Genomic DNA, 105,930 nt, shown 5'->3' on the forward strand with positions numbered 1-105,930 from the left:
TGTGGCTCTGATGCATAATAGAGCAAAGTTCCATTGTGGAGCTCGATGGATTTCCCCATATTTCTACTGAGTGAGGGAGAGTGTAGGTCGCCGCCTGGCCGCCCTGGACAGCGTTACACCTACACTGAACAGACCACTGACTTCACCAAAGTCAGTCGAGTGAGATCCGACTGGTCCCACCCATTTGTGAACAGCCTTTGTCACAAGTAGGGAGGGGGGAAAAAAATAGTCCTTTTCATTTTTATTTTTTTTTTAACCTCCCTGTTCCCCCCCCCTTCTCTCTCTCTCTCTCTCTCTCTCTCTCTCTCTCTCTCTCTCTCTCTCTCTCTCTCTCTCTCTCTCTCTCTCTCCCTCCCTCCTCAGCATCAAGTGCAGCCTGAGCGCAGCGTCCCGGCTCCCGACTTTTCTCTCTGCCTCTTCTGAGAGGAAGCGATGAGGAGTAGGGATCCGTCTGGGATGCAGAAACAGACGTTTGTCTTTTAGTGGGATATCATATTTGTGTGTCTCCGGGGGAAATAAACAATAGCAGTCGGGATCTTGGCATATTCAACACTCGGATGCGAGCAGGTAGGAAGTGACTTTGAGATCTTTGCTCCTCATCAAATCACTTGGAAGAGTCCTCGCTTTCTAGCCCAGTTTCTCTGATGCGGGTTTGATTAATTAAACCCATTTGTTTTTAGATTTTTTTATTTTATTTTATTTCGGTAATCTGAGCTGGGGTTGTGTCCGATTCCTTTCTTTCCTTTCCTTTATTCACAGACATTGTTTTTGTTTTGTTTTTTATTTGAATTTGATGCGGTCATCCTATATATTGTGACAAACCACTTCTCTCTTTTTCACATACGCTGCCAGATTTGGGAACTACGGATGCTTTTCTCTCTTTTATGACAGACCTAATTTACCATTTTGCATTTAAAACGCCAGTATTTTTTTTTAAACTTTAATTTAACTTAAAACACACACACACAAAAACCGCAATATGTGTAAACCACTTTCAACGGGGCTACGTGTCTGTGATGTTGAGACATTTGTTTTAGAAAGAGCAAAATTGATGAACTCAACCACGTTCAATGAAACTGACGCTGTGGTGGGCAGCCTGTGGCGGCTGAGGCGCCGCAGACGGACAACGGCGACCCCTTCTGGTCACTTTCTGTCCCCTGGGCCTCTTTAGCAGTTGTGACTCCATCCATCGACGGAGGAGGGATCGAGAGGGCACAGCTCCCGTTCAGCTGACTGCGGTGGAAAATCGTTCAATTCAGCTTCCATGGCACCATATCAGTTTCCACTCTGCGCTGAATAACTGCGAGCTTTCTTCTGGTTTGGTGTTATGTCTGCGTCTGGTGGTGACAGCGTGAAGCTGAACAGAGTCTCTGACGGTCACTTTTGTGTTCTCATTTACTGAGGGTGTTTTACAGCTGTTGACAGTCTTGGGAAAAAAAAATCAGTCTGTTTCTGAGCTGGTTAGATGTTAACCACATGGGTAACCACATTCGCGCTTTATTGGATAATGTACATTGGAAGTTCAACCAAGGAGCCTCGTGCAGTCAAAGTTCATGTTTTAAAAGTAAATGATGCAAAAGCCATTGGTCCAGAGGTGATGCTGCATGTTTACCTTCTGAGCCTGAATCAACATACCACATCTCCAATCTCGGCCCTCCTTAAAAAACGTATCCATGATATTAGCCTGACTGTCTGTCACACATCATTTTGAACCCCCAAACTGGTCAAACAAATCAGATCGCAATATTGCCCTTTTAGTGAATTGCATCTCTGTGATTTTCATTCCCTCTTTACTCCACAGGGAATTAAATTGCACTCCACACATTGCTGTTACGTGATGGTCTGCTGGACCCATTTAAAAAAAAGAAGTCCAGAATGTAATTTTCTTTATAGGGTTTATCCAGATTATTGGCACACATGGTTTGAAGCATTAACCAGGAGTCAGCCTGCAGCCTGCGTAGTCTGACTGTCGAAAGTCTTTTCTGAGCACGGACGTGGAGGAGAGCAGAGGGTAAAGGAAACCAGATATGGTCATTACTGAGGGAGAAGGTTAACCATTGTGGCGAGCCTCCAAGCCACTGTCTCAGACCATACCGCCGATCAGGGTTGTCCTCCTTCGCTCGCCCGCCACAGACTGTACCAAGAGGACGTAAATCTGACCTCAGCCACTAACGTAGCAACTTCTTCAGGGTCTACTCGAATATCCGCTTTTACTTTACTTTTCTGCAGCTTGTTGCATTTGAGGAGTTGTGCTCTTTTTGAGCATGGGTTGCCACAGACTGTCGAACAGTTCCTCTGGATGCTCAATGTCCACTCAGTGGTTGTAGATGGATCTACGCTTATGTTTTTTATGAAGACCAGGAAGTCAGAAATTGCAAATATGACCTTACACAACATACTCCGTATATACTCTTTGAATAAAATTTGTTTTTGTTTTTTTAAGAGCAGTCTGTCAGTGAAAAAAAAGAGAGCTGCATCACCAAGCTATGTGCTGAACTAATTTCAAATTAGCTGGAAGCACATGATGAGTGGTGGTTCGTCACATGCTTGTTTGTCCAAACTGCTCTTCATCTTATATCAGGCAATACTTATGCAAAGCAGTATTTAAGATAAATCATAGGCTTATAAATGGTAGTGGCAGTGCTTATATGCTGTTCTTATAGCAAAAAGGCTGTTGTCAAGAGACATTTTGCCAACAAGGGTTGGCTGCTTAGACAGCTACTTATCTATTCCCTGTCCAGGTCAAAATCTATTGTGCAAGTCAGAAACACTCAAATGAGCATCACCAATGATCATGACCCCTTTCATTAATTTTACTGAAGCACTAGATTTTTGGACTTGGATTTTAACTAGAAAGAGCAAGAAAACCCTAATTTTATCCTGAAACTATGGAGGTGTTGGGCTCCCCTATCAACTAGAACAATGAACTCAACTTCCCGAGCCGAAAACCCTCAAAGTAATTGAGGTTGCTGGCATCAGATATATGATGACAGATCTAAAGTTACCGCAGTGGTTCATAAATTACACTTAGGTTGTGCTTTGTTGAGTTTTTTTTTTTTTTTCCAGTCTTGATGGCATACAACTGACAACTCTGTCTGAAGCTCGGATTATTAACCTACTTGAGCGGCTTGCTTAATATCTTGTCTTCTGCTATGACTGAATCAGTCCTGTGGGTTCTGTTGTCAAGCTGTAATCTGTTTCCTCCCAATGCTTGCCTTACCCTTTCCATTTAAGGGCAGGAAGGTGTCATCTTGCAACTATATTGCCTTGCCATGGGAACAGTTGCAAGGGCAAAGTGACACTGGGAAGTGTAACCAAAGATAAACAGAAAGTTATTATGTTTTTGAAACGTCTTGTGCTCCTTTCCATTGCAGAACCTCTGAGTCTGTCCGCTCTTTGTGTTTCAGAGCCCGGCCCAACTTAACGATGGGCCCCGTACCGCTGTGTGTCCTGTTGCCAGCGATTGTGCTCACTGTGGTGGCGGCGGCCGCTGCCGAGGGGAATGCCTTGGAGGACGAGTACACCTGGCCGCAGTGGAAGGTGCCTCTGGTAAGAACGAGACGCACGGTGCCCCTCAGCAACCCGAACTTCTCAGCCCAGCCTCAGCCTGAGCTGAGCGGGGTCTGCGGGATAGAGTGCCAGCGTCAGCTCCCCGCCTCCTCCCTTGATGACCTGGAGCAGTTCCTGTCCTACGAGACAGTGTACGAGAACGGCACGCGCACGTTCACCTCGGTGGCCGTGCAAGGCCTCAACGAGGCATCCATGTTGCCGAGAAACACCTCGTCGAGCTCCCGCCGCAAGCGAGAGGTGTACGGCACGGACACCCGCTTCACCATCTCTGACAAGTTGTATTCCACCAAGTATCCCTTCTCCACCTCGGTGAAGATCTCCACGGGATGCTCGGGGGTCCTCGTGTCGCCCAAGCACGTCCTGACCGCCGCGCACTGCATCCACGACGGCAAGGATTACCTTGATGGGGTGCAGAAGCTGCGGGTTGGTATCCTGAAGGAGAAGTCCAGACGAGGGAAGGGGGGCAAAGGCAAAGGTGGAAGAGGGAAGGGCAGAAGGAGAAAGGGGGATAGCGACAAAGAGGTAGTGGAGGAGCAGGACGAGAGCGGTGGTAAGGGGGAGCGGAAAGGAAAAGGAAGAGGCAGGAAGAGTCGAAGTCGACGGAGTGCGGAACCAGAGAAGCCTTCGTTTAGGTGGACCAGGGTCAAGAAGACCCAGGTGCCTAAAGGTTGGTTCAAAGGTATCGCTGACGGACTGGCTGCAGACTATGACTACGCCGTTCTGGAGTTAAAGAAAGCCCCCAAGGTCAAGCACATGGATCTGGGTGTCATCCCTTCGCTCAAAAAGATTCCTGCAGGTAGGATCCACTTCTCCGGCTTCGACGACGACCGGCCAGGCAACCTTGTGTACCGCTTCTGCTCCGTCTCCCAGGAGTCCAACGATTTGCTCTACCAATACTGTGACGCCAAGCCGGGCTCCAGCGGCTCTGGGGTCTACATTCGCCTCAAAGAGCCCGGAAAGAAGAAGTGGAAGAGGAAGATCATTGGCGTTTTCTCTGGTCACCAGTGGGTTGACGTTAACGGGGACGGGATGCAACAGGATTACAACGTGGCTGTTCGGATAACTCCTCTCAAATATGCCCAGATCTGCTACTGGGTCCATGGGGACTCAAGTGAGTGTCAGGTAGCCTAACAAGAACACAGGATCTTCTACCAACAACCCCTCTTGAATCCCGAACGCCTTCCTGAGGAACGTCCTGCCTAGTATTTTTCTCACCTGTCATCAACAACCAGGGGCCCCTTTGACTGCCTCTCCTCTTCCTGCCTCCCTCTCACTTCCTGTACCTGCCAGTGACTCCTGCTACACACAACACACAAACACCTGCAAACAGCCATACAGACTTAGCGTTGGCAGCAACAGGAGCTCGTCAGCACAATGAAGAACTGTGGCATGTAAGCTTTTCTAATTTATTTGCTAAAACAATTTTTGAGAAATGTATCTATTTTCTTTAAAACCAGCTTGAGGTTTTGCTTCCTCTTTTAAAAAAAAACACGGTCTTTCTTGCAACATTATTGGAAAGTGTGTGCATTAAGTGTTTGGACACAAAAGCCTTATGTATTCTATTTTTTATTTGTATCAAAAAGACTTTGAGTGGTTCTCCAACACTACAGCGAAGTGTGCATGCAATGGCTTTGACAAGGAACCCAAGAAAAAGTAACATTTTAAGTGTAGAGATATTAAGGTAGCTGTTTAATAAACACATTTTAGATTTAAGGTGTTTTGGGATTTTTGTTTTTTAAATATCGAACACAAACACGCTTTTTTTTCCTCAATAGGAAGAGGGTCCCACTGGAATATGTCAGGAAGTTTTTTTTTCTCTCCCTCTATTCTTTTCTCTGGGCTTGCAAAACAGTGAAATGTGCTTTGACTGTTGTGCACATGCTTATATTGGTGCTTACCCAGAAAACGTGGTGCTAATTTATGGAATTGTAAACACTTTTGGTTGGGGTGGGGGTGGAGCTTACCCGTCAGATTTTGTTAGCCTAGTGCTGTAACTATGTATTTAAATTGAGGCTACACTTTGGGGTCATGTTGTAACAATGTAACCATCAACTTGAGCTTTTCAGATGTTGGTCATCGTAAGGGTTTGGATAAGAGATTAAAAGTGATATTGTTATATAATAATATTTTATTTAGATCTTGGATGTGATGTTTTTGTTTTTGTTTTGTTTTTTACTTTTTACGTTTTTTTTGTTCCAAAAACTCAAAACGAGTGTGCTCTTGAATACCAAATACATGAAAATAATGATGCAGATTAAACACTACCAACGATTAAAACAACTTAATAAATATGTGTATGTGTGCATTTCTCTGTCTATTTGTGGTGATGAACATAAACATTGGTACCTTGAACCATGCTCTTAGTGGATGCAGATATAACAAACTATGTTTTTTCTTCTGGCAGAGACAACCCATCTACACTCTACTCCAAAGATCAACTTTTAACAGCTCCGTAATATATTTCATTGGGTACCAGAGATCAGATCAGAGTACAGGAAAAGCTTACAGACTGTTTAACTCATGTTCAACAGGCTAAATCAAACACAACTGATATATCTCATATGATTAACTAAATGAGAAATTGTGGGGCGTCAACTCTAACTTAACCATACTGTATTGCCCCACGTGGCCAAAAATACTGCGCAAGTACAATCAACAATCCAACCAGAAACCATATTCTCAACTGGAATATTGAAGTTCCCTTTGAAGGGGGTCACTTTGCACTCAGTGGCTTTAGAGATGAACTTCTACAGAATTAAAATTTAGCAACAGCGGTTGCTATTTTGCAGAAATTGACTCTTTTAATGTGAACCAATAAACTGTGGCCACATAAAAGACATGGATAAAAAAAAGAAAATAACACATAGGTAGTTCAATCCATCATTGATTTTATTGCACCTCAAAGGGCTTACATGCACTGGGGAGGGTCGTCAAAAAATAAAATAAATTTACAACTGAACAAAAATACAATTTCAATTATTAAGTCATGAAAAATGTCAACATCTCCCATTATTATTATTATTTTTTTCTGAATCACATCAGACAACCAATTACCCTTTGGGTCCACTGCAATGACAACACATAGTTACATTGGTCTGGTTTACAGCATAAGGCTGGTACACACAGCTGTTCAAAATGTACATCAAGAAAATGAATCCAGAGCAACTCTGCAGGATCTGAGAGACTTTTTTTGTTGTTCGGATGCTAATGCAATGACAAAATGATGTCAGAACTGAAACATCATTATTACGGGTAAAATTTTAGTGTCTGTACCTTTACTGACCCTTAATAGCTCTCGTGCTTTTACCCATGTCCATCAGCAGCGGCAGCAGGTTAGTACAACAGTTTCAAGGATGCACACAAAGCAGAATATTTGTGAAACAGTGAAAATTAGCAGAGCTTCATAGAGAAAGTCCTGTATTAGGATTGAACTCATCCCGGGAAAGGTTGTCATCAAAGCACAGGCAACAGACGAGTCCACGTAGGAAGCGATAGTGTTATACAGCCATACTGACGGACAGCTTGAGTCACGATCTCTGAATGGGCCGTGTAAGATACTGTATCTCATGTGAGGTCACTGACAGGAGACATGAGAATTCATCTTAGGGACATCGTCTGCAGCGAGATGGACATTTTACAAAGGTACAGAATGTAAAAAAACAACATTTGACAAAATAGATGACAAAAAGATGCATACACAAAAAACAAAACAATGACTTCCTGGTCTGGTATGATTCAGAAGACCACAGAAGATGGTTCTTAATGTACAATATATCAATCGTTTCTTCATATTTGTTCCCAAATGCGTTGCGAAGATGACGGGGAAATAGAAGGATACTCACACTTACAACTTACAACTTCATGTCAGGTTCACATTTATATATAGCTCTTCAACAGACATACGGAACAGAGACGTAATCCTCAGCAAAGAAATCTATGTACAACCAGGAGGACCTTTCTGTAAACAACACACGTGTTTCCACCCCAAAAAAATCTGCCTTCATTTTGCCCTGCCATCCAATCAGGGGGGGGAGGGGACAAAGAAGAGCTTCTCCCCCCTTCACAAAGAGGCGGGGACATAGCGGATGGCAGGTTGAGCATAGGACACTAGAGCACATTCATCATTCATCTCAACACTAGAAATAAATCTATAACACATACGCCTTCACTTCCTTCCAGTGCTGTGGACTTTTTTTTTTTTTGTTTGTTTTTTTTTTTTGGTCAGGGTTTCGTTGTTGTTTAGACAAAAAAAATTAGTACATCTACAGAAGCACACGCTTGTATTTTTTTTTTTCTCTCTCAGATTTGTTTATATATATATTTATGTATATATATATATGTATAATCCGCTATGGTTCACTTTCACAGTTTGTGCTACGACATCACACAGGGGAGCAGGGGAGGGGCACTGATGGGTGGAGAACAGAGGCTCTTATAGAGGCTGAGTAGTTGAAGGTCGCTGGCATCCTGAGGTGTTGACAGACACCAGGTTGAAGGTCAGCGGGAAGCTGCTCAAGAGAGGACAATGGCTGAAAGGCAGGGTAGAAGTACAGGTGTTAAAAAAAAAAGGTCCACGTTTTCCCCTTGAAGCTAACATGCTGGGATGTCTTTTTCTATCTTTTTTTCCAGCATATATCCATTCCACAAACACACGTGTGTAATCAGTAGGTTGGTTTTGTTTAAACGCGGTTACTGTGTTTTAAATAAAGGTACTGGCGCAATCGAAAAGAACCCATAAACAGCACTGATTTAGTGGCTCGTGATTCATTAAAAACAAATCAAAGCTGGGGCGCTGGTGTGAATTCTTGAAAACAGAGCACTTTATCAAAATCACAGCATTTATTTTACAACCAGCAGCAGCAACGGGAAAAAAGAAATCAGTTGGAAGTTTGCACTTAACCATTTCTGGCATTATTAAGAAGAGGAGTACAGATGGGAGAAATGACGCCAGGGTGGCAACAGAGCAGCAAATAATAGATTTGCCTACCTGGACTGTTATAAGAAGTCCTTGAGGTCCAGGTCAGCCAGAGGGTCCTTTGGCTTCTTGGGGCTCTGACTTGCAAGTCCTGGAGAGATCTGAGGAGCAGGAAATAAATAGAGCTTTACGTGTGGAACAGATAAAAAGTGGCAGGCAAACCTCCTGCAGGTCCATTCTTCTGATGAGACGAACTCTCTTAACACGGCACGGATGGTTTACCGGTGCTCCTGGTGCAGCGGCTCCAGGCGCAGCTCCAGCCACCCCAGCAAACGGGGGTCTCATCATGGGCTGTCCCATCATGGGCTGCCCCATCATGGGTTGCATCAGGGGAGCTCCAGGCCCTCCTGCAGCAGGCTGCCAATGCAAGAACAGCAACATATCGATTTAAAAAAAAAAAACGTAAATCAGAACAACAACAACAGGCTGGTGAGGTAGGCATCTATTGCTGCGGTGACACCACAAATTCCCCCCTTGGGGTATCAATAAAGTTTATTCTATTTTATTCTACTAATGAATGAATGACTTTAATTATGGTTACAACAAAGCAGAAATAAAAAGGAAAGATTTACCATAAAAGATCAGGATATGTAACCAAAAAAGGAGTAGGCTGAAGCCCAAGGCTATTTATTTCTAATAATAATAATAATAATAATAATAATAATAATAATAATACTCAGCACAGCATCTACAAACTCACCATGCTAAAGCTGGGTTGTGCAACCATTGGTGGCACCATGGCAGAACCAGGGGCAGCTGCACCTGGTGCCCCAGGAGCTCCGGGGGCGCCACCAGCCTAAAAGCAGGAAGTGGAGACGTCAGCAAAATCTGAACAATCTTCCAATCATCCAACTGAATCCAATGGTGACAGTCAAGACAGAGGCCCATGCTGAGTATGCAGCCTGTTGGCCTTTCCAGTCCAGTACTGCTGTCTGCTGACCATGCAGTTCTTACCATGGGGGCTCCTGGCGTGCCCCAGCTGGTGGGCGCTACCTGTGGCATCCAGTTGGCACCTCCAGTCAGCTTCTTCTCGCTCTGAGGGTCCCTGAAGGAAGTAAACAGCAGTTATTTCCACGTGTGTGAGGGAAAGTGCCCATTTACCAAAGTGTTTACGCTCTACTTCTGCACAAGAGCACACAGCATGTCCTGTGTTCTGTTCTTCATTAATGCTTGATCAGGCTAATACATGGCCCTTTCGAAATTCCTGTGAATCATCAACATTTGCTTTGGCAACTGATAACACCTGTGCATCCTCTTTAACTGTGGATCATTGGGCTACAAACCTCTTTGTTACAAGACAAACATCTTCAAACTCCTGCTGTCAGTGATCGTATCAACATCAAGTCCTTAACATTGATGGTGTACACTAATGTATTTATATTCCAAATATATTTATATTGGTATTGACTGGCTAATTGAGTCGATGTGAGTGTTTAACTACGTTTGTGTGAGTGCAAGCACATGTGTGTGTGTGTGTGTGTGTGTGTGTGTGTGTGGGGGGGGGGGGGGGGGGGGGCATGTGATGTTCAAGCACATAGACAGATTGGAAACACAGAACTTGATCACTTTCTGCAGAGTAACACATTGCAAGGAAAAAAAACATATGCATTCATTTTTGCATAATTACTCTTTGTACTTACTTTTTCTTGACTCCAAGATCTGAAAATGGGGCAAAGAATAAACAAGTTCAGTTGAAGTATTTTTGTTGCTTGTTTGTTTTTTTGTTTTTGTTTTTTAAACAAGAATGACTGAATTGCCTTCAAGAATATCTGCAGCCTACCTCCAATCAGGTTGGCCAGCGAGGAGTCGAGGTCGCCCCCGATGGTTTTGGTGGCGGGCGGGGTGGCCAGCGGAGCAGCTGCCATGCCCGTGGCCACAGGGGTCCCGCTGCTCCCCGCGGTGCTCCCCGCAGTGCTGCCCCCAGTGCTTTGTGGCGTTACAGCGGGCATCAGCAAGTCGCCTAATCCGCCAAACACTTGGGTGGAGGGAGCGGAGGTGAAAGAGGGCAGATGACGGTCAGTCCCTGATCTAGTGGTGACACACTCGGCAGGCCGATGTAACAGCAGGTTGCTCAGTGAGGGAACCATCCAGCTGCTGCAGCATCAGCTCGCTGTGCCTCACATGCACAATACAGGGGACGGCTGTGGATATATTTCAGCACTCGGAGGGACGCTGGTAGAGTTGGGTACTTGCTCTTTAAACTCTGCTCTCAGTTCGAAGCAAAGCGGTTGTTTTTTTTGCAATCAGGACAAAAGATCAAACAGGTTTTCATTCCTTGAAACCACCACCGACACACCTGACTGTCAATCAAAACTTTCTTTTTGAAAGGAAAGCTGTGCTAACCAGACTTGATCTTTAGCAACTGCTTTTACGTGGATTGCGTACATAGTACACAGTAGTGAGCTGCAGATGGACTTTTGCTGACGGTGAAATAATAAGTTATTAATAATTCAATTATTGAAAACCAAAGAGAAAATTCTTAGAATGCTAATTCACAAGAGTGCTGATATTTTAAGACGTACATATCATTTCACCATCAAATTTCAGTTGCAATCACCCTGAGTTTTTGCAAAAACATCAAAGTGTTTGAATCTTTTGATTAGAATTGATTAATGAATCCTGATCTGATAATAATGTGGGAACCTTGTGTTTTATCCTCCATGCTGTAATTGAAAACAATGTGCTGATAACAACGATTTATCTTTATTAATTTAGCTGAATTACTAATTCTAATCAAAATATTTACTCTGGCGCTCTATTATTTTGTCTTCAATGAAATCAGAAATCAGAGGCAATCAGTCCTGAGAACGGGGAAAGAAAAATACATGTCTACAAATTCAAATGAATGTTTTTGGTTTCGGATGGAAATGTTTAGAGTTAAACCGGGTGGGGAGCAGAATGTTGGTTTTCTAAATCCAATATGAGATCATTTTTGTGCTGTATAAGCAAACTTAAAGTTAACTTTTGGGTTTCTAATCAAAGACTGGAAGTGCAATGTAACGCTAGTTAATGGACCAATTGGAGGGTGTGGGGTCTGAGAATTTTTAAGTGCTCCAGTAATGTTCCAGCGTGGAAATGAAAACCTGAAGACTCCACCACAGGCTCCAGCCTTGATGGTTGAAATGAGTCACTGCTATAAAACATTGAGGGCTAAAAAGACTGTGCTGTACAAACAACAATAAAGCAACTCTTGTCTCATGCAGGAGACAATCATCAGGGGTCCAACATGTCCCAGCATGCAAAAACACGGAGGGGGGTTGGGGGGGGGGGGGATACCCCTCCAGAGTGCGCATGCTGCAATGCACCGCGAGGTAGAACTCACCGAGCGCAGGTTAGAAGCAAGCAGTAAACCCAGCAGAGTGGAGGAGGTGTGAAGAAAGAAAGCAAGAGAGACAGAAAAGTTGCAGATTGAGGAGAAGCGGCGGGTGAAAAGAAGCACTTGTGGAGGATAGAGAAGGAAAGAGAGAAGAGACAGACAAAGAGGAGAGAGTGGCGGCAGTGCTGAGACAGTGGGCAGAAGTTAGAACAGTGGCAGAAGCTCATATCAGTGAATCCATCATGCAGTCTTCAAGCCCCCTTGCTGGACGAGATGCCAAAGTTCTAGTGGAAGAAGCTCAATCCGAGCTGCTCAGTGCGCAACAATCAGTGAGGCCAATGTCTCAGGACTTCAGCATGACGATTAAAAAAAAAAAAAAAATTATCAGAATTAAAACAAACGAGCAAACAAACGAAGCGCAGCGCGATCCACTCACTTGATGCATCAAAGCCACCAGAGGGCGCAGGTGTGCCGCTTGCAGGCTCGGTAGCAGCTGCTGCTGCTACTGCTGCTGCTGAGGCAAGCAGAGGCGCTGTGGGAGACGGGAGAGTTCCCAGTGTGTCGAAGCCCGTCTCCAGGAGGTCGTGAGACGGGGCAGCGGTGGGAGCCAGAGTCGGGGACATCAGTCCTGAGGAGGGGCGACACACTTTACTGTCACTCTGACCTTTGGAGTGCATTTCAGCAGGTGTGTTAGCATGTAGGGAAACACACATTGAACGTAACAACTGAAGTAAGAGAAGGTTTGCCGCATTACAGGGCTAATGGTGACGTCAACAATGTTGCTAATAAAGTTCACTAAAGCTAATGAAGCTATTAAAGTTCAAGTCATTCTCTTTCCAGACACTTTTTTTCAGTCTATTTAAAGTAAGGGCGCAACAATCCAATTTCTGCATCATTTGAGCCACTGCGTCACCCAGAGAGTGCGGAAATCCGCAATGTGAACACAAGCTCCACCCACTCTCAAAACAGGCTACTGTGAGCAACTGACTGAGTGACTCGTTCATTCGCAGCTCCACCTCAGCAGTGAGGAGACACCAGAGCTGCTGCTTTTCCCACAGGCAGATTCCAGCGATATATTATTCTTTGCATTAGCCAGCCAGCGGTAGCAGGGACGAGTCAGTAAGACGACTCTATTAACCCAGCAGATTCGTTCAAGACGTGCAGATTGTCGGAATGAGTGAAGAGAGACGACTGCACTGAATTCTTCCTAACGACAAGTGAACGATGAACTACAAGACAAACAACACAGCCAGAAATAAAATGAGAATGAGCTTAGAAGGGCGTTTTATCATCCTGGATGTTATCGAATAAGTCAAGAGCAATTCTGGAACGGACGCCTGCCAAGTCTATTCCACTAATAACTGGGAAAATGCATCATCACCGCTGCTGCAAAATTTTCAATAAGCATAAAACACTCGTGGCATTTCCCTGCCAGCACTGCGCCTTTTAAACAGAGCAGCTAAACCTCGCCGGATGAAAAAGTCCAAAGTGGTTGAAGAGTCTCACCTCCCAGCAGGTCGCCTGCGGGGCCTCCAGGAGCTGAGCTCTCCGTCTCCTCCACAGAACCACCAAAGGAGTCTGTGGGAGCGAGCGTACGTCCGCAACGTAGCATGGAGGGTAGAAAGGGGGAGAGGTCAGGGCCGGACCGCTCACTGGGACACAGTGGACGAGTGGGAGACAACATTATCTCTACACGTTGACTTGGTGGGAAGTTAGAAAAGAAAGTAATCCAGGAGGTTCATTAAATCAGGAAAAAGTCTGACAGAAGATTTTCCTTCATGTGAAGGTCAGTTAGGATGAATATTAGTCTCAATACGTGTGCAATATGATTTGCCCGTCTCTATGTGGCTGTAATTGACTGTAGTGACAGTGAGGACACAGCTGACACCCTAGCAAGACTGTTAATGAGAGGCCGACGTGAGCCACTTTCACTTTCTAAATTTGTTCATTAGCGGGCTAACAAGTGGAGCTGGGCTCCAAGCGCAGCTGAGGCTGATGGGGAAAGTGTCCGTGTCTTTCACAAGAAATCGGGTTAGGTTGGCTTGATAACATCATGTCACACAGCTGTGTCAGCGTGCACTGAGCAAGGTGGACAGGGTAAACCGTCCCTTGCGCTTATTGACACTCCAATTATGTCCAAGTGAATTAGAGATTTGCTACACTAAGAAGGTGGAAAAACACTACCGTTAATTAAATACAATCCCTGTAGGAAGATCGTAGTGGCCCAGCAGCCATAGCGCACTACACCACATTAATGAAAAATGTCAACATTTGCATCCGCATTTAATCAAGATCAATCCTTACAACATTGTAACCACATCCAGTGACCCCAGAGAAAAACTAACAGAATGTAGGTTTCGTCTTTCAGTCGATTTAAAATACGTTTTGATCCCATATTTCAAACTGCCTCCCCAATGATCAGTTGATTTGTTTATGATTTTTACTACTAGACTTGTAATTTCTCTAGTAGTAAAAATCATCTACTATATACATATCTACTGTGTATTTTTTATTACATGCACATGTCTATTTGTTTATGCATTTGTATGTCACATACATTGTGCATTCTGCTGTCAATAAGGACGTCTCCTCAGTGAACCTTAATTAACAATGTTTAACAAAAAAAAAAAAATCACCTCTTGCTTCAACATACATGCAACTTCCTTTTAAATAGACTGAAAAACAAAAGGATCACGACTGACAGAGTGGTTGACACTATCATGCAGTTAGTGTTTTCTAAGGTAATCTACCCAGCAGGTCAATGACAGGGGCCGGCTCTGCTGCTTTGGGTGGAGAGGAGGCCTCTGGGGCGTCGGCTGCAGCAGCAGCAACATCAGCAGCAGCAGCAGCAGGAGCAGCATCAGCAGCATCAGCAGCAGAAGCAGGTGGTGTGACGGGAGCTGAAGCTGCATATGATTCTGAGAAGAGTCACATTACAAACAAAAAGAGAAGCAAGAACACTTTACTTTCAAATCCAGACGACTGCATTTGGCCGTACAGGTGTTCTGAGGTGCATTCCTCATGCACCGTAACCGCTGCTGCTCATCAAGACATGCATTCACCCCTCCACTTTGAATTAGAATCCACGTCCTTGCTGCGTGCACCTTTTGGAAGTATAGGATTGCTGTGCATGTGCATGTGCATGTGTTCAGGAGCTCCATGCAAATAAACAAGAGTAAAATAAATGTAAAAAAAAAAATCTCTGGGCATCCAGGCTGCCTGCAGGTTTGGTGAGAAAAAACAAAAAAACAAAAAAACAAAAAAAAACAACAGGAAGGCAGTAGGGAGCAGCGAAGCTGTCAAGGTAAAGCAGCTTAACTCACCGGTCACAATGTCTCCAGCCGGAGCCGGCTCGGGCAACGGAGATGGCCCACGTGAAACAGCAGGGAGGTCTAATTAACCAACGCAAGCAAGAGGCAGAGTACGAGAAAGAAAGGGGAAAAGCACGGAGGCCGGGGGAGCAAAGAAAAGTATTAGCGTGGGAGGTAGAAACGCTCAGCGGAGATAGAGAGCAGCCACGATGAAAGTCCGAGATCTGACAAGTGGGTAACATGCACAGTTCTCATAGCACGATGGGGGACAAACCAAGACGAGTGGATTCGGATGAGGGCGGGGGAAGGTTCAAAACAGACAGATAAGTGAGAGGCATTACAAAACCAGAAGAGATGAGGGAGTTCCAGACACAGAGAAATGGATTTCAACTCCTGTACCTGCACCAAAAAGGTCTACGCTAGGAGTGGTAGCGGCTTTGGATTCTGTGGTAGGGCTTTGCTCAGGCATAGAATCAAACATATCTAAGAACAAGGACACACAATTATATGTACATTCAGATTTCAAGTCCAGTGCATTCGGAATGATGAGTTAAGTCGAGAGATGTGGGAGAGCAGAGAGAGCAGACATATTGTTTATTGTACAGGTGCGCAGCCGAGCTGCGCATCTGTTCAGTGCAGTGCAAAATGAAACAGTGCAGGAGCTAAAAGGGCGCAATGCTAAATGTCAGCCTGAGGACCTTCAAAATTGAGGGGTTTTAAAACGGGGGCGGGGGAATTTCAGGACATTTAAACTTGAACATCTTTAAAATAGTTTTTACTTTGATTTTTGGTTTCATTTCATGCATAGCCAAACGTCTGCTAACAGTTGAAAATGGTCAGAATCTAAATTGTAATCTGGCCTTTAAAGACAGTGGCAAAATGTCCTGAAAATATAACTACTTGATAAGATTTGATTATTTGTTTGAGGTTAGGTTGGTTTTATACCAAGACAGTAGCAGCTCATGGAGCTTGAAATTGGACATATTCTATTTGTTCTATCTAAGGGGTCATATTCTTCATGTGGTGTCTCTGAAAAAGGTTAATCTACAACTTTGCACGTTGTTTGGACTGTAGAATAAAGCCAGAGGTCTGAAAGTGGACTGACATTTTGCAAAACTTCCTTTTAGCTTTAGTGCATAAGCTAAAATAGCATTCAGAGCTGTCGCTATCTACAATATATTGATATTACAGGCAGGAGAAGCTACTTCTTCTCCACAGGGGTTAGCTGGGCTTCATGTTAGTAACATGTTAGTAATCAAAACAAATTTAACCACCTCTGTTAATGCAGAGACAAAACTTCAAAAATATGAGATTAAAATTCAGATTAGGATGCAGAAGTTTCACATTGTCGTCAAATGTGCGTTTAATTCCACAGAGGTGGTCAAGATGCTTGATTAAAGTCATCAAATGAACCGTCTAGGAGGGAGAGGCACCATGGAAAACTGATTAAAAAAAAAATCTAAAATGTAGGGACTGGGCGGTTGCCACTACTGTCACTACCGTCCACATCATCATCGTCTAGCAAGTGAAGCATGGCCACTATCGCTGATCAATCCTCTATCATCATAATGCAGGGCATAATCGCACAGTGAGAGGCATCAATGAGAGCGAGAGGACTTTACCACCAAAGATATCGAGAGTCGGAGCGGCTGCGGACTCTGTGGTGGTGGTGGTGGTGACGGCGGTGGAGGCGGAGTCAGCGGTGGTTGTGGCAGTAGCGGTGCTCGCGGTGTCAGTGTCGGTGGGGGGAGGGGCGGGGGCGACGATGGTCGGCGCCTCGGCAGAGGCGGTGGGGGTGACGGAGCCGGCGTCGCTGGGCCTCATGGCAAACAGGTCCATCTCGGGAGCCATGGCGGCGCTCCCCTCCGTGGTTGCGAAGGGGTCTTCAGGGTAGGAGCGGGCCGGTCGGGGGACGGGGGGGGTTAGGAGGTTACAAATGGTTTGAATGGGAGGGGGGGGGTATGATGGGGGTTAGGATGGGGGGGAGGAGAAAGGGAGGAGTAGGGGGGAGTTGAGGGATCGTTAAAGCAAAGTCTCAAATCGATCGTTTGAGAATCAGAAATCTGAAGTAAGCGTGTGGTTTGCTTCAAAAGGAAGTGAGCCAAGCCTGCAGAACACAAGTTCTGCTACAAAAGGGTAAAAGGAATGTTTATCTACATACACTGACTATGTTCTGGATACAGAATAGGAAAAAAAAATTATATCACTGCACAAATTGAATATTTGCAAGTCAGTGCGTAAAATGAAATTATAAATCGATGGAGAACCAAAGGAGTCGTTTAAAGGTCCAGTGTGTAAAGTTTTAAAGGAAGCCCGGTATTCAAGCAGGCCTGTCAGACAGTGCTTTTAGTGCACTGTCTGACAGGCTTCCTGGAAAAATGGTGGGGCAAGACCTTTGCTCTGTGTATATTCTTATATAGATTAGAGATGGTCAATGGTCAGGAAAACCAAATGACTTTTATTGTACTGCAAGTATACATTTTTATTAATGTATTTATGGGCAGTATGTTAAGCTTTTACCAATATAAAAAAATCAAGCCAAATTTCACACACTGGGCCATTAAGGGAGGCAGTTCTGTTAGTAAATGCTCAGTAGAGCTGTTTGTTATCAAGGCTCGTACAGTACACAGCATAAGAAACCAAGCAATGTGTAAAATTCAGATCAAATGGAGTTGGTTCAGAAATTGAAAGAATAAGAGTATGATTACAACAGTGATTATCAGGATTAGCTAATAATCACTCAACATACTCTCTCGTGTGTCCTTGGACCAGTTATATCGACTGGGTGAGGAAGAGCAGATCGGATGGAGGGTTGGTGGGTTCATGACCGGGGCATTGGATCAGGACTTGGGCCGAGACAGCGCAGCCCCGCGGGGCACATTTGTTCGACTGTCTAGCTTTTGGACGGAGCAGCAGCAGCAGCAGCAGCAGCAGCAGCTTTGATGTGCAGCAGTTTGCACACACACACACACACACTCGCTCACACACACACTCGCACTTTTGCTGTTTCATCACCCACCAGATCCAGCGAAGGCGTCGGCAGCGGGGCCCACGGCCGCGGCGGCAGGACCGTCTCCTGGGGAGGGTGCAAACGCATCTAGGGGTATTGTAGACGCAAAGAACAGGCGCGACAGGTACACAAAGCCAGAGACACCCGGGTGCGGGTGGGGGATGGGGGGCGGGGGTTTGGAAGGAGGTGGGGGGGGGGGGGGGGCACACCGACGACAGACACACGGATGTAAAACGAAGATGAGCGATGGACAGATGGAGAATGGACAGGGGAAGAAAAATGAAAGGTCAGCAATTAGAGGAGGGGGTTGGAAAAAAAAAAAAAAAAAAGAATCAGAGAATACAAGGAGTATGCAGCCCGGGCGAGGATCAGATTTTGCGGTTGGTCAGTTTAGTTTGTGGCTTTTGAAGGGCTGCATAATGCTGCATTCAGTGAGCGCACTACCTGAGCAGGCGCCAGGAGGGATGAGGCAGGGCGTCGCCAGCTGAACGCCGCTCGGCGACAGCAGGGACTGGATTAAAACATCGACTTGAATAACTGTGTGGTCATTAGTGGGGTAACCGTGTGGTGTTAATGGCAGCAGGACATCGGTAAGCGTGTCAGCGACAAATTGACGACGTTACACTGCGTTTACTGAGGCGCACAAGGTGAGGACTAAACACTCGGCGGATTAGTGTTTTTCTTCCTCTTGTGCAGATTTGGGAAGTTTGGAGGGGAAGTGGGAATGCGGAGGAAATTAATTCTGCGCCACAGAAGCCACATTTTGCCCTGCGCTCAATGCCAAACTGCGTGAGCGTGCGTTGACATTGGGCGAGCGCGTCTCAGGGCACGGCCACCACGAAGCAGGAAGCGTGAACGTCAGGAGAAATAGCGACAACTAGGGGTGGGGAGGGGCATCGCATTCGAGTCACAACGCCACTCGTCCGATCTGGAAATGCAGAGTGAATATTCACTGTGTGGGGAAAAAACCCCCCGCGGCTCATCTATCACCCGGCTAAATAATAATTGTTTGTCCAACAGCTGGCCGAGGGTTCCAAGAGGCCGCTGGGTAATTAGTCTTTTTGAAAAATCAAACACGTGGCGGTGCGATTCAAATGGTAATGCACGAGAGGTGTAAAACCAGCTGTCGGCTCAACTGAGGAGTGCACGTGTGCGTTACAAGCACTTTTTATTTTTTTTACTTCAAAGTAAAAATGCTTTGTAATCGTAGTTTTTCCTTTTTTAGATTTTAAAAACCATACATCTCACGAACCTGTGATCTGAGGAAATGTTTCCCGGCTCGTATTATAGTTTTATCTACACTACTTACTTAAATTTTTGGGGATATTGGGTTTTTGGGTGAAATTTGTTGGAGCTAAATGTTAGAGATTCAAGCTACAGTGACCTTATATTATGGAAATTGAGTACGCAACCATCTATTTCTTTATTTCCAGCAATTTATTGACGTAAAGGTTAGGACTCTTGTCACATTCTATTTTTCTATTTTACAATATTTTTGAAAATGCTTGAAAATGCTTGAAAATGCTCGATTTTGTGGCATCTGTCCTGCCTGAAGATATATTAGCTCCGTTGAAAGATTATTTAATTCATATGTATGTATACATATGCACACAAATATACATATATATATACATATTTTTATTCATATATTTTTACACTTGCTTGACGCAAAAAAACTCGTTTTTCTGCCTAAACCTGGCATAACAAAAGCTAACAGTTCCATTCATGCAGTTAATCACAAACTTGTGTTTGTGTTCATCACTTTCAGTCCTGAAAAAGTGAACAGCTGGATGTGTGAATTCAAAAGAGGTCAGAATAACCGTACTTCTGAACCCAAAGGCCCAATATCCCTCACTTTCCCTGAGTGAATATTTGAAATGCTGGGCTTTAGCAAACTAACTAAATTGGAATTCATTATCACAAGCTTCATCCTGCAGGACTCCTCGCTAGGCACAGTGAGGCTGAGACGCGCTGCCACGCGCGCTCGTCTACGATTCCCAAAGCGGACTGACCTCCGAAAAGGTCGAGGTCCGTGGAGGCGGCGGCAGGAGCCACGACGGGCAGTGAGGTGGGCGGAGCTGATGGAGCGGCGGCGGCGGCGGCGGCGGCGGCTGCAGGTGCTGCAGCAGCAGCGGCTGCGCGTGCAGGAGCCGCAGGGGCGGCAGCGGCTGCGGCATCGGTGGGCTTTCCCTGGGCGGAGGCTTCATCAGCAGCAGCCGGAGTTGCTGCGTGATGGACCCCAAAATCCAAAAGCCGCGGCAGTCACAACCACCAGAGAGTGGGACAGAGGAGAGGAGGGGGAAAAAAAAAACAAAAAAAACAGCAGGTGGTTGTGCAACACTGCAAAAATGAGCTCGTCAAAACGAGAAGCGACAGGTACGAAAAACTGAGTGAAATAAAAGGGTTACATGTTGCAAACAAAGAGGCAGATTCCGGTTGTGTGGCGACAGTATGGAGTACTCACCCCCAGACAAGAGATCTGCAATAGAGCAACAACAGCAGGTGAGACAGCGGAATGGCAGCGTGAAGAGAGAGAACAACCAGCGACAAAAAAGACAAAGGAATGACGAACGGCTGTCGCATGGTTACAACTACAGCAGATTTGCTGAGGACACCACTCGGCTTAAAGCACTTTTAATCCACGTCCTGCCGCAGGGAGTCGTTCCCACGCGCGATTCGACTCATTTACTCCCCTCTTGTTATCATCGCCAAGCCATCTCCCAAAGTGGATGGCAGGTTTTCTTTCTGCCTCCCCCGACTGAACAGGGATCAGTTCCATTTGTTTTAGAGTGGCAGTAAAGATCGCTCTGCAGGGACGCAGCATCGCCGCTATGAACGGGGCGGTGACGCACCATAAAAAGCCTTGAAGTTAATGGGCTGAAATACGGCGAGCAGCGGCGTGCCTATCATAATATTTTGATCTGGATGCAAAGCACAGTTTGCGTTGCAGTGCATGTTAAAACCATCACTTGTCATTTGGTTGGGAGTCATCTGGGCAGGAGGTTCACACAACCAACACGACCTTGTTAGTCTCCCTGTGCGTGAAGCCAGAGACTGACAGTGTTGGTCACTTTATCAATGTTCAGCCGCTTTGTGGTTCTATATTTATCGAATGGAACAGATTTCAGATTAAAGACCACATTGATTTTGGATAAATTTGGCAAATGTCAGGCTTGCAGATTCACTTCCTGTTTGTTTTGGTGCTTTGCAATGTGAGTTTCAAAGACCTCTATCTTGACAACACGAGAAGAGTGGAATATCGATTTTTTATTTTTTTTTTAATTATTGTCTTTATTGATAGAATGCATATCTATTTAGTAGTTCATATCAATGTTAAAGTGTATGCAACAACATTGATGCTGCAGGGACACAAGGTACTTTCCTCCCGGATGGTCATGTCACATTTACCAACCACTGCACAAACACATGCTTTTTGAAGGAGAGATTAATCAAATTAACTGACTAATGACATTAGCCATTAGTCAGATGTTAAAGCCATAATTATACAATTGTTGTGTCTAAGATCATAACATCTCTTTCAAAAAAGGTTCAAACTATTTTTTGATGGGTCAGGTCGGTCAACATTTAATATAAAGTTCAGGTCGTTCACCTCCCCAGCCTGTAGTGGAAGAAGCAGCCGCTGCTCCCTTTGCTGATGAAGAGGATATGGGATCCAGATCCAACAAGAAACCATCAAGAGCACTAAAACAAAGAAACAAAATCAAAAAGTGAAGTCAGGGTTGCTGACTGAAGCCCTCGTCTCAAACACAGAGCTTGCAAGCTGACGCATTGCAAACACTTCAGTATTCCAGAGTGACTCTCACTTGCTGGCAGCACTGGCTGCAGAGGGGGCCGGTGCGGTAGGCGTGATAGATGGCGGTGGGGGTTTGGCAGGTGGGCCGGGTCGTGCCGGGGGGTGGCCGTGGCCAGCAGGGGGTGCAGGCTTGGGAGGTGGCGCAGAGGCAGCAGCAGCAGCAGCAGTAGCAGCAGCTGGTGTGCTGTTGTTGGCTGTCGCATCCGGCTGCAGAGGAAGTCAACAAGGTCAGCAGCAGGGTTGAGCGGCCTGACGTGGCTTCACAGCTTCATCAGGACCCCGTGTGAGGCATTTTTGATTCCCAGCCATGGTGAACCTGCCCCTGCCTCATCAATCAGTCAACACGTAAAAAGATAAAAAATGATGCTAAATTTGGATGGATATTTTTTATATTGATGTTTCTCGGAGAATCAATAAAAACCAGCAGGATAAAAAGATCTGGCATCGTGAACAGAATCATGTTTAACTGTCTGCACGGACTGGATTTCATTGGTTTTTCATTTGCCAGAGGATGTGTCAAGCATGTTAATTGTGTAATATGCTAAAGGTACAGCTTGCAACATCGTTTCAAGCACTAGAGGCCGTTAGCTTTGCAACCCGTGCACGCAACTACCTGCAGGTCCTCAGCTCGTGTTTACTACAGATTTGTAGTTCATCACGAGACGAAGCGTGTGTGTAAAACCCTCTGACATTTTGAACAACTATCCTGCGTAAACAAGGACCATTATTACCGCCAACGCTGTACAATCACGAGGAAACACAGCTTACCTTGGTGGGTGACCTGCGGAAACAAAGACAGCACAAACTGGTTACAGAGGTAATGGCGCACATGCTGCTGCATAATGGATCTTATTAAAATCAGAGGCCGGTTTAAGCATCGCTTTGCCCTTTTCAGGCAGGCAGGCAAAGTGCATTTAGCAAACAGCAGCAATTAATGGAGTCACACTGCACGACTGGGTAATAGCATCTTACACTGGAGCCGAGACAGAGGCGAGATCCGCCACGTTGGGCAGTTTCTGTCTTCACACTTGGATTTTTGCATCCAGAGCAGAAGGTCCAGTAAGATGCCAACAAACATGAATATGTTAGTTGATGATTACAGCATCAAGCAAGAGTGGCCACTTGAAAAAGCACCATCCGCAGCTGTTTGTTCACGTCTTTCTTATAGGAAAGACTGAAGTCTGGGTACTGATGAGGGTGACACACTTAGTACACGACAATGCACAACAATGTTCTTGCAGCCAGACGATACTTACTTATCCTCTCTGAGTTGAGGAAAGACAGAGGGAACGACTCATTAGTTAAATAACAGGGAACTTGAGAGAGACTTTTTGTAGAGCAACTGACAAATCAAAGTGGAAAACATCTACTCCAGCAGTTGAGTGCAATATCACTTTTATTTACTTGAGTAATTTGTGTTTTTTCCTTCAACCTTATAGACTGTTTTTTTCACACGCTGAAAGCAAGCCTTTCTCCTTTAAGCTCCACTTTGCTGATTAACTGGCAGCAGACAATTTGCTGCATCACAGCCAAAGTAGGAGTTTCATTGTTTTACCAAAAGCAAAAACTCAACCCACAAAAAGACACAGGTCTCATATGTAGTGAACTTAGATTTATCGTCATGTTTTACAGGTACACCTGAGTTATATATAACTCTGCACAAGTGTGGCACAAAGTAAGTAGCATGGATTTAAAATGAACTATTAAAAGCTGTGAGTTTTCCAGCTCAAAGACCACCAAACATGCTTGCTGGACCACCAAATGATCCTCTGATTAAACCTCCACAGTCTAACCAGGCTTTTAAAATGCCCGGATCCATGGACGGGTGTAATTACAGATTTAGTGCAGCTTCAGCGGCGTTACTACGGCGAGTCATCAATTGAAAAAAAAAAAAAAAAAACGAAAGCAGGCTGCAGATGGATAGAATTACTCACGGTTTCTTCCCCTCCAGCGTGTTGAGGTGTGTCTCCAAAGACTCCAGGAGACTTTCTGGGGCCTGCGGAAGAAGAACAAGCAGAGGGGGCTGAACCAACGGGACGACAGCGAGAACACACAGCGAGGGTTCGATACGGTCTGCGAGACTCCGCTGATTAGAATTAACCTGAAGAAATGCAGAGGACGACACATGTTCAGGAGAAACAAGTGAGCTGAGACACACACAGCCAGGGTGACATCTTCAACAGCTGGCCGCATGCGTTCATAAACCCGACACATTAAATCAAATCTCTATTGATGTGTTTTTATGGAGAAAGGAGAGGTCTCATTTTTTACAACTGACATGGTTATTTGCATAACCCTATATTTATGATAGCTGTTGACCTAAGTGTTGTTGTGTCCTCTGGGGCTTTTTTAACAACACGCCTACAGTGTCCTAGTTTTTAAAATTCACGAGACATTTTTGTGTTGGACAGCAGAAGACAGTGAGGCACATGTCACGACCAAGGAAGCTGATTCTCAGTGTTTTTTGTTGATGTTGTTGACTGAACAAAACACGTTGAATTGCAATGGATACCTACAGCATCGATTGTAAGTTCATGTTACAGTTACAGCGTAAAATGGGCTCCGCTCAAAAATGCAGTGACCGACCAAAAATACACATTTCATCGTTTTAATTTCCTCCAGTTATTACATCACGTTCCCCTTTCATTACGCACAAAGGATAAAAGTGGAATGAGGAAGCGGCAGACATTTGCAGATGTGACGTCAGTTCTAATTGATATTGCATTACACCGGGCAGCCAGGCAAGGCCGAGTGTCCAATCAAGCTTAATGGGATCACCTCTCGACACGCAGCCAGAGCCGTGATACGAAATCCTCCCCGAGAGAATAACTGCCCGCCTCATTTGCGGAGGCCGCCAGGAGAAAGGTGCCTGGGCTCGCGCCGCCAAGATTCAGCGCTATCGGGTGAAATTGATGGCTGGAGTTCCGGGTTGCTGTGGGACACTCCAGGGCTCTGAGGTTGACGGACGTATTAATCAGAAATTTTTTATCAGCCTCTTGGAAAGTCGTTTTGAGAGCTAGACACTCGAGCTGTGGATATTAAACGACTGGCTCGTAAATCATGGTAACAGTAGAGTCCACTTTGACATTATTCTAACAAGTACTAGCGCTCTTTCTCAGTCTAGTTGTGCGCTTTTTGCATTTAAATTGATTAGAAGAGCAAAAAAATAAATAAAAAATACACTCTTCACAAGCAGTCAGGATATTTCAGGTGAAATTTATGAAAATGGTAAATGGACTGCACTTACATAGCACTTTCCACCAGCACCTCCATGGTACCCCAAAGCGCTTTACAATGGCCTCTCATTCACCCATTCCCTCACACACTCCTACACCACTGGGTGGCTGCTTCCATGCAAGGCGCTGACAGCCCCACTGGGAGCAATTTAGGGTTCGGTGTCTTGCCCAAGGACACAGCGACAGACTGGGATGGAGCAGGATTTGAACCGCCAACCTAACAGCTGTTAGGTGTTAAGGTATTGTATACTAATTGTCACTGAAGCAGGACATTTAGTGGTCGATTCATGGATGAGACGCTTGTGTTTGGGTTTCCATTCTGTATTTTTGTGATCAGTCTATTTCATGTTTACTTAACTCAGGAGCTGCGCATAAGTTGTTCAGCAAAAGGACGAAAAACAAACTGTCAACAGCCTTCGAAAGCCTATTTTCAGTTCTGAGATCATAACTGGAACGCGTTCCTACGAGGGAAAACAGAAGGTGCAGCCGAACTGAGAGAGAACAAGAAGAGACATTCACTCCAAATGCAGCAGGATCAACCTGATGCCTTTGGCGGCAGGTTATCTAGAAGTAATCTGGCCGTAACACATTAAATGTTGATGAGCTTTCCGGGGGGGTAACTTCTGCTGCAGAATACCTCACGTCCCAACTCCATCTGTGCAGGATGTGGTGTCTGTCGTCTGTGACTATTGTAAAAGACGTCGCAGGGACCTTTGGGCCCTATTCAAATGCAAACCTGCTCTATAAAACAAAACTTCAGACACTGACACTTATTTTCGTATACTTTCTCTTAAAAGAGATGACACATCATCAGCCTCGGAGTTGCTGCCAGGCATGTTTTTTTTTTTTTTTTATCTCAAGGGTTGAGTTTGAGTGGTGTTGCTTGTCACAGTCTTGTCTGACTGCTGGCGACACTTCCAAATTAATCACAAATAGAAAAATGTGTTGGCATTCTTCTAACAGAACCTCTGGCGTTGTATTGTATATAAAAAATGCCAAAGTGCTTGAATTTGATTTATTGAATAAAACCAACTCAAACTACACTCATCTCACAACTTTCTTTGCGTCAATGTAAAATGGAACCTCCATGAATATGACCGACATGAACACCAAACACAGCATTTCACATTCAGTTTAATTTGCTCCCTCCTTGCCTTCTGTGTCATTACTTCCTTTGTTTCACCTGTGCCTTGCTACTTCTACCCACAGTGTTTCAACTGATCTTTCATCTTGTCCTCCACCTCGAGTCAGATCCTCGGAGATGACCTTTATCCTTTAACGCTTGCTCTTTTTTTTTTTTTTTACCCAGTGGACTGATTAAAAGGGCCTGTGAATAAATATCCCCAGTGTGTGGCCGCATTAGTGTGTCCACCTGTCTGTGAGTTGCGACAATATTAGGCCTGAGTTTTAAAAAAAAAAGGACTATTTCTAAACATGTATAGCAATTTATAGCTGTCCATCATTACAGCGGAGGCTGCTAAAAACAATCCAATGTCATGTTACGGATTTAGACAAGACAGTCTCCATGGCAACAGTTTTAATTAAAGGCATTATTTTGAAGGACTGGTCTTACCTGAGTAAGTTCAGGGATGTCGTTTTTGTCTATTCCCACTTGCTGTGGAAACAAAAGCGGCACCGTTACCACGCTGTAAAAGCCTCAGCTGGGATGTGACGTCACAAAGGGCGCTCCGTCCTCTACCTCGGCGATTTTGAAGAACTCCGAAACTCGAGTCATTCGTGTCAGGAACCTCTTGTAGATCTCCAGACCGTCTTTGCACTGGCTTCTCTTCATCTGGAAAAATTTCTCTGAGTGACGCAAATCACAGAAGTTAATTAAAATCTTTAAAGTCTTTAAACAAACAGTTCAAATCCGACCAAAATCGAACTGAAATTTAATTCCTATTTTATTATAATTTATCTACTAAGCCTTTCGATGCTCAACGATCGTTGTGTGTTTTCTCACCGAGCAGGTTGATGATGCCGTCATTGTAACAGGCATACAGCTTGATCAGGTCTTTGAAAAGCAGGACGAAGCAGCCGTTAATGACGGGGTTGTCCAGGTCCTTGGCTTGCACCTAAAAACAGTAAAAGCCACAAGTTGAAGTCTTTGGTGTAACTGTGAATACATGATGATGGCTTGTGAAACCGGCTACTAATGCAGTTTATGGAGAATGACAATGGAGTAATGTAATACAATTAATAATTTGTGACATCACAGAGGGATGATTTCCACAACTGTGCTCTTTGGGCACAGGTAATAAATGACGGCTATCCCTCAGCTTAGGAGAGGTCAGTGACAGGCTGGAGGAACGTCTTCTCAGAAATCATCAGTACAGTGAATTGTGCAGAATGTGGGTTGCTTAATTAAATTCTCCAAGAGGTTTTCGTTCCCTATTAACAAGAGTCGCTCACCTCAAAGTCCAAGAGGGCATCGATCTGGCCCTGCAGGATGGGCATTCCTTTCAGCAGCTTCTCTACCGTCATGGTCCTCATCGCCCCTTCAGCCCTGCCACGGTGGAGACAGCGCAAAATGTGAGCCGTTCATTTAGAGTGAAACAGATGCGCACCTCCAAACCACCTGCCACCTGCCACAACACAGAGCAAGTGTCTGTACCTGCAGCGCCGTGTCTCATCTATACTCCCACTGCTTTCCAGTGCCAGTCAGACAATTTTTTTGCTTTAGTTTTTTTTTATTTCTATTTCTTTTAAATTTTATGCATAGCTACATATAGTAACCCCGCGCACTTGGCTGGGAGGAATCCCTGTAGGAGGTGGCTTCCTTTAATGGATGCCAAGCTCGCGTAAGAAACGGGCACGCTGCGGCTAAATTGGGAGTGTTGACAAAATCAGTCAGATTTAAAGAGAACTGATGGGAACAACGACGAGGCTCACCCTTTCTTCACTCGTACAAAGTCGAAAGACATCTGTCTGTAGGCAAAGGACTTCTCGTTCAGGTAGCGGCTGTAGCGTCTGATGAATGTAGACATGTCATAGCCTGAGGAGGACACGGCCACAGATAAATGTCTGCACAATGTGCCATTTCAAATCACTCAGTTGTACCGTTGTGCGTCCACAAGATTTATGAACTGTGGCCAAAACAACATCTTCACCAACATTAACATCAACTGTTTGGGTTTTTTCAGGCGTTTTAGGTTTCTCACTGAGAATTGGATGGATGTTTGAATCAAGTAGCCACGTGATACTAACTAGCTTAGCACGACAGTTAGCCAAGCCTCCTCAAAGTTTAGCCAGACAGCTTGGCTGCACACCTCCAGTAGCCTAAAGTACAGGCTATAGAACCAACTTGTTAGGAAAAAATAGATCTAAATAGATACCTAATTTAATACCTCATATTTCTTTTTTCCAGAAGATGGTTTCATTCGGTCAAGGTTGGTAGTTTTACTGAGTTACAATGTGGTTTTATGCACACACACAGACGGAAAATCCAACCTGGCATGTTTGCAGTTTTTCAGACTGTGAATAAGCTTATATATATATCAACTGCGGTGCTCAGTGTAGTCCTGAAGATGAAGTCGAACCACCTACTGTTACAGATTAAACACACATTTTTGGAAATGGATGTAGCGGGGGAAGGCAGGGGGCACTGAGAGCTGAGACTAATGAGAGAGAGAGAAATGGTCTGCTCTGGCGTTTTGCTTTCTGCATACTAAAGGCCTGCAAGGGGGCGAAACTGTGAAATAAAAATGGGAAAAAAGCTACATTCCAATGAAGCAGTGTTTAAATCACCCACCGTGAGAGCCAGTCTTATCCAGGAAGTTGGCAAGGTTGAACAAGGTGTTTCTAGATGACAGAAACTGCAGGAATTTCTGCAGGGAGAGACACACGTACAGAATTCAGATTTTTTTTTTTTTTTTTTTTTTAATTAACTTTTGACTGTGCAATTATATTTTCACGCTGTAGAAATGAATTAATTCTGTGCTCCTTTCCTTTTGGCAGATTTCAAGATGGACAGAAATGGAAATGTCAGGCAGTTTCATTGCCTTAGCTTGTTTTCGTTTCATTTTGATTAGAAATTTAAAAAAAAAATAAAAAAAAAAACCCACAGCGGCTCCTAGTTTGACTGTAGGAATATACAGTCTGGTACACCTCATCCATCCCCACTTATTACACGAGGATGAAACAGATGGCTGCATTTTAAACAGGAGAAGTGACGCTGGCTGTCATCGCCGCTGTCTCCGAGGTTTTTGTTCACCAGCTACAGCACTGAGACCTGTGAAACAGGCTCTCGGCACAGAGTTGAATTAGCATTTAAGGATGCTGTTCTGGAATTGGTTTCCGAGCATATTTAGCCCGGGGAAGAAATCCATGCGGCATGAGAGCGCTGCTGCGAGCTCTGCGTGGGAGTGTGTGTGGAAAATCGGCAGCGCTCACGGACGCAGAGGGGGGGATGTGGGGGGGGGGGACGCCGCGTAATAAAGACAAATAGGTTCCCTGGGCACTCAGACCCAGAGGGACAAGTTCACCGCGCAAAGTGACGGCACACGCGTGAAAACAGTTAGTCAGGAGCTTTTGCTGTGTATTCCCTGACGCCATGTACACAAAAGCAAAGGGTATTTGCAACTGTGGGGAAGGTTCAGGTGAAAAACGCTCGGGTGGGGAGTGAGCAGAGTGAGCCGCTTGTTGTCTCGAGTGCCCCGCTGCTATCGGAGACATCATCGGCAGAGTCTCTGCCGAGGGGTCCCAGCAGATAACGCAGAGAATATTGACTTATCGCGAATGACTCCATGGCTCCTAAACATCTATTAGGCTGCTGATTCAGTCTCTGTGCTTACATCACGACAAATAGGAGCTACCGACCGACGTGGTCCAAAGCTGTTTTTCCCTTTGCCTTGCTATGCCGACAGCTTCAAATCCTACTGATACATAAATTAAGGCAGGGATGAATTTCACTTTTATTTCAGGAGACTCCTGTTCCTGGTCTCTCGTCTGCTTTCTCCTCCCTGTTGTTTTATGTTTCAGCGACGGTTCGGCCACTCAGTAGCGACGGTCGAGGGACATCTGCTCATCTCTCCGACTGATCTCCCTGGTCATTCATAACAGCTTCTGCATTTCCTCAGCTGGCCGGACAAAAACTGGGTCAGAAGGTCAGGAATGGGAAGCTGAGGGCTCAATCCGGTTGGTCACATGACCAGGAGGCAGGAGAGAGAGAGATTATTTTGACGGGGGGCTGTTTCAAAGTGAAATGGACCCAAAGCACTCCTTTAGTTTCCTTTTAATAATTTAATACTAATGTATTAGTTCACTGCAGCCTTTAATGCTGACATTTATAGTCATCATATACTGTTGTTTTATGGTGGCTATTAGATAAAAAAAAAAAAAAAATACATGTATATATATATATATATATATATATATATATATATATATATATATATATATATATATATATATATATATATATATAGTTATATTTATTTTTTTTAATTTTTTTTTAATTTTTTATTTTTTTTAAATATATTCCACATATGATAAACTTGACCCAACAATATCATGCATTTGGTTGTTTTTTCAGAAATTATTGCATTTCTGTAAAAGAAAATTAGAAATTGTATGGAAACTACATAACTTCCTGTAATTCAAGCTAAAAAAAAAAAGCTAAATAAAATGAAAAATCTATAAATCAAATGCCGACCTATTTGTGTGTCCCATGTTTAAATTTGGACTCTGCAGCGATGCCCTTGTCCTGCAGTGCCCTGTTTCCCACTGACTAGTGTCCCAGTACCAGAGGCTCTTCTGCTGACTCTGCTGGGAGCCACAGTCTGGCACCCACAGCTTTCCTACTGCTGACGTGAAACCGCAACACACCGAGTGCCTCATCGGGGGAGAGACAACCTCTTTTTTTCCCTACGCCTCACCTCGTTGCCGTGCACCATGAGGTGGTGCGTGGTGATCAGCGCCTTGAAAACCACCACCCAGCTGGCGTTGCCGGCCCTCTCTATCAGCGTGTCGGCCATCTGGGGGACGTTGACGGTGGTCTCCTGGGAGGCCTGGATCAGGTCTAAGAAGGGAGATAAGGGGGTGAGACATTCACCATGGTACAATCTGAAGAGAGACCTGAGAGTCGTTCAAGTGACGCTCACACAAACAGATGGAGTAATGACATGATGGTGATGATCTGACAGGCAGGTGTGCCTGTGGTGATGTCGTTCCACAATAAAGGCGTAACATTATCCGGAAGAGGACGATGATACTAGTAATAGTAAACCTACGAGGTCTCATTTTGACTAACGTTATTTCAAGTCAACATATTCACCAAAAAAAACCCAGAAGCACTTTCAGTCTGACAGAGAATGTCTGGACCAATCAGCATCCTTTATAAAGAAAGTCATAAACAGGAAACTGTCTTGAGCTTGTAAACAGCGGTGATCAGTGTTGCAATTGCAGTTTTTCATAACACTAAATAAATAAATAAATAAATAAATAACACATTTCCAGAGGACAAGTGAAACAGCCCGGATAGCTGGTTGGGTTTAGACGTCGTTAACACCCCCAGTCTGTCGCTAAGATTTGCATTTGGAAAATGAACCAACTGAAGGAGAGCTTCTTCTTTTGCGAAATAGCTGCCATTCCCCCATCTCAGTGGAAGGGACTTAGTTATGGGCTTCACATAATGTCAGCACAGCCTGTTGTGAGTCACGCTGGCTGCTGTTTTCTTCCTCCCTGCAGCCAGAAATGGCAGCAGAACACGGCGGAGAGACGGGGAGGGAAAGACGAAAAGGGAAGGAGGGACGAGAATCAGACTCCCAGGCCGACAACTCGGCATCTGCCAGACAGGCAGTGTGAAACACAGTGTGAGACTCATGTTTCTCAGGTCAATTTTGTCACACAGAGGCAGGAATTATTTTATTTATTTATTTATTTATTTATACAGAAATTCCTTAACGGCGGTGACGAGCAAGATATCTCTCCCCGAACTTATAAAAAAAAAAATATATATATATTGGCTGCAAGAAATGCCAATACACCATTCTGTTGTTTAGTTTGAACTTCAGCAGGTCAATATGCCTCTACATTGCTGCTCACATGTGATTGGCTGTTAAAATAAAAAATAGTTCTGTTCAAAAAAAATTATTACAATACTTTACATTGTAAAGTGGTCAGTGAGTATAAAAAAAAAGCCCAGTATGGATACAGAGTATCACCAGCGGGTCTACATAACATCAAGCCCTTAGCATGCTGTGCTAACGGCTAACACGCAGCCCCTGAGCGTCCATCAGTTCGGACTAAACTCTGTGTGAGGAGCAACTATAGGAAAACCGTCACTCAGCGTCACCCCTAGAGGGAGGATTGCCTAGGACAGTGCGAGGGGTGAGACGAGCACGTGCGCTCGGTGCCGTTGTGGTGATGGACGGTGGGCTGGAGGAAAACTGACTGGTGTCGTTTTAAAAGGCTCGATTCTGCAGAGTAGTGCATTTGTTCATTATTAGTGTCATATTAGTGAGTGTGCGATGCCAGACCGAGAGCAATCTCAGAGGTGTCTGTTGAATTCTGTTTGGGGGCTTAAAATAAAACCCTGTCCAATCATAGCTGGTATCATAGCCTCACAGATGGAGACCCATTTATCAGTGTAATATTATTAAAATGAAAAAAAAAAAGAGTAAAACAAATCCTGTTAAGACACTGAAACGGTCAAACATTATGCCCCATATTTTTGTTTTTCAGCCTCATGCAATTAATTACACAAGTACACTGTTGCGCACCTGGAACATCATATTTAGCCCTCTGTTTGCAGCCTTCCGCAGAAACTCTTGGTTCGAGCTTCTCGGTATCTTAGTTATTTTATCCACCGTTGTACCCGCTACATGTTCAGAAGTGGATGTAAACAAGACGATGGAGACGCAAGAGTGACATGCATGTGCCCTTTGTGATGTCACAAAAGGTTCCAGAATTGTTCAGTGTTGAGCAACAGCAGCACTGTACGGGATGGACTTTTTGTATATATGGGGAGTTTACTCATGCTGCCTGCATATTTTTCAGCACTGAAAAAAATTTGAATTAGAGTAAATCCTTTCATATCCACCTTTATGCAGCCATTGACATCCTGGTGCTTTAATTTGAAACAAGAATTAAAATGAATAAAACATTGCTACGAGCCAAAAGTTGAGGTCTGCATTGGCGTCCTGTGATTACCTCCAGGTGTTGTTAAAAGCCATGCTCGCACCTGTCTCTCCAATTGGACTCCAATTAATCTCCTAAAACCTCGACTTGACATCGTTAACTGCAGAGTGACAGCAGGCGGTGCCGTGTGCAGAGCAGTTCTTGGCCACAGCCAGTGAGTGCCGTGCACGACCCTGGTGGTGAAGTGACCCTAAAATAAAGGACTCGTGTTCGTCCTCACCCGGCTAGCAACACTTTGCTGTTGAACAAGGACACACAAAGGTCACACGCAGTCTGAGCTTCACACTGAAGACTAACTAACTAACTAAGAGGCAAGTGGCCGGCGTCAAAGAAGATGTCGTTAGGTTTTTTCGTCTACCAGCTTTTGGCCTCCTGCACGATGAGCTGAACGAAAAAAAAAAAGAAAAAAAAATGTGTTCAGGGTCACTTTGCTTCCACGGCCGTGCTGACAGTCTCAGGGGGCTTTTTTGCTGCTCGCATCACGCTTTCATCATGCAGAAATGATCTCTGTGCACGTCCTCGTCAGTAGTAACGCAGCTCTGTCACCCTCTCTCTCACTCTCTCTCTCTCTCTCACGCACGCACACACAGATAGGATGAAGCCCTGCAGGGCTGATGAGTCAGCAGCCAGCGTCGTCCTACGCTTCTCATCTCTCAGTCTGTCTCTCACTCTGCCCGTCTCTCTTTGCGCTCGCCACTCCTATGATGAAGAATAGGAAGTTGTTGCACATCATTTTGGGGCTTCACCTGAATCGGGATGTTTTATTCACATGGCTGTTGCTTTTTAAATCCTGTCTGGTCAAAGGCACCACACAACAACGGTTTAATGACATTTTCCCCAGTTGAGAAAAGCCTTGGGTGGTCTTCTACCAATTCTGTTAGTATCACAGCTCTCTGGCAGCAGCCAAAGCCTCCTCCCACCCTCGGTTTCCCTCATCAAGTGGCGCTTTAGGTTTGATACTTGTCAAACTGGACGTGCAACATTTCCGAACCATACCAGCGCTGGCCTACAGCAAGGCGTTATAACATACCGACAAATTGAGCCCAATTTATGTATGAAAATGTGCAGGTGCGGTTTGGCAGATCCAGAATTGAGCGCCTCGAGCTGCCGCTGCAGAGGAGACACGCAGTAGCAGGCGGAGGGGCGGGGGGGCGTCTGGAGATGCTGCTCAACAATTCAGCAGGAACTCCTGACTCACATCTCCCCCCACCTTCCTGCTCCATTATTCATGACAGTGAGTGCGAGCAGGAGAGCGAGAGCGTGCAGGGCACCCTGATATGTTTGCTTGAGCAAGCGGGCGGACGGTCACGCTGACTAACAAGTACTTGCGTGCAACCTGGGGTTCCTTTACAACAGCAAATTATTTCCTGCCTGCTGGAAAAAGCGGGAAGTGCACCCTATTTTAGATTGATGCAAGACAGTGTTTTTTTGAACACAAAATTACTTGTATGAATCACCAGGGGAGCAGGGAACAGTTTTGGGCCTTATGCCTAAAAAAAACAGCTTTGGGCCAACCTTCACCCTATATAATATATTAATAACATGATCCCCAGGGGCACCATGATTGCTGCACCCCAGTTAACAACTGATCAATGTGTCCATTCAATTCAAATCCCCAGGGGAGAAGAAAAGACATGACGGAAAAGACCCTTTAGTAAAAAAGGTCAGAGGTCAGTCAGAGGGTTGGAATATGAGAATGGAACCACACGTTTAACTCAGCAGGTTTTGCCAGTGTTTTTTCTATTTTTGCATCTTGGTGGAGGGTTTGATCGTTGATCCAACTGCTCATCCATCTGGTTTTATCCTCTCATCTGCTTTGTCGCTCTATATAACATACAAAACCTCTGACAAAAACACATTGAGAAGCTCCAAAGGGAGATGACGGAGCAGGAAGGACGGTAACATGGATGATGTTTGAATTAAATCCACTGGAAGTACAGAGGGATGGGATTTATGGCTGATAACATGGAGGATCTGTCTGTATCAATTATTATACAAAAAAAGGATTCATAGGCACAAACCTAACTGCGCGCGCGTCTTGAGCAAAATATTAAGCGCCTCCATGGCCACAGATGCATTCAGAATCATAACTGTCTTGACAGAAAGAGTATGGGGGGGGGTAATAGTCAGTATATCAGTTTACAACTGTTTCTCTGCTCGTTACAAAAGGGTAAAAGTCTCGGGTTTCTTGTGGCACATGAATAATTAACATCTGAAGTCTTTCTAACCTGACCATGGGATTCATTTCTCATTCCCATCTGAAAAGAGCCAAACAAAGCATTTGGAAAGGGAAAACCCTGCACCCAGGAAGGCGATTTGACAAAATGTCTGGCTGCCACATCTGAAGTGGGCCAATCCGATTTCCAGATATCAGTTTTCAATTGGAAAGCACATCTCGACCTGTCCATATCCCGTGTGTCGAAGGCCTGACGACAGGTGGAGAACCTGTGCTCTCTGTGAACGAACTTCACAGTGTCTGGGCTCATGAAACGGGATGGAAAAACTGCTTTATTTTGAAACTTCTGCAAATACAGGCAAATAAACGGGTAAAACACGCGTATGTGAACAGCCCTGTTCATCGCCTCACAACAAAAACACAAGAATCTGCAAATGTGTCCTGCTGTTGTTAGGACAACACCCAGATATAAAAAGGACCTTAGAATAGTGCAATGCTAAGAGAGATCGTACAGGAAAAAACGCTGTCTAAAATTAACCATATAAAAAGCTAAAAGTCTGTGTTCCCGCAAGGTGAATATGACTTATTCAAAAATAACAAGAAAAACTATGAACGCTGAACAAGCCACATCGCAATAGATCCTTGGCTGTCAAGTGACATGCCCATTCATGACAGCGAACACAGGCGGTGGAGTTATGAAACAACCGTGCAGCTCCACTCATGTCCCTGCGCGTGCTCAGGGGATCCTTGTTTACAGAGGTTTTTTTTTCCCCCCACCACCGGGGCACAACAACATAACTGCACTGGATGATACGATGAAGCTCTGGCCTAAAATAGCACAATCCCGTCCAACACGGATCCGTGGTGTCCATAAGCTCTGTGTTTTACCAACACGGTGGGGCTTGCAGCTCAGAGCAACACGTAACTGTTTAGGCTGCCGAGGCGAAGGTATTAGTCCTGCTGTCGCGTGAACAGAACAATTCAGACTCGGTTGAGGATGACGGGCCACAGGAAGTAGCTTTTCAAACTATAAACTGCATACATGTATTTACATGTGTGTTCATTTGTTTTCTTTTTTCAAAATAAAAAGCTAGTTCCGCAGCATCTTTCTGTCACTGGGAATTAGTTAGATTGTCATATTCCTAATTAAGAGTAAGAGCGGCCGTGTGTGCATGTTACTGGATGTGAGTCTCTGCCTCCTCCCCCACCCGTCAGGCCACTTGCCCAATACCACCTGTATAAATAGTGAGAGGCGACCGCTTCTACATTGGGCAAGTGCAGTGCAACCCCAGAAGAAATAAACACTAAAATAGCATGAAAAGTGCACCTAAAATTCTGCTGGGTGCAACCTTAAATCCCAAGAGTCGCCTTTTGTTACCGGCACTGTTACAGTGTCATGTGTCCAAGGGGACCACTATCAGTGACGGACCAGCAAAAATGGTATTTTGCCACTATAGGTACGTGAAGATATAATGCAGAATATGAAGCTACAAGCAATAAGAAATAGAACTGATGTTGAGCTCAACAGTGCTTGACCTCTTGGAGCACGTGTGCTCCCATCTCCTTCGCTGTCACGCAGATGTAACTTAATTCCTGCCGGGGGACGGCCTGCAGCTTCTTGCCGCCACATGTAAATAACGGCAAAGCTGCTGCGCGGCGGTCTAACTTAAGGGACGCTGCTGAGCGTGCGCACACACCAGGGCACACGCAAGCGTTGACGCAAGGCTGCACGACACACATGCCAGCAGCCTCCTCGTATTATTTTCTCAAAGATCCCCCCACCAAGTCTCAAGCGTAGGAATGAGCACCGAAGGGGCCGTACCAAGGTGGTCTCCTAGGCAACGAGCTTTCACATTCGCAACGGCACAGAGGATGTAGTAAAAAAAAAAAATCCTTTAGAAATCATCTTCACAGCATCTCCCACAGCGGCACACAGCTCAGGGTCGTGTTTATGCGTGAGTCATACCAACCCTTGGACTACATTTGCATAAACACGTCTTCATACCTTCCACTTCCGACGATCATTTCTGTGTGGTGATATATTCAATGGAACATCAGTGTGATTTGAACTGGGCGAGCTTAACACGAGAGGACTGGGGCATTCAGTGGCTGCAGAGCCATGCTGCATGAGTGACGCCTCACTGAGCCACACATGAACGGACCATGAAAGAACAGAGCTTATTTATAGCGCCGCTCACCCCCAAGCGGCATACAGGAGGATGGGGGGGGCGGGGAAATGCACTCTGTCCCAGCAATGTGGTGCGGCAGCCCAACGCAATGGAAGCCACTGAGGCTGGAGGTGACATCTGAGGGAAACCGCCGCTGCCCCTGCTGCTGCTACTGCTGCTACTGCTGCTAATGCAGGTGGACGACAAGGCAGCACTGCCTTTATCCATAGAGAGAACAGTGGGGCATGTTCTGTGATGCAGATCCAATCGTCCTTCCAGAAAGATGTCAAAGAGTGCTGTGTGTATGGCATTGACTCTAAAGCTGAAGAGCCAATAACCTGCAGTCTCTCGCATGGCCAGCAGGGACCGCCAAAAGTGGTTGCAAAAAGACTGAAAATTACCGACTGTCAATACGGAAGGAAATCCTTAATTCATATCCTCAGAAACTGGTTAAAAATGTTCCGCCTGTAAAAAAAAAAAGTTAGATTAGCTAGCTCCTAATATCAATTTTTTTGCAATTTAGTCTAATTTTGAGTAAAAATGGACAAAAAGTTGTGGCCGTAGCAACAGTTTGGAGGCAACTGGTCCACTTTCCAGTGTTTCAGGTTTGGAGCTCATGCTGCACTCAGGCTCCCATCATTGCCTACCTCTGGTACAAGCCACGCATCTAAATATGGAAAACTGATCCAAAACAATCCAGAAGAAACGCAAGATGGCGCTGACTGTGAACCCAAGGCTTCTGAGGGGATTCATTGTTAAAACGTGTTATTACTGAGGTGATACCTTGACATATTTCAAAAGTGAAACTGTGAAAATGACTCCCTTTAATAATAAAAAACAAAAAAAGACCCAGGGAAGGTAACACCTTCGAATAATAACGAGCAAGGAATTTTACAAATTGGCCCTGCATTTATTTACAGTTTTGGAAAATAATGCGACAAATTATTTTGCCACTTTTGTCCTAGTTAATTTTTATATGCATGATTTTTGGAGATAGTAATTCTATCAAATACTGCTGAAAAAAAAAAATAAAAAAATAGTATACTGTAATCATAAAAAGCCTTTTTTCCTTCCATTTGTCAAGACAAATTTGTCAAGACAAACCGCCTTAAGGTTTGCACTGCTTTATAACCTAGTATATATACAGATATATACACACCCATACACATATTTACCTTGAACACTCTAGAGTGTTACAACACCGTGAAGATCACAAGGGAAAAAAGATACAGAGAGGCAGTGGGAGGTGGGAAGTATAAAGCATAACAAACAAACTATTTGAACCGGCTGCTCAGGTAGACAAGGATGAGGAGCGGCCGCATGGGCGAACGGGGCCCGGGCTCATTAATCTGGAGCCACACTGTTTGTAGACTCCGCCTCCCACGCAGTGCTTGACATCAGACAGGAATTGTGGGGCCTTCGGGATACCCGCTGTGAGACCAGCGCCGCAGTGAAAACCACACACTCTTGCCAGTCTCTTCACGACATCCCTCTGTTTTCGCTGGCCATTAGGAGAGCACTGCACTGGGTCATTACAGGGGAAGTGAGTGAGAGTGGAACGGTGGCGAGCGGAGTGGAAGACTAAAGAGGGAGCTCATGCTCGTCTCACCCATGGCTACTGCCACTTTACTGCGGCACTACCCTTCAGTTTAGCGCACTGCCTTTAATGTAGGCTTTGGCATTTCTTGTCAAGGCAGAAGAGGAGGATGAAGTGTTAGCGCTAACCAGCTCCTCAACTTCAAGATTTTTCAGAGGCCCACTTCAAGATAAGGGTTGTCTCAAACATATTTGTGCTGATAATGGACACTTCAAAATAAAACAGACACTGAATTATCTTAGTTTGATATTATTTAATGAATGAATATTCTCTAGTGCTGATGTCGGGAGGGGCACGTTGCTAAGGCTAATGATAGCTAGCATTTAACATCAAATCTTTTTGTTGATTTGTTCTTCACAATCCAACCTTTTGGCTAATGGACATATAAATTCCAACAGCCACTGAATAATCTTAGTTTGAGATCATTTCATAAATGTATATCCTCTTCTTTCTAAATAATAAAAATAAAAAACAAACGCTGATGTCCGTTTTGGTACCTAGCTATGAGTAACAATAGCTGCCATTTTGGACGTCACATTTTTTGCCGATCTATTCTTTTCAACACAACATTTTGCTGTACTCATGTAGTCGCACACGCCTTGAAAGAGCTTGCCATCAGTATGCACCCAAATCAAACACCTTGTATCTAATATCTTCCAGGTAGGGGTATAAAAATAACAAATGTGACTATGCATGCAAGGACCAGCTGCCAACAGGGAGGCTGAGAGATGCTGTCGCACATTTGTTCTCATGCAGAAAAATCTCTTTCATACCATTTTTCTCTAAAGATCATCTTCGTGGATGACGAGGCTATTTGCTTTTATATTGCTGAAATAGCCAAGAACCTCACAGATGAGATAATATTTTTGCAGAGAACACAATGCCACAGCTGTTGTGCCGTAACAAAAACACAAGGTAGCAGTGAAACTTAGGTAGTTTAGAAATGAAAAATATTTTAATTTGTATCAGCTAAATACAGGTGTATAATGCTTTGGCTGTAGTTGCCTCCAGACATGGCTTTATTTTCTTCCGCAAACCAGCTGGCTGGTGGGCCACAGTACGAAATACAATGCTTATAATGACAGGGATGCACTGTAGCAACAAAAAAAAATACAAAATGAGTTGAACGCCGCTGAGCTCCCACCCATTTTCTGAGCAGACAGCCTGCCTCTTGAACGTGGTAATACATCGGTGGTGACTCATGTTGTGGTAACAGCACAGTGGCAGCCAAAGGGAACACAGCACGCTGTTTACGTTTCACACCGCTCACCCTCCTGTTTCCTCCCCATTTTCGCCAAACAAACACACACATCTATACACACACACACACACACACACACACACACACACACAACAGCAGAATGTGTATCCCTCGTCGTCGTATCGCCACGTTCGTAAAAAAATAAAAAAAATACAAAAAATACAAAAATAAATAAATAAATAAATAAACTGAAGCGCCTCAACTTCCCGCGACTGGTGATAATAATAATTGTGACCATGACGTCTCAACGAGGCCACGAGGGTGATCGTACAGCGGAGGGAAGATGGGGTGGGGCTGTTTTCGAAACGACAACTTAGTGCTGCAAAGTCTCCACACAGAAGGGTCATTGCAAGGTGAGGGTAATGTGGGAAACACCATACACAGGCGGATAAAATCAGATGCAAACGGAGTGGCAGGTGCCTTTAGAAAGCAGTCATCTCCATTTGGCAGATGCTCAAACTGTGTTAAGGTTTTACTACGGCCGTCTCCCCCGGGCTCCACACTGCCTGCACATCCTCTGAGGCGTGTGTCTAGGGGCCTCTGACATTAGCACAGTCGAAGTGAGCCGTCGTTACCCCGACCTAATAGGCTCCCTTCAAGGATCCTCCGTAAGCTGCACGTTCAGTCGCTTCACGAAGGCCAAACGGGGCCGTTTGACAGGCGCTGCCGCTGACACGGTGGCAGCAGATCGGAGAGGAGAAGTCGTCCATCAGGCACTTAATTGACGGTTTAATTTGTGCAGTTGCCCGCTGTGTAAGCAAACAGGTCCGGTCTAAATGGTCCCAAACGGGCCTTTTGGAGTGAGTGCTTCAATGAATAAACGGCCGAATATAAATAAATACTGGAGTATCGTTTTTTTCTGGGTGAAGCATCTTAAAACCCCTGAGCCTTGTACCTGCCAACATGCCAGATGGCCAAACTGCAACACTGCACCAACACAATTCAACACGAAGCTATGGTTAAAAAATAAATATATTTACAACACTTGCAGTTAAATGTTGTTGTGTTTGGGAAAAAAAAAAACTGCACCTCATACAACCAACGGAAGTGTGATCGCAAGAATTAAGTCATAGAAAACAAAAGACAACAATGATGTGAGCTCATGTTTGCTGCCCAGATTTACAATTTCATTTCAACACAAACGGCAAGGTGTAAAGTTGCATGGGTACGCTCAGAAACAGTCCCCTTGGTTCCCACTAATAATACCAAAACTTAACAATCTTCAAGCCTTTTCAGAAAGTCGACTCACAGCTGCATCCCCTCCTCTACAAAACGTCACTCCTCCTCTCTGGGAAATTGCCAATGGCATGTAGCTTATGTGCGTGCGTGTGTGTGTGCGCGCGTGTGCGCACGCTGAAAGCGAGGCCACTCTGCGACACGGGGAGACTTCTGTCAGACACACTTGAGGCAGCTCAGTGGGTGTCGAGCAAGCTGTGCTGCTCTCAATTTTTAAAAGTTTAGATAACTTTGAACTTTGTAGCAGTCATCTGTTACAAAAAGACACGGCAAGTGTGGGCTGGAAAACTTGTCAAGACACTCAAATCTACAAATCAGTCACTAATGCAGTCTTTGGTCTTCTGAAGAGGCAGTGTGAAATGTCTCAAAAATAATTGTTCATTCTATCTATCTATCTATCTATCTATCTATCTATCTATCTTGTTTATTCATGGTCTCTTTGAGGCCAGTGGCCCTAATTGTGGCTCAATTTTCTCTGTTGTTTTTATTCAAGGGTTTTGCAGAAAACACCAAAGAAGAACTCAAACTGGTACATCGGCCAACTCTTTCCTTTTTAAAGCAAAAAAGCAACAGTAAATAAGTTTACATCTTAAGAGAACCTCAGACACTCCTTACTCAATACATCAATTGAATTAAACTGCAGAGCTGCAGTGTATTCCGGAATATCCAGGAACCAAAAACACACGGATTTGAATGGAATCTTTGGAATGGAATTGTAGTGGAGTGGAATAATGATTGCAAAGCTCTCAAACGCTTGCTTTGAATCACCATATAAATAACACACCAATGTCTTTCATAATTTTAAATATAATCAGTCTGTTTTTCCACCTTGAATGTCTCCTAAGGCAGATGTGGCGAGGTTTTCTGATTTAAATACATATTTAAAAGGGACATAGGATGACTGACCACTTCCACTTCAGGTCCACTTCAAACAATGACGGAATAAGGAAGAAAATGACTGTGACCTACTAAATAAAGATATACAAGTAAAAAAGAAAAAAAAGAAAAAAGCTTACAGTGCAAAATGAGATTAAAGAGATGCGCTATTTATAGGTTATCCAGGGAGGTCACATTGAAAAGAGGGATGAAGTAAAATGTTATGAAATGGTAGCAGAGCTGCCTTGTCATTACTGAAATTTCAAATACCAAGGCAAATGCATGTGAGGTTTTATTATACGACAATCTGAGGTGAAAAATGAAGTGAAAGTTTGAGCTGCAGTGTTGAGAGAAGTGTGCTGTGCAGATCTGAGACCCTGAACAGGTCTCACTGAAGATTTAAATATGTAAATTAATATCTCTGAAAGCACTCGCACAGAACGTGAGGTGGATACTGACACAAGCTATACACACGGCATCAACGTCCACTGCAGACGCTGCGAAATCCAACTGAGAAAGTCGCAACCCTGAAATCATTTAACCTTCCTCAGCGAGTGAATTGCTCAGGTTTAACTTCCGAAATCTCACTTGTCCATCTTGCCAACCACTGAGGAGAGTGTTGCAGTAATGTTTAGGATTCCACTACAAGCCGGCTTCCTTTTAATTTTCACCAAACTACGCAACAGCTGCTAAACCACATAAGAAGGACAAGAGAAGAAGACTGTGAAGGAAGCAACTCTGAGCCTTGCTATTGGAAGCGGATGACATTTTCATATATAAAAGTAAGATAAACTGTGACACTGAGGGTTTGCCTTGAGGGATTGGCTTTACCACCTTGACAAGAATTTAATTAAACGACATCACGCACAATTAGCGCCAGTGTTTGGCTAATGTAGTCCCTCACACCAATAGGAAGGTAGAGCTTAAGCTACAAATTTGAAAGATCTGGTTGAATGAAACAGACAAAACGTTCGCCGCTACCTTAAAAGTGCTTTGTAGGTGCTCTTTAAAAGATGGATTCTCTCCTTAAGACCTTAAGAACAATATGTATACATATATATAAATATGTGAAGTGTTTTCTTTTACTTGCCCTCTTTTGTATCATGAGATTTGAGTCAGTCTTTTAAATTTGTAACGACAACATGACCAAACCCTCCTGTATTTGAAAGTTTTGAATCAGAATGGAAGGCTGAACTCTCCTAACAAAAAACTATTCACAGACAAACACTTTGGCAAGCTGGTGAGCGAGCCACTTGGCTGTTTGCTGTGATTTAGCACGGGTCACAATTCATTTGGACTTTTTAGTCTGGACATGAGTAGAGAAGCTGATGGATTTCTCCCAGGGTTTGTGTTGCCAAAGTAAATGTTCCTCTATTTCACCTCTGAATATACAAAGAATGTCAAAGGCACTGCCAGACTGGAAGCAAATATGAGTGCATGAAAAGTACATGAGCATGTGCTTGGTATTGATTTTTTTATTTTTTTTTTACCATCCGTCCTCGGAGTTTGCAGCTCTTTAAAGAGTGCAGCCTACTTAGCAGACATCATTACAACATCATCAACAAAAGACACTGATGAGAAGGCCAGCAGATCTGTTTCCCTGTCTGTCAGAGCCTACAAATGGATTTTCTCCATTTCTTTTAATTCAAGACTACAGAAATCTTTAAGACATACCCGCACACACACTTGAACAGTGCAAACTTCTTCAAACACAAAACCAATCGTTGTCTAATTCTGTTTATTCGGTTTCACCGAATATACATCTGTCATATAAGTGATAAAACTGAACTCGTTAGTTTAAAATATATATGTGCAGAAGTATTACAGTATAGAGATAATAGCAAACCACCTACGTGGAGCTACAATCTATATCATTCTTCATCAACAATTAAGGGCAAAGCTTTTCAGTAATATGCCCTAGTCAGTCTAATGCTGCGTAATGCACGTTGCTCTGTACCAAGGCCTGTCACAATCACTCACTTATTATTTCCTCAGCATCTGACATTCACTCTGCATCCTCCCCCCATCATTTTTCTCCCCCTAACTGCTGGCACCGAGCCATCAACCCGCACCGTGTCACCGGCAGCCGCACGCCTTTTAAGCTCTGCCAAATGGGGCCGTAGTCCATGAGAGAGAGAGAGAAAAAAAGGCTGTTTGCCAGTTAAAGCACCATTTCCGACCTTTTCAATAATGCATTCAACAGCATTGAAGGGAGGCAGCCGCTGGTCATCGGTCTCTAACTACCGTGGTCGAAACCTTCCGTGGCTTCCCTCTGGCACTCGCTGCCGGGCACAATAGAGAAGACACCAGCTGTAGCAGGTTTGGTTTGTGTGTGTAGGGGGGGTAGGATCGTGGTAGAGGAGCTGGAGAATAAGAGCTGGATGGAGGAGGAAACCACCATCATGGTCTCTGGCGCATGGCCTAGTTGTGGATGAGTAGGATGGGTCGATGGATACAAGGGAGGAGAGTCGTGTGGAAGTGATAGATAGATAGATAGATAGATAGATAGATAGATAGATAGATAGATAGACAGATAGATAGATAACTCACATTCCATGTGTTTTTTCTTCGGAGGTGTCTGTTCATGTGTGGTGGCTTTGCACACAGCTCGGGACACCTCGGATCCCGTCAGGCTGTACTGCGCCGCGGCGATGCGGTCTGTCAGGGTCTGGCCCGACATCTTCTTCTTTTTTTCTTCCTCTCTCCGGGGAGATCAACCCTCCGACTCCCGAGCGACTTCCACCAGGGTCCTACCCCCCCCTCTCTAGGCCTCGGTAATCCCACTTGCCCTCGAAGGCACCGCAGGAGCAGCTCACTGGGGAAGGAATATTATGACTGTCTCTGTTCTATCAAAATCGACCAGAACTTGATTTTAAACCGTTTCCCCGCTTTTTTTTCGCCGATTTCTTACCGTCTCCCGTCACCTCCGAGCTTCCCCTCTGACTAGACGGTCCTCCCGGGTGGATGCTGGTCGCTGCCTTCCCCCTCTTCTCCTCCCTGCCTCCAGCCTCCAGGATAATCCTCAGCAGCAGTAGGTAGTCCGACTGTCCCTGCGCTTCAGCGGTGCGTGCAGGAGAACATCAGGCCCTGGATGGCAGCATCATTACCATCATCACTATCGTCCACACCATTCAGCGGAGCAGCGGCTTCTTCTCCTCCTCCTCCCCCTCCCTCTACTCCTCCTCCCTACCTCCCTCCCCGGCCGGCCGGACGCTTCCTCTCCGCTGCGGTGCCACCCCAACCCCGCGATACGCGCTTCGACCCGGGTCGTAGGATGGCGGCGCTCTCTCCGCGGAATTGCATCCACCACCAACTCGCCGATTTAATTATTAAATTATTGATGGATTTCGCCACGCCCCGCCCCCTTTACTCCGTAGGTCAGCTGACGCATCCTCACCAACCCGCTGCGCCGGCCGAACAACTCCCGCTGCTTCGGCCGCTCTCATCGCGAGAAGCCGGAAGGAGGAGACGAGACGAGAGCCGGAGCGCTCCAAAGGGTTAATTTGAGCTACTCCTCCACGCACGCTCACACGCATGCACACGGCGAGGCGTGACGATGATGCTCGGCACGCCGTCCCAACCACTGTGAAGGTCATACATAGAGGGCTGCTTCACTGAACGGACCTTTGATGATGGATGCTCGAAAAATATTCATCCTCCTCAGTCAAGGCGGAAGTGAAATAGAGCCCTTGTCTTCGCACCGTCCGTGACCGCGGTGAATTAGGAGCACCAATCTCCAATTAGCCGCCCTGCCATAAATTCTACACCCCCCCCCCCCCCGCCCCCCCTTCTACGGTGCGCTGATTACTTTCTGCTGAAGCCATTTTACAGACTGCATGTGAACTTGGTGGCTGCTGTGGGTGTCGCCTGACTCACAGATGCCCTTGTGATAGTATAGCCCACTGTTCTACATCGACTGTAAATCTCATGGTTGTTTTGGTTTTTTTTCTTTCTAAAAAAGACTCCACACCTGCAACCGTAGTTGTCTATTTTTTTTCTCCCATGCACCATTATAAATGCTACTGCAAGAATGGCAGAGACCCGTAACCACCTTGTTAGAAATCTTTATTTAGTCACATCGATATGGAATGGCACAGCATCTCCACTTTGTCCAAAAAGGGCACACATGAAATGTTAAAAGTCAGTCATCAAAGCTGCTTTATATATACAAATAATTAAAATTAAATACAATAGCCTTTTAAAAGTAAAATCATTATTATAAATACAAAAAGTGTACAAACCATTTTACCCATATCCATGTTTTTTTGTTTGTTTTGAATGTACAAGTTGAGGTTTTTCACTAGTGTTACGAGTTGACCCCCCTCACCCCTCCTCCCACACCCCATTGTCCCTTTCTCACGTCTTGATAAGCCCCTCCAGAAAGTCTTTCTCCACCATTTCTTCAATGTTCTGTCGAGCGCGACTCCAGAAGACTTTCTGGCTCTCCAGTTTGTGGCTCTGCTTGTGGCTGGGGAAAGTGGCGTCAGTGGAGTTCTGGGTGTATGTGGGTCCAAAGCGGCTGCTGGCCTTGCTGTTAAAAACTTGGCTGAGCAGGTTGAAGAAGGGCAATAGTTGGTCTATGCTGCGAATGATGTAGAGGGTGAGCATCAGGTGACCGCGCTCCCACGACAGGGTTTTGGTGGAGCAATCCTCCTCTGGGTTTTTCTGTGGAAACAGGGAAATTAATTAAAAAAGAAAATCACTTAAGGGGAAAAATTAGCGAGCAGTGTTGCGGGTGGAGGATAACGCAGCATGAAAAAGAAAATCACTTAATGAGTCCCACTGAATGCGCTCCTTTGGACCGGCGTTCATTTATCTCCATCATTTAATAACTCTGTGAGGGGCAGAGGGAAAATGAGATACCTTGGCTCGTTTCCTCAGGAGCTTGGCCAGTCGGACGACATAGGGTTTGAACTCTCTCTGGTGGGTGCCCTGACGTCTCACCTCCAAACCTGAGTCGTCGGAGGCCTCGGGGATGAAGGCCCAGCGATACCTGTGACGAGGCAGTGATCGCTCAGGTGGTCTGCTCTACTATATACAAGTCACGGCACCTTTCAGGGTTTCCCACGTTCTAATACATCTGGGAAACCAATCAATTCTATTCAATTCAATCAATTATATTATTACTCTTTTTTTCTCAGGTTTATGTCCACTATGTGCACTTGATTAGTATGTATGAGTATGTGTATACCGCTGCTGTCAACTCTGTGAATTCCCCATTGATTCATAATGGAAATATCTTATCTTATCGTAATCCCCCTGTTTGCATGCAATAGACCGTGATGGTTCTGTCTTTTCTGTACCCACATTTGGAACTGCGGCAGGCTCTCGGGGGGCAGGGCCAGGGCCAGGTCCAGGAGCTTGCATGCAGACAGGTAGAGGTTAAGCCAGCGCTGGCTGTTGTACGAGGTGGAAAAGCCGTTCCCACCAGAGTAGGTGGTCTCCAGCCCCGCTACGGACGGCCCTGAGGTTCTGGAGACGGACGGGAGAAGATAGGTCTGAGTCATTCACAGTGTTTATTTACTGCTGCCGTCAGGGAGTGGCATATGAACAGATAACGTACCTTGATATGTCTTCATCCGCTGTTAGCTCCTGCTCCATCAGAAGAAACACTTGAACCTACAAAATAAAAATGGATGGAGCATTTGGTTTTATTCTGTAACAGGGTGCTTGTTCTAAATCAATCAAGCATCAAGCAGATTTTTCAGACAACTGGAAGAAACAATCATAGGAATTAACACTGCTTGTGCTTCTACTGAGGGACAACAGCATTATAATAAAACAAAGCAATTGAACAGCTCCATGTGAAGATTAAAAACAAAAGAAAAATCCATATTGACATGATCTCTTGGTACCATTTGCTCAAATTGCCGGGCCAAGCGTGTTCTCAGTGCAAGCAAACCCAAGCCATGGTTTGAATGGAATCAAGCCCAGACCGCCAATTACAGATAATCTCATTTTGCTTTTTGGTCCCCTTCAGAATGTGTTTGGCGCACTCACATACTATAGCTTTCCGACAAACCGGACCAAAGCTAAAGTGCCAATTGATCCAGCAGTAAAAGCCCCCTGAGAGTGAGTCTGAGTCTGAATGGACAGCGCTAAGTGAGTCCATACCAGTTCAGTGATCATGGTGGGCCACAGAGAGGTGAGATGTTGAGGTGACATGCGCAGCAGCAGCACTCTGAAGAACAGGAACACCTGAGCGTGGAGGATGGGCACCTGAGGCAGACGCAAGCTCTCCACCAGGCGCTCTGAGCACAAGGACAAACATCAAATGACACTTTGTACCGCTGACAGACAGTAGCAGCTGTGTGCGTTGATACAACAGAAGCACTGTGTATGGAGAGCGCAGGTGTGCTCACCTTGGATGTCTGGCAGGTATTTCTGGTACTGGTCAACTTCGCTGCTGTAGATGGTGAACGCCAGGCGTTTGAGCAACATGGCTCTCTGCTCCAGCTCAGCGTCTCTGTTAGTGAACAGACTCAGAGAGCTGCTCTGCGCTACAGCCACTCGTGCTGAGGGGAAACACACACAATCATTTTTAGTATAATTATTTCAACAAGTCCGGAAACACAAAAACACAGGTAGTTCAAGTAGGTTTTTGCGCCACAACACCAGCGACACAATTTTATTGCTTGTTTTGATGAGGATATTTTTCAAGACACAAGACAACGCTGACAAGTGAAAGGTGCTAAAGCTTATAGTCTGATTCAACAGGATCAAACTTCAACAAACAAAAACAGCAGACTTACTCATGAGGTCTCTGAATGTGGTCTTGTCATGGGTCATCAAGTGGTCAATAATGGCTCTCCAGCTGGGAAAGAAGAAATATCACAGGCTGGTTAGTTCGGCTGTTTTGCTTTAAATGACTGAATGATATGATCAGGATCTGTCTACGATGTCTACAGAAACCTCTCGCTGTTATCGTGAGTTCCTGTAGTGCGTTTTTTTTTTCCCAGTTACAGTCCAACACCAGCTGTAGAAGCGGTGGACCACCACCAGGGGCACATAATTGACTTGTACTCACTGGCTGACGCAGGAGGAATCCATCTGGAAGAAGGTGTGGTCCATGAAGAGGTCAAAAGCTTCCTTCTTCCAGGCTCGGCGGGTGTACTGGTACCCGCTGAGGCTGCTCAGCAGTTGGATGCAGGCCCGGTAGCTGGGGGCGTTATGAGCACTAACACGGGAGAGAGACGGTATGAAAACAATGAGCTCCGGTTTGTTTGTTTTTTTGTTTGTTGGCATTAGAAGTTGCAAAAGAGAGAATTGCATAGTAAATAATAATTAAAAAAAAACATATCCACCTGTGGTTACGGAGGTAAGGCACTACATAGTGCATAATATTAACCAGCAGTGGGATCACCCTCTCCTTCTCATCGCTGTAGAACACCATGTCCAACAGATGAGCCAAGACCTGAACAATAAAAGCCACATTTAGTGAATTCAGTCCTACAAAATATGCACCTTCAAAAGCAAAAGCACACGTTGATTTTCCCTGACTACACTGATCTTCAGACTGCACAGGAGCATGATATTAACACTGTTCAATATGCATTATGTAAATGTGAATTTATAATCTGCAAACAGTGACACAGAGGAAATCTGTGCCAAAATCTGCATTGTGAAATTCTACATGACAGCCAGGATGGCGCGAGTTGGCAGTTGATTTAAATTCTGCCACAGAATGATTAACATGTGCGCTAATAACAACTGAAGTAGAGGAGGGGAGGGAGTTGTAAATCACGTCTGAGCAGCTGAGACAGACTACCTCAGTGTACCTCATTGGTCTAACACTGATTGAAAGATTTAAACAGGACTGACATGAGAAATAAACAACAGGTATAACTGATGACTCATGTTGTGTTGAGGTGAATCACAGGCAGAGACACAGGGGTTTTACCTCAGCCAACAGTGTGAGGGCGTGGACGCTGTACACCGATGGAGTGAAATTCGATGCTTCCATCACAGTGAGCATTAAATCTACAAACACAGAGAGGCAACAGCAGCATGGCAAGAAAATATTAATACTGATGTGATGAAAATAAATAAAAAAAAAAAAATCCATATTTTTCTTTTGAATTCATTGAAGCCTCTGGTTTTACATTCAAACGTCTGTATCACATATACAAAGTTTGATATGTTTGAGGCAACACTGCTTCTCTTGCAACGTAACAAGAGAGCATCATCAAGTCTCAGCAGTACAAGCAGGACCAGCACACCTTCCACATCAGCGTCCAGGTTGGCTCCGTCCACAACTATCTGGGGAGAAGCCTTCACCTCCAGGTTCCTCCTCAGCCAAGTGGTTTGCTCCAGAGAAGAGCCTGCGATCGTCCCAATGGCCTCCACGACCTTGTGAGTGACGTCCTGAACACAAGGAAAGCAAGAAAACCCAGTACAATTCAGATCAAACATCTGAAAGTGATGTCTATAAGAAGTCAGCGCGATAACAATGTCAATAGTGGGGACTGGTGTAGTGTGAAACACTTAGATGGGTGTCGAGTTCACAGACTAATCACCTGCAGTTCCCGCTGGTCCTTCTTGCTCTCCAAATTGGGATTCTTTAAAATGAACTCATTCAGAACTCTAGATGAAAGAGAGGAGTGTGTTAAGTGGGAGCGATAATATGATGCGACAGAAGCATTCGCTGCAGGGTGATTCATCCTAACCCGTACTGTGTGTAAAAGTAAGTCAATTATTGTTACAGAGAGAACAGAAACAAGTGTAGGAGTGTTGCAATGAAAGCAGGAAGAGAAACTAACCCCAGGATGAGAAACTGTCCAGGGGCAGGCAGACCTAAAGGGACAGAGTCCTTGAGCAGGGCCAGCAGAGACGGCCAGCTGTCAACCAAACTGGATACAGGGATCCTGGGATGAAAGCACACAGTGTCACAATGTCTATGACGTTAACAGCTCTTTAAAAAAAAATAAATAAATAAATAAACAGGGCCTGGAGAAAAATGTATATGAAAGAGAATTAAAACATACAGCATTAATACATTCTGATGTTTGGAAACCCTTAACTTACCTCTGGACATAGGCATAGAAGAACTGCAGCATGCACACCTCCAAAGAGAGATGCTTCTGTGTGGAATGAAACAAAAATATCACTGAGTGAAGACATTTGGACATTTGACACAAAGGTCAACATTTACTATTTTCTAAACTCCACTTCTCGAACATGTTGGTCATACCACAAAACTATGATTCTTACACCTGAGACATTGTTAGAAAGGAAAATGAAAAAGCTTTCGAATGACACAACATTCAATTCAAGTGATGTGGTGACAACTGAGCTATGGCCACCCAAAACAGTTAAAAAATGTCCTCCTTGCTTGCTTTCTCTCTTATGGTGGGTAAGTTGAAAAGATGGGATGGAGTTCAGGAATGCTAACCTTGTCTTTTGCAATGGCGGGAGGCTGCTTTAGGACCTCTTTAACTGTCTGCATCACCGTCTCCGTTCTCATTGCGCTGACAGAACGAACCAGCTCGACTAACAGCAGCTGCTCTTCACTGGCTACAGGGATCACCTGAAGGACAAAACAAAGTTACAAAGCTGCCTATTAACACAGAAGAAACGTTCAACTAAGTCAAAGGTCTATTTAACATTTTAACTTCTATTTTAAATTCTAAGAACATAAGAATAGGTTCACAAGAGTGTCATTTTTTTTAAATACAATAATTTCGACACTCACTTTGTTTCTAACTGGAGTCTTAACTTGTCTCCGCTCATTCCAAACGTATGCGATTGCTGCCATGAAGTGGGCACCGTGGTTCATGGAGATTGGACCCAGTAGCTCCAGGATTTGTTGCCGGAGGTTCTTTGAACAGAGGCATGAAAAGAAGGTTATGTTGGGCCAGCACTATGGTTTTCACTTCAGTTGCCTCAAATACAAAACCAATATAAAATCTGCTGATGGGTTTATTTGGTTATTTGAAAACATAAGTGCAAGAACTTTAGATATTATTCCTGCAGACAAATAAATATTATGTATGGATTGTATCCCGGTGGACATTAGATTACCAAAGTCCCTCTGGAAAGTAGTAAGTTGTAAGAATGAATAATAAATAAATCTTGACAGAGCAAAAATGTAGTTTTTGCGGAAACACTCTCACAGTACCAGGAACGAGGTGTTGCACACGTATTGTGATCATTTGTCATTAGAATATTTTCTCATGGAAGCCAGGCTGCTGACATTTAGATTTGCACTGGCATTGTTTAATTACATTGCACATTAGAATAAAATATATATACATTCATTTAATATAGGGTAAGGGGTGGCCAAAGATGGAGCTATGTTGATGCAGTTTTGCATCCATTAGTTTGCAATTTCACAGTTTGGAAATAGAAATGGACAAAGGAACACTTTGTGGATTATCACATGACCTAAGAGGGAAAAACAAGATGCAAATACAGAAAAGTAGGAAAAACCCCGTGAGTCTTGAAGAGGAAAAAAACCTGGGCCTTGGTGTACCTTGGTGGAGCCCAGGTTGATGTTGGACGTGGAGGCAGCAGACGCAGCAGCTGGTTTGTCGGAGCTGTCAGCCTGGTGCAGGACGCTCCACAGCAGGGTGACGGAAGACATGATGGTGTGAAGGATGGACAGAATTCCCGAACGAGCTTCGGCCAGATGCTTCTGGTCGACGCTCACTTGTAACTGTTAGATTAAAAAACAAAACAACAAAAAAAAACCATAACAAAAGATTATGGTCATTAGAAAACAGAACATATATAACTAGTTAATTATTGTCTATTTATTTAGTTATACACACACATCGTTTTTAAGTCATAATTTTCACCAAGCTTGGCCAGCTTGTTCGGGAAGGTAAGACTTGAACAAATAATATGGGCTGTGGCGCCCTCACCTGGTGGTATTGAGAAGTTGGATCGAGCAGACAGTAATGGATAATGGCCGTCACTCCTTCCAGCACAGTGAGAATCAGGTCCGGAGGGATGCAGAGCGCCATCCACTGCGGTCTGGAAGATAAAGAGAAAATGTGCTATTGATGAAAAAACAAAATCGCATTCACTTCTTAAATGAGACCCTAACAATTTATCACACTAGCAAATGTAATCTCATGGTCAATATAGCGATAGCATCTGATTTCTTGGTAAAGAGTGCCATCTGCAGACTGGATGCTTAAAAAGCCATTTGACGATTATCAGCCTTGTTGGTAAGAATTATTAGACCACAAAACATTTTACGTACACTACTAGTCAAAGGTTTGGACACACCCTATGAATTCAATGTCTTTTCTTGCATTTACATGACTATTGATATTGCCGTTTCTCACCGAAGGCATCAAAAGTACGTATGAACACACATGGAATTATGGAGGAAACAGTGTGAAATAACTCAAAACTTTTGACTGGTAGTGTATATACGGGAGTTTTACGTTACATCTGTATGATTTGTGCAGACGGCGTACCTGACGTCAGTTATGCCGCTCTCGTAGCGGTACTGGTGGAGGAGGTTGTCCAGGTTCCTGCACAGCTGTAGGGTGACCGAGGCCACCACCCTCCTGAGCACCCTGCCCATGTAGGGCAGCGTGGCCGTGATGAGGCCTATCCACTGCGGGTGCATCTTGCACGCGTGCTGCTGATGCAGCGCCCTGATGACGGCGCACAGGAACATGCCCTGCGATGTGATGGGCTGCCCGTGGAGGTACTGCAGCGACGTCATCGGCTGCTGGGGGTTGACGTGCTCCACCTCTCCGCCCAGGATCTCGAACCCGGCGCCGACGCCGGCCGCCGGGCCTCCGACGCCCCCTGCCCCTCCCGCCGCCGGCCCTCCTTCCCCTCCCTCGTCGGCGGGCGCCAGCACCCTGTGTTCCAGCACGACCAGGCTCTGCAGCAGGCGCAGCAGCTGCGACTGGACGGCGCTGCAGCTGTCGATCTGGTCCTCCGACAGGTTGATGACGCTGTCCTCAGACAGGCCCTCCTCCACCGTGGCCATGTTGACGCCCGCCGCCCGCTGGTCGTGCCACTTCTGGGCGCTGAATATGGACGAGAGCAAACAGTGGAGCACCACCTTCTGGACTTTGCACTTGGAGAGGACGTCGCTGATGAAGCTGGCGAAGCCCTTGGCCGAGCCGCCCGTGGCTTTGGCCAGCTCGCTGAAGAGCAGCGTCAGGACCTCCACGCTCGTCAGTTGCATGGCCCTGTTCCCCGCCAGGTCCTGGGGGCCGGCGCTCACGTGGGAGGAGTAGTAGCTCCTCAGGTAGTAGAGGCAGAGCGAGATGATGATCTCCAGGTACATGGCGCTGCGGAACGTGTGGGAGTGCGAGTCCTGTGCGATGGGGCAGTAGAAGTCTTTGCCCATGACGGAGACCCGGTGGCGGGCCAGGAGGTTCTGGAGCAGCGACAGCTGCGGGGTGTAGGTGTTGTTGATGCTGGTGGTGGAGATGGCACTTACGAACCCTGACGGAGCAGCCCTCAGCATGGCCGCGACGGCCGACAGGGCGTGCAGCGCCCGGGAGGAGTCGTACAGCTGGAGGTAGAGCAGGACGTGCTGGTAGAGAGGGTGGATGTTGAAACGAGGCGGGGAGGACAACGACGACGACGACCTCGGCCCCGCGGCGCCGACACCGGCGACCGCTCCGACCGAGCCGCCGCTCGGCGAACCCGTGTCGCTTTCGATCTCCGAGACCTCGCCTTCGCCACAGCTGTACCAGTTCTCCAGGTCCAGGCTGTCCCCGAAAAATATGCTGGGGGGTCGAAGCTTCTCGGCTTGACTGGCCAACTTCCTCTGCCTCTCCTCTTCTTTCCGCTTGGCCTTCTTAACTTTGGGCTTGGTGCCGGGAGATTTGTCCGCCAGCCTCTCCAAGATCTTCCCCTTGAGGCTGAGCTGAGTGCTGCTGTGGCTGCGTTTGCGGGCCTGGGGGTCGTCCACCCGGAGGTTTCGCTCCAAGCTGGGCGGGTCGGAGCCGTCCGGCAACGTGACGATGGAGGGCGAGGAACTGTGGCGGGTGATGCCTTCGCTGTGCTGCTCCTCGGCGGATATGTCAGCGGGAGTGCCGGAGAGGAACTCCAGAGTGCCTTCGGCCAGCATCTCGGGGAGTGTCTGGTGGTTGTTGAGAGGAGGCCCGGAGTCGAGACGGAGACCGGTGGAGGTGTCTGAAGACATGCTGTCTGTGTCGGTCGGAGGCCAGCTCTCGGGTGGAGGCGACGCTTCGGGAGATCCCTCGTCGATCAAATTCAAAACTCTGTCAATGAGTTCTTTAACAACAGAGGAGACAGCCTCTTCCAGAGAGTCCTCAAACATCTCATCAGTCGACCCGGCGTGCTGATCTGAGCCATTGACGGCGCTGCCGACACCTTCCGGCTCGTCAAAACTGCCGTTTCCCGCCGTGGATGAACGGGAACCGCTGCATTCGGAGCTCTGTGGCTCCCCCTGCTGGTCGGCAGGCTGATATTCGACGGCGAGTTGCAAGTTCTCGCTACTGAGGCTGAGCACAGATAGACTGTCGCTCAGGGGGTTGACAGTGAGACAGAAGGGTTCCATGTCCCCCATCACCAGTCTCTGAAGCTCCTCGTGCCCCAAGCTCTCCGTGTGAATTTGATTAAAGTCTGAAAAAAAAGGAAAAAAGTTTTCATATTTTTTTCATACGCCTCAAGGTCATATTAAAATATTATATATAAACATCAAATAAAATAGAATTTTCCCAGTAATTCATTCAACAGTTTTATTCATTGTCAAAGCTCACTCTCTGAGAAGCCCGAGTCCCTGGCATAAACAGGTTCTGATGGTTCCTGCTCTGGCGCTTCAGGATAGACCTGGGCCCAGTGGCGCTGGGCCTGCACCCTCTGAATGGACACTCTGTGGGTCTTCGGGTGGAGAAGAAGAAGGAGGAGAGGCTCTAAAACCCGAGCAATGTCGTGTCTCTGAAGGACCTGATTCAGCCAAGCCCGGCCGACAGCGCTGGTACACGGATCCCAGTAACTCAGACTGTCGAGCATGATGAAAAGAGATCTAGATAGAGAAAAAAAAGAGCAAAAAAATTATCCCTAAAGGTAACTTTAAGAAACTGTCCTTTCAAATTAATGATGTAAAGTAAGGGGCTACTTCACCTGTCAAATGTGCGACTGAAAGGAGAGGACTTTGTTATGTTTAAATCTCGTGTTAAATGCCATAACACAGAAAACTTCACGTGGGCCTGCAGACGAATTCTCTGAAAAGCAAGGACACATTTTAGTGTGAATCTCGTTAACGGATCTCGCCGAGGGCAACACTTGCGCTCAGACTCAGACCTTGTCTCTGTGCATGAGCTGCTGGCTGATCACATCCTCGCAGATGCTAGAAGAAGGCACCAGGTTGTGAAGCTGGTAGAAGAGCTCCACACTGCGCTGATGATGCTGAGGGGTTCCTTCGCTTAACTGGTCCCACAGGATCAGAGCCACACTCTGGGGAAAATTACATGAAGGTTAAGACACTGTGCAGAAAATCATAACATTCAGGCTAAACAACATTTCCAATGACGCGTGTCTACCTTGAAAAAGTCCGTTCTGTCAGCAATGTGCTTTAGGATTCCCTGAGTTAGCGGCGGCCTGATGACGACAGCCACGCGACCCTGGCTGGGGCTCATTGGCTGGCTGGGTTCCGAGATGCCACCGGACGCTACGCTCTCTGCTGCCACCATGGCGACCGACTGAGCAAGTCCAACAAGGTCCATGAGAAGGGAGATGGCCACGCCTTGTAGGCTGAAGTTGCTGGCCAAACAGCAGGCATCCATCAAAGTCTGAAGCCACACTGGTAGATGGACCAGTTCGCTGTCTGCAAAGAAGCAGCGGAGGCATTAGTAATTTCGTGACAAGCTTTAATCTGCATCCCCCGCCACAGGGGGATGCAGATTATTGATTTATTTTTCTATTTTTTGAATCCTGAAAGATCCAGTGTGTAAAATTTGGCTTGATTTATGATTTTTAAATTGGTGAAAGTTTACCATACCCGACTGACAGAACACGCTGTCGGGCGGGCTTCCTTAAATACCAGGCTGCCTTGAAAATTTTACACACTGGACGTTTAACATTTATCTATAGAATGTCTAGCGTCCAAGAATGTACAACACATTAAAACATATGGATGAAAAACAAAGACTTCATTTTGTTTTACGTCAGGCACATACCAAACTGCTCTTCCTGTGAGGGGGAAGACTTGAGGTTGCCCTCTGCGATGTAGACGGGGAAGCTGGAGCATTCTAGGAAGAGCTGACAGGCGGCGGTGAAAGCGGCAACACACTCTCTCTGGATCCCTGATCCCGATTGTTCACTGGGCTGGCAGTCCTTTGACAGCAGAGGCTCCAACTGCATGGCCGCCCCTCTGTCGCCCTGGCCAGGGGTGATGTGTAAGGTGATGAGTCGAGAGAGGAACTGCTGGAAGTTCTCCAGGCAGCACTGCATGACTGGTTTATCTAGAGGCTTAGCGGCCTGCGGTGGGCCTGAGGAGGGGCGGCGGCCGGTTTTCATCGCTGGGTGGGCGTGGGGGCTTTGCTCGGTGTCCTCGGTGCCGTCCTCCTGGTACTGGATGAAGTCGGTGAAGCCGCTCTCTGACGTGCGGCCGCCAGGAGGAGGGTTCACCCCTTCCTCAAACACCTCTCCGCTGCCTGGAACCTCCGGAGCGGCGGGTAAAGCCTGGAGGAGGACGGGGGAGGGAGAGGTGATGAAGAGGTGAAGCAACATGGTTTACACACGAACGCAGAGACTCAATAAATGTGGCAATATGCAGATTCTGTATAGCAGTACACTACCAGTCAAGAGTTGGACACACTTCTGATTTAAAGTGGTGTATAGTGGGCCAGTGATTATTGAAAGAAAAGAAAAAAAAAAAAACTCATTCCATTTTTAGGTGCATGTCATTCTTGAGCCATCAATTCAGTGTTTTGTCCTCCCCAAATATGTTACATTAGAAATATACTCTATTTTTGACACTTTGTGTCAGCTGGCAATGGGTGCATTCACTGACTGCAGAGTGGCTGCAGCTGGCTGCAGACGGCCAGCACAGCAGCGGTGGTCTATTGAGAAATAAACACAGCTGATTGTTCTTGATTGACCTATCAGAATGAAGTATTCAAGAGCACTGTGTTCTAGTGTGTGATAAATAATGTTAGCATATTAAAACTTCCAAAGAAATTTCAAAATTGAAATTTACCTAAAAAAACAAAGATTTCTTAAAGATATTTCTTTTTTTTTCTTAAAGTGAGTCAGTAATATGATTGCTCTCTGTGTCCAACAAGTCATGACAATCAAAACTGTGTTCTCTAAATCAGCTAATGTACACTAATAGGTCAGTTTGACAGCCCACGGGGTTTCTGGAGTTAAAGCTTGCTAAATTCTTCATAGTTCAGAGCTGATGGTACTCTATAGTGATGACATAAAAGGTGTCGGGTTTGATCTAAAACTTAGCAACTGACTGACAGAAAGTATTAATTAATGAATTAATTAGTTTGTTTATTTTAGCAAGACTCTAAGGACTTCCCAGGATGCAGTCTGATGAGCCCAGTTTGAGCTTGGACTCAGATGGCATAGGTAGCACACTCTGCATGTGCCCCTCAGGATTGGGGGAGGAGGTATTACAGTAATCGGTGGATGTATGTAGAATGTTTTCCATTCCAACGGACACGGCCCACCCAGGGGCATCACAAGCCCAACTACTCTTCTGCCTTCTGAGAGACAAAGGGGAGCTGGGCTCAGCTGTTGAATAACCATCTTCTGTCTCTCTTCTTCTGCCCCCCATGAGCTTTACCAAACCTACTGAACCCTCAACTCACCTCCCAGCACAAGGCCGACGGGCAGAACGGTCAGTCACGCCTCGCTGAGCGCTTAAAACACTTCACAACCAGGTTAGGGGACAGAGACCAGGAAGACCAGGGTGGGCAATGAGGCATTTTTCGCTGAGCAAGTCTTCAAATGCCTTGTGCCGAGGGAGTGTGTGAGTGCAGGGCCGGTTGTGGGACCACCTTGCCAACTGCATCACAGAGCAGGAGGGCTGGCAGGGGTCAGCAAGTGCTAGAGGCGGCCCTGCTCAGGGACCAGGGCGCATCATCCGAGGCCAGCCCCATGACTTTTTTTTGGGGCAGCGACTTGTTGGAGAAGTAGGTCAAACTGGGATTTACTTTGATTGAAGCAGCAGCAGCAAGCCATGTGCTTTAATTAAGAGTTTTTGGTTGTATTATTTTTTTTGGTTGTCAGAGCTTGGCTGAACCACAGCAATTATTAAAGCTTGCTTATTCTGAACAATGTCTCTTTAAAGCACTAATTGTCTCTTCTTTTTTTTTTAATTCACGCAATAGTTTTGCTCACCTGGTTATCGCCCCTTTCTTTGCTTGCTTCCCTCGCAGAGCTTGAGGGGTTGCTGGTGGAGCCGGAGAGGTTCTGGCCCTGGGTGCTTGAGGGCAGGGCCAGGGGTGACACCAGAGGAGGCTGCACTTTGCTGAGAATCTTGGAGCAGAGACGCAGGCAGTGGGTGAGCTCTCCGAGGCCCAGTGCCTGCAAGTGGCAGGTCAGAGCTCCCACCATGCGCAGCAACAGCTGAGGAAGATGCTCAGTTTGGATCTCAATGTAGGTCTCCTGGATGTTGAATAAAGATTGAATTAGAGGGTATTGTGGAAAAGGTTCCAATGACCTGGAGGAGATGAAGTGTTAATTTCCTTGGGCTGTGATTGATGCCCTCAAGATGATCTAGAATAGTCCTTTTTGTTCAGCTTCCTTGCACAATTCAAATGTTCTTTTTTGAAATTTGTCTCCATCAGTGAAATGTCTTCATTTGGCCATTTCTTATTTATTAAGAGGGGGGCATCTCCTTGTTTGAAAACCTGTAAAATTAGACCTTGTTGACACATTTAATTAAATGTTAACTCGAAATCATACACTTGCTGTGAATTTTTGGTGACCCGTCTCTGAGTTGCGTTAGGTTGAAGTACGCTGACTCAACAGGCAAACTTAAAAGCGAAAAGTAACTAATAACATAAAATGAGCATTAAACCATGATGAATATAAGTACATAAAGACATATTTTTGACAAATATGTGAGCACTGCAATAGCATTAAAATGCATGCATGCCTAAATGAAAGCAAAGACACACTGGGCAAAGATTTCATTTTCACAAGATCCACACCAAACAGCCGCAGAAAGTTTTGCGCCACATGTAATGACAATCCCACTTCTTCCTCTGGATCATTTTCAGGAGACAAAATATGACATGTCATTCTGTAATGATCACTGAAGCGGGGTAGGAAGGCCTGAAGGATGTTGGCAGGATGTTGCACAAATGCAATCGGAGCCTCAGTGAAGCAGGGCGAGGTGAAAAAGCAGGAAGTAGCAGTACTTTACCTGGCAGATTACCCTCATGCTTCTAGTAGGCTTCAAGGAGAAAGAGCAGATAGTTTGAACAGACAGGAGCAAGCAGCGCACAGGCCACACAACACTCAGTTCGCAGAGCACTCGCACGCACACACACACACGCACACACACTCACAGCAACCGTACACCACCCTGTTCTTACACACCAACTTACAGAACACATGGTTCTTTTTTGGTCGCTCTTTCGGAAAAACACACAAACAGTCGCACAAAGCATTTATCAGGCGTGTAAAAGGAATTATGGATTTCCAAACTATTCAGATTGGAAATACTCTACAAACAAGCACATTTTATGAGGATGCAAACAATAATTTAGGCAGGAGAACTAGACACACGCTTCTGAAGCCTGTGTGGAGGCTGCATACAGGGGGAACACAGAGACTACATCCTAACGGTGACCATGACACCTCAGAATAGGCTTCAGATATCACATTGAACCTGACAAATGTTAATGAAGAGTGGTGAAGACGGACAATTTGAAATGTCTCTGGGCACAGCGGTTACAGAGTGAGACAAGAAAGCCCAGCGGGGGCAGAGGACGCAGGCAAGAATGACAGAGAACGAGGAAAACCAATACAAGAGAGATCGGAAGACGGAAAAGAGAATGACAATTTATACATATAAAAATAAAGGACAGACAGCATCAAAGAAAGAAAAAAAAAAAAAAAGTGTGTTGGAGTGTGTGACAGGATAAAATAGATGGAAGAAACAGAAGAATTTAACAGTGAGAACATGTGGAACAAAAGCAGTGAAATAAAAGCAAAGAGGGAAAATTAGAGAAAGCAAATGTAAGGTAGACATGGAGGACAAAACTTACCAAGGAAACAATATCCAGAAGAAAATCAACAAGCTGACAGAATTCCACCAATGAGAGCTCGAGGTGATCTAAGCTCCCAGCACTTCTTGCTGCAGGCGCTGTTGTAGTCACTGTTCTCCTGCGACAGACACGTTTGATTTGAACAGAAATGAAAACCAAAAAAAGAGCAGCACATCAACACCGCGTTATAGTGCAGTCTACAACATTTCTTTCAATACTTCACAGTTTCAGCATCACATCTCAAGGGAAAGACGTCACTGTCACATGAAGGTACAAACCTGCAGCACTCTTCAAACCAGCGAGCGATGTAGTCCCACATGTAGTATGGCTCAAAGGAGTTGAACAAGAGATTTGCTGTTTTGATGAGCTCCGCCGTCTTCTTGTTCTCACGAAGCTTACTAAAGAGAAGAGGGAATATGACGGTCACGCTTTCAATTATTTCCATAGCTTAATTCTTACTTGAAAACACACACAGCTGTTACATGTTGGTTATTAAATAATGTCAATACACCACAGTAACGATTGGGCTTTTTTGTTCCCTTATTTTATTAACCTTTTTCAAAAATGTCAATATAGAAAACTAAATAAAGTTAAAAAGAAACTTATCCATATAGCTGAAAGTAAAAAAGAACAAAATTTCCTTTATAAAGACTCAAATCAGACAGTAGTTTTACTGCCTATTAAATAAACATTACAACATTTTGTTAAAGTAAAGCTATTATTTAGAGTGACTCCAGTATAGAATTTTTGATTCTTCATACATGCACTACTTCAAAAAGTATGTGATGAGTTAAAGACTTAGATTTTGTCCTGTCTGCTTGAAGAGTTTTTAATGCGCCATATTAAGATGACAGGTGTGCAGCTAATGCACTGGCCTGACCTGCTGAGGTGTGTGTGGTCTTTACTAAATGGACTCTGGTTTTGAAGGTCCAACTCTGTTCGACACTGCGTGTGCAAAGTTCGGAACACCTCGATGAGGACATCCTCCAGGATTGCAGGGCCTGGGTGTAGACACACACAGATGTGAAGATGATGAAAACAGTGACGCTGTGTGGCAGGTCGCCACAATTGCGCATTTTAACACGTATGTTGTTGCCGTCTATGTTTTACCGAGCTCTGGTTTGTCCAGCAGACTGATGAGGATGCGAAATGGCTTGAGATCGTGCATGAGAACGCTCTCCTCTTCTCCGCCACGGGCCTTGCCCTGCAAAATCCCCACCATTGCCTGTAAACGCACAGAGAAAAAACACACGCCTCTATTACTGTAAACATCACAGACCGCTGTTCTCAGGAGCTATTTCAGCACAGCGGAGGGAAAAACCAACACAATTTTATTACTTTGTTTGTCTAGAAATTTATTTGGCAATACATTTTCAGCAAATTGCATATCTGCAACGAACCCCTTTCAGTTTTTTTGGTTATGTGTATTTTTACGCTTCGTCTGCCACATAATCGGCTGGAGTCTGGAACAGACGGTCTCTGTCGTAGCAACCTTTTCCCTGTGGACCGAGCTCCAATATTTATCTCAGAGCAGATGGCGGAATCGCAAACACGAAAACAAGACAAAAAACATTTTCAAAAAATGTTTGAAAAAACGAAACTTCCTTTTCAGGTCGCTCTGTGTTTCTTTCATTGCAACCCTCTGGAGAACCACAGCTCATCACATGCCAGGAGAGCACAGGCAATTTGGAGAGTGACAGGGAAAATTACAAAGTGTGCGTGAATGTAAAAGTCTCCGGGAGAACTGGGGAGCTGTCTTCAAAGGACAGTCCACTGGGAACAAAAGGACAAACATAAAAAGAAAGTCCCTGAGAGGTTGGAGTTGTGGGAGCAAGGGATTAAAAGAATAAAAGGCCCAGCGCTAAAAATCTGACAACAAACCTATACACACACGTACGTGCCCACCCACAACAAGTTGCATGCATGTTTTTTTTTAAAAGTTGTTATACATGTACAACTACAATTTTTTTTTTACCTATTTTTTGAAAACTCACCTGGACTAGCATGTCTTTAGAGAAAGTGTTGAAGTACTGGCTGGCATGCTCCTCAGGGTTGCTCTGTCGAGTGCTGCGGGGACCTATCATCACCCCGTTGTTATCAAAACCTTTAAACAATACGAAGGGACAATATTAAAATGGCACTGATGTGAGGAGTAAAAACCCAGCACGGGGCAAAAGGCAGACAAGCAGGCAACGTCACTAACAGAAACAGTATCCTGATTGATCTCGCTCTTTCTTTGGAACTTCTAAATGCATTTAAGTGCATTCACTCGACATTAAGCCCTGGTCTAATCACATATTCTGAAAACTATTTTATGCTCTACCAGCAGTGCATACAGATACAGACAGAGCTTCCTGTACACTCTGCAATCATTGCTTTTTTTCCAACCCCAGGAAGCTTATACATTATATAAACCTAACGTAGCAGCACCTTGCCTCATAAAAACAACATATCTGAAAAGTTAAAAGGTTTGAGGGCCACATTTCATGCTGGTTCGCAGCCATGCAAGCACTTACCAGCATTTCCATCAGCAGTGAGTTGAAAACAAGAGAAAATAATATAAGGAAAAGACCTCAGCAGATACAATGTGACTTAGATGAAGCAAAAAAAAAAGAAAGAAAGAAAATGGTTTACAGAAACTTTGCCCACACACACAGTGCCTCAGCAAACCACAAAACAGAACAAAGTCTATAGGCTTGGGTATCAGGGTTTCCACTGTGGCCCAGTAACTTGAATTTTGATTTTATCTGAATATAAATGCACTTTTAAAATAGTGAAGTTATAGTGAGTTAAAAAAAAAAAACAGTCTATCAAGAACATAACAAGACACTGGGATGCATCTCCGCAAGAGGTCACCAAATTCCCTGGTTATCCCTGGTGAAACAAAACCATCACCTCCCTTATTTGTCTTCTCCAACAATCTCAAAAACATGTCATGTTGAGAGGAAACTCTGGTACAATACAGTGTCACTACTATGCCTGTGTGCGTGTGTATTGCGCACCTAGCAGCCAAGCGTAGAGCCTGCGGTTGAGGGACATGTCTCTTCTCAAAACCACATGCAGAGCTGCCGACAGGATCCGAATCATGTCGGGACGAGTGGCCTGAGGATGACAGTGCAGACCACAGGGTTTGTGATGGGGTCTCCCGATGCTGCCTTAAAACACACACTTCTACGTGTGTATAAGCGTGTGCGGTTTCATATGAGCAAACACACAAACAAACACACAGTGTAGGCGTCAGAGTGACTGTCAGTGCAGCTAAACGTTACTCAATATTCTGAGGCGAAGGGTTGAACAAGAAATTCAGTGAGTCACTACAGTGCCAAGCTGAGTGGCCCCAGACACACACACACACACACACACACACACACACACACACACACACACACACACACACACACACACACACACACACACACACACACACACAATATATGTTTAAGACGTCTTGCTGAATTGACTCGTTGACAGCCCACAGCTTTAGCCTGACCTCCCTCCCTCACTCCCTCCCTCAGCAGTTTTTTTCTTCTTTCTTTTTTCCTTACCTGGCTCAAGTGGAAGGGAAAACAGAAGAGGATTAGGTCCAGGGTGCTCCTCTGCACCAACACACTTGAGTCCTGGACTGAGGTACTGGCAGCCTCCACCTGGGAAAATAAGACACGCAGCCATGTACCTGCTTATGAATTAAGTGGAGGATCATACAAAATCTCGACATTTCTACCAAATGTTCCTCTATAAGTTGTTACTTTTATCATGATTTTGATTAAACAGTATTATTACATACAAATATACTAATTTTCAAGAGAGAAGAGAAATTTTAAAATATCAAGTTACTGACAGGACCCACCAGGAGTGTTTACATTATTTTTGGTAGTGTCACAACCCTTTCTTTTTACATTAAGATTACTACAAGCATGATGTATAAATTCCAATACCATGAGCTCAATGTCACTGCCCATGACGTAGAGCTGGTCTTCCATGGAGAGCTTGCGATTGAGGTGCAGCAGAACAAATGTCACCCCTGGGAGACGCACAGCAGGGCTGGTGAGGATGCTGCCCCACAAGGCACTGTAGAAAGCTGACTGTTCCACAGCTGAAGCCACCTTCTCCAGTAGGGTGTTGGTCCTAATGCACAACAGACAGAACACATTTTTTAATTGTTACTGTTTATGTTTGAACGTTGGACGAAATTAACTGCATGAGACAATATGGATAACATCAACATATATTTCACCATTTTACTACTTTAACAGGATTACAGAACAACAAATACTGAAATTTTCAAACAAAACGGACGAGGCATTTGTTTGCTAAGAGCACAGCAGGAATATAAAATACTGCATATTTTAAAGAGAAGAACCACAACTAATATTAGCAGTTCATAGGAAATTAAATAAAAAACACATTGACAGTACACATCCTGATCAGTCCAATGGAGCCAGTTTCATGGCTGAATATTCGACTTGTGTCAAGGCACTTTGCTTAATCAACAAGGCACTCCCATAGTTTCCTGCTAAAACCATTTCAATTGTTGTGACAACATCCTGCCAAACAGTGCTCTCCACATAGCCGTGACTAAAAGTGTAACAGCAGCGCCATCTAGAGTCTCCTGGCAACAATATTAGCATTAAGAAAAAGACAAATAAGTTTTTCCTTTTTAAAAATAAATAAATACATTTGAATGTACAAAATGCATGCCGTTTTTCTATTAGATACTTACAAATATTTGTAATTTTTCAAAAGCAAAAATGTTTATCTGATATCACTGTCTTGTAGTAATTCCTGGTGCAATATGCAATAAAAATGGCTTTGACTGAGACAGTTTTGGATTGCATCTTGCCTGGAATGTTAGTCATCTTGCATGACTCATTTGCTCCATGAATCGTTTAGGAAGACAAAAATCAATTTTCTTCCACATTAGGTTGGGAAATGCTTTCCCCTAATGGCCTGTCGCAACCGCCACACATTAAACTTATTGTTTTGCAAAAGTGCTCATCCAACCTGTCATAATACTCCGAGCCCTCCTCCAGGCCTGGCAGTACCCCAGTCAGGAGCCCCTGTAAGCCCGGCTTCAGGGTTTTCCCCAGTGGCAAGTAGTAGGTCTCATACAGTCCCAGCAGCACAGGCTTCACAGACATCGCAGCGTTGGACAGTAAAGGGAAGAGTCCAGAGCTGCAGCAAAAACAAACATGAGACATGTTGACATCTGCTCGCGGACAAAGCCTCAAGGCCGAGGTGATTCAATCGAGCACTGCACCTGTAAAGAAAGAGATCTTTGGCCAGCCTCTTGGACCCAATGATCTTGAAGATAATCTCGTAGGTCTCCAAGGCCTTGCGGTGGACGCCGCTGGGCAGAGCTGGGTGGAGGCATTGAGCGAGCCGTTTGCCTATCGTCAGCTTTTTGGGAACCACTTGGTATTTTGCATTGTTCTGCAAAACCTGAGAAGGGAGGAGGAGAAAAATGAATGGGGGGGTTTGCTGCAGTTGAAGTTAAAAAAAAATGTCATGCGTTCTACATCATTGTCTTTTTACTTCCAATGAAGTGTGTGTCAGGTTGCTATGTGTCTCAGGTTGTTACCTTGTTGAGTTTGCCGAGCGCAGAGATGAGGTCTGCCCACTCACTGGAGTACTCAAAGTTTTTGAGGGCTTTGTCCACGGCTGCCACATAGTTCCTGTACTTGGAGTCACTGAGAAGTTCCACCTCCTCAGCGTTCATTCTCCTGGGTGGTTATTCAACGCTAATGCAAAACAGCATTCACATGTAAATACATGACACCTGCAATGAAAAACAAGCAGAAAAGAGAAGAAGATGAGAAAGCACTGTCTCACTGCCAAAAACTATGGTTGTTTCTGCTTAACCACAAAAAGTTAGCAGTTAGGCAATATGATATAATATTTAAAGCTACTGAATTAAAACTCCATGAAATCTTCTACATGCATTTATTTTTAGGGGGACAGGTAAGAAACTAGACTGCTGCATAACGGGAGGCAAAAAAAAAAAAAAAAAAAAAAAATCTCTGGATAACAAGGGGTGCATCATCATTACGTTCATTGTGTTTTAGAGGATACCAATGAGAGAAAAATGTGATCCTTCCAAATAACTCATGGTCACTCACACGAGTTGAACAGGAAATTTGGTAAATCTACCTTGACCGTATTATGTTGTTTTCATTATATACAGTAGGGACAATAAATATCTGTGCAATAATGTAAAGTTAACTTGACGTTTTAGATGGAAAACAAACAGGAAAAAAACAGACGCTAAATTAGTGACTTATCGTGCAGCTGTAAATAATGTGATCATAAACACCTGTGCAGCAAGTGCGGTAATTGTGTCACGTGACGTCACGTGCTCAGCAATCGCCAGTGGCGTTCATAAAGGTTAGGTAGTGTCCTCATTCACTAACTCGGTTACGGAGTCTGGCATGTTCAAGTAATTAATTTACTAATACAAAAGAACAGTAATGAATAAACCGAGAGGCTAATTTTTTAAAGCGTTGCCGTTTAACTTGAACGTTCGGGAAGTGTAACAACAACATTGCAACGACAGAGCAGTCACCGCTCACCTGTCGTCCAATGACACGTTCGCTTTCATGTTGACGGGGGGGAAATACGTGTTGCGAAAATAACAAGAAACACTGAACTGACTGTAGCAAAGGACTATTATTGTCAATGGGTTTCGATGTAATGGGCGCGTTTCTGTCGCAATAATTGTTGTGAAGAGGAAAGTAAAGCCGCAGCTAACGGCTTGTCATTTGACTCCAGAGGGGAAACGGGTACAAAGTGACGCTATCGGTGTTCCTGTGATAAAATACTTACCGTAACAGTACACAAGCCAGTTACTGTCATTCAATCATATGGCTGTTAAGCAGAGTGGGAAAACACTCGACAATGACAGTACTCTGACTAGCCAGCTAGCTGTAGGTGGTATCCGGTTGTTCTAATGAAGAAGATGCAGGGCCCCGACGCCGATGTCATCCGTTCGTCCAGGTCAGATCCTTTGACAAGGAGGTTTTGGAGGCGGACGGTTAGGCACTCAGACGCTACATATTTTCACGTTTCTTCGTGGACTTCCTCGTTGTGTAAATAAACGGTGCTGAGTGCATCAGTAGCTTCCAGAGCCTGAGATACAAAGCGCGAGGATTGACAGCTCCCACACTGCACTGCAGATCCGCTCGACGTCCAACCACAGCGGCGAACCTTGCGCTCTTCCGCATTGACGTCTTCCGCCCCGACACACTGTCAAGGTAACCGTATTAACTCGAGCAGCGCTACCTTAGTTTGTGGTGTTTCCTAAAGATTAAAGTATTACATTACAGAGATTATATTTGTCTTTGTCTTTGACATATTCATAACATTGGTCAACTTTAAAATCGTTCATAAATGCATTAATAATTAAAGATATAGTGTGCTGGCTTATTTTTTCTAATAATTATTTAACATCAAAGAGACTCTATGCATGCTATTTTAATTTAATTAAAAAAAAAATACCTTTACTATAACGTAACATTTTTATTGCACATTCCCCCATGAAATAGGCGTTTGCACTGGGAATAGTTTTTGTGTTAGCTAAATATTATGCCTAGCCTACCTGTCAAGTATCACTATTACGAGTTAACCATTTAATGTAGTATGCAGAGGCGGGAAGAAATGAAGTACAAATACTTTACTATCGATTTTTCTGTTGTGTTGTTCAATATAGTGCATTCAATTTTACAAGAGGAGAATTGTTTTATAGTACCTTGGCTTTGGGGTCACTGTTCAGTGCATTTTCAGTACAGAGAAAAAATAAAAATGTAATAACCAACAGTATTAACAAGTAGAGAATGTTAATACTTTTGCTACCTCTGGTAATATACTCATTTTGTAAAGTAGTGTTGTGGCATTTAAAAATTTCCCCATAAGATCCTGTGAACGTAGCAACGGAAATTCTTAACACATTTATTTTGAAATCCGTGACCGGATTCTCTTCATTGGATGTGTTGCACTGTCCCTCCGGAACTACCGTCCATGCCTCAGAATACGTGCACCAGCCTCTAAATTTCGAATCAGAGACGTGGGATTACTTTTTGTTGTTGTTGTTGTTTGTGCTCACACCGGTGCCATTCATACGATTTCGTTGAGCTAGTCGCAGTGATTGATAGAGAGATATCCCGTTTGCGTCTGTAGTTGTTTATTTATCATATTTTGCTGGTATTGCGCTGCCTGATGTCACACCTGGAGATGCCAGACCAAACACATGGAGTTGGAGTGTTCTTGGAGCTGAGAAAAAGGCTGCAGACTGGACTGCTTATTGTGGGGTAATTGCGTCCATTCTATTATTCACGGTTAGAGCTACTTATTAGTTGGATTATAAAACGAACTGACCCGATGAGTTAGCTGCATGGCTAACGTGTCCGAACCTACGTAAATTCGTGTCCATATTAAGGGATACAATGAACTCACTTAACCCGCAGATTTAGTAGCCTATGGAGCTTTAAGTGATGTCGCACAGCTATTTTACAAGATTAATAAATTTCTCTTTCATAAACTGATTGCATGTTGGGGAGGGAAAACGGCCTCTCTGACACATTTTTTGCCATGTGTGCATGCATGTTCGTGGATGTGTTGACTATATATGTGGTATATCCACATGTGAACCATATGGAAACCAGTCCAGTCACATATAAAACTAATTTAGGAACGTGTATGTGTGGGACGCTGTATTACCATTTGGAAATGATTTTAAAGCTTTCAACCTTTTAGATCTTTAAATTACGTAATTTATGTCAAAGAAGCAAATGTTGATTTATCAGATATAACCAGTTAAAATCAGAAATATGTTGAAGCAAATTATAAACCGTTTTATTTTACATCTATTAGGTTTTTAAGTTCTATTATGTTTTTTCGTGTTTTCACCGGTAGATGGCGCCCAAACGTGTTTTTCTTTTGTTTTGTTTTTATGGCAGGCGGCACTTTTTATGGCGACTGTTGTGATTTCGCTGATTTCTACGCCATTATTATTTAAATTAGAGTAAAATTAGACATCAAATTGACCATCATCGATTAATAATCCGTGCAATCGTCTTTATTCATGCACTTTATTTTCTTTTGTTAATAGATTAGTGTCCTTCTGTCCCCTAGAATGAAAACTTGCCTTTCAAAATCTATGCAAGTCAGTGCACTTAGGGTGCGTGATAAGCTTCATATCATTGCTAATGATAATGCTTTGAAGCTATGATCAGATGAAGGACAGTATTTTTTCAAAAATGACACAGAGTCATGCTATCTATAACTTTTTAAAAGGCTATATACTCTATTATTGCAGTGTCTGCAGTAATAAAGTGCATGTACTGATGGCTCAGAAGTGTAATTATGTCAATGCCAGAGAAATTATGCATGTTCACTTACTAGACAGCAATGTTTAAGTGTGTAAATCATTTTCTCTTCTTTTGTTATAAAAATGGAACGTTTAAATATTATGATATATCCAGTGGCGGTAAATCAATAACACTACATATTGGAGATGTTTCTCCTTATTTAAGCTAGCCTTACAGTCAGCTCAGTGGAGTTCATCAATCTTTAAATTCACTAGATGGAGCTAATGAGACATTAGGTAATAAAGATAGAAGCACTCGGGGGTTATTAATGCTTCACATTTCAGAAATATTACTCTTATAACGCATACTCTTTTACTCCTCTTCTTAGAGAGGTGAAGTCCCATTCCTGAAAAAAATAAAGCTGAGATGTGTCCATTGAAATGATCAAATACAAGTCTCCAGTTACCTGAAGGTGCACACAGTGTGTGACTAAGAAAGAACAACATAATGTGTCCTCATACAGCCAGTTTGTTTTCAGTTGAAACACTGCCAGTAGTTTGAAGTTCCAACCAACTCATGCAATTTGCAATTTCAAGTGATACAATATGACATTTGTGGGTCATTAGCGTATAAAACGAGCAACTTTTATTTTTCTAACGTAATCAGTTCATAAAGTAAAAAGTTATGATCAGGACAAGCGTATGTTCTCATAACCTTGTGTGTACAAAGTGTGTGTGCTGATTTCTGCTCTTCACAGGAAAGGTGTTGCCAGCAGTCCTGCTGATGTGACTGTGACAGCTGGCGATTCTTCCTTCAGCGTCCGAACCCCTGGAGGCGAGCTGAGCTTTGCCTTGCCGGCAGGAGTTGCGTTGGAGCAGGGATCCTGCATCCCGACACCTGCGGGAGATTCTTGTGGAGAAGAGCTGCATTTCAGGCTGCGCTTGAGCATCGCCGAAAACTCCAAAGAAGGTGATGTCCTGAACAACTGGAAACTCATCTCGCTTCCTGTGCTTTACTGGTCCTCTTTGTGCCAAAGCCAGAACAAAGTCTTTTGGTAGCTATTTATAGCTCACTGTCTAGCGGGAATTAATTGAATTCAGTCATGTGAGATAGCGACTGTGTACATTTCACTCTTGGAATCCGCCTCAGTTTACAGCCTTGATCACAGTCCCAAGCATGATCTCCTGGTGTAACCTGCAGTCATCACATACACTCCACAAACTTTATCTTTCGCCTCCTTGCTGAGAGTTTTTATGTCATTCCTGTGGTGAAGTTTACAGCAAAGGACAGACATTGACCAATCAAAATTAGATTAATAGCCTTGCCAAGTCACCTCCACCACCACGGTATTTTATTGATTCCCCTCCCTTTGCTGAAATACAAGGTTACCCCTTAACCATTTTTGGCTCATTTATTTGTTTGCCTTCGGTCCTGTACAGATGCTTCTGACAGCATGATGGAGACACTCCGGGCAAAAGAGACTTATTGCTTCCACTGCCAGGGCTGCATGACAAGGCTTCTGGAGGACAGGTGAGGAAGAAACGGTACACGGAGGGGCACCGGTGCAAATGGGTTTTTATTTCCCCCCCTCCTCCACAGGAAGAGGAGCGGGTGTTCATTGACGGTCTGACCCGGTGGTCAGGGGAAAAATTGATTGATGGAACCGGAGTCCTTAGGTGTCAAGCCGAGTTGGATTAGAGTTATGGAGTCGGCGTGACGTCAAAGACCGCAATACCCATCAGAAAACAATTGCATTCTTACCTTGAGGCGGTTCAGCTGGTCAGTGCTATTGCTCTTATTGCTCGGAGCCTGTAGCGTTGTGTGGTCAGCAGTGTGACACCTGAAAATTGCAATAGTGGCATTATCTAGACCCTTGGTCTGGGGCTGTGCTTTTCAGTAATAACACACTCAAACTTCTGAAAACTGTTTTTTTTTCCCGGCCCTCAATAAGGTATATTGAGACTATTCGATGGTTTTAAAGTGACTTTAGCCATCATGGCCAATTCCCTGTAGTTTTCTTTGTGCTGTGAGAAAAGGAGCACACAGTGTACTTTACTGCAGGAGGAACTGTACTAAAGCTGCCTGTCAGTATGTCTCTCTCTCTCTCACACACACACACACACACACACACACACACACACACACACACACACACACACACACACACACACACACACACACTCTCTCTCCCTCCCTCTCTCTGTCTAAAGAGAACATTGCTACCCAACTCTCATTCGTCTTAATGCTTTTGTAGTGTATTTCAGACCATTGTGCTCTTTCTAGCTCATATTTCTCCAATATTGCTTCACTCTCATTGATATTGTTAACCTTCTCTTAGCAAGTTTGAGGTGCTGAATTTCTAGGCAGAACTGAGAATGGGTCCATAAATAAGACTCTGAATAGGCATATTATTGTTAGAAAACAATACTTTCCACATCGTGATAATGTTGTGATTAACCTTGCTGCAGGTCACTCTCCAAAAAGCAAGCAACGTTCTTTTAACATACCATTGGATTCATTTAGGTGACCGAAATAAAACATGTTCCAAATCTTGCCCTGATTTTAACTCGTGAAAGACTTCATACAGTCTTGTGGTATATATATATTTTTTTTCAACAAAATGTGTTTTAGAAAACGTCCATCCAACAAATTACATTTTATTTATTTTTGCCAGCTTCTCCTTTGTTACTGCCCTTTGTTTTAATATTCTCCTGGACATCTAACATTGGGTTTTCATGAATATCTAACTGCTAAGAGTTTCTTTTTGTTTCTTAGAGTGTTTAAGCGAGTGCTTCCCCTTCCTAATGGCAACTGGAACGCCCTTGTAGATGACTGGTGTTGCCATCCTGACCCATTTGCCAAGAAGCTTCTTCCCCGAGCAGAGGACTGTTTATTGGGAGACACCTTTCTCCTTGTAGCCCGGGATGACAGCTGTGAAGAAACTCTCACTCAGGAAATGAACCCTGTCGGTGCTGAGGATGGCCAAGATCCAAAGGTGAGCCAAGCACAAAGAACAACAGCTGGGGACTTTGGTTGTAGTTTAAATCTCTGTTTTGATCCTGATTACTTATTTAATGGATCATCTTGTTTTTTGTCTTATCCTCCAAATCACTGACTTCTATCATCACCTTACATGTTGTTGTGCAGTTCCTGCCTCAGTACAGAAGCTAACTAACTTAGTTAAATGATGTTAGAGCTCGGCTGAAAATGGCTGTACGAATGTTTACATCCTGTCCTGTCAAATGCGACCAAGCATCTCATCGATGAGTAGACGCACATTTCCTGTTACAACATTAAAGCCTGTTGATTATGTTGAGTAATCAGGTCATGATTTCTGGAAAGAGACAATTTACATTACCTAATCCCTGCAATACGTACACACAAAGACTATAAATATGGAAATGACTCTGGCAACATCATAACCCAGAATATCTAAGTATTAATTTTCAAAGGAAACCAAACATGCTCTACTGTCCCCTTGGAGAAGAGCCAACTCCTCCATCTGCTATCAACGCATTTGGACATATAATACCAGCAGACAGAGGACATAAAAAAAAAACCACACACACACCAGACCATAGAATACCAAAACACCATTAATAAATAATGCAGAAATACATCCTCAGTGGCATCAGTCAGTCTGCGGTTTTGAAGTGCAGGTCAGTATACAGTGTGGTGTGGGATAAGTGCTTAATTGTTGGTGCCACCTCCTTTTGTCTGTTTAAACAAAAACAAAAAAAGTAATCTTTAGTCGTCATACCTTACTGTATAACTATCCACATAACAAATCTGGCCACAATAGGGAATCGATCTCCCCACTCTTTTATTGTTTTGGGCACATGAGTCACTCGTTGAATTACTGAAAATAAGGAACCAAAGAAATACAGACTGATGAAAAGAACAGGCAAACAAATCCAATTCTGCTGCTCTGGAGCTCTCCCTCTGTCTCCTGTCCTTGTTAAAGTGCCTGTGAATTATTACATTTCAACGGCAGCTGTGTATTGCGCTTCCTGTTTCTTCTGTTTCCTTGAAACGAGCAGAAACCGTGCCGTCGGCTGGCACTCATCTCGTGCAAGAGCTGTTCATCAGTGCTGGGAGAGGCTGTTGCGCCAGGTATGCACCGCTTCAACTGGTCCTCAGCAGTCGCCCCCGTTTCGAAAATGGCAATGTTCAATGATCTTGTCTTGATTGTGTCTTTCAGAGACCTTGAAACTGTACATCACACAGGTGGTGGTGGAATCAGCCTTTGGAGACAGAAAGTTGGAAGCTACACCCAACAGGTAGGTTTTTCTTCAGTAAACTGCTTGAGTCGCATGTGTGTAGTCACAAGCTGCGGTCCCATTACCCCTGGAATCGCGCAAAACCTAAATATCGCAATAATATCGGTTTTATTATGCAAAAAAAACTGTAATGGAAACGCAGCTACACACAGTATCTTCCATGGCAACTATAATACTTCTGTGATGGTGCCTGACACGCTTGTTATTCTAATATGCCCTTCTTGCATGCTTGCGCAAGTTAGGAACAACACAAAAACTTTAAATGCCTCAAGTTGAGTCTCGATTAAACAGAATTAATGAAATAAAACGCAGCAAAATGTTACACTTCCTCCCTCCCCCAAAAAAGAAATCTTACCCTACCAAATGAATGATGACCCACATGCAATGGGTCGTTGAAAAAAAAAAATCAATTTAGAATTTACAGAAGAAAATTGGTTAAAGCTCCAGGGCAAACAAAACTTCTAACCAACTCCACAGAGAACAACAAGGGTAAACAAGAGTTCCCCTGTGTAACCTGATGTGACCTAGCTCTGCTGAGAAACACAGAAAACGGAAAAGTCATCTGTGCGCTAGCATGTGCGTCACAACAGATTCTCTCTGTAAATGACACAGACAGCATTACGTTCACTTCATTGCTCTCGGCTCTGCTCTGCTCTCTGCTGGTTTGGATGTCGGAGGCTGAGCCTCAGCCAAGGTGAAGCAGGGCACAGAAGGTATCAGTGACTGGGGGAAAAAATCTAGAGGCAGCACTCGTGAATTACGATAGCAGAAACACCAAAGTGACACTTTCATCACTTTTAGAGTTCAGACAGTGACACAGTGGTTTCTGAACACTATTTACAGTTGAAGCAGCGCCACATGGAGGCAACTGAAAAAAAATACAGAGTTGGAACAATATAACACGTCTATATTAATTTTGCCCCCTTTTTTTTGTCATCAAATGTCAATCACGAAAGGTTAATTTGCCTGTTATACAAGTTAAATGTGTTGATTTGTTGAAAACTTTTTCAGGTCTCTCTTTCTGGAGCGGACGATAGCAGCCAGACTGCTGCAGCTGTCCAACTCACTGAGCACCTTCCACTTCTCCGTCCAGACTCCTGATGAAAAAGCCTTCTTACTGGTAAGAGCAAGCAAACATAATCAGAGAAATCAATATGATTTTCGTAAAAATAGACCACTTGAGTGATGTGGCAGGTCCTCAAGGGACAAGAAAAGCTAATTAGCTGAGATTTAGATTTTTCGCTGAGTTGTTTCTCTTTCTTTCTAGCTAAAGGCTCCAAAATCAGCCATACGAAAATTATAATACAAGTACCACCAGTGCTACAGTACGTAATGCAACTATAGGTCATCAAATAGCCATAAGAATTAACCATGACGCGGTTAAAATTGATATACTTTTTGCAGGATCGGTTTTTGTTTGTCATGTATATCAGGCGATGTGCAAATAATATGACCGTTAGTGTTTGGTTTTCCAATTCCAGAATTTTAACCAACAATGGAAGAATATAATGGTCTTCTAAACTCTTGCAGCTGATGCCTTTTTAAAATTATACAGCTCAGTTACTCCAAACTATTACATTTCTCAAATTTTCCAAGTCCTCTAAAACTTTTCCTGTCAGATGACTCTACATCATGGGATGGTAAAACTCCTCACTGTAATAGGATGGGATTTAAAAAAAAAAAAAAAAAAGATTGTAGGAAACTGAGCTGGGATGGACCAAATGATTCCAGTCCATTTAAAAACCCTCAATCTGGAACCGACACATAGGAATTTGTATTTTGTGGCTGACATAAAATTCCATAAAATTAGTGGCAAAAACCATTAAGCACATCAGTAATAAAACCACATTAGATGTATTTATTGAGTGACCCCCAAGCCAAATATGGGGGATCATTAAAAGCACATTAACTGGCCCAGTATCACTCTAGTCACACCAATGCATGAGTAGATTCATTGAGCCCACCCCTCCTGGCTGCCTGTGTTCCTCCCCTCACCTCTGCGCTCCTCTCCCAGCTCTGGCTCCTCAACAGCGACTCCATCACAGCGTCAGTGGCGCAAGTGCGTGACGGAGGCGAGAGCTCCGTCAGCTCGGCGACCAGGGCCCTGAAAGTCCTCTACACCGCTTGCTCTGACGCAGGCAGCCAACAGAGAGAGTAAGCGAATAATTGCCAACGTTCTTCACCCTCCAAAAAGCCAGACGACTTGAATGAAGTAATGAATGAATGAATGAATGAATGAATTTATTTCCAATTTGTGTAAAATATGTAGCCTTCTGCACATACATACAAAAGAAAGAAACAACAAATAATAATGCAAATGAAAAAATAAAGAAAAGGCAAAAACATAGAAAAATGCCGCACATGGTTCGAAAAAGAAGTCGAAGGAAGTAGAGAACTTTTTAATTTCCTACCCCTTTGTACCTATTTGTTAGTTTGTAGCAAAATATTGCCAATAATTGCGACACAAATATCCATCCAAATACATAAAATGTGAGCACCACCATAAATATATCACATATATACACTCCATAAATATCTGTATATACATATAATTATAAAAATAAAAATATACTATATACATATCCCTACAGTATTAACATAATAGAACACAATATTACATGATATATATATATATATAAAATATATATATATATATGTATATATATACTACACTGATATCCATATAAATACTATATACACAAACATACTACAAAACTATCTCCATGAATATATATAGTACTACCCAGAAAATTAGAATATCCTGAAAAGGTTGTTGTATTTCTGCAATTCAACTTAAAAGGTGAACTTTACATATTATATAAACGAATAATATGCAAATCAATATATTTCAAGTTTTTATTTCTTTGGATTTTGCTGATCAGGTCTTGCAGCTTAAAAAAAAACTCAAATTCAAAAACACAGAAAATCAGTTTGTGGGTTTGTGGTTTTGATAAGCTGAAAATCTTAATCAGCAAAGTTACCACAAGGAACTGTTTGAGATATGTCAATTGGCGTGTAATGGCTCAATAAAATTTGTTGGTTTGATCTTTTATGTTAAATTGCCAAAATAAAGCAACCTTTACTTGACATTCTATCTTTTCAGGTAGTACCTGTACAATATACAAAGTTAATTGCAATATAACAATCAACACTATTCTCTCCATAGATTTATCCCTCATCATCCTCAGTACCCTTCCTCTTCCATGTACTTTTTAGGAAACAATTTTTGTACCCTTCTTTTAAACAGATTTATATTTGTACTTTGTTTTATTTTCCGTCTCCACACTGTTCCACAAAGCCACCCCACAGCTTGATACACACATGCTTTTCATATTTGTTTTTTTCTTTTTTCTACGCTGTTTTTCCCCACCTCGATCTTATCCGTTCATCTCCCCATCACACCCTCTCCGTCGCCGGCACTCTTGGTTCACCGCCAGACGTGAAAGCCTTTTGTTGCCAGTGAGAACATTTAAGGTCTTAATGGAACTCTTTCTGCTACTCAGATCACCGTCGCACGTGTTCACTGCGCCGGCGTCGTGGTGTTTGCTGCACATTTGCGGGATGTCGTTCTTCTAACCTGAGCGAAGCACTGCACCTCGCTGGGCCGCACCCTCAGCGGTGTAGGTGGTTGTGCTCCATGCGTTTCTGCATGTTTAGTTTCACAGCACCCCACCAGAGAAGCCTTCCACCCTCATTATTTTCATCGGAATCACCGCTCAGCGTCCTCCTCCTCCTCCTCCTCCTCATCCTCTCCCCTGCAGTCTCGTCGAGTGAAAGCAGAACTGAGGGGTTCTGATGTTTCTCCTGTTTTGACAAGCCCCCACCGGCTGACTGATGTAGAAAGGGTAATTAGAGGGAAAAGCTCACATAAAAGGAGAAAGGCCTGTCTTCTCATGCATGCACTGTGAGACGCCGCTTAAATGGCACTATAAAATATGTGAGCCGAGTGGGAAAACGTTTCACCACAGGTTAGTGTGTCGGGTGCCGAGACGGGCGTTAATGTGTTCAAACAAGTCTTGGCAGCAACTTTTGACTCCCAACACTGGCTGCCTTATTTTGAGGCTGCAAACGAAGGAACACCTCTGAACCGCTGACTTCTTGAAGGAATCCTTTCATAACACTGAGGTCACGCACATTGCAAAAGGCTATTAGAGGTTCTTATTATTGTGTCTTAGGCAAGTTTGTCAAATTTCGTCTGTGCCGGTTTGAACCGAGTTGTAGCACCTTGCACAACCAGACGGGATCATAAAAGCAGGATATTTTCCGCTGAGTATAGCAACCTTTCAGTTTTATTTATTCCAACATGGAAATAAGAGGATAGCAAAGAAAACTAGACTGAAAACATGCTTGTCACTTTGTGTCTTGTTAAACTTCAGAGATGAAATAAGACCTGTAATGTTGGTGGAGTCCTCACAAAAACAAACTTTAAGTTGATTTGCTGTACCGTTCTTTCTGTTTGTCACACGTGAAGCAGACTAATCAGATTTCTTCACTGCCAGTTTGAAGGAGTTGGCAAAAATGTGAGGCTTATAATTGGTGTGAAGGATATCAGCCGACCGTGATGAGCTTCAGTCTGCCGCTGTTTTCAACTAAACTCTTGCCAGAACTAGTCAGGTGCCCATTAGAAGCCTTAAGTGCCTTTGTTTGATCCTATTTTAGCAAGGAAATGCTTATTAGTTCTGCCAACAGTGCAGCATCCAGTCGCTGCTTCCACAAAACTGTGACCATAGTGTTTATTTCTAATGAAAGGCTGCAGATTGGTCTCTCAATACTGAAACCCTCAATACTCTGATCAAACTTTCCCACACTGTACGGGTGGATGATGAAAGATTTTCAAGGTAAATCTCTGAGAATTCAGGCTCTCAGCAATTCAGTTTAAAGTTCTACAGCATTTTAGCGTAATGAGGGACAGGCACAGTTTTCTGCTGATTGAGTAACATTTAACATTTCAATCAATTGATCAATCAACTCTTATTTATAAAGCGCTAAATCACAACCAAAGGCTTTATGAAGCACTTTCCATGATCAGAAGAAAACCAACTGAACCCAGATTTCCAGTGTTAGTTTTGTGTATTCGCCACCAAAGTGCTTTGCAATAGAGCAACTACCTCTAAGTTCCACTTTTGACAGGTCTCGGCAGTGTTGCAAAGGTAAACGCTGGTGTGACTCCCGCTACAGTTTCTCCGTACACAACTTACCATTCATCCTCCATCACTCTTCTCTGGCATTTTTCAATTAAATGTTACGCCTGGTGCTCCCCGGTTGGTTGCCCCCTTAGTCCTTATTTCCCAGCTGCAGCCAGGGGTTGCAGTGTGTGTTTTAAAAGTGCCAATAATTGGCTGGAGAATCAGTGAGCCCCCCTGCCTAAGTGGATTATGCTCATCATCACTAATGGCACTGACTTGATTATGAGTTGAGTGAAAGTTGCAGGCACCATCGCAGTCCAGTAGGATGGGATTTAGGTCTCATAGATGTGGAAATTGAATCTAATAGAAATCATATGGTCCATAGAGCTCATTGGATAGTCATGTACTGAAACATCTGTGTAATGCATTGGTAATTTTGACAGCAAAATTTGATTTAGTTTTAGTCATAGTCTTTTGACTAAAATGTTATTTAGTTTTAGTAAAAAAAAAAAAAAAGTGTTTTAGTTTTTGTCTGGTTTTAGTTGATGAGATATCATAAAGTGTTTTATTTTCGTTCATATTATTTTCATTCATATCAGACGTGAAGTGCGTCCAAATGTGCTGTCTCCTCTAGTTTGAGACCAGTCTGTACCAGATAATCTGTATGTACGTAACTTCCTGACCACGTCTAGCTGATTGGTTTTCCTCCCAACTCTTCCCGCCACTTTCTAAATCGTCATTTCCTTCCACAAACAAAATTAGCTCTGATTGGATCTTGTCTCTGGCAGACATTTTCTTCTTGCTTTTATTCTTTGATGAAAATTTCATTACATCTCGTCATCATCTCAGTCCTTGTGAGTGAATTTTTATTTAGTTATCATCTCGTTTTAGTCAGGGGAAAAAAGGTCGTTGACGGTAACTATGACAAAAATCTTTCGTCAACAAAATTAAAACTGGTGTAATGACGTGGAAATAGTGACGGTGTTGCATGCTTCAGTCCATTGATGACATTTGCACGGCAACAGTTGTCTCTACAGCGGCCAGAAGATCTACTTCCTGCTTTAAGCATCAGAGTCGTCCTCTGCCCTTCGGTAGTGAGCCTGCTAAGACCTGCAGAACTTGCAGGAACCGCACTGATGGCTTAATGTCACCCAGAACTAACTGCATCAGCACCACGTGCTGACGCAGCATCCATCTTTCTCCTCTCAATCACTCTTCTTCTTCTCTCGCTCTCCCTCTCATTTTTTCCATCTCTGACCTCAGATACAGCTCATGTGTGTGGCTTCGCCATGAATTTCCTGTTATTTATGTTCAAGGTTTAAAAGTACTTGATTAAAAACAAAAAAAAGTGTCACAAATACTTCAACACCGGACCCGCGGCAGCTATTCTGGGCAATATGTGGTTGTGTAACGCAGCGGCGTGGCCTGTCGCCGCAGATCACTCCAGCTCCGTGTGTGTTTTTCAGCATCGTGGCCAGTTGGGAGGTCAACGCCATAGGACATCCTGTGGTGCTGCCGCTAAACGTGTGCGAGGAGCTGCAGCGGGTGATAGATAAAAGCAACTCGACACTTCCTGCGTCCATGCGCCGCATGAGGTCCTACGAGGTGAGAACCGTGCATTCTGAAGCCTAACCGAGGCTGTGTATCGTATTTATGGTCTTTTCTAAAAAATGCTTATGCTTGTACTGCGCTGTCAAATCACGGTGACCATGGAAGTCCTTTCATTCATCTTCCGTCGTTTGTGAAAGGCTGTAATGGCAACACAGCAGGGACTCCTTCCGTTGTCAGCATTTGCCTCTTTTGCTTACGCCTTACTTGCGGCACCTTGTTTATCCATTATTCAGCAGTGCTTGACAGCGTTTTTATGGCGCCTTAATTAATTTCATGATCCAGAGCTTTCAGTTAACAGCTCGCTTTAGGGATTATGTGGGTCACATGAAAGGTTTTACTTTTGTCAGCCCTATTCTTGCTTTCGTGCACCTGTGAGTGTGCAGAACGTGTGGATTTTTAGCGGCGGAAGCCAAGGGAAAACCCTTCAGCTAGAAAATAGGAGGCGTTAACTTTGCTGACAACTCCGTTCTCCAAGCCTTTTGAAAAACGTGGTTACGGGGATAATTAGTGCCATTATCCTCCACTTCAGGCTCAGAAAGTTTTCAAAAGTGACTCTCCTACCACTTGAACAGGTCTTTTTTTAAACTGCACGATCAAGTGAGTGAATATTTTCAAATGAAAGCTGCTCTTGTACATAATATGAAGCCTGTTTTGTTTTAAGACTCATCAGATTGTGCTTAACTGGAATTTAAATCACTTGATTTTCAAAAGCAGAAGATGGCTAAATGGATCGTAAAAGTAGAGTTTAATTAAAATCCTTTCATAAGGGAAGGTCTTTCCCTCAATACTGTATTCCCTGATTTGCATTATTCTTTCAATGTTAGACCGGAGCTTAAAAAACGCCACCCGAACATCTAATAAACTCACCTACTAGATGCTTTTGCAATACCAGGAGGCATGGTGCGCCTCTCGCGCCTTTAAAATGCTTACAGTGTCAATCTAGTATCTAGTATCACACTGGGAACCCGAAGGACCGCAAACTAATAAATTTGTCTCTTGCATAATAAGCAATGTTGTTCATTTCTGTTGTAACAACATGATACTGGCAGGCGAGGGTGAATGAATTGCGCTTGGCTGAAATGGAGAAGCCTACCCAGATAGAGCGACCCAGACTGGGGACATAGTATCTGTCTGGTGGCAGAAGTGGTTAGTGAGATGTGCGATATATTGACACACACGGACACTTCCTGATAGCAGAGGCTCGTGCTATAGGCGACAGAGGACAGGATGGTAATATGATCACACGAGACATCTCCAGTTACCGGAGATGGTCTTTGAGCGTCTCAGTCTGCAACATCACTTCGAGTCACACTTCCAACATCCAGCAGCAGCGTGTAGAGGCAGCGTACAGCAAGATGACATTCAGGCAGATTACAAAGAAACTGAAAGGTTTGGCGGAGATGATAAGATAAAGACTTGAGGGAGAATGTGGAAAATGGGTTTTTTGATGTGTTGTACTTATATTGGCCTGTAAAGGCTCAGAGGGGCACGGACTCAAATCAGCGAGGGAGGCATTGACATTCACGATCCCCTTCACTGTGATTCAAATAAAAGAATCACAGTTCAGTTTCAACATATAATCATCGAGGTGCGAACAAATTTAACCCCGCGGTTCAAAGTCTCCCGTTGGGCAAAGAGGAAGGAGAGCGTGGAAGTGGCGCTACACCCACACGGGCGCTCTTGTTCATCCTGGCTGATGAGGTTGAAGTGGAGCTGCGCTGAGTGTTATGTAAGGTCATTTCGTGCACTGACAGCACTTTCATGGCAGGCTGTCTCCTATCCCAGTGTTTCCCCTCAACGCTCTGATCAAATTTTACTTTAATTACCAACATAGGTGCTTGTGAAAGGTTATTAGTCGATCCAGCTTCGAGAGAACGTCTTATCTGAAGGTATATATTTTTTTAATATCGGCTTCCTACTCTGCCAGGGTTGCCCAAGAGATCATCAGTGTCTAAACCCTGTATTGGGATCAGCTCTCATGTCTCTTGCTGTAAGTCTGTGTAGATGCACAAGGGTGGGATATAGTTTGGTCATCACGAGTGTCTTCAGTGGTAATTATGGATGGATATGCTGGCAATTTCTTGTAGATGGGAGCTGTGCAAATGTGTTTTATCCTGTGTACACATTTGGGTAATTTAGAGAAATTGTACTTTTGGTCCGAGCCTTGCTGACGCCTTGCTTCAATATCCAACTGTGTTAATTCTGCATGTGCAACATTTCAAACTGTTTCCCGGCCTGCTTTGCACTCCTGCCAGCGTAATGGGGTGTGAAGTGGCACAAGCCCAGAGCGTTACAACTCTTGCCCTCAACCCCCACCAATCTCATTAATCTACTCTCCCTTCCATGGAGAAGACATGTAGGTTAGGCAGGAACCGATCCAGCATTTGGCAACAAGAACTGAGGAAATGTATTGATCAGATATTGCCTCCGTCTTTCTGCGGTCCACGCGGCCGAGGGGCCGAGAGCGGCTGCGCTTTGTCGAAACAAATTACTTCCTCCAAGACGCACACGTCTCGATTCATTGCACGTGGACCAATGGATAGGAAGAGCAATTTATTTAGCCGAGGAGGGCGCTCACAGTCCCGTTTTTCATCTGTTATCACATCTGGTTTTTCCTCCTCACAATTTTCAAGTTTAGCCCGATATTCTTTTCTATTCTTCCCAAAGAAAAGTCTACAAACAATGTGTTTATACTGTCAGTATACAATATTAGCTTTTTCATCTGTATATATACATTTATATGCATTCCAATCTGTGATGAATGTTTTTTGACAGTGAGTGAATTACACAACCCTCATTGCAAGGGCATTGCCTTTCCTTACAAAAGTTTACAAGTTCGATATTTATGCATTTTAAATAATCAATCAGGCAGTCCTTTATATGGCATGGCCAGGACTCCACTTAGTAAGTGTGATAAACACACCGAGACAAGATGAGAAACAGAGAAGAATGCCAAGCATCCATGCTCCTAAAACAGAAAGGTAGCAGGATCATCACAGAGCCTACAGCACCGTAGCAGAGGCGCCGGTGCGGGAAGCTAAGTAAGAATTGGTCTGCCGGTGGACAAGAGAGCCACAAAAATAAACTGTACCCACTGAGAGGACCTAAAAAATGTGTATTTTAAGATCTTGGACCCAAAGCCATAGAGGAATGAAGTTGCTCTAGAAACAGACATCTGTTAATACAAAGGCAACAAGGCCCAGTTTAAGGCGTTTCCCAGCAGTCACTGGCTTCTTTCCAGTTGTACAGGGCCGCCAAGACGAACTGCCAGAGCTTCTGCAGTTAGTATATGAAGCTGGTGGCAGCTCCCAGAAGCTGCCAGATACCCTCAATGTCGGCACACACTACTGAGATTTGAGCTTTCTGCTGAAAGTTCACTCTGGTTTTGAGGAGGACAATACGATGGGAAGATAATCCTTCTGTTTTCTGTCAGCAAATTACAGTAAGCACAAAAAAGGTGACTTTTCATGCATGGCTGCAGCTTGTTCCCTTACTTTCTTCAGAAAATAGAAAACTCAGTGTCTTGATGGATGAGTGTTTTGCACTGCATGTGCAAACAGTAATTAAAAAAAAAAAAGAAAAAAATTATAAATTATATCACAGGAAAAATAGCCTAACAATTACCCTCAGCCAATGAGGGTACTGTCGGTATGAGTATGAGATATCATACTGACGAGACTAAGTCTACTATCACTGAAGAAGACCACCACTCAATTGGGACCAGTCAATGTAATGGCTTCTCTGTGCAGGGGGGAGGAGCAGAATGTCTCCCTTCCAAACTATTATTTGGTAACAAAATTAAAAACCCTTCAATGAAACGAAGAAAACTACAAAGATTTGTCGTGCTTTTTTTTTTTTTAAAGAATGTTAAGACCTGCGTTAGACTTTCCAATGGTCAGATGAGCAGGGTTAAGTGTAGAAGCCATAAAAAGACTTGTGTTCAAGTAATTTCTCAATCGTGGTGTTTCCCTTCAGTCGGCCTAAGGGCAGTTACAGTGCGTAACATCTGAGAGGGGAAAAACTGAAGGGGGCAGTAATGCAGCACTGTGGTGCATGGTCCCTATTAACCTCATGAGAGAAGAAACCTTCAAGTCTTTCTCCATCAACGGTGTCATTATCTTACCTGTGCAATGCAGGCAGAGAAACATACATTCTTTGGTGCTAACCTGCATAGCCAAGGCTTTGTAGTTCGCCCCTGCAGAGTCACAGGAGATATATTAGTTTTCGAGCCCATTCCGGCACCATTGCTCCTTCTCTTCATCCCATCCCCTTTCTGCTCCTGGTGTTTTACAGTTGTGGTGCCATCGGCTAACCTCTGGCTGCTGTTTGTTATCATTTGTGCGAATTACCATCGGTGCGCTTGAGTGGCGAGCAGACATTGGCACGGGGACAGAGGAGATAGGGCCTTGAGTGAGGCAAATGCCCTCATCCATCATTCCAATATAGAGCCCTCAGCGGAGCGCAGCCATTGTCTGCAGCAGGCAAACGACCAGGAATAGCAGATGGAGGAAGGGATGTGGCGAGAGGACAGTGCTGAGCTCATTTATTCTCTGCGCTTTGTCGCCCGAATGTGTTTTTGAACTTGATTGTGTCTCGACCACCTGTGGTGTTTTTGTTGTTTGATGACAGTAATTGGAGATAATGGGTTGCTGTGCTGATCAGCAGATCTAGTACATCTGTGCTTTGTGGAAGCAAAACTGTCTCTCTGCAGGACAAAGTAAAGTTGAACACAAATGTGAATCTATTTTTAACTCTATTCTAAGCATTCGCACCAACTTTATCCTGCTCTGAACTTTTGTCTTTTGTTCTTAGGTGGCGTACCTAAGACTGTGAGAAGGTCGAAACCGCTCGAAGGACTCAGAGAAGAGCGGTCCAGAGGCCCTGTGATAGAATAATTCCATATGTGTGAATTCATGCAAAAGCACCTCTGGGGTAAAAAAAACAAAACAACAACAACAATGCTCTGAGATAATAATGCGTGGCTGCAGGATATTTATTGCATTATTGTTGTCATTTAAATGCATGCTGAACTGTGCAGAGTCCCGATTCAGCCAACAAAAAGTTCCTCTTGATTATCAAAGTAGACTATGATTACCTTTATTCACAAATGTTGAGCAGAATTACTCCAATACTGACAGCTGCCACCGGACACACATAAACCATCTTGTGACTTTGGATTATTTTTTATTTTATGTTTTTTTTACTTCGACTTCATATGTTAACTCATGTTGTGGCATCTGGTCGGGTTATAGATTGATATTCACGCTGATGTAAAATTAAACCAGGCATCTAAATGGTAACACAAAACTAGTATTTCTTTAGTTTTTTTTTTTTTTGCCAAATCTTTAATCTTTTTGTAGTAGTTTTTGTTTTGTATTATTTTAAATCAAAAGTATGTGAACACGCTGAAAAATCTGATTTTTAGCTTCTGCCTTTGTCAACTTGTATTTTTCCTACTGTACAAAAAGCAGATTAAACAGTTTTTTTTCTGTAGGCTGCTGACTGCTGGTTGATATGTAGGGCACTGCTGGAGAGTGGCCTCTTGATAAAGGCTTATAATAGAGGCACTTCAGCCTGAAAGTGCAGCATTCAGTCTCTACTTGTGTCTACCATGTTTACAGCTACTTATGTTTTCGTTCCAGGGTAAACTTATTTTGCGTTGGGCTTATTAATTAAAAAAAAAAAAAAAAAAAAAAGGAAAAAAAAGGTTTTGTCCGAATACATAAGTTGAAAACTAAAAACCCTTAAAGGAAGACGATCAGTCCGTAGTCATATTTTGAACTCGGTAGAGAGAAATCTGTTGAAAGACAGAACCTGGTGCTTGGTACTCCCCTTATAAATATAATATACACACATTGTGATGAAAGCACAGATGATCTAAATTGCTGAATGTGTATTTTTGAACAGAACTGTTCAACCTATCCTGAAAGTGAAAATCACAATATCAGGCAAGTCAGTGTAGCTGTGTATATACAGCAGGAAATTCAATCTTTAATCGAATTTTTCAACTGCAACGGTTGACAATGCCAAACCGGACAGCTCCGGGCAGAACTCTGCCCTTCTGCTGTGTCTGTGGTGTCTTTTCTTTATTTTGCTGCATTTTATTTCATATTGGTAATTAAATGAAATCAAAGAGGAGATCCTCTGATTCAACCTGGATTTGTAGCAACCAGTGAGCGATTTCCTGGGGAGGACAAGAAAGGAATGCCATTCCCTGTGATATTAAAATGACCAAAAGGCATATAGCCCTCGTTGTAAAGCTGCTAAAATGAACTGGAACTGACAGCACTGTGTTCTGTGGCTACAGTTACATAATTCTGTTGTAAAGGTAATTTAAATGTTGAAAGTAAGAAGTCAAATGCTTTGGACGCGCCACTGCAGCTGCTGACTGCGCCGCTCGTGTTGCAGAAGGCAGAGCCGCAGCTGAGGACGAAGTCATGCCAATGAGAGCATTTACCAGAATAGTAAATGTGTATATATACATCAGGTTGGAGACGTCCATTGCATTGCATTCAGAGATGCTATTGTTGTACCTTGGTTGTATACCTTGGTTGTACTGTACACTAGAACACATTTGTGTGTTGTGCGTTAACAGTGAAATACTGGCAGCAACAGTTGCCAACAGTTTACTGTTTTATTTTACAGTTTAATTACTGTAATCTACAAAAAAAATATATTACAGTGCTGTGTTGTATGTTTTACAGCAAAATACCTGCAGCGATAGCTGCCAGCATTCTTCAGGTTGCTATTGTGATCTCAAGGAACAACACATTTCTCGTAAATACCTATTAAAATACTTTATTACACCACTAAAAGCTATGATTTAAAAAAAATAGAAAAAACACTTTTCAAAAAAGAAAATATCACCTTACAACATTCTGATTTTATTGAAATGGGGGACAAACTTCTGTGACTGTGGTTATTTGAGTTACTGCTGCCATGATGATCTCAGACCAGTCTGCCCATTTTGACCCCTGACCCCTTAGATCACCAAGGCATTTTCCTCCACAAAACTGCCGCTTACTGGATATTCTTTCTGTTCAAGAGTCTTCTCTGTAAACCCTCGAGATGGCTTTGCCCGTGTGAAAATCCCAGTAGATCATCAGTTTGTGAAATATTCAGATCAGCCCGTTCATGCCATGTTCAAAGCCACATAAATCCCCTTTCTTCCCCCACTCTGAAGCTCTCTTGGAACTCCAGCAAGTCATCTTTAACACATCTACATGCCTAGATGCATTGACTTTCTGCCATGTGTTGGCTGTTAGTAATAACAAGTAATTGAACATTTTTACCATAAAGTGACCGGTCTTATTCCACCACCACTACCTGTTTATGGAAAACAGCCCCCTGAACACAGAAATACTAACGCTTGTCACACTGCTGCAGAGAGGTACAATTTCATGCAACTGCACACACAGTGGCTTTGATTACTACCTACTGTGAATAAAATGGCTTGATTCAGGGAAAAACAGTGGATCACCAGTGTTGCAAGTGTTGCAAAAAAAAAAAAAAATCTATCAACTTTTCACTGTATTTTTTTTTTTTTTTTGTGCCGCTACTATACTGCACTGCGCTAAGATGCTGTCATGTAATTGGCTGTTGAGCTTATTGGGTTGTCAAGCAATTTAACTCATCATTTTATCATACAATTATACCAAAGATAACAGTGTAAGGCAGATAAAATGTTGGAGAATAAGAAATATCACAGTAATGGCTTAAGATGTCTTATAATCCTTAACAGCAAATGAATTATACAGTTCTGGTGCAGTTTGAGCCCATAATGCTCTTACCTCTCCTTCATGGTGTATTAACGTGTAGTCTGTATAGGTTATCCCAAACCAGCAAAGCAGCACAAATTAGCCTGCATGTGTGTATGTACCCCCCCACTTTTTTTTTTTTTTTTTTAAATAAGAGACTATGTTTATTCTCCTGGCTATATGCCTGGATCCACTGAATGCTGATGCCGCAAGTGACAATTACTTTTAAAAACACAACCGAGTATTGTGCCCAGTGAGGTGGCAAAGCAGAGACTGAATTGGCTAATTAAAGACATCCAATGCTGAACCGTCAAGGCGTTCTCATTTCCTTTCTGCCCTTTTCTCCACAAGTGCAAATGAAGTGGGCCCCCGAATAACCCATTTGTTTTAAGCCTGCTGAGCAGAAGCCGCTTCTCCACATTACTGGTGGCTGCTGCTTCGAACGTGCCGCTAGTCACCCAGAAATCTTGAGTCCCCGAAGGCAACTCTTTGTCTTTCTCCCCTTGATGACGGACTATGGAGGTGTTAAAAAAAAAAAAGGGCCAGTGTGCTGCCATGTAGACACCTTGTGGCTCATTAGCCCTCCCAGACTGTTATCTCATGAAAAATATTAGCATGAACGCAGGCCTCCTGCATATTTCCTCCTCGTAATTACCTGTCCATGGCTGCAGGACAGTTATTTTTTCTTCTTGCTCTTCAGATACAGCTGTGCTCATTTTGGATGCTGTTGATTTCCTCAATTGTGCAGTGCTTTCATTTTTGTTGAGGGCAAAATGAATTTGTAATGCACAAATGTTCAACAATTTACTTTCCATCAGATTATGTTGGATCTCGAAACAGAATTGTCCAGGGTAAATGTTCAGCACCACACGATTTAATTACCAAAATTAACAAATTTAGCCCTCCGTTAATAGCATTCCATAACAGCACTTGATGGTGATGTCACAAAAGCATTAGCCTGCTGATGCAAGTATCCACCAGCAGATTAACGTGCACCCTAGTGATGTGGTGCGTGTTTGGCTTATGATATATATAACTTGTGATTTCTGTTTTTATGTGTTTTTATTTTAGCTTTGAAAAAAAAGGTTGATGTAAAAAAGATTGTCAATTGTGACAGGTGCAAAATGGCACAATTTGGGACAACATGCTGAAATGTCAGAGTGCTGCCTCTTAGCATATGAACAGACGATGGAATGCAAAGCTTCAAGGATTTCCCTTCTGAGTGCAGAAGACAGGCATTAGAATTAGTATTCTATAGTGAAAGGCAAACAGACAAGCCAGCTTTTCATACCAAAATGTGTGCAGTTCCCTTCTTCATGCTTGGCCGTATGGCTCTGAACAGAGCGAGAGAGAGAGAGCGAGAGTGAGAGAAAGAGAATTATTTCAAACCACACGTGACATCACACATATGGAGTGATCAAGTCTGAGGCAACACAGTATGAATTTCAAATTGGATTTTCCAGGTCCTTGCCTGTACTAATGTATTTGATATTATTTTCGGATTAAGGGAGACAGCGATGTGTGAGATTACAGTGTGGCTGCTGTAGGACGAAGGAGATCCTTTTGGGAGAGGTCAAGCCATAAAGCTTGTCTCATCTCTGAGAGGAAATGAGGCATTAGATTGAGTTCCCGTTTTAGTCACCCAAGCCTAATGGGTCATCTATCCTGAGAATCTTGGAGTCGTTCAGTGAAAGAGGGAGAAGGCTTGTTCCGTCCCTTCCACTACCGTGTTGCTCTGAAGGTGAAGAGACAGAGATAGATGATCAACAATGATATTAATCATGTTCCAGTCATAGTTTCATACTGACTCCTTGGATGCACTGGATGCGATGGGTTGGATTTGAGAATGCCGCATTATGAATTATCACCTTTTATTTGGATCACATATCACGCCTTTCTTTTATTGCACTAATTGTCATGACATTTTCGAGGCCAACGCCTTTACATCAAAGGGGCTTAAAACATTTTCAGACGGTGGAAGTATAAAAAAAAAAATTCAAATGCTACTTAGAGAAAATATATCTAATATGTTCATAATCCTATATGACAACTAATGACGACTCTGAAGGATTATAAAATATAATGTGTGAAAAGCTCAGCATTTGTAATGTTTTATACCATGTTGCATGGTAAAGTGACAACAGTGCTTTATGGAGGAATCTGAGTCCTTGGGTTGTTTAAGATTTAGGTGAACTATTAGAACACATCCCGTATATATATATATCAATATGAATGCAAACATTATGTAATGCAATAATACCTCTTTTGCCACGGAGCTTAAACATTATGAAGTATGAGCACGTGGCACGATATATGCAGCACTAATGATCCTCAGTGAACCTTGTTTTAAGTTGTCCTAAAGGCACAATATATTGTACTTCCTTATAAATGCACTCATAATTTATTATAAAGTAGACCGTCATAGAAAGTTTTTATTTTCCCAAAAGAAATTCTTCCATTCAGTTCACACACATTCCAGGCTGAAATAGCTTCCCACCTTTTGATGGATTTCTCTATCTTTTCAAGGTAGGGACGTGCTCCAACAGGCTCACTCGCCAGATGGAATGTGTCGGTAATCTTTTGGATTTATCTGATGTATCCATTGAAGGAGAGCCCAAACAATGTGTTTAGAGAGGGGAAGGAAAAACAGAAAAGTGATTGGGCGAAACACCTTATCAAGTGGCTTAATCAGATAGAATGGAATAGAACAGCATAGATTTTTGTTGTCATCCATAGGCGAAAATTGTTTTACACTCACCAACACATACAATGGGTGAAATAAATAACTCAATTAAATTACTATAAAATATGTCTACAATTAAACAATACCATATTTAATATAGCACCATAGCAGTAATTTAGGATGCATTCCCCAGTTAGGACACAAATGAGTACAATAGAGGCATTAGTGTCGTAATGTATGTGCTACTTAGTTGAATTAAGAAGGCAAATGGGATTTGGGATTAAAGACTTTAAAAACTTAAAATATATATATATATATATTAAAAAAAAAAGACTGCTAGGATTTTCCTAACAGAGAAGCTTTGGGCCTTTTTTCCCTGTCTTGTAAGTTACTGCCCAATACTTCATTTTATTTCAATTGTTTATTTCAGCCACGTATATCCCATACAGCCTTAAAATGCTATGCCTTATTTACAGCTAATACGACTTTCCTTTTTTGCAATATTCCACAAGACTGCAGGAGACTGCAGTGGCTTCACCATTAGAAGAATGCATCGCCCCGTGTGGAACACCGCCGTGCCCAGATAAGATCTGAGCTCTGAAGAGCCTGCAGCGCTATCCAGTTTTCACAGGTGCCCGAAAATTCCAGTCATAGTTTCAAAACCAAAAGTTGGACAGCCGGACCTCTCCCCTTCTCTCCCGGACCAGCCCGCTAACAAGGCCGCAGAGACGATCAGTGAGGCCATCGGGGGCTCATTAGGTCATCCGCTACCCCCACCCCCGACCGTAAACCTCAGTGACAAAGACGAGACGGATCCACGACAAGGTGGGAACCACAAAATCAACCTGCTCCGTGGGGAGGAGCGACAGAGCCGCGAGCGTGAGGCCAAAGGCTCGTGTCTGAACAGAAAGCGCTGAAACGATACTTGCACTGCTTACGGCTGCAAAATGACAGACAGGAAAGTGATTACCGCCGCTGGAGGTTGCCGAGTCCGGCGCCCAAGAGGGAGGAACGCGTCAACAAAGAGTGATATTGCGTTGTCAGGGTTGCAGAAATTAGTTGAGATTTAAGCGCAATCTAAAAAACCTCGATGTCGCGCTTTGTGGCAGTGAGGGCGGCTGCATGTTTGGCTGCAGCTTCGTTCGAACAGACGGGAGACTTTCTGAGCTGACAGCTGACAGAGGAGACAGAGGCCGTGCTCAGGAAGTGGGGCTGACTGGCTGCTGCAGTTTGATATCTCCTCCCGCCCCGGGACGAGATGAATCGCTGGCAGCTTGTGAGTCAGGAGACAGAAGAGGAATTTGCGTCACTCTCGGATTGGGCTTGGGGGTGCAAACAGCAGGTTTGTTTGGCGTGTCTTATGGGAAAAAATAAGCGGTTCCCTTTCCGCCGTGGCAGCTGATCCACCCACCTGAGGGAGCCGTGATGCGTGTGGGCTCTGCGATCTAACCTTGGCTGAAAGGTACTGAAATACTTTTTAAACAAGTAGCACCTGGGAACATGACTGACAAATGACGTGTGTGGGAGGAAGTCGGTTCCTGGTCCTCACAATACACAACACATAGCAAGTGCAACCTTCTGCTGCACCCGTCACCAGGTTTTCCAGCCACACGCCAAAGATGAATCATTCGGCTGCGTCCCGTGAAGTTGACGACCACCGCAGCCGGGTCCTCAAGGGGAAAGGATTCGAAATGAAGGATGGACACAACGGAGAACAGGAAGAGCTGAAGAGGGGACATTAATGACGGGGTGTTCTGTCAGCTGTCACAGTCAAGACAAATGGTCCTGTCTTCACAGACTCACGTCTACCATGCCGGCCGAAACTCTGACATGAATGTGGAGCGGCTGCTGTGACTGAAATGAACGCCTGAACCGTAAGCATCTTTTGCTTTCGAAATACGGTGCATATTTTTTTTATTTTTTTTTCAAAGAAGTAGTGGAGGTGATGCACAGTGCAGATGTTGAGACGTGAAGTTTGTTCTGCATTGTTGAACCTCTCTTCACCCTCTCCTGTTTCATCTTTGCGTCTGGCCCGAACTCGCAAAGCAGATGCCCAGAACGGCAGGAAGCCGCTGAGCTCATGTGGTTGCACTTAGGTCTATGCCATCTTGAAAAGATTCTCACACCAATGCAATCCTGTGCAAATTGTGCCAGCTGTAAGGACCTGCAATCCACAGCTCTGAGCGGTATGATGAGAACGGGCCTAGTGTCTGTGTCCATCCACGTGAGTCCTTGAGCTGTTCTTCATCACTAGTACACCAAAATAGAAACTCTTTTTCACAATGTGCCAGTTTGGCACGTTAGCTCGTTTGCCGAAGAAAGTGCGTATCCAAGCTGAAGACTCTGTTTGGAGTTGTGTCGTTGGAGTTGTTGTGTTGTCCCAAAATATAACAACATATCAAAATCCGACTGCACTAAACAAATCTTATGGTCACTTGCCTCTCTCTCCTAATCTCCATCTCTATCTCTTCATTTTTTGTATTTCTTATCCACCCTAATCAGTCAAAGCAGATGGCCGTCCTCCAGAGTCGGGGTCTTCCTGACGTGTCTTCCCACTGGGGAGTATTTCGTGGCCACCGTCGCTTCATGCTTACTCTGGATAGATCTCTTAGTTTTCTTCCTGATTGTGCAAAGTGCCACTGGGTGTGATTTAGCGTGTTGGAAATAAAAGTTGATTGACTAATTTTGGCATGCGGTAGCAAAAGTGGTCAGTCAAGAAATACACAGAATGATGATACCACATGGATGATTTGATGGGCCCAGCGGTCATGGGGGGCCCCAGAGGGTACTCTTGTTAATACTCTATGTTTGAGAGGGCAGCCCAGACTGAATTTTACTTGTAGGGCCCAAAATTGCTTGCCACAATCCTGACACCACAAAACACTACTCGCAGTCTTCTCCACAAACAACCTTTGATTTAGAAGCGTTTGTGTGGTAGTGCAGCCAAAACGCTGTTACAAAATACTGAGACTTTCTCTCTACACACATGTAAAGAACGCTGGACGAAGTGGAGCATCCATCTTTCCAGCATTTCTGGAACACAAAGAAAATTGAACCGAGAGAGAGAAAAGCGATTGGGGAGCAAATTTGCTGCACACATTTCTCTTCTGTCCTGTTACCCCCCTTTCCCACCTCCCCTCCCCCCTTCGCCACCCAGCCTCTGTCTCTGGGAGTTTTAGCTGATTGTAGCCCCAGGATAAAGGGGCCCTCTGAGCAACCGACCCGACCCCCGCAACACATTCCTTGCATGATAAAAACCAAGAAAAGTGGTAACCTGGAAAGATAGCAAATAATAGGCAGAGACATATTCCCACAGGCTAACCAGGATAATTTCCACCGTTTCTGTGTGCGTGCGTGCCAGTTCGTGTGGTCCCCATTGCCTCTTGCCAAAGAGAGGCCTTTTGTCTGTTCCAATATATTCTCCTGGATCTATCTTTAGATGGGATCCGTCTTGATGAGTCCAGATTTCTGAATGGTTCCAGGACCGCACATTGTGAGTCTCTGAAGCGTTTGAGGCACAAACGCTCCCTTTTTCTGGGGCTGTTTCCAAATTATACTTCCCTTTCGCTAGTCTCTCCGGTAACTCTTTTTACGAGACAGAAGCTTTTATTTGGGTGGTGTGGGGTGGACGGGTTTGCGGAAGACTCAGAACAAAGAGCCTCGCCATCCCACTGAGGAGACAGGTGGAGGGAAGGACGTTTTTTGAGATGGAATCATTTCAGCACTTTCTTGTCAACATGAATATTGCCTTCCATTTTTTTTAAATATTCTCCTAAAACTTAAAAAATGTCGGCAGTTTATTTTTGCCTGTATTTGCACTTCATCTCTCAGTAACTTACTTTTTTAAGTCACAGTAAGACTTTTTAAAAGTACAACCAATGAAGTTATCATGGTTGAATAAGAATATCCATTTGTCCCCACAGTAATTTCTTGATAATTACCCACAAGTTTTCACCAGCGCCGCCCCTCAGTTATACCACATTGTCTTTGCGAGGTTTCTGCAAGCTTGTTTACACTCAGGTGCTCAAACCTAAATGTTTGACCAGCCTGTCCCTGCTGCCTCTCCTCTCTGACAGAATCAAACCCTGTGGTGCCTCCAGCGCTGGATCTGGCAACGTTTCGTGTCGACTTTAATAGCTTCCATAACAAAGTTAAGAAATGATTCAGTACAATTGGCTGAAGGCTACATGTGCTGTGCTGTATGTGCAGAATGAATCATGATCCAGCAACCCAGCTTTTAATGTGATTTCTGCAAAGAGAAGAGAGGGAGAGGCAGAGACAGTTTTTTTTTTTCTGCTCTAATTGCCGTGCATGTTATTATCTGCAGCAGTGCACAGGGACAAATCCACCAGTGATGTCTTGGTGATTACCATACACTAATTTTAACTGTCTGACTCTGAGTAGAACCATACTGTGACTTCAGCAGCATATGCGCCATAAGCATTTTCATACACTATATTAAAAAAGGGGGCGGCACTACAAAGCACAACAAATGTGACAAAGACACACGCGCTGATTTATATGACCAGCATATTAAAAAGTTGGGTAAGATTACACAGCATCTAATGGTAGCAAAGTATAATGCAAGCAATCTTTTTCTAAATCACTTGAGCTTACATCTTTCTAATGCAAGCACGTCAGGATAAATTCATGAAAAACTCTAGTGTGTGGATGTTCTGGGCCTCTTTACAACTGGATTCATTTTTTTGGGGGGTGGGGGGAATATAAAGGCTTATTATCGAGAATTGAAAATGCAACATTTATTTATTTTAAGAGACTTTGCAGATAAAAACAAACATTTTTTTTTTTAATTTTAATTCCATTTCACATCAACTGAGCCTTGCAAATGGTCCACACTGGGCCTTCAATTCATTAAAGGTCACCCAAATGAAAACAATATGCTTCAGTGCCTCAAGAGGATCAAATGGAAAACAGAATCTTCCTAAAATCTCTCTTTTTCTTCATCAAAACCCAGTGTTGTAAGCTACAACTGTGAAATAGCTTATCCAAAACTATACTACATAGTTTCAGAGCTTGAAAGGATGTTTCATCAAATTGAATTGGAATTCACCGACTCATAATTGGAGAATAGCACCCTTGCCTATGACATTGGCGCCTGGTGAAGGATGATATAACTTGTCTATGTGGGACCCTTTCGTGAGAACAAAGCTATCCTGTACACTGTGGAGAGGCATAAGTCACATAGTGCTATATCGGGCCAGCCGGCCGCGCTTCGTGAGTGGAGGGGGTGGCATTGTTCCCATTAAAAGTCAATGAACCTGTCATTTTAAGTTAGAGCAACGACATACTGTCCACTAAATGATCACAGAAAGTCTGTACCACAGATGAAACTGCAAATGTTACAAAATTTTAATGCCTGTGCACTGAAGTTTCTGACATTATCTCTAAGCCTATTTCTTTACAAAGTGCTGCTGTTGCATATCAGCTTGTATTTCAATTTTTTTCTCAATTTTGTTTGACCCTTTCTATTCCTTTACAAGACAAATACTAAAATTTGCTACTAATCTATTGACTCACTGCCTGTCCATACATAGTATATATATATAGTACATTACGTGACATCGGTCCTGTAACAACAATGTAAACGAACAGACTGTATGTACTTGATGCTTGTTGTCCATAAAATCGCAACATCTTTTTTTACTTCGTCTGCATGGATTTCGAGATTTATCAGAGAACTTTTACATAAGTTCTGTCTTGTGTTATGGAGCCAGATATTGCATAGTTGCAACCCGCGATTCAAACATGCAGAAGAGCAGACTGAAATCAAGCGTAATGTGCAGCCTTTTGTCATCTGAGCCCAACTTCCCTCTGTTTCCGTACAGCTAAATGATGCCTCTCAGGGTTGTCAGCTTCTCAAGCCGGAGAGCCGGTTATCATGGCAGCCCTTTTCCCTCTGATCTCCCTCTGCCTCCGCTTGTTATCCAATAACCCCCTTTGTCACTTGAACAGCTCTGTCACTGCACTTCAGAGTCTCGGCAGAGGAGAGCAGCAGGCTGGACTGTGATGTCTTGGAGTTGTGGCGCCTATAGAAAGCCGTGTGTACACTACATCAAAACAAAGTTCAAATAAAACACGGTAAAATGCAGCTCGGTGTTGGATGGTGGTTCTGGTGGATGGTGTGGTCCACCATTGACATTGGGTTCCAGCTATAACAAGGCGAATGCGAGATACACTCTATACAAGTCTGTTAAGGAATTCAAGTAAATTAATTCAGATCTTTTTTTTTGTTTGGGCGTTTCAATTCTCTTCATTTTAACTTCTTCTGCATTGGGTAGCAAGGACTGCTGAAGCCTATCCCAGCTGCTTTTGGGCAAAGGCAGAATGGATGAATCGCCAGTTTATTGCAGGGAAACAAACAACCATTCGCTCCAACAGAAAATTTTCAGTTCCGAATTTGCCTCACATGCATGTTTTGGGACTGTGGGTGGAAGCCAGAGTATCCAGAGTGAACCCACGCAGACTTGCAAACTCCACACAGAAAGGCCCCTAGGGCCTGGGGGTGAACCCGTCATTTTCTTACTGTGGGTTGACAGTGCTATCGCCCATTTTTGAATTATTCCACAGTTTTATTTTTGCTCTTTAGAAAGACCCAACTTTCCAAATTAAAGACATTTAATTACGGCAAAGAAAAAGGAAATTGAACAGTGCGGGTACAGGAAGAATTTGCAGGAAATGTCCCAGCCAGAGCTCCAACAGAACCACACTGTGTGGATGAAGAGGCTATTGGGACAGGCAGTGAGCAACATCGGTGAGAAAACACAAATGCACATCTCCGTCCTCTCTGTGTCCTCTCCGACTGAGTGCACTCCATGGAGCGCAGCGGATTCGTCTTGACCTTGGGTTTCCTGTTCTGCTGAGACAGCAGGAAGCTTTTTTCCCCTCTGGACAAACTGTTTCAACAGCATTTTTTTTTTCATTTTTGCGTCTTTTACAGCTCTATCTGTACACGTTCATACTAAAATGGTTGCAGAATAAATGATGTTGGACGCGTGTATGGAGTTCAATCTTCATGGGTCCTTAAAGAATCTGACATGAATGTTGTGATGAGGTGAAATGGATGGCACCCTCTTCCTTGTTATATTAGCGTAGCTGAGCATCATTGCCCGTGGGCTTGACTTGCCTCCAACCCACGAGCCTTCTCGAACGTCACTGCTTATATGAGGCCGTGTTTGACAACTCATTTAGTGCGCACAACAAGCAGGATGTGCTTCTTTTCTTTTCTACCAGCAGCTGTCTGCTTTGAACATTTGCACACACACACACACACACACACACACACACACACACACACGTACGCGCACATTCATACACACACACACACTAATTAAAGTAGGAATCTACCTGATGCCAGCGAAGTAAATTAGCTTTAATATGGCTGTTAAAATTAAACACTGATTCCATCCCCCATATGTTTTATATATGAACTCGATACAAGAATGTTTAGTTAAAAAAACACAGCTTTTACAATATATACAATATCGAGGAAGGTTGTTTTTTGTTTTTTTAAATATCCCTTATGTACACGTTTTTATTTACACTGAAATCAAAAAGTTTATTAAAGCCATTGTTGTGATGTTACACACATTTATTTTGTTTCGTGGCGATACAGTGGCGCAGTGGTTAGCGCTGGCGCATCAAGAAGGTTGTGGGGTTGATTCCGGGCCTGGGACCTTTCTGTGTTGAGTTTGCATGTTCTCCCTTTGAGTTGGGAACTCTAAACTGACTGTAGGTACTGTATGTGTGTGAGTGCGAATGGTTGTTTGTCTCCATGTGGCCCTGTGATGAAATGGCAACTTGTCCAGGATGTCACCCTGCCTTCGCCCTGTGACAGCTGGGATAGGCTCCAGCAGACCTCTAACTGTACTGTACGTTGTTGCTGTTACTGCTTTATTAATTAATGCAGTGATGAGGCAGAGTGTCAATGGGGACCAAACTATACTGTCTTTCTTTGGTGGATTTGGAAAAATCACTTTAGCAGATGGGCATACACACACACACACACACACACACACACACAAACAATAAATCATGACCATCCTTGAAAGCCATCAATTTTGAAAAGTAAAAACGGTTGTCAGATGGTTGTCTGAGTGCATTTTCTCTCCATGTTTAACTCCACATTGCTGTGGGGATTTGGAGATGAATGTGATACATTAATCCCCCTTGAGCTGTTCTTTTGTCTACTCCAGTGACTTGCAAGAATTTGGTTTTACCAGGAGGGAAACCAAGTTCAGATTTTGAGCAATGAACTCAACGTGCTCTATGATCTCACAGAGGGCAAAAATGGAGTGGCCAGTGCAACCCATCATGCTGAGTGAAAGGCACCTTACAAAAGTTAATTGTGTTTTTATCCTCTTCATCTGGGATTGGCTGGCGTACAGGAGGAAACCGGATAGATCCTAATTGGCCAATGCAATTGGCTTGTGGATGGTAATAGAGGTATTGCAAGGACTATCTGATAACTTTTTATGAAGCTCATGTTACATAGCACTTTTAGAATATTGCATTTCATCTGTTCGCAGGCTGTCTGTGGCTCTGCTGTATCTGGAAACCTATTTCATTATCTTCCAGTGCTGCTGCCAGACTGCTTCGCTAGCATGAAGACCCATCTCATTTCATACAGAGAATAGAAAATGACAAGATGGAGCGCAAAGGGCCGGAACGGCATGCTTGACAACTTGCGGATAAGATTGTAACTGGAGAAATGTGAATGTAAGTATATTTTACATGTGCGCAGCCCCCCAAGGGAAGAGGCTTCCTTTAAGGCACTGGCTATTATACAAACCCATACATGTGGAAAGCTAACTCAGTTTAGTGAAGTGGAAGTGACATTACATTGGTTGTCTGGACACACAGAAAATATGCTCCTACGTTGGAGCTACATAAGCAGGAAGCGTATATGCTATGGCGGGATTTATTTATCATCAGCAACATAATTGCCTTTAGAACTTTAAAACTACTTTCTGTCATTTTCATCACTTTTTTTGAAAATGTGGCTTGCATATAATTTGACCTTAACTTAAGAGTTTTGTTTTGTCATGTTATAAGAATTTATAAATCCATCAGCTGACAAGTTTCTTTCTTGTATGGCTCTGTATCAGTACATTAATTTGTAAAATTTACTGTACTGTAACATCAGGAGATGTCGACTGCTTGTGAAAATCTAGTGGTGGAATGTGGGTTGATACATATATATATATACACACATATATATATATATGTATATATATATATATATATATATATATATATATATATATATACATATATATATACATATATTTGCATCAAGTTACGAGATCTAATTCTGCCTGAATGAAAAAGCTGAATTTATGAAGAAAAACTTTTTCTGCACAGGTCTGTGCAAGATCACTTACTCCATTCAGGAGCTCCATCCAAATCACCTTTTGGCAACATAACTTCTGCTGGAGAAGCTGAACAAGAATCCACTTAGTGCCTCTTATGCTCACAGATTAATGGCAGGAACACGGCTTTTGTATTCTGAGCGGACCTTGTTACACCATTTCTTCAAGGCCTGCTGAGCATTCTAATTTGGGGGGATAAAAACTACATGTTTTTAAATGGAGCCTCTGTGCCTCACGGCCTTGTAGAAAGCAATACATGATGGCGTGATTGAGCTCCTCCCGGCTGGCTCCGCTCCCCGCTCCTTGCCACTGCGTTTCAGAGGTCATTACTCACCGTGACACCCTCTGCTGATCTACATCATATTGCCGAGCACTTTGAGTTGTTCCCTGCTGACCAGACGGCCTCGCAAAACCACCGCCGAGAGGATCGGCAGTCTTTGCTAGATGCATCATCGGCGTTGTTAAAGTGCTTCTCTCAGCATCCTGATCCCTCGCTTCTTGTAAGTGTTCGAGGGCGTCAAAGAAAATGTACCTTTTCACTTTTATGCTTTGACATTTTGGTTGACTGACTATTGATCATGTTTGATTTGATTCATTTGATTGATCAATTTGAAGACTCACATTATGCAGGAATGATCTGCTATGGTTATACCCCCTCAGGTACAGCGGTCCAGGACTCCAGAACTGCGATAAACAGTGGGTCACAGTGCATCATGTTTTCCTGCGGCATTGTTTTCTTCTGGTTTCAATACAGCTCACGCCGCGAAATTGGCGAACAGAGGCAGTGGAAAGAAGATAAAATTGCAGAGACCTGAAATTACTTTGTTTTCCTGCAGTTATGCTCTCTAAATCTGAATCATTTCCCCCCTACACGGCTCATATTACATAACCACTCCAACTTCAGCGGATGACAAAAAGTCTCCACTGCTGTCAGAGTGTTATTTGAACGCGGTGGGGAAAGTATTAACATTTGCACTTTGCCATGGAGCCTTTGACAGCGGAGCAGAGTTGCAGAGAGAGTGAAGCTTGAGCCATATGTTCACTGGCTTTAACAACTGGCCAATGACTGCCTTGCAGTAAGCCATAAGTAGATCTTTACTTGAAAAATTAAACAATGTAGACAAAACTATGTGTGTGATCCATCAAATGTCAAGCTCTCAATTCATATCTCTCATAAGTGTTTGATAAAAACCTGTCTTATCATCACTGCAGTCACTCAATGGAAATAATCTTTGTCATACAATTAAATACGACCACATTCACTTTGATCACACTTGCTGTGCCTTTCTTCTTCTTTCTCTCCATTTCATCTGAAAGACAAACTGCGGCTCATTGCTGCCCCCTGGTCAACCTCCACAGAGATCAGAATTCGAGCATAACGTAATGTTGTGTCACGCTTACTTAACTGAAAAATTCCGCCGACTTTCTCCACTGTCCAGTTATCTTCACGGAGACTTACATCTCTCCCACCACCAAGACAAATTAAATGTGTAATCCATCATGAAAAAGTATGGACTGGCTGGACACAAAAGGCAATCAAGCAAATATATCCCCAGGGGGCAGCAGCTGGCTATGAGTAAGGACCACATTTGTTTGTCAACGTAATAAGGAAAAAAGTTTTGTTAGTTAATATGATGTGAGTTGATTAATTTAAATAAACATGTTAAGTTGTATACATTGTATTCTTTCATGAGTATTTTTGTCTCCACAAAACAGTGTAATGATCTAAATGAATCCATCAGAATCAATCCAAATGTTTAAATCATTTGACAGCACTTATTTCTAATTTATTTTTAACATCCATCCATGCATTTTCCAGGAGAGTTACTGGATGGTGGCAGGGTTACACACTACATAAGCCGCATCTGACCAACACAATGGTATCGAAAAAAAAATTGTTATGACAATCTAGTAAGAGGCACATTTCAAGGGCTGTTTAGGTTGGGGCGTTCATGTGGAAAGTTAAACATGTCAGAGTGTTTGGGCCTGTTCCTGAGAGGGTTGACCAAATGGAAAAAAACAACCCATGTGCCCAAGTTATTACAGGGTTGGGTTTCATTTTTATTTCATTTATTTTTATGATATCTTTATCTTATCTTTACATTGCCCCTTTAGCCCAGGATGTCTGTCTTAAAAAAGAGGTAATAAAGTAATGTTTGCTTTTTATTATAGTGGCTTAAAGTTTCAGCGGTACAACTCACATCTCGCTAATTTCAAAGCTGGGGTTAAGTAGCTAGTGCCAGTCAAAAAATTTAAAATAAATTACTTTTTTGTTTTGCTTCCTAAGGAATTGATTTTAGATAAATAAAAAGAAATTAAGACAAATAACTTCTTGAATGGGTCAATTTGAAGCATCAAACATGTCACTGTTCACACTTAAACTAGCAAAAGAGCATAAGAAGATCCATAGCAAAGCAAGAGAAGGTTTTACAAAGCTTTATGAGGTTTTGGTGCCATAGTCTAAACCATGCTATTAAAAAGGCAATTCAATTTTTTTTTAAATTTTCATCACATCATGGAAATGAATCACATTACTGAACACTTGGGAAAGTCATAAAACAATCAAACATACCAAACCAATGCCAGCTCAAATACACGAGAGACAAGTAAGACGTGAAAAGGGGGGAAAAAAACAACATACACAAATTCCCTTTACTTAATTTTTTACTTACAAATTGTAAACGTACAGATAAAAAGGCAAAACTGATAAAAGCAGCAAACTATGTAATGAGAGGCTCTGTTTGAAATAATTCATACAACCATTCCATTCTGATAATACACGGTTTACTTTCCTCACACAATCTGTATAAAAGTGCAACAGGAAGAGGAGAGGAGACTTGAAGATTGTGTCATTTTGCAAGGGTGTGTTGCCGTGACCTCAGATTTTGAGGTTTGATGATCGTAACATCCTTTACTAAGTTTCCAGGCCAAGCCTGTAAGACTTTAAGGCATTCGCTTATTTAAGAAACAAATAACAGGCAGGGAGAACTCCTATATGTCTAACTTTCAGGTTTAAGAGCAAATACAAGAGAGCTCTAGAGGCATGAGCCCAGCACCGGATGAGAGTGTTAGCACATGAATCATTCACTTGTGGCTTTAAAACACAACAAAAAGGCTCTTACACAAGTGTGTTGCAGGCTATAAAGGCATGAGTGGAAAACACAGGGTCTCTTCGAGACTGTCCTCATTGATCTGCTTTGCTGTGGAGTGCTGAGGAGTCAGCGCAGAAATCACTGGCGTTCGCATTATGGGCTCCTCGCTGCGGAGGAAATGCTTCAGCGTTGTGAGCGAAGACAGGCTGCAAAGACATGACAGCTTGTGGCAGAATTTGTTCGTCTGACCTCCAGATTCATGCAACTGACAAATGGAATATCATTATCCACGCATCTCTCATCAAACCCGTGGGTTATTTTTGGTGCACGGCCTGAATCATGCCATTATTTTACACGAACCCGCCAACCCCACCCCAGAGAATCTTAATTTCTATGATTGAGCTTCAATATGTTCTCGTTTTTTCTGTCACTCCCCCAAAAGAGGAGCATGTGCTCCATCAGTGAAACTGACGACAGGGGATCTTAGCGACACACTTCAGAGGGAAATCTCATGCAAATCTTACAACACATAAAGGGACATTTAAATTATTAACTCTACTCTCTAAATAGACAATAGCAAAGGTCACTAAGTAAAGGTCAGAATATTATTAACATTTTACCTCCTCAACTGTCTACAAGCTGCTCTGCATTCAGTAAAAAAAAAAACAAGCCAACAATCCAAGATGACCCGGAAAATCCTATGCACAGACGTCACTTGAACCCTTGTACAAGTCCGTCAAAGAAGTCCAGCCGATATCTTGAGAAACACGTCCTCACGGTGGCTCCTCTGGCACATGGCGGGTGTCAGCTCAGATCCGTCTTCGTTTGGGGGGACC

General features: G+C 43.8%; 4 protein-coding genes and 1 long non-coding RNA gene across 10 annotated transcripts; 3 read left to right on the top strand and 2 right to left on the bottom strand.

Annotated features, from left to right (window-relative positions):
* Positions 1 to 289: 289 nt before the first annotated feature.
* prss35 (serine protease 35) lies at positions 290 to 5,861 on the top strand. Its single transcript, XM_076012755.1, has 2 exons — positions 290 to 567; positions 3,408 to 5,861. Exon 2 carries the CDS (start codon positions 3,427 to 3,429, stop codon positions 4,699 to 4,701), a length of 1,275 nt encoding a protein of 424 aa, XP_075868870.1. The 5' UTR covers positions 290 to 567; positions 3,408 to 3,426; the 3' UTR covers positions 4,702 to 5,861.
* Positions 5,862 to 6,441: 580 nt separating this feature from the next.
* snap91a (synaptosome associated protein 91a) lies at positions 6,442 to 46,430 on the bottom strand. The gene is made up of 29 exons (XM_076012771.1): positions 45,597 to 46,430; positions 45,236 to 45,500; positions 31,109 to 31,251; positions 28,984 to 29,059; positions 28,125 to 28,227; positions 27,645 to 27,738; positions 27,196 to 27,307; positions 26,932 to 27,038; positions 26,806 to 26,847; positions 23,931 to 23,992; positions 22,765 to 22,777; positions 22,007 to 22,203; positions 21,793 to 21,884; positions 20,647 to 20,661; positions 20,195 to 20,407; positions 18,192 to 18,269; positions 16,795 to 17,055; positions 15,572 to 15,655; positions 15,185 to 15,253; positions 14,612 to 14,779; positions 13,368 to 13,439; positions 12,298 to 12,489; positions 10,326 to 10,520; positions 10,186 to 10,204; positions 9,500 to 9,590; positions 9,246 to 9,341; positions 8,768 to 8,902; positions 8,558 to 8,646; positions 6,442 to 8,099 (listed from the first exon to the last, which is right to left on the bottom strand). The coding sequence occupies exons 2-28, from the start codon at positions 45,363 to 45,365 to the stop codon at positions 8,566 to 8,568; spliced, it is 2,940 nt and encodes a 979-aa protein (XP_075868886.1). The 5' UTR covers positions 45,366 to 45,500; positions 45,597 to 46,430; the 3' UTR covers positions 6,442 to 8,099; positions 8,558 to 8,565.
* A 303-nt stretch (positions 46,431 to 46,733) lies between these two features.
* dop1a (DOP1 leucine zipper like protein A) lies at positions 46,734 to 69,082 on the bottom strand. Of its 5 annotated transcripts, none has more exons than XM_076012932.1 (38): positions 68,677 to 69,082; positions 67,436 to 67,633; positions 67,115 to 67,296; positions 66,859 to 67,029; positions 65,793 to 65,982; positions 65,403 to 65,501; positions 64,860 to 64,959; positions 63,852 to 63,934; positions 62,968 to 63,082; positions 62,738 to 62,858; positions 62,136 to 62,255; positions 61,858 to 61,975; positions 61,011 to 61,040; positions 59,981 to 60,247; positions 57,808 to 58,312; positions 57,172 to 57,455; positions 56,933 to 57,085; positions 56,753 to 56,853; positions 56,389 to 56,654; positions 54,112 to 56,251; positions 53,548 to 53,659; positions 53,157 to 53,339; positions 52,377 to 52,502; positions 52,077 to 52,211; positions 51,710 to 51,765; positions 51,445 to 51,549; positions 51,202 to 51,268; positions 50,905 to 51,049; positions 50,586 to 50,665; positions 49,990 to 50,099; positions 49,713 to 49,862; positions 49,438 to 49,499; positions 49,048 to 49,200; positions 48,800 to 48,936; positions 48,249 to 48,304; positions 47,993 to 48,157; positions 47,549 to 47,678; positions 46,734 to 47,350 (listed from the first exon to the last, which is right to left on the bottom strand). In XM_076012932.1, the coding sequence occupies exons 2-38, from the start codon at positions 67,571 to 67,573 to the stop codon at positions 47,042 to 47,044; spliced, it is 7,464 nt and encodes a 2,487-aa protein (XP_075869047.1). In that variant the 5' UTR covers positions 67,574 to 67,633; positions 68,677 to 69,082; the 3' UTR covers positions 46,734 to 47,041. The 5 variants fall into 5 exon arrangements, with proteins under 5 accessions (XP_075869047.1, XP_075869044.1, XP_075869046.1 ...); XM_076012929.1 differs by having other exon boundaries at positions 63,852 to 63,961; XM_076012931.1 differs by lacking the exon at positions 61,011 to 61,040 and adding an exon at positions 61,195 to 61,221 and having other exon boundaries at positions 63,852 to 63,961.
* Positions 68,261 to 87,850, top strand: ube3d (ubiquitin protein ligase E3D). 2 transcript variants are annotated; one of them, XM_076012936.1, is made up of 12 exons: positions 68,261 to 68,318; positions 69,027 to 69,104; positions 70,081 to 70,157; positions 71,914 to 72,125; positions 72,596 to 72,686; positions 73,932 to 74,151; positions 75,197 to 75,269; positions 75,358 to 75,436; positions 76,448 to 76,556; positions 77,451 to 77,590; positions 82,029 to 82,167; positions 86,986 to 87,850. In XM_076012936.1, exons 3-12 carry the CDS (start codon positions 70,081 to 70,083, stop codon positions 87,004 to 87,006), a joined length of 1,161 nt encoding a protein of 386 aa, XP_075869051.1. In that variant the 5' UTR covers positions 68,261 to 68,318; positions 69,027 to 69,104; the 3' UTR covers positions 87,007 to 87,850. The 2 variants fall into 2 exon arrangements, with proteins under 2 accessions (XP_075869051.1, XP_075869050.1); XM_076012935.1 differs by lacking the exons at positions 68,261 to 68,318; positions 69,027 to 69,104 and having other exon boundaries at positions 69,793 to 70,157.
* A 12,851-nt stretch (positions 87,851 to 100,701) lies between these two features.
* LOC142879429 (uncharacterized) lies at positions 100,702 to 103,128 on the top strand. The gene is made up of 2 exons (XR_012925300.1): positions 100,702 to 101,349; positions 102,249 to 103,128. It is a non-coding gene; the product is annotated as an uncharacterized LOC142879429 (long non-coding RNA).
* Positions 103,129 to 105,930: the final 2,802 nt, after the last annotated feature.

The sequence above is a fragment of the Nelusetta ayraudi genome, unplaced genomic scaffold, assembly GCF_046127955.1.
Source record: "Nelusetta ayraudi isolate G7.1 ecotype Tasmania unplaced genomic scaffold, CSIRO-AGI_Nayr_v1 ptg000136l, whole genome shotgun sequence".
NCBI lineage: Eukaryota > Metazoa > Chordata > Actinopteri > Tetraodontiformes > Monacanthidae > Nelusetta > Nelusetta ayraudi.

Bases quoted from the DNA above. Each gene is read 5' to 3' on its own strand.
- prss35 (XM_076012755.1), top strand. From the start codon at position 3,427: ATGGGCCCCGTACCGCTGTGTGTCCTGTTGCCAGCGATTGTGCTCACT.
- snap91a (XM_076012771.1), bottom strand. From the start codon at position 45,365: ATGTCGGGCCAGACCCTGACAGACCGCATCGCCGCGGCGCAGTACAGC. The intron at 23,993-26,805 runs GTAAGACCAGTC...CTTCTTCCGCAG, and splicing joins ACATCCCTGAACTTACTCAG to GCCCCAGAAAGTCTCCTGGA. The intron at 21,885-22,006 runs GTGAGAGTCACT...TCTTTGTTTTAG, and splicing joins GCAGCCAGTGCTGCCAGCAA to TGCTCTTGATGGTTTCTTGT.
- dop1a (XM_076012929.1), bottom strand. From the start codon at position 67,573: ATGAACGCTGAGGAGGTGGAACTTCTCAGTGACTCCAAGTACAGGAAC. The intron at 61,976-62,135 runs GTTTGTACCTTC...TGTCTGTCGCAG, and splicing joins TGGTTTGAAGAGTGCTGCAG to GAGAACAGTGACTACAACAG. The intron at 52,503-53,156 runs GTACACCAAGGC...CTCTGTTCAAAG, and splicing joins TCAACCTGGGCTCCACCAAG to AACCTCCGGCAACAAATCCT.
- ube3d (XM_076012935.1), top strand. From the start codon at position 70,066: ATGTCACACCTGGAGATGCCAGACCAAACACATGGAGTTGGAGTGTTC. The intron at 75,437-76,447 runs GTAGGTTTTTCT...AAACTTTTTCAG, and splicing joins TTGGAAGCTACACCCAACAG to GTCTCTCTTTCTGGAGCGGA. The intron at 77,591-82,028 runs GTAAGCGAATAA...TGTGTTTTTCAG, and splicing joins GCAGGCAGCCAACAGAGAGA to CATCGTGGCCAGTTGGGAGG.